Consider the following 118,661-nt stretch of genomic DNA (forward strand, 5'->3'; position numbering starts at 1 on the left):
TTTTAAAATCCTGAATTGCAAGGTTTCAGATATTTAAAAGTTAAATTTCATGGTGTTGTAACAAGCCACAAATATGTATTTAAAAACAACAAAATATAAACATGTGAAGTCCTTAAGATACAGCATTTCTCAAAGGGGGGGGGGTCCTGATCCAACATGGAGTAACAAGGCTGTGGGGTGGGGGTGTCATGGTATTGTCCTCCTTACTTTGCTGCCTTCAGAGCGGCAGCTGCTGGCTGGGTGCCCAGCTTTGAAGGCAGCACCACTGTCACCAGCAGCATAGATGTAAGGATGGCAATACTGTGCCATGCCAGATATAGTACAGGGTAAAAGTACTCTAAAGACCAGATTTCACAGGGGAGACTAGATTTTTCAGAGTCCATGATGTGTTTTTTCATGGCTGTGAATTTGGTAGGGGTTTAGTCATAAAACTAAGGAATTCTATTAGAGATGGGAGAAAGAAAACCAACCCACATTTATTAACCAGTACTATTAAAACACTTCTTCCTAAACTCTCCTCAGTTTTATGAAGGATGATAATCCATGACATGTTTCTGCAGTGTTGTGCATTTAGTTTTAATTAACCTAGAGTAAAACAACAAGATTGGAGTTTTTAATGAAATCCAATAGAAACCAAATATGAAGGTAGTCAATATTTTGCATGCAGATTTAAGTGCACATCATATTGTGCAGTTTAGACACAGTGAAATCCACTTTGGTTCAGTTAAACAACATAGATTTTCAATGTGGGACATCATGATGGACAAGCTTGTAGTGAGCACCACATGATGGGCAACGTTGGCTTTCTCCTGCATGCAGCCAGAACCAAATGACAGCAGAGTTGTCCTCCTCACCTGGTGTGAGAAAGGAAAAGCAAAATTAAATGTTCATTCCTCTTTTGATTTGTCAGATTCAAGTCTTCTGTCACATGTGCATTCTACAGTGCCCTGTGGGCTAGAATTCTTAACCCAGTGGGCATCTTAACAGAAAGTTTCAGTGAAGGAGTCAATAACTGAATCAACATAGAAAGTGAGCAACCCTATCATCATTCCTTTCTCATGTCAATGGCAATTTCCATCACTATTAGTCTATATTTTAATGTGCAATGTATTGGATTTGGGGGGGGGTGAAACAGGTGATGAACTTTAAGGCTTACTTGTGGCTGAATAAGTGCATAGTGATCACTCTCACGGGGGGGGTGGGGGAACTAGCTTTTGGGAAAACATACATACACCTTAAAATGCTTAATCTTGCACTGGGCAGGCACCAGAGAACTCAAATAGTACAGTTGTACCCCTAGAATGACCTCATGCTACTTTTGTTGTCTTACTGAAAAATATATGCTTTTAAGGAATTAGTAAAAGTAACATGCCCACCATGATTTCTGTAATCTTTTGAGACCATAACCCCTATTCAAAGTGGGACCATTTTCATAACTGGAAATAGAATAGGGTATCTTGATTTTCACTCAGTCATGCCTCAGACACTAGTTATACTAATTTCCAATTTGTAAGCTGACCATTACAATACACCCTTGATGATTTGTGTCTGGTACTGGTAGACGTCTTCAGCCCTGCATATGCACCACTGCAGTGATTAAGTTCCAAGCCTAGCAAGCAACTTTCCTTAACTATGGAAATTCCTTTGCTAGCGTCATATTGCAACTGCCACCCCCACATTATTTGCAGTGAATTCTACTCCACTTACTAGTTTTCCAACCTCAAATCAGTTTAATGCCTGAAACACACTAGTTGTTAATGCCAGTGCTTTGACTCTCCTTATGGATAACTAGCCCCAAATAAGTGCTCTTTTATGATTAAAAATGACATTGCAGGTTGTCATATCTCAACTTCTAAGTAAACATGCTCCAAACTGCTAACTCAACATGATTTCTCCCAGGCGATGATACATAAATAGCTCACTCTCTCTTAGCTATATTCACTCTACCATGTTAGCAAAAGCATTAAAAAATGAGAATGAATTTTTGTCACTAAAATAGGCAGATATGACTGAATACCCATAGAGAAAAGAGGATTAATTTTGTGACCTTTTTTGAAGTATTAATATAGATGTATTAAAACAAAAACCTACTATAAAACAATTCATGTTTTATAACATTAGATAGTATGTGACCTAAAAGAACATACACAAAGTTGTTCTGATACATACAGATACAGCCTACTAGCCTCTTCTTGTTGATGGATGGAACAATATGAGGATCCTCTCTAGTTCCTGCATATCCCTTGGGTTTGAGTATGCTATATGGATCCTTGAGAGAAGAACAAAACATGAATCTCAGTTACTAGACCAAGAACATTGTTAACCAGTAGTATCAAAGATTGTGTAACATGTATATAATAAAGGTAATTAAATTGCTGCTGTTCTATCAGCCAAACACAGATAGATCATCTTTAGAATACCAGCATACAGGTACATGAAACTAATAGTAGGGAAGATGAGGAATGTCAAACCTTACTGTGTTAGATACTGATTTGTCAAGTGGGAGAGAGCTAATATGTTGAAGTTACTGTGCAGGGTGTCAGTTCACATGCAAGAATCAGTTTAGAGTATCAACTATTAGTGGCAGCTTTTGTGCCACTAAAAATACATGCTGAACTCATGACAGCATACTAGCTGCCTAAAGCACAGGGGTGCTACGTGCTATTTATAGTCCCTTTTTATGAAGGCACACTAGTCTCTCCCTAGTCAGGGTTGAATACAGTACTCCAATACATGATTATTTTGATTCCCCCCTCCTGACAGCCAATAAAGGCTAATCTGCCTGAACTTCCATGTGCAATATTCTGAGAAACCTGAGAGAAATGAAGTATTTGAGAGAGTTTTTCCAAAAGAGATTTTCTCCTTCTTTCTCCTTTTTGTAAACAGTTTGGTTACTTTTACTTCTGTGAGGGTACTTTGGCTCATCACACATTAAACCCAGTTTACTCTAGAAACTCGGTGTGTTGGTCCGTCTTCAAATAGATCGAAGGGTGGAGCTCATTATTTAAGGGCCCAATCCTGCACTGCGCTCTGCACAGGTGCAGTTCTTAAAAGCAGTTTGTGCATTCTTTACAAGCCTTAGTATGGCCACTAGCTAGATGCCAACTTCCTAAAGCACTCTAAGCCCCGATTTGTTTTAACTACTAAAGCATTATATCGATTTTAATGGCTCTTTTTAAAACGTTTAACCACTCCTCCCTAACGAGATTTGCGCGAATGGTTTTAGGAGCTTATTTATCTCCCTAGTTAGTCCAATGTACCTGGACGTTAATTTTATCGATCTAGTTAGTTCGGACCAGTCTAGACTGGACCCTGACCGACGTCCACAGCTCACCACTGTCGCTCGGCACGCCACCTGAACTCGGATGCAGATCTGAAGGTTTCCTGGAAGCGCCCGCACAACAGTGGTCTGGTTCGATTGCGAACGCGAAATCACTCCAATTTCCTGGGTGGGAGGCAGTGGCGGCCGCTCAGCGGATGTGAAAATGCTATGGCCCGCAAGCAACCGATATCAGCGCGCAAAGGGCAGGCAAATCAATCAAAATCAAGCAAAATGAAGAGCCAGACGCTCAGAAAAAAAGAAAGCGCCAGACGCAGGACAAGCAGCGCGGACGCAGCAGAAAAGAGGACTCCAGGGAAATCAAATGGACAAAGCATGGACTGGAGGACTGAAGCTATCCCACAGTTCCTGCAGCTTCCCCAAGCTCTTTGGCTTCTTGGCAAATACTTGAGTTCCAGGCAGGGCAGCAAACACCCAGTGGCTCCGGGTTCCCACCCCCACCAGCACCCCCCCCCCCACCCCCCCCCCCCACCCCAAAAAACCATCTTCTGCTCCTTTACATCTTTGCCCAATTTACTGCTAATAGCTGCCAGATTAGCATCAACAGTAGTGCAGTCATCAACATCCCGTCATGGGCCCGTCATGATACAAAAGATGGAAAAAAAAATCAACATCAATCATCCATGATCATGATCCAATGAAAGATGATAAAATGATGGAAATCCATCCTCAGCATCGAGCCTATCCGTCCTATCGTGGTCACCCAGCCCCCGCCATCAATTTTAAATTGGATCTGGTGGTTGGATGGATGGAGCATATCCTGGTAAACAGGCTCATCACCCATCAGCCATCTCAGCCCCACCCTTCCCCTGCATTCAGTGCTGCCTTGCCCCCCCTGGACCTGCAGTGCTGGTCTGCTCCTGCTCTGATTGCTGGGCCTGTCTGTCTCCTGTCTCACTTATCATCCAGCTGAGGCTGCCTTCACTCTCATTTGTTTTATTCTTCACAAGTTTATAAATTTTATTCATTTAATCAGACACTGGGGGAAGTGGGGGGGTTCAAAAGGTGGGGCAGGGCAGAGAACAACGGAAGTGTGGGCTGGGTGGGAGCACAGTGGCAGAGAAAGAGCATAGCATACAGCATAGGTTCTCAGACTAATACACATTGGTTCTGGCACAGGCAGCACACCATTCTATTTATTATAGGCAGCAGAGATTAAATGGAACAGGAGTCATGGGATTTTTTTTCATTTTGCCTGGCTGACTTGCCAGCCTGGCTGATCGCAGCCGCACTTATTACAGCAGCAGCCAGCACAACAGGTGGATGGTGTGCAATATGGCTTTTTGCACCCCTTTAGCTTTTACTCTGGGACCAGGCCCAGGGGCACTAAATGGCAAATGTACAAAGGACTGGTAGAGCCATGATCATCCTCAGTTCCAATTTATGGAAGGGTTTGATGGTGGCCAATATGTATAGTAACCATCAAGCAAAAGCAAAGCATGCAAAAGCATGTCATGCTTCGCTCTGCTGCTCTCATCTCTAGCTGGCATCTACATACATACGGTGAGAGTCACACAAAAACAAAGCTCCATGGTGCCATGCTGCTGCATCAACCATCCAGGAAAAGGCAAAAAAAAAGCTGCTGCTTTCACGCCCAGACAAAGGAGTGACATTTACCCAGAACCACCACCACAACCCGATTTTTGCCCCATCAGGATCTCAACCTCTCAACCTGAGTTCAAGGGGGGAGGGGAGGGGGCGGGAACTATGGGATATAGCTAGGATAGCTATGCACCCAACCACCACAATCGCGCAGCTCGCCGGACGGACCCACGACACCCACACCATTTTTTTGTGTGTGTTAGTGTGGCCTTTTCGATTTTATAAAATCTGTTTTACAAAACCGGTTTATGCAAATTCGGAATAGTCCCGTAGTGTAGACGTACCCTAAGAATCACTAGCTTGGGGGAGAGGAGGAGACCTCTACAGAAATAGTATGTTTGTGTGGGGAGGAAGTTAGCAGGGAGAAGAAATATATGGAGAGGCAGTGTGTTCCAGGGAATTGCATGGAGGGGTAGGAGCAAGGAACTTCTAAGTTCTATTTGCTGCTCCGCCACACATGGTGGCTTTATAAATGCTTATTTTCTATAAAACAACCTTCATCCTAGGTTCTGTAATGTTTTAAAACATTGATGATGCCTCAAACATCCCTGTGAGAGGCAAATATTACAGACCAGAAAACAGGCACAGTGAGAGTTAAGGGAATTGTCCAAGGCCACATAAAGAGTGATCAATCTAGGTTTGAAACACAGGTGTAACATTTAGTCTCATACCTAATCCAGAGCCAGATAGTTCACTTAGGTCCCAATCCTGCAACTGGAGCTGCATGTGTGGATCACTGACCAACACAGAGCCCTCCATGTGGATGTGTGGTCGCCCATGTGGATCCAGCTGCAGAATCAGGGCTTTAGACTCTCCAGGTCTGCTTCCTCAATAGAAAATGGTACTTTGCAGTTATATTGAACTTTTCATACAAGAATCTCAAATGTATATTTAATTATGCTTCACAGCCTCCCTGTAAGGAGGTAAGAATGCAAAGTTAAGGTTTAAGGGACCTTATTTCTGCATTTCCCAAATTTTTTCATACTTACAGGGTGTAAGTCTTGCCTTACAGACTTTGGTTTGTTTTTAATTAAAATATTCTATTCAGCATTTTCCTCCTTCAAGTTACTGACATATTTACAACCTTAACTCTAATGTAATGCTTTTCATTTTGTCTGAATATTAATTATTCAATATTAAACTTACCTGTCCTTTTTTCATAGCCTCTAGAGTTTTCCGTTCCAGTCCAGTTGCCTGTTCCTCATCACTCGGAATACCTAAATAGGAATAGAATACTTTTGTATTTTATTCCTATTTATTTATCCAAAATTCAGATTCAGATAATGACTGAAGCAAACCATTAAACCCATGTCCTGGACAGCATCATAAATAAATGTCCATTCAATTTTTAGTTGCAAAGCATTTTTGATTGAAATAAGACATTACATAAGAATTACCATAAGGATCAGAGAGAGGTCCATCTAGTCCTGTCTCCAATAGTGATCAGTACTAGATGCTTTTGGAGAAAGGTAGAACCCTGCAAGAGGTGAATTTGAGATAATCTGGCCCCCACATTAGATGTTAGATTACAGCCACTCCATTTGACTGTTCTTTGGGCAGTGGTTCTTTTCACATTGCCTGGGGTCTCTTCGGGTCTAACAAAGGGATAGTTCAAAGCTATCAAATTAGGGTAGTACAGGCAACAGCCCTTGCCATATAGAATCCCCTCACAATGACTGCTTCCACAAATGAGACCATGCACCAGTTCAGACACTTTCACTTTTTGTCACCTGTTCTAATGAAAAAGTAAGTTTCAGCCTTGGCTAATAGTGTCCAAAAGTTAACATTTAAGGTAGCATCAGTCCCGTCCCTGGTGGACAACTGCACATCTAATAGAAACCACTACCACCGCTGGCACCTTTTGTTAGCAGTCACAGAGGCCAATCATAGAATTACAGAAATGCAGGGCTGCAAGTGACTTCAAGATTCATCTCCCCAGGAAGAGGCAGGGTTAAGTATACCTATTGACAGATGCTTGTCTAACATCTTCTTAAAAACATCCCTGTTCAAGTGCTTAACTATCCTTATAGTTAGAAAGTTTCTCCTAATATCTAACCTAAATCTTGCTTGCTGCAAATTAAGCTGATTACTTTGTTGTGGACATGGAGAACAATTGATCATTGTCTTCAGATACACCAAGGGCTGTTATAAAGAGTTATTTCCTTCTTCAGCCATCTCTTTAGATTAAACATGCCCCATTCTTTCAACTATACTTCATAGATCATGTTTTGTAAACCTCTAATAATTTTTGTTGCTTTTCTCTGGACACTCCAATTTGTCCACATCTTTTGTAAAGCGTGGCACCCAAAACTGGACAGAGTAATCCAGGTGAGGTCTTTCACCAGTGCTGAGTATAGTAGAACAATTACCTACTGTGTTTTACATATAACACCTGTCAATGCAGCCCAGAATGACATTTGCCCTTTTCACAACAGTATTAACTCATATGCAATTTGTAATCCATTATAAACCCCAGATCCTTTTCTTCAGTACTGCTGCTGATCCAATTAGTCCCCATTTTGTATTTGTGCATTTGATTTTTTTCTGCCTGAGAGCAGTATACTACACTTGTCCGTATTGAATTTCATCCTATTAATTTCAGACCAGTTTTCTAATTTATCATGATCATTTTGAAATCTAATACTGTTCTCCAAAGTGCTTGCAATCCCTCCCAGCTTGGTGTCATCCACAAATTTATACATATTTGCTCCACACCATCAGCTAATGAACTATCCTCCTACACTGAAGTATTGTTCTTTTACAAAAATTGAAAACAACACAGTTACAAACTGGCCACTAAAACACTCACCTTCTTCCTCCGCCCTTTGTAAAACTCCAAACTTTAAATTCCTCCCAATATCCCCCTGTGAAAATCCCATGTGAATAGATGGATCTTGTACAGCGCTTTAGAGGTCCACAACTAAGGCCTACAGATCTGCAAACTGATTCATGCAGGCAGACTCCTGCACCTGTGTGTAGGCCAATCATAAATTAATCTTACACTGTGTGTAGTTAGTGTGACTCAAGACAAACCTAAGGGCACCTGCATGAAGCAGCTTGCAGGATTGGAGCCTTATGTGTTGTTGGACCAAGAGAGAGTTCCAGAGTAAAGGGCCTCTTGTTGAAAGCATCCTACTCCTGGATAGATTCTGTTTGTTAATCATTAGTAGAAGCAGCCACACACACAAAGTTTAAGCAGGATTCTTGTTGATACTCCACCAATGTGATAGAAGAACAATTTGGCTTCCAATGTGCATCAAGTAGCCCTAAAAGTGGGAAAATTCCTAGCACTGATATATTTCCATTTTCACGCCATGTCTCCTAATTTAATTAAGGTTTGTCTACACATTAAGGATTTTTGCCCCAACTACACCAGTGTAAAATCCCAAATGAAGACATGTCCCTAGAGAGCATGTCTGTTGATTTTTGTTTTGATTTGTTTTGTTTGCTTTATAGTTTTAGCCCATTTCCCAGCTTAAATCATCTGTATGACAGTTTACAAATCAGGAACTGGATTTGAACCCTTATCCTTTGATGGCAGCACAATGAGCTCTCACTTGGCCACTGAGGCACTCCAGATACAAGGAATAGAACTTAATGTTACTTGTGTGTATGATGGGCTTTCAGGGCTCCTGGGGCTTGGCTGAATGGCAATAAACATAAAGCCAAATTCTAAAGCACTGGATGAAAAAACTTATTTTATGAGTCCCAACATAGATTCAGTGCCCCCAACTAATTGGCTAAAACTGTGGTGGAGGAATTTCTCTCTTTTGCCAAGATTGTTCATCCTCTACACACCCATAAGGGGCTGACACCTTATCCCTTGCCCCCAGCATCTCATCTCTTGATCACCCGCACTCACTCACTCCAGGTTCCCAGCCATCACGCCCTGCCCCACTCCTATAACCCTGACCAGCCCTCACATGCCCCTATATTGCCCACCCTACCAGCCCTTACATGCCCCATGGACTTATCCTGCTGCCCCTACACCCCCCCTACCAGCCCTCACACACCCCATGCACCTACCTCGCTTCCCCCTACCAGCCCGCACACGCCCCACACACCTACCCTCTGCCCCCTACGCACCCCCTACCAGCCCGCACACGCCCCACACACCTACCCCGCGCCCCCTACCAGCCCGCACACGCCCCTATGCACCTGGCCGGCCTGCCTGCCCCCTACCAGCCCGCACACGCCCCCGGGCTGTACACACCCCCGGCGCTCATGGCTCTGGCGGGGGCTGCGGCCCGCCCGCCGCCGGGCAGGGCGCGCTGGAGGACGCGGAGCAGCAGCCTGGAAGCCATGGTGCCTTCCCTGGTGCAAGGTCAGAGTCCGGCGGCGGCGGCGGAGGGGTCACCGCGCTCGCGAGGACATTCCCGGCCAGCCCGCGGGAGGGGCTGGAGGCGCTGGGCCCAGCAGCCAACCCGGCGGGGCGAGGGCGGGCTCTCCTTGCCCGGCGTGGGGCGGTGGGAGGTGCGCGCGGGGTGTCTGGCGGGGTCCAGCGAGAGCTGGCTGCCGTGGAGGGAGGAGAGTAGCACACGGTGCTCGCTGTCTGTCGGGTAAATGACAACTGGGGAAAGTTACTGTGGTTTAGAGCCGCGTTGTTTGGGGCAGGAAGAGCAATTTCTGTGTTTTCCCTCTGGCCAAACTCACCTTTAAATAATAAATTGCTGGCTGGACTCGACAAATCAGTTTGTGTTTCCCTATCTAAGTCGCTACTCCCAACTTTCTGCTAGGGGAGCGTATGCTGAGGGATGAGATATTCCTCCGCTAGAATGAGCTGATCCCCCTGCAGTTTACTTTACCTACCCCTAAACCCCCCGCCCCACGAACTTCCATGGAAGGTAGGAGCCTAAAGACCTTTGAGGATGTGGGCCACAGTATCCTAACTGAAATCAATTTCTCCTTCCCAATTCTTCTCTTTCTTTGGACTTACGAAAAACAAAACCAAACACAATTGCAATATAAGCATATGGGTTACATGTGTGGGGTGTGGGTTAAACATTTTCTGGACAAGGCCCCAGTGATTGATAGTGTTTTGGGTTCGATGTGCAGAGCTAAACTGGGTGGATTCATTGTAATGCATGATCTTCTCCACCCTGGCTGCAACCTTTTCTGGTTTCAAAACAGGATCTAAACATGACACTGTTGGGACTTCAGATTGCTTGAGCATGCTCTGTAACAGCAAGATAGCTAATTCTGATGGGTAGCTGATTCTAACACTACATTGCATGCCCAGGTTTGTTTGGTACATTGTATCTCAAGTTTGGTAACTTAATTTGATGTTACAGTGTTAGCATCCAAAATACATTCCCCAATGCTTCCTTCTGATTCTGGTGGAAATGAGCTGCTGGTTGGTTATTTCTTGGATCTCTTTTTTGGTGATGAAGGTTTTCCAACCAATGCATAGAATCTTTTGTAGGCACTTATTTTTTAAGGTGTCTGGTTTTCTGTCTAAATGTTTTGGTAGATCTCCAGCTCTCATAGTCTCAGTGCTAACATCTCTGAGCTGAAAATCCTCAGTTTTGTTCTGATGCTGGATATCACTGATTTCCATATGTTAAATTCAGTAAATGTTGTGGATACCTTTCCTGTCTTGATGTCTCTTCCTTTGTGAGGTCGCCATTGGTTAATATGGTAACTTTGGTAACTTGGGCAAAAAATATTTTATCTTATTTGCTGTAATGTATTTAAGAAGCTCCATTTGACGATAATGTCCTTATAGATTCAGAGCTGAGTTTTTAATAGAACATTACAACTACCAAAATAAAAGCTTTTGGGATTACCGTTAATTTCAAAGAAAAGATGCCAACAGAATCAGAACTCTCATTAGTGTTTATTACCAATAACATGTATAGCTGTAAAGAAAATTTTTAAAAGACATAGTCACTGAGAATTGTGAGAATTTTTAGCAGTTCTTCAACTTTGGTCTACCATTGATGCAGCTCCTCTACAGGGTAGCAATGGTGGAAGCTGCAGTGAGGGAGGGAGGGAATGCTGAGTTGTTTTTGCTATGTTTAGTGGGAAAGAAAATGGCACCATATTTATGAGGAGCTATCAGCGAGAGATAAGAAACTGAACATGGACTAAATGGGAGAGGTCAGAGGAGAAAAGTATCATTATAAAGGTATTGGAAGGTTAGAGGAGCAGATGATGTCATCAGTGGGAAAGAGGACAACAAGGGAAAAGCCCTGGGGAGTACCAAAAGAGGGGAGGAAATAATGAATATAATGCCAAGGGATCAGATAGCAAAACAGATGATGACTCAGGAAAGGACAGAGACTTAGAAGCCCAAGTGGTGTCAAGGTGAGCTGGCCAAAAAAATGCCAAATTTTGCACAATTTATTCCAGTTTTTTCAGTAGAAAATTGAATCCTTCTCCCCCAAAATATATAGTATTTGAAACGTTTTCAGTAACTCTTTCAGATTTTTTGAAACAGGAAAGCCAACATTTTTTAACAAAACTTTTTTGATTTTCTGGTATTTCATCCACAAAGGTGGAGAATTTTAAAGTTTAAAATTTTAAAAAATTCCATTTGGATTTTAAAGCCAATTTTTGTAGAAGAAAAAGTTTCAACAAAAACATTTTGCCCAGCTCTAGTTTCAAGAAGTATGTAGGTGATACCAACAGTAGACGAAAGATTGAGAATGATGGAGAATATACCCTTACACTTTGAAAGGAAGTGGTCATGGTGATGTAGGGCTTGTGTACAAGGTTGGTTTAATTGGAACTTTTCAAATTAATCCACTTTGAAAATGCTTTCATATACACAACGTAAGTTACTGTAGTGTACTAATTCTGCATTTATCGCAAACTCTGGAGTCCAGTTTCAAGTGCAAACCTTTGTTTCAAAGTGACTATTGTTTGTGTGCACACAATGTTGCTGCGAATTACTTTGGCAGTCTTCCAATGGCTATCCTACACTGCTTTGCAGGTGACGGTTACTGACTTATTGGTTTACCTGTGCTTCCTCTCCTGCTCTGGAGCCAAATTATCCCCGGCTGTCCTCTCCCCCATTTATAAGCTGGTGCATAGTCAGATTTTGTCTATTTGCTCCTGGATTCCTGTTTAATCACAATACCTGCAATACTTCAGAAGCCTTATAATGTGCTTTGAGCAGCTGCTTGAAGCCTCACCGAGACTTTGGGTCTCATTGTCTTCTGGGGAGAATTGTTGGGGCAGGAAGCTTTTGTGGCCAGCCACTACCGTAAAGACCTTTTTGTAGCTACTGATAGGCCAATGTCTGCTAGGGGCCATGACTGAGATTCCAAATGGTGCTGGATAAAAAGAAAACTGCTCAGAAGCACCTATATTAAAATGAGGGACAGCAGGAAAACATGTAGTAGGGGACATGTAACCTGCCAATTTTTTGAGGAGCTGGATAGGATTTTATCAAACTACAGGCCACCTACCCCAGGCAGCGTGTGAAAGCTGCTGGCTGCAATCTCACTCCACACAACCCTGCCCCAAGGATGACCAGCAAGATTCATGAGCACAAGGAGGCCAGTGAAGAGATCTCCCTGGAAACACTGATCTGTTGGGACTCAGGACCCTACTGCTAGCCAGGCTGAAGACTGATTCCTTCCCTGCAGCAACCAACTTTGACTCCCAGGCAGCAACCCAAACCAGGACGAAGGAGGCTGATCCTATGGAGGGAACCTCAACATGTATATTTTAATTTTTTTAATGATTTTTACTATTTTTATTAATTATTAATTATTATTATTATAATATACTGTCATACTAGCTTCTGTTCTGGGTGCCCCATGGCTGCAGCCATTGCAGGTGAATGCCAGCTCGAAGCCTTTCTAAGCCCAATGTCCCTCCCTCCCTCCATTGGCCCATGCTGTCCCTTCTCCCACCTCTCCTCCTCCCCCACTGGTACCCCTTTCCAAAGTGATGGCTGCTCCAGTTGGACAACTGGTCTCATCTCATGCTAAAGCCCCAACTACCAACTATTCTCAGGCCCATGCTGAGAAAGGCATGTGCACATGTATCTATTCCCCCCGCCCCCTTCCTTCAGCTGTTGTGCCTGGTGGATATGCCCCCCCTCACCCAAAACCATACACAACCAAAAATAAAATGCGTTCACCACTGCAAGATGGCGGCCAGCAAGATGACACAACTGCAGTCTCTACTCCACGCGCTCCCATAAGAGTTTTGAATAGGGAAAACATTATTTTGTGTGAAATGTAAAGTTTATTCAGAAAGTGGTTACAGGAAAAGAAGTTTGGTTGGTGTTCTCATTTTACATGAGTAGACATGGACATTGCATGCCTGCAAAGCCACAAAGAGTACAGCTCTTCTGTAAATGCCCTGTAACATGCATGCTTACAGACTGGTATCAGTGAATGCTTCAAGTAATCATTGCAGGACCCTATCTATTTTTCTCTGCACTTTCAACATGTCTGCAGGAGAAATAAAGCAAAATTTAAGGCTAAGAAATTGCTTGTTTTTTGTTAGGAGATTATGAGGAATAGCTGCACAGCCTTTCCCTCCAGTACAGTTCATGACTCCTTTCCACTTCTGGGGGGGAGGACCAACCATCTTGGTGAATCATTTCACAGTGTATCTTGCTGGTATGCCCTTTTTGAATAAGGCCAGTCACAGACTGCTAGTCACTCATCTCAATGTATCATCATCCAGAGTCAGCATAGTCTACAGGAGATGTAGAGATTACGGTTAAACTCACCCCCAGATTCACCTGATAACCCCTCTTATACCATATAAGCACCTCCAAGGCAAAGCAAAGCCAAACTGGGAACATAATTCCCAATGCCATCCCCAGATCATGAAGATAATTCCCACCCCAGCTTCCAAGTCGCAATGGCAAAACCCCACAGCATGTACGACACAGACAAAAATCCCAGTGCACACATCACTTACTGTCTCTGAGATTCCCCCAAATCTGGGAGGAATCTCAGAATGGAAAAGCCAGAAATGCATGAAAAAAGAATGCTATCACAGCCTTCCTAGAATATAAACAAATAACAACTGCTTGCCTTTAAAAAAATAATAACCCCACAGCTATGGCACTGCACTGGCCAGATAATGAGGAGTAAGGCTGAGCAGCTGACAAATGTGAGAGGGGAAAAAATGGGAAAATTTGGGATTAAATGTTTGCAGACATCGTTACAGAATAAAAAAAAAAGTGGAGAGGTGGAAGCAATAACTGAAGACAGGGAGGGAAACTGATAAGGAGCTTTCCAGGGAGATCATTGCAGTGGCAAAGGACAGCATGGCAGGTACTAGAGAAAACATTGCCATAGCCAAAGACAGTATGGAGGAAGACAAGGAGTCGCAGAGGCAATGCAAAGCCAAAAGGCCCTGTTGCAGTGCATGTTACCAGCAATGAAGTACTGGGGAGTTGCATCTTACGCAGGGGTTAGGTTCTTAAGTCAGCACATAAAGCGAAAATCACATATAGTCAAATGCTCATTGAGTGTAATGGCGGGTGGAATCGCTCACACTACAGGTACAGTATTTAAATTATTTTTCTCTTTTTTTTGTTTTGCCTAGCGCGTATAGTTAAAATTGCGTAAGTTAAAAGCGCCTATGATGCGACTCCACTGTACTGCAGACTAGCCTCCAGCCATGTTATGCAGCCCCTGGACAGCACAGACTACTGTAAACAAACATCCCCTTCCTCCCTACTCTTGCACCGCTGCTCCCAGAGGACATTCCCCTCCCAGCCCAGGCCACCAAGAACTATGGCCCCTGGGACCCCAGCAGTCTTTTGATCCCTCTATCATTCTGGTAACTTTGACATGGCACTCCATGTCAGAAGTCCCATAAAACAGAAGAGTAAGAGCCAAGATGTATACTTGCCTGTGTCTTTAAGCCCAACACCCCACTTGCATTGTGCCTGCACATCACTGTAACACTCAACTGTTTTGTTTTTTTTCATTGCTGGTTTTATGAAAGTGTTCTTTGTAATTAGACTTTTTTTTTTTTTTTTTTTTTTAGTTTATCATTTCAGCGGAAGAACATAAGAACGGCCATACTGGGTTAGACCAAAGGTCCATCTAGCCCAGTATCTTGTCTTCTGACAGTGACCAATGCTAGGTGCTCCAGAGGGAATGAACAGAACAGGGAATCATCAAGTGATCCGTCCCGTCGCCCATTCCCAGCTTTTGGCAAACAGAGGCTAGGGACACCATCCCTGCCCACCCTGTCTTATCACCATTGATGGACCTATCCCCCATGAACTTATCTAGTTCCTTTTTGAACTCTGTTCTAGTCTTGGCCTTCACAACATCCTCTGGCAAGGCATTCACAGGTTGACTATGCGTTGTGTGAAAAAATACTTCCTTTTGTTTTAAACCTGCTGCCTATTAATTTAATTTGGTGACCCCCTAGTTCTTGTGTTATGAGGAGTAAATAACACTTCTTTATTTACTTTCTTTGCAGCAGTTGTGATTTTATAGATCTCTATCATATCCCCCCTTAGTTGTTGTGATTAATCTCTGAGCAAAAGTATTGCCAAGCTTAAAATGAACAAAGGTATTGTCAGTGTTAGGCCTCAAACTTCTGCTTAGCAAAGGTAAAAAGGGCACGCTTTGCAGAGGTGAAGAGTGCATGCTTTGCAGACGTAAGCTAAGACTTGTGGTCAAAATGCGCTGCAACCAGATAACACATTCTAATTCCTATAAAAGGAGATAAGTTGTGCCCCTGGGTACAGCTTGTCTAACTCACAGTTAAAACAACTGGCTACAAGAAAATAAGTAAGTATAAATTATATGGTCAAAGCGACACAAGGAGATAAGTAAGCATAAATTATACAGCCAAGGCGACAATGCTAACCACAATAAAGATTTGGCTGACTCTGATTGGTTGGTCTGTTTTAAGACATAGTGGACAGATCAGATAAAAAGTACGTAGGCACGGGACTGTGTGTGTGTTTCGGTCATAAGGGAAACCTGACCCACACCCCCTGAACTGAAGGGACGTTCACTTCATGACCGTCTGTACCTGGCCAGTGGGGAAAACGGCGGACTGAAGGGTACTGCATTCTCAGGCAAATGCAGGGTAAGGTTATGGAGTAAAGAAGTCTGGTTGCTCGGGCAGAATTGATCTTGAGTTGTATCGATACTATAGTGTTAAGAATAGTAGTAAATAGCTAATGAGTAATAACTTTACATGTACTTGTGCTTGTCTTCAGTATAACTTGCCATTTATATTAATCCTTATTCTGTGCTGGTCTTTATTCTTGCTTTTCTTATTTTGTTTGTCTTGCTTTTATAGTCAAAAGTCATTAAAAACCTTTTTTGAGGAATAATCAGTAGTTTTAATTTTTCTTATACAGGCACTCCTCAGCCTCATTACATCTGTGTTGGGTGGTGAGAAGTAGTGAGCACCCAGGGCCCAATTAGGGTCCTGACATGTGCCTCCCTCTTCCTTTATCTCCGCAGTTGTCTTTTTTCCAAGCTGAAAAGTCCCAGTCTTATTAATCGCTCCTCACATAGAAGCCATTCCACAACCTCTAATATTTTTAGTTGCCCTTTTCTGAACCTTTTCAAATTCCAATATCTTTTTTGAGATGGGTGACCAGATCTGCATGCAATATTCAAGATGTGGGCATACCATGGATTTATATAGAGGCAATATGATATTTTCTGTCTTATTATCTATCCCTTTCTTAATGATCCCCAACATTCTGTTTGCTTTTTTGACTGCTGCTTCACATTGAGTTTTCAGAGAACTATCCCTGATTCTAAGATCTCTTTATTGAGTGGTAACAGCTAATTTAGACCCCATCATTTTATATATATAGTTGGGATTATGTTTTCCAATATGCATTACTTTGCATTTCATTTGTTTGTTACATAATAGGTTGTTTAATAATAAACATTTCTAAAAATTCATTCATAAGGAGTTAGTTAATTTTACACCTAAAGTAAAATAGTTTGCATTAATTTATAAGGTTTTACAAACATGTTGGCAAAGACACAAGGTACAATAGGAATTTCCAAAACATTGTACTTCCACCCACCATAAACAACACTGAACTACACAAAATACTTCTACCTCACCCCATCCCTACATGGGTTAACAGCTAGATGGCCAACTGCACAATTTGAGGCCTGAAACTCAAAATAAGACTAGGCACCACTGACAATATTGCCCCAGCTGTTTGCATTTTGTATTGGATGGTAGTTGCTCAAACCGCTGAGTAAATCTTTGAACTTCAGCTCACACCTGAGGCTTTCCTCCTTACTCTCACCAATATTGTGGAAAATACAACATGCTGCTATAATCTTAATGCTATAAATTAGGCATTTTTTTTATGCTGTGTCCAATCTATTCCATAGAGTGCCATCTACCTTTCAAATAGCCAAATGCACTGCCCACTCATCCTGCAACTACTAAGGTTATAGTTGAACAGAAGGAAGGACCAGTTTAAGAAGCCTGTGAATAGCTTCATTAGTCAGGGAAATGGAGTGTTAAGCTGGGTCCTCCAGGAGCAATAACCACACCATCAATGTCCACAGTGTTTCCAGGAATAAACAGTCCTTTCTCCATTAATTTAAACAGAGCTGAGTTCTGAAAGAGCCTAGCATTGTGGAACCTTCCAGACCATGCAGAATTTATGTCCATAAACCTGCTATGGTAGTCAACAAGCCTTTGGAGCACCATGGAGAAAAGTGTCTGCTTGTTTATGAATTCTAAGCCCTGGGGTGGGGGGCAGCAAATAGTATGCATGGGTCCCATCAATTGCTTCAATAAAGTTTGGGAATCCCCTGTGTGCAAAGCCATCAATAACCTTCTGAGCATTACCAAACTTTGTAACTTTGAAATTATGATGGGTGTGGAGAAAGTGAATAAAGAAGTGTTATTTACCCCTTCACATATGAACCAGAAGTCACCCAGGTTTAAAACAAAAGGAAGTACATCTTCACACAATGCACAGTCAACCTGTGGAACTCATTGCCAGGGTATGTTGTGAAGGCCAAAACTATAACAGGGTTCAAAAATGAACTAGATAAGTTCATGGAGGATAGGTACATCAATGGCTATACATCAAGATGGTTAGGGTTGTAACCCCATGCGCTGGGTGTCCCTAGCCTGTGGATGATGGGATGGCTCGCTCGATGATTGCCTCTTCTGTTCATTCCCTCTTAAGCAACTGGCATTTGCTACGGTTAGAAGACAGGATACTCGGCTAGATGAACCATTGGTCTGACTCAGTATGGTCATTCTTATGTTCTAACCCAGTGCAACAGTACCTTTTCCATGGCATCACACACCTGCATGACAATGGTCCCAAAACTGATTTTACCACACCAAATTGGGTCACTACAGATCAACTGCATTCAGGAGTGGCCAGCTTCTGGATGGCAGTTGCAATCAGCTTGTTCCTGAGTATGGGGCATCGCATGTCAGTATACTGCTTCTACAGCTCCCAGATTAGTTCAGCACAGATCTCCAAAAGAGTTGCCTTCTCTATCCTGAAATTCTTTCACTGCAGGTAGTCATCCCAGGTCTGCAGAATGATCTTTTCCCACCAATCCATGCTGGTTTTCCAAGCCCAGAAATAGCACTGCATGTTCTGAAAATGCTTCAGGAACTGGTCCTCTACTATCAATTGCTTGCGATCTTCCTCATCCACATCCCAGTTCCAGCTCCGTTGAAGACCCTCCTGATACTAGAGGAGCTGCTGCTGCTGCCACCGTATCATCTGCTCAGTGGTGCAGATGGTGAAGTCCAAAGTCAAACTCATCTGACTTTACATGCTGAAATACAGGCCAGGCAGCCTCTATATATTTGAGGTTGACAGCACAGTGCCATGGTGCAGTTGGGTCCATGCTGGCCAACAGCCATTCAAAAATGGCACTAGCCCAACCATAAAGGAAGTATAGGATGAAGATAGCTGATCATGGAATTTTAAAAAATGTGAACTAGACTGGCAGCCCATAATGCACACTCAGCAGCAAAGGCCGATGGGGATAGCCTCTAAGAATGCTATACTCTCAGTCCACAGCACACCACTGCTGTGTACATGACATGCACTTACAGAGGACACACAAGCCCTTGTGCACACTATTACTGAGGCTTCTGTGTGGTGTGTTATCTGATGTACAGCCAAAAGTTGGGCTTTGTGTAGACAAGCACTTAGTGAGGGCTGTTTCAGTGGAATGGAGCAGATGAAGGTAGGGGTTAGAGTAGAGGAAGTCAAGGCATTGTGCAAGAAAAACTGCAGGATCTTAAAAATAAAAAAGAAGAGGGAAATAGGTTGATAGAGATGTCAGGCTGAGTTAGGTCACATTAACAGCCCAAAGGTTAAAGTAATTGACATGCATTTAGAAGAAGTTGGAGACCAGAAACTCGGTTTTAATTTGCCTGGATATACACATTAAGGACCCAATCCAAATTATGTTATAGGGCTCAAATAAATTCCTAATAGACAGACAATGGGTAATGGCTGAGTTAAAGAGTTTAAATTGCTGCTAAAAGTTACAGTTCTGGTCCCAAATGTATAGATACTGTGTTTTTCATTTGCATGTTGTGAAAGGATAATGAAGGTCCTTAAAGTGGATTTGGAAAATAGTTAGCTCTTCACAGAGTGGGTTTTAAATCTTAAAATGGTAGAGAACAGTAAATGCCAATTAGCAATATCTTTTGGATTTCTAGACATTAGAGGCAGTATAGAATGCTGCTCACTCGGCAAACGTGAAGAACTATGAGAGTCAATATTTTTTTCCTGGAAATTTATCCTGTAACTCTAGCTAAAATATGTGAACTTAATTCCATTGATAAAAATGTTTAATAATGTAGTCACATGCTACAGTGTGCAAAATGGAGGGAGAGGGCATGATTTGTTTTGGGACTCCGCTTCTGCCAAAATATTGCTGGAACAGAGCCATTAAGGAGCAGAAGCAGCACTTGCTGCTAAGTCAGAGATAAAAACAGATATGACAACTCTAACTTAATTTCCCCCCACATTTATAATTAGTTCTCACCCCCACCTGTAAAGCACTTTCAGAATTCTATGATTGATGTGTAAAAATCTGAGTGCCTTCTTATGCTTATTGCTACACTTTCAGATTAATGTTATTTAATTAATCTGGTTTGCAATAAATGGGGGTTATAGAATTTCAGGGTGCCATAATTAAGCTCACAGATAGGATGGGATGGTTTAAGGAAGAACATTCCCCTCTCCCCCCCTAGCTGTTTGTTTACCCATATAATATATACATACACTTGGCATCAATTTTCAGTCTATTTCATATGATAGAGGAATCAAAGAGTTCAAATTCCCCATCTGAGATCACAAGAGCACTCAGCATAAACTAATAACACTTATTCAGCATCCTAATTTTCAAACTGCGGCTTATGCTTTTCCCACCCTCCAGAAAGTGCAAGCCTTTGTTCAAGAATGAGACAAAGACTGTTCATTTCAAATAAGATTATACAAGGCTGTGTTCTAGTAATACACTGTAATTTGCTAGCGTAGACAATCGTCATGAAGGAAGAGTGAAATGCTAATCATGAAATAAAAGACTCTGAATTCAGATAGCAACCCTGAGCCAGTCACACTCAATTCAGGCTTGTTATTTAAATGCTCTGACTTTACAATACTTTTAAGGAACAATGTACTTCTGTATTTGATTTTTTTTTTTAATTTATCTTTTTTATTTGGTCTCAGGATAGCAAGTCTCACACAAGCACTTGGGACAAAGTACCAAGAGGTTATATGCTTTTAGACGTAATCCAATATGTTAACACATGCCTTGGAGTAGACAGAAGTAAAAAAGCCCTTTAAAGGAAGAGTAAAAACACTGGATCTTACCATTCCGTAATTAAAAAAAACAAAAACAACCCAATGCCATATTACTAATTTCGAATTGGCTAGATTGCTAGTTCTTACACAGTTACATACCTCTAGAGCAGTTACTTTGCAAAGAGCTGGTCTTGGGTACTGTGCTGAATGTAGTGACCAAAACAGATGTCTACTAATGTATGTGTGTTAATTTATTGCTGCCCACCTTCAACTAAAGGTTTTCATAGCTTGCTATATATGAAATAAGGCACACAGAAGATGGTTCTTTACTATTTAAGAGGTTAAAGATTTCATGGAAATTGAGAGTAGACTGTTCATTCACCACTCCTGCTTTCTTTTTCAGGGGGCCACTCAATGGGTAAGGGGGAAAAAAAAACTCTTTGGCACTACCATGTCTGTCCTACACAGAGAAGCTCTAGGGCTAGCACTTGGCTATCTTTTCACATTCACTGAAATAAAATAAGGGAGAAGAGGAGCCACAATAAATATGTTTCATAGCCTGAACCTGTAAATATTTCATGACATCTATTGACAAATTTATAACTTTTATAAGACACCTTAAAGCTCTATACACAAATTCTTAACAGGAATAAAGTCAAATGACAATTTTAATAGACTTTAAAACAGAGTGTATGAGTATAAAACACTGGTTTGTATTTCAAAAGTTGCAGGAAGAGAGCCAGTCATTTTAAACAGTCTTCTACAAAACATATGCCAGTAGATTACATAAAAGACACTATATACAATATAAAAGAGCAGAAAACAATCCTCACTGTAAAAATAATTTAAAACAAAATCTTTCCATTTAAAATATCTCCTATAGCACAAACTAATACATTGTGACATGCAAGTGAAAACTAAACATACTGCATTCTTTAATGTAGCCAAAATGTAATCTGTCTTAAAATTTGGACCATGAGACAGCAACATTTTTTAGATGAACACAGAAGGCCATTCTTAATACATTTGAAAGTCTCTGAATTACTTAACAGATTTTATGTTTAAAGAACAGCTACTATATATATTCCTAAACATAATAAATATTAAAGCAAAGTATGAATAATCTACGTCTGTAGAGTTCTTTTGGGTCAGTGTTGCATGGAAGTGGTTTATAGAAAACAAAATGCTTCACTTACTCCTATACTTTGCAATTTTACAAAATATTTAATTCTAAAAGCATGGAAACAAATCTGCAGTTGAAAAAAAAATTGTGACATCCAGTTTTAAGGCAACCTAGCATTTGAAGATACACTGTAGGAGCCAATTTCAGTAGCTGCTTTGTTTTCTAGTACAAAAACACTGAACTAGTAGGTAATAAGGTATCATTCCCCAAACAGGAGACAGAACCTCCAAGAGGCATGCTTTCTGGTTGAGTTATGGTTACACTGCATTTTACCAATTACTTTAGAAGTGTAAGCAGCTAATTGCCAACTGTGTGTGTAATAGAAAGGGGAGAAACAAGTTTAAATGATAAGCACTCAAATATTTGGGAAAAGATCTTCCCCTCCTTACAATCTCCTGGAAGTAAGAGATTTACCAATTCATAATAGCTTGCATTTTAACATCTTGGCAGTTTATCAGAAAGGATTTATGCAAGCACTACTACACAGATAGACCTTTTATACATTAACTTGAAAAACTTCTGCAGGTAGAGGATCCAATTAGTTTCTTTAATAGAAACAAATATTTTCATAGCATTTCTTATTGTCTTGTTATAGTTTTATGAGCCAATATAGACAATGCTTCATATCCACAAGAAATATCAGTCATCCTTCAAAAACGCTAATTAAGCATGATCCTCTTCATAGCACTTTATACAAGTCTCAGAAAGGCAAAAACATTTTCAAGTGCTCTCTGTCTTGTTTATTTGTAACTATCTACTGACACTGTCTCAAATATTCAAAGTAACAAAGCAAGAAGTAGCTGCCACAGAAAGTCTTGGAAAATGCCAGTGTTTAATGACAGATTATAAAAGAACGAAAGATTTAGCAGAAGCACAAAGAGCTTATAAATAAACCAAACTGTTATAAACCACGAGGTGTAAAAATACCATTCTTTGGTCTAGATTAGCTGTTCCCTTTATATTAGTTTAACATTCCAATGGCTTTTTCAAAACTGTTTAAAAATAATATATGTTGAAATTCGTTAAGCAAAAATACTGCTTATATATACACACAACCACACACACAGATGCCTGATCACACAAATGAACTTAATAAAAGTGAACATAGTGACAATTGCTTAAAGATACTTAGTACCTTTTTTAAAATAAAAAAATTAGTGTTGAATGCAGTTACAAAATTTTATTGAAAAAAAGTTTTAAAAAACCTGCATGAAAATCTGTTTTAGTTGTTTATAAACATTACATCCGTATGGTTTCCTTGCTCTAAGTTCAGAAGTAAACATTCATTCCAACATGCCAAAGCTCCTAATGCTGGTGGAAAAGTTCCTGTAACCAGTCAATGATTACTTTACAATTTGTTTGATGGACGATCAATTCCTGCAGCTTCATTTATATAAGCTGGTTCACCAACTGCATCTTGAACAACTCCATCTTCCCCAAATCCAGTCTCCTCTTCTCTCTCTGGAGCATCCTCCTCCTCCATGCCATTATAGAATTCTTCAATCTCACTTTCATCTTCTACATCTAAGCTTGGACTATGACAAGAACCACTATCACTACTACTTCCACAAGAACTAGAAGATAGGACATCATCTTCAGAGTCCGAGTATACCTCAGCCCCATGGAAAATGTAGCGATTTGGTGGTAAAAATAAGTATTGAGTACCTGGAAATACATTTAATCAATGAAGAGTAATCTGCTTAATTGTTAAGTAAAAATAAACTATGCTGCAGCGCAAACTTTCTAACCACAAAACCTATTTCCAAATGTGCAATATTATGCAGAAATCTAACAAGAACAAGTTATAAGACCATTATAGTCCAGTATCCTGCATCCAGCAGTGACAAATACCAGATACTTCATAGGAAAGCAAGGCATTCTTTTCCTCAGTCTTCCCATAACATATACTTGTTAAATACAATTATGCATTACTGTAGAAAAGGATAATGCTTTCCTAATTCCCACTTGTGATCAATTTCAGCCCTAAAGCATGAGGCTGAGTTACCCAGAACACTATTGATTTTCAAGGCTTTTAACATTAATATTCATGATCATCCAGTTTTTTTTTTTTTAAAAAGAACCAACCATCTCGCACACTTGCAGTAACAAATTCTACAGATAACGAAATAAATGCTCGCTCTCTCTCTAAAATGTTGCATTATAAACTTACTACCCTTTCATTTCAATGCCTTTGTATTATTCATGACTATGCCCTAGATCTCTTCTCTCCATTCAGAGAAGATAGGCATATTTAGGAAATTTCTTAAATGATGTGTACTCTCTTATGTTTCAGACATCTTGTTTGCCAGCTTTCTATCTAATCTGTTTTAATCCGATTGAAGTTTCATATTCCTGTAGTGTGAATCTCATCAATTCTCTTGATTTGGTATACTGACCACCACTTCCATATTGACTCACTGGAGTACCTTTTCTCCACTCTGAGAAGCAAGGATTAGAGTCTAAACTCTTTAAAATATGGAGTGTTGGTTTTAATGAGGTAAAACATGTATGCATACTATACTGCATAGTTTAAAAATAAAAGAAAAAGTTCACTAACACAAGAATGGCGGTGTGTTTATAGCCCAGCTTTTTTCATTACTTTCTTACACAAGCAGTTCTCTCTCAGATCTATAGATGTTTTCCTAGACTCTTATGCATTATTTAAAAAAAAAAAAAAAAGTTACAATAGCACAAAATCCAGACTGGGTCCCCATTATACTGGGTGATATACAAAGAGAGATAAAGACACAGTCTTTGCTGTGGAGAATTGATAACCTAAAAGCTTGTCAATTCCAATTCATTTTGTAACATTGAAATGGTAACCTCTATATATTTCATGTCATCAGAGCATTCAACGGGCTATGCAACAGAATTACCATAGAGATTTGCAGGAACTCCAAAGTTTCTTCAAACTATTATGACTAAAAATGAGTAGAATGAAGTGCTGGTATTAATATCTCACAGCATTACTATTACTGTGTGTAATTACAGTGACAGTTTGAGAAAATTAAATGTCACAAGATTTGCTTCCCACTCAATATCATGCTTTCGTCACCCAAAATATTGCAATATAGCCCTTATGCTGAAATGTAAAACAAAACTTCTGTTCGATGTTTTTTATAATTTAGAGTGTGAAAGGATTAACAAATTAATATTTCACCAAAAGTAACTTCGGCAGAGCAATTAAACTTTGTTTTTTGATACTCTCCAACTCCCTGAATCTTACTTTCCCCCCACAACACGCTTTAATAACTTGGTTGTTTATTTCATGTAGGAAAGAGGAGAAAGGATTCTTCAGTTTTTCTTCAGATTCTTTCCATGTCTCTAGTCAAATCATGCATTTTTCATTGTCACTGCACATAGACTTATTGCTGCTTGCTTCTCTAAAATAGACTTTATATATTGCTGAAGTGTCTCCTGAAACAATGTTCTCTACTGCCTCAAACAAATTAACATTTTATTGCTTTAAAATTCTTCAAGATCTCATATCCTACATAAGAAAATCAAGATGGTTACAGAATGTGAGTTTACACTTACCATTAAGCCGCTTGCTAATTTGTTCTTTTGCAAATCTGTTTGCCAAACATTTCCTCAATGTTTCAACAGATGAAGTTATTTCATTTTTCTCTTTATTTTCCTCCTTGTTAGCTCTATTATCCTTCATATGTTCTGAGTTCATTAGCTGGCCAGTAATACTTTCAGAGTTTTCTGAGCATGCTTGTACTTCTTGCAATTTATCCTCCATGCAATTCCCTTTAGATTCTGAGGGAGGATCATCATTTTCTGCCTTACGTTCAGTTGGATGCTCTGAAAGTACCACTAAAGGATCTGGTGGTGTCATTCTGTTCGGTGAACTAGAGTCTTCTGAAATTTTTAAAGGGGTAGGTGGTAACTCAGCTGAATGCATTTCAAGTTCCTTGTGCATTCGTGAGGGCTTTTCTGTTATTTCTGAAAGTTTTACTGAGTTATAGCAAAGTTTTGTATATTCACCACCTAGCCTTTGACATAATTCATTAATAATGACATCACAGTCTCCAAGAAGCTCCACATCAAAGTGTAGATGAGGCAAAGGTTCCCTATTAATTAAGATCTGAGGCACTTCATGGGGGATGGAACCTACACATAGAAAAGATCAGTCACCACAAAACTTTAAAAATACTTATTTTTCTAGTAAAGGTACAATTATTTAACAGCAGTTAGAATGCACTAACATTACTGATGAAACAAAAGTTTGTTAGTTGGAATTCTCCAAGTTCTCTACATACACCCACTTATGAGACACCAAAACAAAGTCTGAGAAATAAAAAATTAGCTTAAAGTCTACTCAATTAAAAAATAGTAATTTCAGATACTATACCTGCCGTTAGTTTACCAACAATTTTGTGGCTTTATAGTCATTGTGATGTTGCACCTTATATGATTTTATGAAAATATGCTAATGAGTGACTATAATGTAAGTAGAATATGCTTCATGCAAAAGGTCTCTTCTAAGGTATCATTACAAAGCTTATAATCCACTGAGTGTGGTCATCCTATTTGTATGTATGTATCATTCTTGTATCTGAAACTAGAAATATGAAATATAACTCTGAGGTCCTATTGTAATTATGCAAAGTGTGGGCCATTAATGGTGGTTTGGAATTTTGATGGCTCCCATTAATCAGGACAATTGACTGTAGATGGCTCTGTTTATTTGTAAGTCTTCCTGTATGTTGGCAAGTGGGTAATGAAGTCTTACAGTGACATGATCATGTCACCTGAACTGGAATCCATCTTTAACCTGGTGCTTTTCCATTTAGAAGGAGGGGTGGGAACCCAGAGAGGAACAAAGGATTCCTGCCTTGTGCAAAAGATATATAAGGGAGTGGAACACAACAAAGGGGGCTGCAGTCATGAGAAATCCCCTAGCTACCACCTGAGCTGGAACAAGGACTGTACCAGGGGAAAGAATTGTGTCCAGACTCGGAAGGCATCCAGTCTGTGATAGAAGCTTATTGAAACATCTCTGAGGGTGAGATTTGATCTGTATTCAGTTTTCTTACTGTATTAGGCTTAGACTTGCATGTTTTGTTTTATTTTGCTTGGTAATTCACTTTGTTCTGTCCATTATTACTTGGAACCACTTAAATCCTACTTTTTGTATTTCATAAAATCACCTTTTACTTATTAATTAACCCAGAGTATGTATTAATACCAGGCGGGAGGGAGGAGCACAAAGAGCTGTGCATATCTTTCTGTGATAGAGGGTGAACAATTTATGAATTTATCCTGTATAAGCTTTATACAGGGTAAAACGGATTTATTTGGGGTTTGGACTCTATTGGAAGTTGGGTACCTGAGTGTTGGAGACAGGAACACTTCTTAAGCTATTTTCAGTTAAGCCTGCAGCTTTCAGGGGACGTGGTTCAAACCTGGGTCTGTGTTTGTAGCAGGCAAGCGTGTCTGGCTCAAACCAGGCAAGGCACTTAAGTCCCAAGCTGCCAGGGAAAACGGGCTTAGAGGTAGTTTTAGCACATCAGGTGGCAGTTCCCAAGGGGGTTTCTGTGATCCAACCCGTCACAGTTATTTCCTTTTATTTTTTAAACAAGTGTTCCTCTATTCTGTTACTATGTAAAAAAACCTATGCAAACAGAAGAAACTGATTACAGTGAAACAAGTTACTATCAAATGATCAAAGTAAACAAACAGACTTCTCTAATCTCTTGGAAAAGTTACAGTAATTTTATGAATTACTTGCAACAATGCAAAAAATTTTCAGATAGAAATGTGACTTTCAGTTAATGATATCCCTTTGACTAGAGCAAAATGAATGTTCTGAGACCGCAAACCACATTGCATGCAAAGGATTGCTTAACCTGCCTGCCTTTTCATATTTGGAACAAAAAACTTGGTGATCCATCTTTGGTTCTTCAGATAGCTGACTAAAGACATCCAACTTTATCCAAGGATGAAGTAAGGAAAGAAATGATCTGTGAAGTAAAACTTCTCTACGGTCATAATTTCATGCTCCCCATTCAGCCTAAATGACAACTTACCTATGGAGGAAAGAAGTCCCACAGATAAAACAAAAACAGACACTATAACAATGAACAACTGACCAGCAATTGTTCTGAACTAACATTTTTTAACTTGATATGGCGTTCGTACAAATTTGTGAAGAGATACTAAAAAAGAGATGCTATTGGTAAACCCAGTGTACACCAGGCAAATAAACCATTCCTGACAATGATTTTCAGTACTTTCTGAAACTGTGATGGGGCTAGTTTTGTCCAGTCTACACCAACACATAAAACAGTTTTCCACACCAGTTCTGGGGACTCAAGGATACTAAAAAACTTCTAAACAACCACCATACACATTACCTAGTTTTGCACAGTGTTTAAAAACAAAGGCTTGAAAATAAAGATTACATTTAAAGAGGACCTTGAAAAATATCTTTTTTCCCCCAAGCCAGCACTCCCTATTAAACCTTTGAGAGATTTAAAAAAAAAAAAAATGATCCAAGTGCAAGGGGAGAGAAAACATTTGTGAGGAGCAAAGATGGAGAACTAAAACATACAATGAAGTCAGACAAACCAACCATTAAGTATTTTTGTGAAGGAAATTTAAAATTTTAGATTTTTGTTGCTTTGATACATTCCTTGTCACTTGTTTAAAAAATAAATAAATTTAGATTTGTTTCATCCCTTTTATCAGATTTGTATAGGCAGCTTTCCCTAATTATATGCTTGAATTAGGAAAAAAAAGATAATCAGCCCAGCTTCCACATTGAACCAAAACCAAGGAAGATCTCAAATATTGTTGGGATTGTGTGGAACGGAAGTTAGATGATGTGCATTACCTTACATTTTTTAATTTGTCTTCACCAGAAACTTTTGCATCAGAATGCTCTCTCTGTTATTCCCCAAAATTATTAGTTATAGCCACTTACTTGGAATCAGTGCTACTGGTCTTACTTTCAGTGAAGACCCAATAACAATAAGGAGATCAACTTCATCTTTGTCATACTTCATGGCCCTATGGAACTGCTCAGGTAAGTTTTCTCCAAAGAACACTATCTCTGGCTTCATGATGGCAAGTGGTTCATCAGGTGGACACCTGGGACATCTTGGAACAACCTGCATTATAACATTTTATTATTATCATGGATCCAACTTTTTAAAGAGAAAATCTCAAGTTTGAACAATTCATCATTTACTGTCAAAATGTATATTGTGAAAGGTATTAAAAGTAGCTTCAGTAATTTATGCAGTCTCCTCGGTCTGTTTTTCTGCTCTATGCAGACCTCTTATGCAACCCAAATTCTGCTGCTCTGCACACACAGTAGCATGTGAGTGACAGGGTAGTACTGGTCAGGTAGGAGGGCTCACGTTGAGCTTTCAGGTAATTTTAAATCAAAGGAAGTACCTAAGAAAATATAACCCATAATCTTTATTTGGCAACTTCTTTACTTAAGTCCAGAACTTAATCTAACATGGGTTTAGACTACTACTACCCAGCACTAGCTAAATATATTACCATCAAGCAGAATGTATATTAATATTGTTCTGCCTAAACAAGAGTTATTAGCTGCCAATTCCTGGAAGATGTCCCAGTATAAAGCAGCCTTCCCAACCAAAGTGTATACTGTAATAGTTTTACATTTATATAACCTTTCATCCTGAAGATTTCACAAATTACATGCATATAGCACCAATGAACTCTAGCAGATAGCCAATTACGCACATGCTGCATAATAGCACAGGAAAGATAAATTTTGCATTTTGACACCAGGGTAGACTCCCACCATAAGTTTTTCACTCCTGCACAGGACAAAAAAATGCTGATGACTGGAAACTAATTCTTTGAGAGGGTTGTCTCTATATCTACACTTATGTAATGCCCACTCCCCTGCAGCCACTGAGCTTTGGGAGCCTTCTGGAAAGCAGTGCCTGTTAAGGATGCACAAATATCCTCTCTCTCAGCTCTGAATGTTCGGAATTGAGTTTATAGAAGGCTGATGCAGCCCTATCTGCCTCAGTTCCTTCTGCTAAACTACAGAGTGCGAAGACGTGAATTAAGGAGAAGAGGGGAAGGAGGGTCAGGAGTGTGAATATACAGAGGCACCACTCTCAAAGAACTACTTACTGCTGAATAATCTTTCTTTGAGGTGGCTGCTGCAGGTTCCCATTTGTAGTCTTGCACGCAGTACAACTCCTAGGAAGGAGGGCTGAGGTGTTCTCATTAAACAAAGACTGCAGAACTGCCCTCCCATAGCAAGCATTAGATCTCAATGGCAGATCAAGAGACTAGTGCTGCATAAAGGTGTGAAGAGATCTCCAGGCAGCATCTGCAGACACTTAAGCCAAAAACTTTCTGAGAGCCAATCTGAAAGCTATATGGAAAAAAGACATCTTTTAAGTAGAGAACCATGAACTAGTACTGTGGGTGAGAGGCAGAAATAATGGAAGCCAGTGTCAGTATGCAGAATTTGAATTTTCTGATTAAGCTGGTTGGTTTCTGGAGATCCACAATAGGACAAAAGCCATCTCTGAAAAACCAAAAATAGATGTTTTCCCCTTTGTATTGAGGCACTTTCTCCGCAATTCCAGTCTTTACACAAGGAATCCACTCCTGCTCTGAGCAGATTCTCACAAGAGGGATCCCAGAGAAGCGAGATGGCATGAGGGCTGGAAGATGGTATGGAGTGAAGTTGGATCACACATCCAAACTAAATGATCTCTAGTATCCCAAGCCAAAGGGAAATTAACCAAGTGCTCCCCAAAGGGGTCAGAGGAGGAGGATGAAGTTGAAACTTGCTCTGGGCTCTCACAGAAAACTTCAGATCTGATGTACTGCTGATAAAGACGACGACAGAGCATTTAGCTGTTCTCTGCCTCCTTCTGTTGATGCCAATAATGGCTCTCTGGAACTGCGGTTGGAAACTTAAGGATGTGTAAGGTAAAGTCTTCTGTATAAGATGGAAAATGACATGGAGGCATTCCCTCTTTTAATCTAGATTAAGGAGTCTCAGAGACCAAGTAATAGTATCCTCCATTTTCTCGAGATCTCATTCATCTTAAGGCTAAAAAACCCATTCACATAGGCCTGAAACTCAGACAAAAGGCTCAATGACTTGTGACAAAAATATTCTCTCAGTGAAACAGCTGATGCCACTATCCAGTCCAAAGTGTCTGAAGCAATATAAGTAACCATGCTTCAGCGTTATACATCTTCCAGTTACGAACTTCTCTGCTAATTCTCAGGAAGATGATTATTAAGAGGGAGCATCTGTTTCAAAAGCTGACATTTGATACTGAGAAGTTAAAGCTAGAAGAGACAGCTGGTCACTCAAATTCCCAGGGTACCTCAGAGTAAACTTCTCCATACACCCATACCCCCAAATTATTCCTGCATCCTTGCTGTTCGGAAGGAAGGTCCAACCTGACTTGGAGCTTTTCACTGGCCCTTGACATTACCAATGAACCAGGGATAAGATGAGTAAAGAAAAATTCCTTTTTTTAAGAATGTACAAAAGTTGGTGCATCTTTTTCTGGACTTATTTCTAATTCTAGAACCTCTGCCACATGTCCTACTAACTCTTGAAATGGCCTGAAGTAATTAGAAGTAAAACCGAAATAATGTCCTCAGGAGAAGTTGAAGAGAAAACTATATCTTCTTGCTCAAGAGTTAATTCCAGGTCTATAGCCCCTTCTTCCTCTTATCCAGATAAGGTGGCCATGGATACTGGCCAGCAAAGAACACAATGCCACTGAGGCAGAGAAGCAGGGGCAGAAGAATGAAGTAAAGCAGCAGAATTAAGAGATCTTTTACAATCCTATCATAGGTTTAAAGGAGGTCTGTGATGATAAGAAGCTGTCTGGAATTTTCATTTCCTTTCCGAACATCCCCTTTTGATTTAGAATCAAGTCTGGCTGGAGAAGGAGCAAGGCTAAAAAACGGCAACATTTCTGTGAAGAATTAAAGGGCTTAGGAAACTGGCAACTTCCAAGTTTGTATCTAGCAGGAAGCTGGAATGAGGGGAAAAGAAGAGTGGAAACAGTCTTCTATAAGGACTTAGTACTGAAAGCTATTTGTCTGAAGGAATGGGGAGGGAAGTCCTTGTTAGAGGCAAAGGGGCTGCTGAAGTAGAGAACCACCTGGGGTTTCTGAGCTAGGTGAGAGCTCCCTCTATGGAGGGAGCCATTACCGGACCCTAAAACAAACGCTTTGGAGAGGCAGTGGAGAATTAAGATACAGAAGCAGACAGGATTAGGGACTGGAGATATTGTTCCTCCTTGGGAAGATGCCTGCTATTGGAGCAGTCTGAAGAATGGCAGGGGGTAAAACCAAATTTTGGGCATTTTCTTTTCCTCTGATTGACCTATTCCTTGCTCTCGGAAGCCATGTTCAGCAGTGGACACATTAAACTGCAATATAACACACACACACACCCACACACCCCAACTGTCTGGGATTATTTAAAAAGTCAGGTCCTGACACAGGAAGATAGTCCTAATTGGCTCCAAATAGTCTTACTGCACTGCTGCAGATAGAAGGAACTGCAAGGGCATGGAGGTGAGCCAGAAAGAGAAGCCCTTTTGATCTTACTGCTAGGCACTGCACTTCTAAACATGCGTAAAATTCCCATGCAAAGAAAATGCCTGTCTTCCCTAAAGTTTTCTAGGACACTATCTACCAGAACTACTGCTAGAGTACAAGATGTTGCAGGGAGGGAAGTGGTGGCAATAGCTAAAATACTAATAATCCTGACTGGACAGAATAGGGAGAGCCCAAAGAGAAGTCTCTGTTTTTCTGGTACAAAGGCAGAAGACAAGGCTCTGCGTATCAGTGCAGTGATCCAAGTGTGTCAGCAGAAGGAGAGCTGGCAACTAACAAACAAAGCCATAAGAAGCCTCAGTGATGTCAGATTCAAAGTTGAAAACTCACAGGTTGAGAGCTGAGGGAGGAACAGGTACCTAGGCAGGAGAAATGGTGCTTATATACAACATTCCTAATAGCAATACAAATCAGATTTTATTCACAGGCATTGTTGAACACTTCAAATATTACAAATAACCCTCAGTTCTGCAGTCACCTCAAAAAGGTTGGTCACATATCAACTATAGTTCTATTTTTCAATTTAAACTTTACAGTAAACCTCCTATTTTTCAAATAACCTTCTTCCTCTTATACCATTATAGTTGAGACTGAGTTTGAATGTTTATGGTCCTTTGTTTTAGTTTCTCATTGAAAAGAGCAACTGTGGATATGCTAAGCATTTGTTGGAGAACCATCTGAGAAGTGGCCTCTCACTAGACAGGCAGAGACCCACCTCCTAGACTACGACTCCACTTGTGTAAACAAGTTCTTTTCCCCTCCCAGATCCTCCTGGCCAGCTAAGCACCTTCTTAGAAACCCCTCTGCTCCTTGAAGGGGAGGGGATAAAGAGTGGGGCTGGGGGTAAGGTCTGTCCAATATAGTATTGCTCTACATTAGGAATAGTAGGAACTACTTAGCCTAAATCTGGAGCATGTCACACAAAACAGAGGGCTAGAGAGATATGACAATAGCTTCAAACAAGCTTTTGAAAATGTGTGTCAAAGGGCCAATTTGATTCCCCATTTTTTTAACAAAGGGGGCAAGAACAGCTTTGTAATTTTATCAACTTTCCTTACATATATGTCATGTGCTGTTTATCAAATTTTACCCAGACTGAACAAAACTTTCTTGGAACATTTAAAGGAACAGGGCCGGCTCCAGGCACTAGTGCAGCAAGCAGGTGCTTGGGGCGGCCAATAGAGAGGGGTGGCACTTCCGGCTTTTCGGCGGCGGGTCGCTCTCTCCCTCTCGGAGGGAAGGACCTGCTGCCGAATTGCCACTGAAGAACGATGTGGCGGCCGTAGAACTGCCACCAAAGTGGCACCAATTGGGGCTCCCGCTTGGGGCGGCAAAAACGCTGGAGCCGGCCCTGTAAAGGAACACTCAGGTTAAAAATATTTGAAGAGTTCCTTACCTGAATTACTATCATCTTACATTAATAAAACCAAAAGTGTTAAATCCACTTTATTTTTTAACCATTTGTATTATGTTCAACTAATTATGCAGTGAAACTAGATAGTGAAATTAATTAGAAATTTATCTGGTTCCCATATAATAGTATTTGGATTGCAAGTACTGCAGGAAAATCTTGACATATAAATGTAAGCGTTTTGAATTTAATGAAACATTTCAGGTGCACATTTAATACATATATTTAAAAAGCAGAAGCTGACAATTGTCCTTGAAGTAATTGGGGATGTTTCTGTAATAACTTCTTGAAAGATATGACCAGTTAAGTATTTTTTTTTTTACCTGATTAAAAATGTCTCCTCGAACAGCTTCACAGTCAACTTTGTATTTACAGATGAGGCAGGAAGCTGTTGCAAAGGAACCTGAAAAAAAAAAGTATGGGTGAAGGTGGTGTGTGTTAAACTATGCAATAGTGTGTGTTAAACTATGCAATAGTGACAATTTGACAAGAACATCATATGGTCTTAAATGAGGACTTGCATGTGGAACAATGCCAAATAATGTCACACACAAAAAAGTCAGTTAACTGAACTGAAAGATGGAAACACTTATTTGGTAATATACCTTCTGAGACAAACCCCCAATTTGAGGAATTTGGGCTATGCCCCTCTTCCTATAAAGACCAAGAGCAGTTCAGGCTTAGTCACGTTATGTCCCTTCCACTCTTGTGTCAGGTGAGTATTTCCAAAGTGTTAGGGGAAAAACACTAATTTTTTAGTAGATGAGAATATAACAATACTACTACTTTATTTAAGCAGAGCTAACTATATACAGGAAACCTGAAGATGCGTTCATACAGATAGCTGGAGAATTTCTTGTAGTTCAGACTAAGGTATGTGCACAGGATTAGTTACTGAAAAGTAATCAGGAAACTAGTTTTCCATTTTGAATCTCTTTTTTCTAAACAGAAATACTTGGGATGCAGCAGTCAGTAAGGAGAATAAAGTGTTCAATTTCCTCGCAAAGTAGTAGTTATAAATAGGGCCCTACCAAATTCATGGCTGTGAAAAAACACGTCACGGACTGTGAAATCTGGTCTTTTGTATCCTTTTACTCTATACTATACAGATTTCATGGGGGAAACCAACATTTCTCAAAGTGGGGATCCCAACCCAAAAGGAGGCTGTGGTGGGTTGCAAGGGGAGCTATGGTATTGCCACCCTTACTTGTGGACCAGATCCTCAGCTGGTGTAAACTGACGTGGCCCCATTGTCTTTGCTGGAGCTACATCAATTTACACCAGTTGAAGATACAAGCCAACGTTCAACTTCATTGAAAAATTCTACTGCAGTATATTTCAACTACACTTCACGCATTTAGCACATGCCATGCTTTTCCTTATACCTGTTGACACTTTGGGTAGAATGAAGGAAGAATAACACTTCCTTTTACAACTCACAGAAATCAATCTTGATTATGAGTCTTACTGCATTCAAAAGATTTGAGACTCTTCTTGTCATCCTAATTGTGGCCTACAAGCTTGTCTTTATGAAAAGAAAATACAGAGAATTGGATTCCATAGGTTCAAATGTATGGGTTGCGAGAGCTTATAATACAGAAGGGCAAATATACCTAACTGCTGATTTGGGTAGGCATGGTGGTCTAGGAACACAGGTAATCTACCAGACTTTTGTGAACCCATGTTTACAACACTGGGTTGCAAGATGTTTGAGGACCAACTCTAGACCTTGTAAGAAGTAAAATGCTTAGTTTTGTGATGTTTTTACCTTGACACTAGTATGAAAACTTTCTCCAAACTCTTCCATAGATCAAAGGGGTGGAAAGCTTGAATGAGTGTAGGAGAGATTATTTTGAACAAGTATCCCATCTTGTTTTGAACTTTGCCAGGCTGTCAGGCTCCAGTAGTGGTTTCTGGGACAGAAGATCCTGTTTTCTTGGAAGATGAAGTGGCAGTGCGCCAGCTATATTATGTCCAACTACCACAGTTTTCTTGGCCAGTTGGAGGTGGACAGTAACTATTACTGCTGCCTCCATTTTCTGAATCACTCTTCATAGTACAAGGAGTGGGAGGGGAAAAGGCATATAGTGATTTTTAGTCTGCTTCCCTGTTCTAGTTCCCTCCCCTTTGTGTTGACTGGGTGCAATAAGATCCACTTCAACATGACCTAGTTCCCTGGATATCAGATGGAGTATTTCCTCTGGAGGAAAGATGGGCACATGTCCTCTTTTCTTATATGTTTTGGTCTTAGCCTTCTTGGGAGCAAGGCTGAATGTTTAACTCCAGCACTCCTCCTCATACGATAAAAAGCAGGAGTGCAAATGCAATGTAATATCCCCAGGAGAACGAAAATCTTGCTCTTAGGTAGAGTAAGAATAGAAAGGATGCCAGACTCCTTGCCAAGTGACTCAGTTAAGAAGCTGAAACATTTCCCTTTACAGCTTACTAGGGAATCAGGGGCATTTTTGGACATACTCCTGAAGTTTTTTTTTTATTGGCAAGCATGGGTCATTCAGTTTACTGAATCCTGACAGCTAAAGAGCTGCCCTCGTAGAAGTGCTTATAGTAGTACTGGTGCAGGGGGAAAAGCACAGATCCCAAGCAGCCATCCAGATTCTCAGCCCCTTCCTCCAGCAGAGAAGGGTCTGGGAAATGGGAACTACTGTGGCACACCTCATGGTTCTTGAGCATCTTGATGAAGGCAGAGCACCTTTTTTGCAACTAGTTTCCTTGATCTACCATAAGAAGGGAGGGTGGAACAAGTACAGGCAAATGTTTGTCAGGGGATCTGAGAGGAACAATGCCCTTGAAATTTCTGCCACTTAAGGAAGAGTAGGGGAAGTTCTTGCCACGTGCTCCTCCGAACTTTAGCTTTAGAAGTTCAGACTGCAATATATAGTACTGAACTGTTATTTTGTTTGCACTAGCAAAGTCTATCTGGCTGGAAGACAGAATCCTTATGGAGGAGTCTGAACTGCCACTTTTGTTCGAAGAGAGGCATAACCCTTCTGTCTTAGACTGGGAGAAAGACCAGGATCTGGGAACTGTTTGTAATTTATGTATGACCCCAAGAAAGAGTAAAGGGGCTCACAGCCTTTATTAGAAATCCAGCTGTTCCTTTATTTTAAAAAAAAAAAATCCTGAAAATATACTGAACAAGTGAATATGGACAGTATTTAAAAAATGTAAGGTTGAAGTGGTCTGACTTTGTGCACGATTACTAACAGAATAAGAAACAGTACCAAGGAGTACAGGAGATAATTAATACCAGCAGAGTGAAAAGCAAATCCAGAGAAACATGATTTTCCCATCTGACATCTAAAGTGGATTCAGATTCTTCCACCAAATCGTGGGAGAAGCCCCTATGAGCAAAAAATTCTGCTGAGAAGATAGAGATTAAGGTTATGGTGTCAGAAGACTGCTTTAATTTCTCTTCTGCTTAGGGAAGTGAGGTAAGGAATTCACACATTAACTTAACTTCCATTGGCAGAGATCCTGACAGCAATTTACAGCTGCTCCCTCCTTAGATCAAGCAGAATCCAAAGGGAAGGCAGGCAGCAGATATAGCAGCTGACCTTCCTAAAAGCAAATCTCCAATGAGAAACCGGGGGCCAGGGTGGTGCAGAGAGATGCAATTTAAACCTCCATGTGGCAGCTTGGGTGAATCTAACCTGTGAAGTTAGAATCCATACACAGCTTTCCCTCTCCAGTTTTGGTGGGTGTGATAGAGTACAGTGAATAGGTAGAAAAGAAACAGGTTTCCTCTTTACCAAAATCCGAACTGGATATTAGTTTATTCACTTCTACAACCTATGGCACATGTATAAATGATAATTTACCAGTAGGGTTTAGTCAAATATTTAGTGCAAAATATTTTCAAATAGAAAACAGTGAAAAGAAAAGAGTAGGAGATTAAATCTTTAAATTAACATTCACTATTTTATCTGTTTAAACAATGAAAAGTTGCTGTATTTTTTTCCTTAACGTTGATGTGCATCTTCATCAAACACAGTTAGGCATCTGAAAGATTCAAATCTGGGTTTAGCTGGTAAGTGAAAGATCCCTACAGTTTCCCCACTGTTTTTTGTCCCAAAAAGTTTTCATTCATTTTTTTGGGCTTAGTCATTTTTAACTGCCACTTTTCCCCTGCTAAGAGATTTAAAAAACAAAAAGCTGTATGTATTTTTCTTAGCCAATAGTCCAGGGTTTTAATAAAAAGGGGTGGGGGGAGAGAGATTGTATACATCTTATGAAACGGAATATAAAATGGTACTGGCTACAGCTCAAAATCATAGATCTTATGTTTAAGGTTTCATTTTTCTTCCAGACATTTGGCTGTTTTTCAGAATTATGCCTTCTAGTAACTGATTTTTTTTTATTCAAGATTTTAAGATGCAGAACCATCCATGCTAGAAGAGACCATATGATACTTATCTTACCATTTAGGGAAGCCACACAGGACACACTATCAGTTTTATGGTTCACCATTTTGTTGTTGTTTATAACCTCTTACGACAGCCTTGTGTATTTTTACTTTGTATTTTTAACACAGATTTAGCCACTATATTTATTGTTCAAGCTAGGCTTGTAGTACGACAGACAAATCAATCATATAATTCAGCTCTTTTCTCACAACCATTACTTTGCCCTGTAGTGTCACAATGAAGAAACCCCCCACTCCCTCAAAAACTCATTTTTAAAAATCTTTAAAAATCAGTTTAATATAATATGGGAATACAAACACTAAAATGCCTTTAACATAATCATATGGGCATTACAGTATGGAGTCATTACAGGGCAGTGCTAAGATAGTGTGGGTGAATCAACTAAGCATTTCAATACTTTAAAGGTTAAACTTAAAAGAAATACAACTATGTTACTCTGGATTTCCTGAGTTTCACACGTGGTTTTGGGATAATTGCAACACCTAATGTACTACTTCAAGTAGCAAAGGAAAATATTCCAAGAGATTACTTGTATTATATCTTTTATGAATGTACATTTCTAGAAAAATGCAGTAGTTTTAAAGTTTCACTGACCATGACACTGAATTATCCTTTGGATTCCTGCAACCTGTTCCAGTGTGTCAATGTTCTGAGTATAGTTGCGAAGTAGTTTTCCTTCTTTGTCCATCAAAGCTATGAACTTATGACAGAGAGATGGTTGGAACTGTCCAGGATATATTTCCTGCAGAATTGAGAATTACATTAGGATGTGTAAATAAATGCTAGAGCAACATTTTTAGTTCCTGATCCAGCATCATATAGAAAGATATACAATAAACCATTGCAAGCACGGAGACTCCTCTTATTTGGAGAGCAAAATATCAGTGCCAATTAGTTGAGCAGTTATTGTAATTATTCCCTTCCCATGGTCCCATTTCTTTCAAATCCAACCCTTATCTCAATTGCTGCATTTTGACCATTGTTCACTACTGAAAGGTTTCTACTAAAATCTGGAATACTAGTTTCTGATACAGACCAAAAGGAGATTTTTTTTGTTGGTTTTTTTTTGTGAAAAATTATGAACAAGGGAAAAACTTGGTTTTTTAAATGTAATGTAACCTTAATGATAGCATTTGCTACCACAAATGCTATCAGATTGTTTAAGTATCAGAACTCTGACGAAAAGTTTGATAAGGAAACTGGAGTTGAATCTTAGGCTTGGGACAAACAATAGTTCTGACACATCAGTAATGTGAATGAGAAAAATCAGTCATTCTTGAAAAATTAATACCAGGAAAGCAACAGCTATCTGCTGGATATTGAGTGGGTTTGTGGAGCTTCCTTCTATAAAAATAGAGAATATCAGCATCCTGCTCTCAACTTGTATTCATTCTTTAGTTTTGCCATATGCCTCTAAGTCACTGTAACTCTGGAAAGCAGGAAGCTGCCTTAGTTGCAACAGCTTCTCAAGATCTTTCAAATGCTTAATCTATTTAAGTTACTTCAAATTCTATTCAACCACTATCACTGCTGAATTGGAATGGAGCCTGTAATCTTGAAATAGTAAATACAGTGTGAAATTCTTCAAGACCAAGCATTTACAGGTGAAGAAACCAAGAAAGCTATTTTCTATTTATATCATTCCTATGAAAATAGCTTTTTATAATGCATGTAACTATAAAGTTTGACTCTTAGGTTAAGCTCTGTCTCCTAAAATCTCTTATCTTGAAGGACAAGATAGATCATAGCTCAGTGGTTTGAGCATTGGCCTGCTAAACCCAGCATTGTGAGTTCAATCCTTGAGGGATTTAGGGCAAAAAGTGTGTCTGGGGATTGGCCCTGCTTTGAGTAGGGGGTTGGACTAGATCTCCTGAGGTCCCTTCCAATCCTGATATTCTATTCTATGAAAGATCTTTGCACACATCTAGAAAATAATAAGGTGATAAGTAACAGTCAGCGTGGATTTGTCAAGAACAAATCATGTCAAACCAACCTGATAGCCTTCTTTGGCAGAGGAACAAGCCTCACGAATAGGCGGAAGCGGTACATCTTGACTGTAGTAAAACTTTTTGATACTGTCTCGCATGACCTTCTCATAAACTAGGGAAATGCAACTTAGATGGAGCTACTATAAGGTGAGTGCATAACTGGTTGGAAAACCGTTCCCAGAGAGTAGTTATCAGTGGTTCACAGTCATGCTGGAAGGGCATAACAAGTGGGGTCCCGCAGGGATCAGTTCTGGGTCCAGTTCTGTTCAATATCTTTACCAATGACTTAGATAATGACAAAGAGAGTACACTTAAAGTTTGAAAACGATACAAAACTGGGAAGGGTTGCAAGTGCCTTGGAGGATAGGATTATAATTCAAAATGACCTGGACAAACAGGATAAATGGTCTGAAGTAAATAGGATGAAATTCAATAAAGGACAAATGTAAAGTATTCCACTTAGGAAGGAACAATCAGTTGCATACATATAACAAGGGAAATTACAGCCTAGGAAGAAGTACTGCAAAAGGGATCTGGGGGTCAAAGTGGACCACAAGCTAAATATGAGACACACCAAACATAATTCCGAGATGGTTACAACACTCTTGCTAATACAAGACAAGACATGAGAAGTAATTCTGCACTGATTAGGCCTCAATTGGAGTATTGTGTGCAGTTCTGGGTGCGACATTTCTGGGAAGATGTGGACACACTGAGGAGAGTCTAGAGAAGAGCAACAAAAATGATTCAAGGTCTAGAAAATGAGACCTATAAGGGAAGAGTGGGAAAAAAAATTGGGTTTGTTTAGTCTGGAAAAGAGAAGACAAAGGGGACATAACAGTTTTCAAGTACACAAAAGGTTGTTACAAGTAGGAAGGAGAAGAATTGTTCTTCTTAACCTCTGAGGAAAAGTCAAGAAGTAATGGACTTAAATTGCAGCAAGGGAGATTTAAGTTGGACATTAGGAAAAATTCTTAATTGTCAGGGTGGTTAAGCATTAGAATGAATTGCGTAGGTGGGTTGTGGAATCTCCATCACTGGAGATTTTAAAGAGCAGGTTAGACAAACACCTGCCAGGGATGGTCTAGATAATACTTAGTCTTGCCATAAGAGCAGGGGACTGAACTAGACCTCTCAAGGTCACTTCCAGTCCTATGATTCTATGCTTTTTAGAATTTCCCTTCCATTCCTGGTGTCTAAAGTCTCATTCTATGATTTTGTACTGTAGTACTGAAAACTATACAAGAGATCTACATGTAATATGCCCAGTTTTCACTGATAGTTGATTTTGTCACCATAATTGTTTCTTTGATAAGACAAAAGAAAAATAATTAAAACAGACCCTGCCAGGTAGTTTATATTCTATATTTACAATTTATTGAAAGGTTTTTGCATTGTCTATTTTCATTCTCCAAGCTGAATGAAATATGAATAAAAACAGCAGCACCAGTTTTAATAGACTAAAGTGTTATTAGTAACACAGCTATGTAAATGTTTAAAGTTATTTTAAATCAAACTATGTCCACTGGAACATCCCCATATACACTTAAGAGAAAAGGTAGCCTTTTCCCTCAAATAACAAGGAAGATATATTTAATGGTAAACACTGACCATAATTTCAGATTTTTACTAAAAGAAATTAGTTTAAACAGAAAACCAGAAGTTCTGTACATACACATCAGTAAACTGTTCATTTAACTTCTCTTTGTGCCAGATCTACCTTTGACTGCTGTGTAACCTTCCATACCACCAGAGGCAAATTAGTAAGTAGGGAAAGTGATTCATAAAGTTGATACCCATCAGAAAGGACATCTGCATCTAAATTGCAGCAATGGGCACTGATGACCTTAAATTACATCACAGATTATGATCAGGCTATGATGGCTATTATTAAACTGTTATCTAGTGCAGTTAATTTACATTGCTCTTTACAAGTTTAGATGAGATCTAGCCCCTGCCCCCAAATATTTATAAGCCAAATAAAATAAGATACAGACAAACAGTTTAGGGGAAAGGAGCATGTTGAGATTATTAATGAGAAGAAAAAAGGAATAAACGTTTGAGATGATTTTAAAGGAGGAGGAGTGGTATAAGAGGAGAGAGAAACAGAAGCAGCATGGTATATAAAGGCACAAAGCCAATGGGCAGAAGGAGATAGAGAAGGTAGAAAAGCAAGAAAAACTAGGGGTGAGTATATTAGAAAGAATATAGGAAAAGTAGGGTGAGTAGAGCACAGTAAGACCAGAAATGTAGGTTGGTGCAAGACTATACAAGGCCCTAATGATAGGAATAAAGAATTTGATAGAATATAGAAAGCCATAGATAGAGTGAAGGGGGAAGAGGGGGGGGGGGGGAAAAGGGTGACGCAACGGTGGAAGGAGTAGGGAGTGATTATTTTGGTAGCAAAATATTGAGCTGACTGGAGGTAAAGAAGAAAAAAGGGAAAAAATTACAGTAATTGTTCTGAGAGATGCACAGACAAGGATTTTAGCAGTGGGGCAGGGGTGAATTTTGTAGATACTGAAGGAATCAGTGAGCTCCTGGGTATCTAAAAGACATGATTGGATTAGTATTTGGATGGGAGACTTCCAGGAAAACCAAGATGCTGCAGGATGTGATGTTTCTTCTCCAACCTCTCAGTTAGTACTAAACAGTGCTTTAGTGGGATGCACCATGTTAATGCTGGTGCTATGTTTCAAAAGGTCCTTACCACTCCCTAGAGATCTCATGGTATTTCATTTTGTTTTTGATGGAGTAGTTAATGTTCTGAGGAAATTCTAGATATAATTGCATTTTGCTTCTGCATCTGAGTTTTCATAAGATCTCAGTTAGATATCCTCTTTTTCCTAAAACTATTTAGCTTCACTGGCATTGTTCTAAAAAGCTACTGCATCCCATCCAATGTGTGACAGAAGTGATCCCAATATACAGTTTGTATTGTTTAATTCTTTAAGACATCTTTATGCTTGCAGAAGGAGCTACATAAAAAGCCCAAACAATTCTGTCAGTATATGAAGACTTCCTCCTCTACTGGATTTTATGTCCCCTGGTTTAGTCTGAATGTATGCTATGAACTTGTTACGTTGCCAGGTGTAATAAGCATGTCAAATAGGTCTCTGAATACATGTTAATTACACTCATGTGCTGCCAAGAGTCCCTCATGTTCCTCGTTTCTCTTCAGAGGACAACACCTATTAAGAGTTTTTGTGCCATTACTTGATAACGAAACATGCCACCTAGATAATCACATCCTTGGTAAACATATTTTCCAATACCTTTCCTGAAATAAGAGCCCAAATTAGAAAAGGTTGTGTTAGTATCCCTATTACAAAAACAGAGTATTATAAAATTAGCAATATTTTACCTTTTATTTTTTAAATTATAAATATTCCTATTGAAGCCAACATATGGCTTTACCTAGGATGAGATACATAATACTGAGAATAGTGAAATTTGTTAACTCTCTAATACTGGCCTCTTACTTTATCTTAATGAGGGATGGCCTTACTCAGTTTCACTTCATTACTGGTGACTAAGGCCATTCCTCATTAAGATAAATTCAGTAGCTTTAGGATTTGTCCTCGTTCATGAAGAAAAAGCAAAGGCAGAACTATCTTCTGTTTCTGACAGAGGCATATCTTTACTGTCCAAAATAATAAAAGCAGTTAGAATACAGTACCTTTGCAAATTTAAAAAATGGTCTTGGATCCTTTCTGAAGTATTCTATATCAAACATTGCTTGAGGATCTGGAAGGTCTGGAAAATCTACTGCAAGGCGTGCATAGATGCCATCTCTTGATCGAAAGTCAGGTATTCCACAAGAAACAGACACCTGAAATACAGGTTTACAATTTGTAGCCTGAAATCAACTGTATATTTGGATATGATGGCTTGCTAGCATATGCTATATTTGAGAATTAAGCATGTGTGTGTTACCAACTTTTAATATCAAAGAATGAGAACAAAGGCAATTTGAATAACCCATGTCTACTTTATAGACTCCTTTTTGACAGAGCAATGTAAAGTTTCCCTATGAATGTTCAGGAAAAGAGGGTGAACATTAATTTAGCTTTGAGGTCACAAAAAGCTGTACAGCAATTTACATGTCAGGGACCAGCAGTTTAATAGAACACTATTGAATATATATATATTTAGTACTGCATTAAAATTTTTGTAAATACAAGTAACCAGAGACCTAAAACAAGAACACTGAATTTGGTTTCCTAAAATGAAATTCATTGATCTCCCACAGTAGTTGTAAACAAGAAGATTCATCCTTTTTAAATGTATTACTATAGTAGCAGATCAGCTTATTAACATTACTTTATTTACGCTAGGCAAATATTAGGTTTTTTTTAAAAAATTGAGCACCAAATTAAGATAGGATGTATGCTATTACTTGAATAAGTATAATCATGATTTCTCAAGCCAAAATTTTTCGATTTGAGGGCTTAATAGCAATTACAGGCTGAATAAAACAAGGCAGTACCAGGGCTGCTTCCTTCTCTTATGGGAACACTGGTTTGTCTCAAATTGCTCATCTCTTACTTCTGATTGCACTCCATTTTAGGGGCGAAGAGGTAACAATCACATCTGTTCTCTCTTGAGCCAGTCATGTTACAACAGGAACAAAACTAAGCAAGCAATATTCCTTGACTTCTGTGCCATGACATGATTGGTATGCAGAAAAACACAAATGTAATAACTTTTGACTGTAGCGATATGTACTGTGTTTACTTCTTAGGGTGCAACCAAATGATCAGATACAATGTTCTAACAAAGAAAGATCAATCCAACTTCCATCTAAATTAACAGGATATTAGATATTTCATCCAATGGAAGTTATAGCAGGCCCAAAGTAATGCAATAGAAAAATCTCTGTGTTGCTGAAACAGATACTAAGATGGGGACAGAAAATTAGTATTGTGGAACAGGTAACTAGGGATAAAAAAAAAATTTACATCTGTTGCCTTTAGATGCTAGACAAGTTAGAATACAGTTGTCTAAGCTAAGGCATAATATTGAGCAAGTTTTATTTCTCCAGTATACAAGATCTGTAAAATTAAATTTAGCTGATCAATTCTAAGTTTAGGCCCTGATCCTGTGATTTAGTGTCCAAGTGCACTGCTGTACCCATTCAGAGCACCACTGACTTCAGTGTGGCTCTGCATGAATGCAGCCTGCAGTAAGTTGTTGGATCGGAACCTAAGTAGTTATCCATTTATTTTCACACTAACATATTTTAGACATACATACCCCAGCTCCAGTCAAGACAATTATTTTCTTGCACTCTTGTAAAAATTTCACAGCATCCTCAATAGTATTAATATCTTTTCGTTTTTTCCTTTTCGGTGGTTCTGAAAGAATGTTTATAACAATCTGCCACAGAGTCATATCATCCAGTTCAGGAGGAGGGATTGTTTCTGGTAGCAAATCCTTCAGAATCGTCCGTGGGTCTGTGCCTATCATGAGATGTTGTTGAACAAAAGTGTAGGGACCTATTATAGAAAAACAAAGTATAAAATCTGACTTAATATTCTGAATCAAGGAAAATTCTTTAGACGTTTTAGCTGACTGTTACTACTCTTCTATCTTACTAACCCAATTAAGAGCCTTTTAATCAACGGCCCTTATCTATATAAAACAGACTATTAGACTCAGATGTAGTGGTGCTGTTTGTTCACTAAAGATAGATAAATTCTTACTGAGTTATCTAGAAAATCCTACCAGACAGATTTGCCAGGGCAGGGCTTCTGTTGACATAAAATCCCATCTCTTATTATGCTTGAAGACTGTACAAAAAAAATCACATATTAGAACCCTAATTCCCAAAGTATGTTTTCTTTTAAGAACTCTCATTCTGTATAATGCTTCCAACATTTTGGACCATGTTTTCAGGAAAGAAGATGTACTAAAATCTTGATTTGGAAGTGCTGGTAGACAGTATTTGGCAATAAATCTAAATTGGCTGAAGTGCATATTTTTATATGATGAGATGTTTGAAAGATGCCATATAATATATTTTATAGTATATATATATATATATATATATATAAAAAATACTATAGTGTGTATGTGTGTGTATATATATATATATATATATATATACACACACACACACACACTATAGTATACTATATATATATATATACACACACACTATAGTATACTATATATATATATAACTGCTTTATAGTAAGAAGGCTAAGGAATTTCTTCTGTTCACCTTTAACCATCCAGACTTGAACAATATACTGCCCACAACTGCAACCTCCAGAAAAGTATAATACAATAGTGTCAAAATAGCCTAGTGGACTCTTGCAATAGGAAGAGGATAATCAATATTAAAAGGTCAGACATCAAAAAACAGTTAAAAGTAAAGAATCTTGGAAATGATACATTATATAAACTTCTACCTATACGTGGTCTTGGAGTCCAGTCACTAGAGCTAGCACGTGAGGCTCTGTCATCTTCATCACTATCACAGGAATGGAAACCATTGGCTATGATTTCATCACTAAAAAGGATGTCATCTGCAAGATAGTACAACAACAACAACAATGTATTATTCTTAAGACACAAGACTCCATTTTAAGCAGAAACATCATTATAAAAGGCTGAAATGTTACCATAGCTTTAGCAATTACCTGCAAAAGGATTTTTTTTTTAATCCAGCCTTTTACCGAGAAGTTGAAAAAGAGTTTTGCTAGTTAGGGGAAAAAAAAAAAAAAGGAGGTGTGGGGGTAAGTTCCCACTTGCCTAAAAAAAAACAACTTTGAAATATCAAGTTTGGTCTTCCCTAGTTTTACTGGATATTTCAAATGATTTATTTTGTTAAAGGTCAGATCTCCATGGGATGGTGATGGGTGGCAAGTTTAATTTTATAAAATGTTAATCACTGAAGTTATAGGTGTTAATTCTCAACCCTCAAAAAAACAAAAACAAAAAAACCCACACCACACACCAAAAAGAAAGATGTGGAGAGTTTTAGAACACTCATACTAAAAATCCCTTCCTCTCTCAACTCCCACTTTGTTTTCTTGAATCCAAAGAAGTCAACATTGCATTAGTTCACCATTAGTTCCTTATCTAGACTAGGATTTAAAAGTACATCAGAATGCTTTAGCAAACATGTCTTCCCTGAACTGTTCTTACAAGGCATGCTGACTTTAATAGTGCTAACTGAGTTGAGTTAAAACCTAAGGGGGTGACTAGGCTTTCCAAATACATTAGAACCTAAGATCTCCAACAAAACCAGGGGAGACCACATCTAACATGTCTGATTATTAAGTTGAAGAACAAGGGAAAATAAGTGGAACCCACTCCTCATTGCTTAAAAAAAGAAAAACCAAAAACTTCAGTTTCTTTATCTTATTCTGGATAAGGCCATATTCTTCCAAGCTAGGTAAACCCTCATTTTCTTGTGTTTTCTGCTTGATTTTTTTTTTAAACCACACACAGCAGGTACCCTTTATACAGGAAAAAAAAGCAGTAAAAACCCCTAACTCCATCTCCCTTTACAGATTATATTTAAAGCTCTATTGTGAATAAGAACAAGAGACCAAATTTTAATTTGTAAAAGTTTTTAAAACTATGAGTGCTATTTTGGTAATCTCTCCCCTTGGTGTCTTTTCTTATGTGTTTGGACAGTTTTCACTATGACCTCAAATCTTTATGCATAAATCAGAGTACAAATCCCACAAAGAAACAGAAGACTTGATAGTTGGTATACATTAGCGTACACAAGATGTAGGATTTGGTACATGCTCCTTAATGTCCACCAAGGGGCTGATTAATTTCAATGAGATGTTTCACATGAATAAAGTTAAGGAAGTGTTTGAAGGGTCAGGGCCTACATTGTTAACAGTTTGGACCCTCTGAAGACCCTCAACAATACTTCTCATCATAGACAGGCAGTTTAAACAACTGTTTAACTATGCCACCCCTTGCATAGTCAGGGGATTACTCAAGCAGTGCAGTTTTCAGAAAGGTATGTATGCCTATTGAATCATGGATTCTCATCCATAGCTCTCAGCACTGGGGCCAATTACAGAAGGAGCTGGCCTGACACATGCTCAATGAAGAATATCTCATATGAAATTTATTTTCAAGAAACAAGTTATTGAAAGTAAACCAAATACAAAAAGGAAACAAAATACAAATAGTGACAAGAAAACTGAATTTTTAAAACTGTCACTTTTAATAACTAAAGATAGTGCTGCTAAGAAATTTGTTTACAACAAGACTTAAATCAATCTCCTTGTAGAAGTTCAGGAAATAAAACAGAGAAAATGATGTGGAATTAAGAGGGTAAACTGAAATTGGTAAATTGGGAATAATGGATGCATACTATACACAATACGTGCAAAATTATCTAGCAATAAGTACTGAAATTACTATAGTAATGCTATATTAATGTAGAAAATTACTAGTAAGTTTGATATACGTTGTGTAACAGTTCCACAAGCACTGTAGTAATTTGTATGTCTATTGCGATTTGTTTATTGTACAGAACATAAAAATTATAGAAGTTGAAAAAAGATAATCTGTCACAATCCCCACACAGAGTAAAGTGTCCCTACAAACCAGAGGCCAAATACACCACTTTTCTGCACCTGCAAGCCTAAGTAGATAAGCAGAAAATGTTTGTGTAATAATACACATGCTCAGCACACACTTAATCATGTAAAAAGCATGTGCAAAATGTCCATGCAAGGACAATAGCAGCATCTGGGGGATCAGTGTGCAACAATGAGCACACTCAAAGGGCATTTGGCAAGCATATGTGCGCAAAGAGGTGAAACTGGGCAAGAGCCTATTGAGCATGATTCCAAAAAGATGTAGAACGGTTAGTCAGAAAGAGCTTAGCTGATTAATAAGGTACCGCCGTTTGGCAGCAATTACACAACTGAATAAGCGATGCAAGAGGATAGGATGCTAAGCGCGGCTGGCTCCTCTCTGTACCGCCAAACACGAGCGAGTGCATGACGCTTCAGCTTTCCGCCACCCAACACCTGTGTGTAGCAGGTGATTCAGTGGCGAGTTGGGGAATTAATTTGCTTCTCACCAAGACCAGGCTGTGTTAGACTTGGAGGCTAGGAGAGGCTGGAGATTAATTGCGCCTCTCCAGGCCGGGGGGAGAGAGCGAATTACGCTCCGCAGCCCGGAGTGGGCGTGGCAGATGGTTTGGGCAGGTTGCTCGTCCGCCCAGGTGCGTTCGGTGGGGGGCGGATATCGGTGACTAGTGTCACACAAAAGGGGGGAGGCTCGTAGCGTAGCCACCTCCCACCCCCCCGAGCTGTCAGTGTTGGGGGAGGCCTGCCTGTGCTGCGATCGGCCTCCGGCCGTGCGCAGCAGTTGGGGGGCATCACTGCCCCAGGCGGCGGGAGGGAGCAGGAAGGGGGCCGATCCTCACCGGGATGCGGGGCAGCCGCCTCTGCTGCCCCGTGTGAACACTGCGACCGTCTGTAGCCAATGGCCGTCTCCACCGCGTCTCCACTGGGCGCCGTCTCCGCCCCCTCCCCCTGCTGCTGCTGCGGAGGCGGCTCCTCGCGGGGCAGGCCCCACAGCCCGGCCCCGTTCTCCCCGCCGCTCCAGCCCGCCGCTCCCTCCCCCTGCAGCCTCACCACCGCCGCCGCCCTAGTCGCGGAGCCTGTGGTGGGCGCCGTCCCAACCCCTCGTTCTGGGCCTGGGCCCTTCCCCGAGCCCCGCCCGCCGCCGTCTTCCGAGTCCAGGCGCTGGCGCTTAGGAAGGGGCTCGGCAGCCGCAGCGCAGCGGCCGCTACGCGGTTGGAGAAGCAGAGTCTCCTCATCCGCCATCTTGGAGCAGCAACCGCCGCCTCCCCCAGTACGGCGCAACAGCGCCTCGGTTACACGGCCCCTTTTCCCGACCCCCCTCCCTCCAGGGAGCGATTTAAACCCTGCACGTGACCTCGCCACCGCCCACGCGGACACCCTCCCCGCGGAGACCGCAGCAACAACAAACCGGGTCACGTGAGGGGAAGGGGGGGGGAATGCCGCCGTCACGTGACCCTGTACTTGGGCCTAGCGCACCTAGTCGATTCCCTCCCAGGTTCTCCCGCTCACGTGACCTATCTCCCAGCCAGCCACAAGCTTCACCCTTTGCCCGTGCAAGCTGTTATGTAAGGGGAGCGCACGCCGGCGGGGGTGAGGCGGGGCTAGTGCAGGGGTGAGCCGCTGAGCCGTTGTGGTTTCGTGAGGGGTGCGGGGCTTGGGGAAGGAGGGCGTGCAGTAAGGGCATGGATGGGGCAGTAGCAGGATGTATGGGTAGAAGTTACATGGAAAGAGTCACACATATGGTAGGTAAGAGGGGCTGGGTTATGTGACTTGGAAGGACAGGGAGCAATCCAAAGAGCTCAGGTGAGGGCTATACCAGTTTAACTAATGGTGCGTGTTAAAACTAATTTAGTTAAGTCAATTGAAGTTTATATTTTAGATGCTTAGTTCAGCTGAGTATTTCTGTTTAATTTATTCTCTGTTTTTCAGGATTTAAACTAAACCCCAAATAAGCTACTATTAAATAGAAAGTAGTATGTATGCATGTGCAAACTTGCACAGCTTTAACTAAATCAGATTAAAAGCACACCTTGAATTAAACTGGTACCAGTTTGTGTAGACAAGCCTAAAATCACTGGGTTTCCTGTTTTTTTTTAATCCCATCAAAGTAGGAGAAAAAGGAAATCACTCATATCTGAGCAGTCAGATTGGAGATGGGAGGAGACAAATGGAGATATTAAACATTATTGCTAACCACAAGTATTCAAAAATCCTTAGTGGCTTAAAAATGAGACTTTAAAAAAGCCCAAATGTATTCATTTTTAATTTGCCTTGTGGCTTTTGAGCCTCATGTTTTCAAGCTTTTTTAAATACATCAGAAGCAGGAAGCCTGCTAAATGACCAGTGGGGCCCCTTGATGATTGAGATATAAAAGGAGCACTTAAAGACAATAAAGTCATTGCAGAGAAACTCAATTAATTCTTTGCTTCAGTCTTCATGGCTGAGGATGTTAGGGAGATTCCCAAATCTGAGCCGACTTTTGTAGGTGACAAATCTGAGGAATTGTCACAGATTGAAGTGTCACTAGAGGAGGTTTTGGAATTAATTGATAAACTTAACAGTAACAAGTCACCGGGACCAGAGGGCATTCACCTAAGAGTTCTGAAAGAACTCAGATGTGAAAATGCGGAACTACTAAGTGTGTTTTGTACCCTGTCCTTTAAATCATCTTCTGTACCCAATGACTGGAAGATAGCTAATGTAACGCCAATATTTAAAAAGGTCTCTAGAGGTGATCCTGGCAATTACAAACCGGTAAGTCTAATATCAGTACCCGGCAAATTAGCTGAAACAATCATAAAGAATAAAATTGTCAGACACATAGAAGAACATAAATTGTTGGGCAAAAGTCAACATGGTGTCTGTAAAGGGAAATCATGTCTTTCTAATCTATTAGAGTTCTTTGAAGAGGTCAACAAACATGTGGACAAGGGGGATCCAGTGGACATAGTGTACTTAGATTTCCAGAAGGCATTTGACATGGTCCCTCACCAAAGGCTCTTATGTAAATTAAGTTGTCATGAGATAAGAGGGAAGATCCTTTCATGGATTGAGAACTGGTTAAAAGACAGGGAACAAAGGGTAGGAATAAATGGTAAATTTTCAGAATGGAGAGGGGTAACTAGTGGTGTTCCCCAAGGGTCAGTCCTAGGACCAGTCCTATTCAACTTATTCATAAATGATCTGGAGAAAGGGGTACAAAGTGAGGTGGCAAAGTTTGCAGATGATACTAAACTGCTCAAGATAGTTAAGACCAAAGCAGACTGTGAAGAACTTCAAAAAGATCTCACAAAACTAAGTGATTGGGCAACAAAATGGCAAATGAAATTTAATGTGGATAAATGTAAAGTAATGCACATTGAGAAAAATAACCTCATCTATACATACAATATGATGGGGGGCTAATTTAGCTACAACTAATCAGGAAAAAGATCTTGGTGTCATCGTGGATAGTTCTCTGAAGACGTCCACGCAGTGTGCAGTGGCAGTCAAAAAAGCAAACAGGATGTTAGGAATCATTAAAAAGGGGATAGAGAATAAGACGGAGAATATATTATTGCCCTTATATAAAGCCATGGTATTTCCACATCTTGAATACTGCGTACAGATGTGGTCTCCTCATCTCAAAAAAGATATACTGGCATTATAAAAGGTTCAGAGAAGGGCAACTAAAATGATTAGGGGTTTGGAACAGGTCCCATATGAGGAAAGATTAAAGAGGCTAGGATTTTTCAGCTTGGAAAAGAGGAGACTGGGGGGGGATATGATAGAGGTATATAAAATCATGAGTGATGTGGAGAAAGTGAATAAGGAAAAGTTATTTACTTGTTCCCATAATCTAAGAATTAGGGGCCACCAAATGAAATTAATGGGCAGCAGGTTTTAAACAAATAAAAGGAAGTTATTCACACAGCATACAATCAACTTGTGGAACTCCTTGCCTGAGGAGGTTGTGAAGGTTAGGACTATAACAGGGTTTAAGAGAGAACTGGATAAATTAATGGAGGTTAAGTCCATTAATGACTATTAGCCAGAATGAGTAAGGAATAGTGTCCCCGGCCTCTGTTTGTCAGAGGGTGGTGATGGACGGCAGGAGAGAGATCACTTGATCATTACCTGTTAGGTTCACTCCCTCTGGGGCACCTGGCATTGGCCACTGTCTGTAGACAGGATACTTGGCTGGATGGACCTTTGGTCTGACCCAGTATGGCCATTCTTATGTTCTTAAGCTTTTCTCTGCATCTGAAGAAGTGAAGTTTTTTACCCACGAAAGCTTATGCCCAAATAAATCTGTTAGTCTTTAAGGTGCCACTGGACTCCTTGTTCTTTAGGGGTAGTAATTCACTTAAATATTTTTTTTAATGAAAGCTAAGAGTCTCACAATATACCTGCAGGAGATGACCAAGTATTATGAGACTTGTTATAAAATCATGAGCTGGCAACACTATTAAATGTTACATTGCTCATAAGGTATTGGAATGGCCATATCCAAATAGTAACAAACATTGCTATTAGTCTACTTTGGGCATGTCTACATTATGTGGCGGAGCTTAGCTATAATGTAGACACTTCCTATGTTGATGGAAAGAGGTTTTCCATTGATGTAGGTAATCCACCTTCCTGAGCAGCAGTAGCTAGGTTGATAGAATAATTCTTCTGTTGGTCATGCCACCACCACGCGGGTTAGGTCAGCTTTACTAACATGCTATGGGGTGTGAGCACCATACGTGGGTCGATCTAATTTTAAGTGTAGACAAGGCTTTAGTCTTCATGCTTTTCCCTTAACTTTTCTGATACTCATTCACAAACATATCTAGTCACCTTACATGATGTTACCTAATGTCTCTTTTCCCTTCAATATATACTTCTAGATGTGGCCAATAAATGTTAACTAGCCTAATCTATTCTATTCCTTGTCTATTTGCTGAAGAGTTTGCTTTTTCACTGACAGGAAGATGTTATTTGAGGTTAAAGAAACAGAGACTGCATTCTTTCTTAGTGTGTCAGCTATTTGCTTTTCTGGTTTTATAGTATCTTAAAGTTTTATGAAGTTTTTTTATATGCACATATTGTGGGCTGCATTTTCATAGTTCATATAAACTAATTTTATTTCAGTTTAGTCAGTTTGTCCAATACATCAGATAATGAGGCCATTTTACTTTAGAAAGGAGTGTGTCTCAGTTGGGCCTGCATACTAGATTCTACACTGCAATTCTGTGGATTTTTAAAAAAAGCTTTTGTAGAACACCTTTGTTCTTTGTCCTATGTATAGTGTAGAATCGTCCACTCCAATGGGGAAATATTTCCTGACACTTGCCAATGTTTGTGGAGACGTACACTCAATTATTTTAATAAGGGTTTGATAGAGTTTGCTAAAGAACATGGACAAATATTTCCAATTTCTTTCAGTATCTACTTTTAGCATAAGAACCTAAGCTTTGTGTTTAGCGTTTGATATATTTACAACTTCTCCCATAAAATAGGCCAGTTAGTGCCTCATCCAAATCCCATTGAAGTCAATGGGAGTTTTTCCACTAACTCAAGTGAGATTAGGATCAAGCCTAGTGCCTAATATAATCCTTTTAGTAGTTTAGATTTTATGCCCTTCTCTGTATAAAGGGTCCTAAATACACACCTTGAACTGAGTGTGTAGTGTCACATCTGGAGACCACGGCCTGTGATGCTGATCAATGTTTCTTATTTCCCCTGGCAGTCTTTCTATATCCATCTGTCTCTTGTTCTGTACGTAGATCATATGGTCTTTGGGGGAGGAACAATACTTTTGTTCTGTGTTTGTTACTCCTGGGGGAATTCTGCATGTGAACATAATTAATGAGCTGCACATTTTTAATTTTTGTGCAGAAAAAAGCTGCTGCTGAAAAGTTATTCAGTTCTGCCTTTTGCCCACCAGAGTGCGCTGTGGCGCTAGAACACAGCAGCTGCTCCCAGCCTGCTAGGGCAGAGAAAGAGCCTGCCTTCTTCACAGTGCCTGTTGGGCTAGGTCAGGAGACGGGTTATGGGGCTGCAGGAGGGAGTGTCAGACAGCGCCTCATAAGGGCTAGTGGGGGAGAACAGACTGGGGCAGGGGCTGAATGAGACTGGAGGTGCAAGGCCACAGGGGGGAGGGAGGTGCAGGGCCACATAGGGACAGGGGTGGCTGAGTGGGGGCATAGAGACACATAAGGGGAGGGGTTCAGGGCCATATGAGTATGGCCAGAGTGGGTGTCTGAGTGGAGGTGGAGAAACACATATGGAAAGGGGGTGCAAGGACACATGGGGATGGGGGGAATAGGTGTCTGAGTCGGGGTGGAGGGACACGTGACTGACTGAATGGGAGAGGCTAGGGATCAGCCAGGGTCTGCATGGGGGAAGCTCCCTAACAATCCCTCTCCACCCCCACCCAAAACCTGTTCCACACTTCCCCCCAATACCCAACAACCCCCTGAGTTCACACCCAGGCTCCTTCCCAGCAATTATTTCTCTCTCCCTCAGCTGCTCTGTTACTCCTGACCTTCCCCCAGCCTTTGCACCGGTTTTGGAGGGTGCGGAAATATGGTTCTGTATTGTAGTTTAAATGAATTATTACTCAGAGTTCTGTATTAATATGCCTAGTAAGGAATCTGTTTGTCAAAAACATTTTCTGAATCTTTTTTGTTGTCTGAATTGTTACAGACATACTTACTAACAGGTATTTTGAAATAAATGATCAAACTAATTTAAACTGGTTGATTATATTGTGTTATGTTGACAAATAAAATATGCAGAATTTTGCAGAATTTGAAAATATTGTATACAGAATTTTAATTTTTTTTTATGCAGAATTGCCCAAGGAGCAGTTTGTACACTGCCAAGCACAGTGGGTACTTGGTCCTTGACTAGGGGTCCTAGACGCTGTGATAATACAAATAATGAATGCTGACAGCAACATAGACAACAGATTTACTTCAATTTTACTCCCATATCACCTAGGGACATGAATGTTATTAAATAGATGTACTGTCCTAACTATAAACCTACTTCCTTTATCTGTCTTACTGGATTCTGTGCAAAATGCTGCTATCTGAATTCAAAGCAGTCTATGGGGAACAACAGGGAAATGACATTTTTACATCTACTTCTTGTTTCCTTTTTACTAGTTTTACAAGCCCACTTTTTCTAACAAGGGCAAGTTAGCAACTAGAATGTCTATGTTCATGATCCTAAGTTGTTCATACTACATTATCCACCTGTTGGGTCCCAGTAAGATTCTGATGCTAATAATTGTAGGCCAGAAGCTAGGGACACTGGACTGGGGCTCAAGATACCTGGATTCTAGTCTCAGCTTTGCCACCAACCTGCTCTGTGACCTTGGGCAAACTATTTCACCTCTCTGTTCGTCTCCCTGGCCACCCTTTGTCTGCCTTGTCTATTTAGATTGAGTTCCTCAGGGCAGGAACTGTTTCTTACTATGTTGGTATGGTGCCTAGCATAATGCAGCCTAATCTTGGAGGTGGTACTACTAATTGACATTTTCTGATGTAAGAGAGAGAGGAAAGCTGATAGAAGAAGAAAATGAGAGAAGTTACTTAGAATATTAGTGGATCTTTGTTTCTGCATGAGGAGATGCTTAGTGGTCTAAAATATTAGATCTTCAAATATCTGATGTCTCAGACCTGGATCAATAGGATATATAACCTGAGCTCCCTGCAGTTTTCTGTGTGAATTTTTCAGACCAGAATTTAACAATGAAGATGTCATGCATTGAAGAGCTCATAATTTATTTCGTAAGAGTAGGGATTTGCTCTGGTGATATGTGCCACTTTACCCTGGTTCCTACCATTATGCAAAAATACGTGCACTACTTGGTTGCTACCTTGCATTGGTTACAGAAGCTGGTGTTTTGAGTTTTCATGATCTGATGTTTTTGGGGTTTTTTTGATAGCTGTACATAGGAGGATCACTCCTGGTACTAGGTTGTGAACTACCATTGTATTATCAGTAGCAAAATAATTTTTCCATCTTGCTTAGCACCAATTCAGGACAGCACTGTAGCATGTGCTTTTGATTCAGGAAAGCACTTATGTTACACTTATGGTTAGCTTCACTACAGTGGGACTTTAAGTATGTGTATAAGTTAAGCCTGTGCTTAAGTGCCCTTCCTGAATAGAAACACTTCTCTGAGTCAGAGCCTTAATTTGAAGGCTTTTTGGATCAGGACCTTTTTTTTCAAGATGTGCCTACAGACCTAGCATACTCGAGACCCGATCCCTTACTGGAATCTCTATGTTCTTCTGCAATGCAAATATTTATAAATTAAATTATAACATACTTTACACTGTATATTTGTGTGGATGTTATATACATGATATTGTGTCTATGTTAACTTTGTTCTTGTCTCTAGTGAAAGCCTCTTCATTTATAATATGGAGATATACCTATCTCATAGAACTGGAAGGTAAGGGTAAGCATGCAGCACAGATTTAAATTGCATTGTGCATGTGTATTTTTGTTTATATATTTCTGTAGACAGGTGCCCTGTGTTCAGAATATCTGAAATTCAGATAATCAGAATTTTGGAAAAACAAAATTTTGGGTTTGGGGCACACTTATAAAATTTGTACAACTGGAGTTTAGATAATCACAGTTGAAATAGAGCAGCGGCTGTGAGAATATTGTAATTTAAAACACAATCAGTGCTATCTTTAATTGTTGCACAGTGCTTAGGCACAAGAGAGATACCACTGTGAAGGGCACCTAGAAAAAATCTCTACTGCTGTTGATTTGTTACTTAAAAATGTATTATTCTGAAATTAAAGTATTTAACATTTTCAGGAGGAAAATACAAATAAGAATCTATGTAAAAACAAAACGTGTACAGAGGAGTCAACAAATGGTGACCAAATCAATGGCTTGACGTCATCTTCCAGTTTGTTTAGCTGTTTCTGAATGAGCTGAAGACTGATACAATGCAAACAGTGTTGCTTTTGAAAAATTAACTCTGAATTTTTAAAAACACAGGATGGCATTTTTTCAGCACCCTGGCTCCCTCCATTCTGGTATTGGCCCATAGTAGTCTTCATGTAAACAGTTAAATCTAGGTGATGAAGGTTGATATAATAATCTTTGTGAATGTAAACAGAAATAGAGTTTGTTTAAAATGTGTACACACGCATAAACATATATTACTACCTAATATCATAAGCTAGTAACAGACTATCTATGTCAACTTAAACATTAAATTTTATTAAATAAGACAATTACAGCTCTTGGATTGGGCACCTAGAATCTGTCCTTTTGTTTTCAGGTGTTGTTAAAGAGCAGTTTTTAAAAAATAAACTTTAAGCCAAAATTTCTCCTGTTCCTTCTTAGTCTGAAAAGTGACCTTTTTGTGTGTAAAATTCCAGTTGGTCGTTTGAGTTGTCTTAGAAAGAAAAAGGGTTTCTGATGCTCTAAAGATTTTTTTTTCCCTGTCATTTTTCAGAAAACTTTCCAAAATTTTACATTCCCTTGACTAGGGAATACTTGTTACATGTATTGAAATAACTAAATCTATTTTAATTCATACCTTTTTATTTTGCTGCATGCTTGTATGTGGACACTCTTATTTTAGAATAAGAGAATACTGTTTTGTTTTAGAGCCATATTTTAATTTAGTTGAAATAATAAGGGGTGAAATAGCTATACAGGCCTAGTATATATAAAGAATTAAAACTAGAGCAGTTATTTTGGAGCATATTGGTGTGTAAGACAAGATGTTAGTGTTCAAGTGGAACAAGTGTCTGACATATTCAAGGACACTTAGGTTCTAAGGCTACATTTAAAAAAAAACGGGTGCAAAAAATTAGGTTCCTAAATCCAAATTTAGGTCACAGTCTGTATGTGTAAAGTTAAGTATTTGTGTGTAAGTAGTACTACAGAAGTCGTTGGTTCTAATTCAGGAAAAAATGTACTGAAATCCATCCCTATTCGGGACATCACTAACTCGAAGCATGTGCTTAAATACTATCCTGAATAGATATCCTTTCCTGAATCAGGGCTATATTTTGTAAACATGACACTTCTATCTGAATTCAGTGGAAGTGATCAAACTTCATACAGTTACTGGAAGTTCTCTACCATAGGAAGACAACCAAAACACAGAGAAAATATGTAAATAAACACAATACAAAATTAAAGCTAGCAAGTACGGTGCATGAAATTAAAAATTCTTTCATATCACACTTCTTGTGCCTTGTTTTTGTTTGTTTGTTTGTTTTTTTGGGGTTATTTTTGTTTTAAATATATCCATAGTTAAAGATTCCAGTCCTCTTCCTCTGATACTTCTTTAAGAAAAATAGCCACTGAGTTCAATATTTCCCAAGCTCAGTGCACCAGTCTTATTTGGTAAATGAATGGAAATAAACTATTTGGAAATTGCAAAGTACAGAATTAAACATACTAGATTTTCCTGTTTGTGCATGAAGGGCCAAATCATGGCAAAACTTCCATTGCATTCACTGGAACCAGGACTGGACCCTGTTAATTCACGTATAAGTAATACTGTGTAAACAGTATTGGAGATAATATTCTGTTTGTAATTGGCGAGTACAGAATTACAAATATGAGACTTCGTCATCTGTGCTAACTATGTACACTTACTTAGAAGTGTAAACAGTGTAAATCATGTAAACAGATTTGTAGGTAACCTTTTGTAACTGAATGGCAAAACTTAATTTAGATCTTGTCATTTCCTGGTCTGTGTTGTTTCACTTTCAGATAACACTGTGTACATCTTAACAATATTTTTCTCTTTCATATCCTTTGTATTTATTACCCCTGGGACAGATTCTGCCATCTTTACTTATCTACTCCAGGAATAGCCCTACTGAAATCTGGGACTACTTGTTGAGTAGGATATTACTTATCCTGAGTAAGAGTGGCAGAATTTTCCCCCTATATCAGGGGTGGGCAAACTTTTTTGCCCCAGGATCACATTGGGGAATAGAAATTGTATGGGGGGCCATGAATGCTCACAAAATTGGGGTTGGGGTGCGTGAGGGCGTGTGGGCTCTGGGGTGGAGCTGGGGATGAGGAGTTTGAGGTGTAGGAGGGTGCTCTGGGCTGGGACTGAGGGGTTCAGAGGGTGGGAGGGGGATCAGGGCTGGGGCAGGAGTGTGGGAAGGGGTGCAGGTTCCAGCTGGGGGTGCGGGCTCTGGGGTGGGGCTGGAGATGAGAGGTTTGAGGTGCAGGAGGGTTCTCTGGGCTGGGATCGAGGGGTTTGGAGAGTGGGAGGGGGATTAGGGTTGGGGCAGGGGGTTGGGGCATGGGGAAAGGTTCAGAGGGTGCAGGCTCCGAGCGGCCCTTACCTCAAGCGGCTCCTGGAAGCAGTGTCATGTCCCCCACTCCGGCATCTATGCGGAGGCCTGGCCAGGTGGCTCTGAATGGTGCCCTGTCTGCAGGCACTGCCCCTGCAGCTCCCATTGGAGCATGTAGGAGCTAGAGCAAAGTCATGCTGCGGCTTCTGGGAGCTGTGTGGTGCAGCCTCCGACCCAGCACCCCAACTGGAGCGCTGGAGTGGGGCCAAGCCATATGGTCCGGCCCCGACCCAGCACCCCAGCCGGAGCGGGACCGGAATGCCGGAGTGCAGGAGCGAGGTGCGGCTCACAGGCTGGCTTATAACGGCTTGCGGGCCGTAGTTTGCTCATCCCTGGCCTATATGTATATGTGTTAATATGTTATGCTGAACTATCCTAAAGGGGTAGATTATACCTATCTCTAATGTAGCCTTACAGGGGAGAGGGTGAGAGTAAGGATTCTCCCCCCACCCCCCATACACTGCTAAAGTAGAAGTGAGTCAGGCAGGAGTAGGTAGACCCATAGCTGTCTCCTGACCCCAGTGTGTTGGCCAGCGGAACTGACTGGTCACAGGATGGGCATATTGACCAAGTCTCCCATTATGTCAGGGAGATTGCTGTTTACAGCCCCAAACTCCCATCTTCAAAATGTTATCTCCAGCATAAAGCTAGTTATGTACATTTGGCCAAGCCAAATCTGAGTGGCGCTGTGACCCTGTGCACCTAGTTGCAACATGTGAAGAGGATGGGTGTAGGGCAGGGGTCCCCAACGCGGTGCCCGCGGGCGCCATAGCATCTAAATGCGTCCGCGTCCTGTCCAGCAGTCGAGCATCCGCTGAAATTTGGTGGCATTTCGGCGGCGACGCCTCTGGATGACGCCGCTTGCCGCCAACAAGCGGCGTCATCGAGAGGCGTCGCTGCTGAAATGCCGCTGAATTTTGGCAGATGCTTGACTGCCGCCATGGTCCTTCGTCTGGCTCCCGCCAGACGAAAAAGGTTGGGGACCACGGGTGTAGGGGCTTATGGGCCAGTGGGATGATCACACCAAAGGGGGAAGTAGTGCCTGAGATTGGAGGAGGAGGGTCAGATATAGGGGCCAAATCTATAGCCTTTCCACCTTACATGGCTCTCTGCAGCTCTTAATCAGCCTCTCTCTAGGCTTTATTAGGAAATTGAGTACTACCACAACTCTCCTTTAAATTTATTTGAAAATGTTGTGGGTTGGTATGATGGTGGGAAGTATGCGACAGGTTAACAAAGAGATGATGTAAATTACTCTTTACAGTAGAAACTTGAGACAGAAGGTGCCTTTTTTGAGGCAAGATGGTTCTCGGGAGCTACTACACCTATGCATTGCCCCTCACAGATGGCACAGTTTAGTCCTAAATAATTACTAATGTGTGCAGTATTCCATATTTAAAAATTTAATAAAGATTTTCACCAAGAGAGCCTTTTCTTTATTATTATTGTTTGGTTCTCTACATCAACAGTTCTCAACCAGGGGTCTGAGGCCCCTGGTGGGCCATGAGCAGGTTTCAGGGGGTCCACCAAGCAGGGCCAGCATTAGACTCACTTGGGCCAGGACAGAAAGTCAAAGCTCCACCTCCCCAAGCCCTGCCACCCAGGCCTGAAGCTGAAGCCTGAGCAGCTTAGCTACGCAGGGCTCACTGTGGCATGGGGCCCTGGGCAATTGCCCTGCTTGCTACCCTTTAATGCCGACCCTGGTTTTTATATTCAGAAAATCAGTTGTTGTGGCACAGGTGGGAGTGGAAGCTTTATAGCATGTTGAGGGGCCTCAGAAATAAAAAGGTTGAGAACCCCTGATCTACATCCTTCAGTTGGGAACTGGGAAGCAATTTTTCAGAACTTTGTTGATTTCTTCCAACTATTTAAAAAAACAAAAAAACCCAACAAAGCAGGTAGAGTTTTCAGACTTCTCCCAAGGAGCTATATTTGTGATTTTAACACACTAAAATGTTTTCAGTACTGATTCATGAAATTAATGTTGTCTTGTAATTGAATTAATATTTCCTTCTCTCTCTACCATATCTACAATTCCCTGTCCTAATAAACTTTCTGAAAATACAATAAAAAACTAAGGAAACTAACAATAAAACCACCTTTAGTAAGTTATGGTTGTGGAAGACCATCTGTTAATTTATAGTATGACAGTTTTACTTCTGTAGTTTGCAAGGGCAGAAATCATAGTTAAGGTTTTATAAACAGCACTAAATCTGCCTCTGGATCCTTTGCCATCCTCTAACCTAAACATTTATATTTACATTTCTAGCATGGGCTGCTAAGCCTACTAAGTAACCATGTGCAAAAACAAAGTACATAAAATAGTGACAACATTAAATTATTTCACAGAAATTATGTGTTTTAAAAGCAATCAGCAATATTTAATGCCATTAAACATCTTGGGCTACAAACTTCTTACAGAAAAAGGGATAAATGAAACACAAGAAAAAAGAAAAATGAGTTGCTTAGTTCATCTAATCCTGCAAAGACTCATGCACATATAGAGAGTCCAGTGGAGGGCAACGGGAATGATTAGAGGGTTCGGGGCACATGATTTATGAGGAGAGGCTGAGGGAACTGGGCTTATTTAGTCTGCAGAAAAGAAGACTGAGGGGGGATTTGATAGCAGCCTTCAGCTACCTGAAGGGGGGGTTCCAAAGAGAATGGAGCTAGCAGGGCCAGCGCTTCCATTTAGGCGACCTAGGCGGTCGCCTAGGGCACCAGGATTTGGGGGGGTGGCAATTCTGCTGCAGGGGGGTCCTTCCGCGCTCCGGGTCTTCGGCGGCAATTCTGCGGCGGGTCCTTCACTCGCTCCGGGACCCGCTGCCGAAGTGCCCCGAAGACTGGGAGTGCGGAAGGACTCCCCACCCCCACCGCAGAATTGCCGCCAATGACCGGGAGCGCGGAAGGACCCCCGCCTAGGGTGCCAAAAACCCTGGCACCGCTCCTGGGAGCTAGGCTGTTCTCAGTGGTGGCATATGACAGAACAAGGAGCAATGGTCTCAGGTTGAGTGGGGGAGGTCTAGGTTGGATATTAGGAAAAACTATTTCACTAGGAGTGTGGTAAAGAAGTGGAATGGGTTACCTAGGGAGGTGGTGGAATCTCTGTCTTTAGAGGTTTTTAAGGCCCAGCTTGGATGATTTAGTTGGGGTTGGTCCTGCTTTGAGCAGGGGTTGGACTAGATGACCTGAGGTCCCTTCCAACCCTGCTATTCTATGATTCTATGACATGCTTAATTTTACATATGAAATCAATGGGCCTTATTACATGTATAAAGTTGGGCACGCATCTATGAGTCTTTGTCAGATGGAGGCCTTAATCATTAATCATATTTTAAACCTGAAGAATTTAACAACACTTGACAGTAAAATGGGTTAAAAGTATATGCGTGTAATTCCCAAGAAACACAACTTGCAAGGGATTATCAGTTAGAGGTTTAAAGATCTCCACCAAGAATCTATTTATTACTCTTGAGAAATCAGAAAGTACAAATGGTCACCATAATCAAAGAGTGAGTACTTTATATTGTCTTCAAATAGTCTTAAAATTATGGAATACAGAATTGACAAAAAAAGCCTAAAACAGTGAATGTGGTGGTAATTAGTTAATTTTCCTAGCCTGTGTGCGCCTAGAAAGATCAAGATGAAATCCTGGCTCTACTGAAGTCAGTGGCAAAACTCTTAATGACTTCAATGGGTCTCGGATTTCATTCTGAGAAAGTTAGCAATCCTGTGATCATAATTTAAAGTAATTGCTATGCTCTTCCATACTTGATGCATGTTTTTCCCTTCCTAAAATTGAGGCAAAAATTACAATTTATAGCAGAAGAAAAATTTGTTTTAGTAGATTTAGGGCCCAGTCCAGCAAAACACTTAAGCATGTACATAGTCTCACTGAAATCAGTAGGATGACTACTGCATAAAATTAAGCCTATGCATAAGTCATAGCATGATCCAGGCCTAAAATGATAGTGAGATTTTATTTGGTATCCTGAATGCTTTTCAGTCTGAAGAGGCAGATCATACAGTTGAATAATACTTAAATTACCTTGAAAACTACAAATCCCAGAGAGCATTGCAGACACAAGGCTTGTGCAATGTTACAGTCCTCTTGTAGAGAACCAATGACAAACAGAATTCAGGAATCTCGGATTACATCTCAGTGTATTAAAAAGCGCTGTAGGGAGCCCTAAAACAGACTGCAAAAAGCAGTTTTCCCTGGGCTACATTTAGACAATCCTATAAGCTTTCTATTGACAGTTTATACTTTCCTCCAGGTGCGCATCCACTGTTGGGGAAAAAAGCTGTTTGACTAGTCCAAATGGATACAATTTTGAACTGCAATCTGGATGATATGGAAGATTATTACATCTTGCTAGGATGTGATGAACTATCCACGGTAAAAGAGTAATTCTGTTTTCTTTACTATGTTAATGATAGTTTGTTTTGGCTTTGTATGCTTTCAAGGGGAGTTTGAAGTTAATGGTTATCTGTGAATGTATGATTATTTGAAATGCAACATGTAACTGCAGAATACCTTTGAATTTCTCTTCCTCTATTAATATCAGTAACTGTTTTCTTTGACACAATGAAGCTTTTAGAATATAGTTCATAGTAAAGATACTCTGTCATACAAAGCTGTATTGTAACATCTTGAATAGCTTATTTTTAACGTAAATAATTTGTTTATTAAGTTAGTTCCATGTGTGATGTCAGAATGCACTTTGAAACACTTAAAATATTATTTGTAGGCTGTTATACAATATATTGATGTACTTAAAAGGTGGCAGCAGATAAGTATTGTCTGTGCAACTAGTATAAGAAATGTAAAAATGTTCTCTTTATCAATAATTAGTAATGATATTCAGTTTCTAAGATAATCATATATCACTTTTGGAAAAATATAGTCATTGCTTGGGAGAAAAAAATGTGTTTAAAATGAACAAACAAACCCCACCCTAGCCCCTCTTTTCCTACCCCAAAATACTAATGTTCAAATGCTAGTTTTCTAGACTCACTTGGGTAGCAGTTGCATGTCATCTCATACCTTAGGATAAAATCTATCTCAAAAGCTGTTGGATGACTGTAACTAAAACAAGAGTTCCTCTACTTCCTAAAATTGTCCTAAATTACATTTTCTAATTATGCAAATTCAGGAACATGCTAACATTTTAAAACTAGCTTCTGTGTCAATCGAAGTAGTACTGGGTGTTAGGCTTTTTGCTTTCTAACATTTCTGCTATAATTGTTAATATTATATATGGGTTAAATGCTTTGTTCTGCAAATGTAATTTAATACTCTACCAATATTTTATCACTAATATAGACAAAAGTCCTTGATGTGTGCCCAAATACATATGTAAATATAGTTAGAAAAATATAGAATTCTTAATCTATTATTGAAAACAAGTGTAAGTATTTTTGGAGAGGAGTTTTAAGACATCCCAGCAGATGGCAGTACTAATTTTTTTTATTTTAGCTTTATTTCAGCTTTTTTTAACAGATGAAAAAAGTTAATGCAATAATTCTGTTTTATAGCCTTGGGAAGAGATGCATATTTCAAGCACATACTGTAAACCTTTTTTAAAGTTACTTTGAAGTGAAAAATAATGTGTTGTAATAACTGCTTACTGGTTCTGAAAAGTAATCTGTTACACATTATTTATTCAGAGACGCAACCAATACTCTTTGTTTACTGTTGCCCTGTGAGTATGAGTTGTATATGTGAGATTGTGATTTTTCTGAATACCACTATTACATGCCTATAGAAAAAACGTATTTTTTTGTATTTTTAAAACATGGCAATATTTTCAACATTTAAAATATAATTTGTATAATAAAATTGTCACCTAATGAAAACATATTGAAAATACGGTTTAAATATTTATAGCAATATAGGCTCCCATGCTTTCTCTTCCATGCATGTACAGTGGCAGGCCTACTCCTGCAGATCCCAGCTTGGGCGTTGATCCTGAAAGATGCTAAGTACTCTGATTCCAATTTTGCAAAGCACTTGAGCACATGAGTAGTTCCATTCATTTCAGTGGAATTGCTCATGTAGTTAAAGTTGATTATGTGCTTTGCTGGATCAGGGCCAGCGTACTCAGCCCCTTGCAGCATCAATCCTCAAGGGAGTGGAGGAACTGAAGGGGGCTGAGGCGTGACAGGGCAGTGCAGCAAAGTGCTTCAATAAAGAAGCCCCTGGCATCTTCTGAATCTGCAGGTTTGAGAGAGAGAGAGAGGGATGGTCAGATCTAAAGCCTCCTACATCAGAAAGTGTTATTTCAGTTTAGGGGAGTCCCAAGCCTGGTCTACACTAGGCGTTTAAACCGGTTTTAGGAGCGTAAAACTGATTTAACGCCACAACCGTCCACACTAGGAGGCACCTTATATCGATTTTAATGGCTCTTTAAACCGGTTTCTGTACTCCTCCCTAACGAGAGGAGTAACGCTAGTATCAGTATTAACATATCGGATTAGGGTTAGTGTGGACGCTGATCGACGGCATTGGCCTCCGGGAGCTATCCCACAGTGCATCAGTGACCGCTCTGGACCACAATCTGAACTCGGATGCAGTGGTCAGGTAGACAGGAAAAGCCCCGCGAACTTTTGAATATTTCCTGTTTGCCCAGCGTGGAGCTCCGATCAGCATGGGTGGCGATGCAGTCCAAAATCAAAATAAAAAAAGAGCTCCAGCAGGACCATGCAGATGTGATCGCTGTAAGGGCAGGCAAATCCGTTCTATCAGCGCTCTGTTACAGAAGATGAAATTGAGAATCCTTTTTAAAAAATCTCCAGACAGACGCCATAGCAGGGACTCAGCGCACTGCAGCGTGACAAGCGTAACGGAAAGCCAAAGAATCAAATGGACGCTCATGGACTGGAGGACTGAAGCTATCCCACAGTTCCTGCAGCCTCCGAAAAGTATTTGCATTCTTGGCTGAGCTCCAAATGCTTCTAGGGTCAAACACAGTGTCCTTGGTGGGTCAGGGCATAGCTTGGCAATCTACTCACCCCCCCACACACCCCCAGAAGCGAAAGGGAAAACAATCCTCTGACTCTTTTACATGTCACCCTATCTTTAATGAATGCTGCAGATAGACACGATGCTGCAGCCGTCAACACCAACATCATCACTCCCCCCCTGCCATGGGTGGCTGATGGTACAAAAGGACTGGTAACCGTCCTCGTCATCAGCCTATTGGCACATGGGGCAGTAACCATGCTGACTAGCATCCGTCAGGTCGATCAAGGACGCCTGGCCCTAATTTTTTCTGGTGGTGGATGGTGCAATATGGCTGGTAACCATCGTCATCATAGCAACAGGGGGCTGAGCTCCATCAGCCCTCACCCTTCATGTGTAAAGAAAAGATTCAGTTGCCCCTGGACTAGCAGAGGGATGCTGGGCTTCTCTCCTACACACTGCTTAATGTCCTGTCTGGACTATCATAGCAGCTGGAGGCTGCCTTCCACTCATTTCTCACTAACAAGTCACCATGTCTTATTCCTGCATTCTTTATTACTTCATCACACAAGTGGGGGGACAATGGTATGGTAGCCCAGGTAGGCTGGGGTAGGAACGGAATGAACAGGTGGTGTTGTTACAGGAGCACCCCCTGTGAATAGCATACAGATCATAATTTCTGCAGGATCTGACACAGAGCAGCTGTGCTCTCTGGTTCTGTGATACAGTGGTTATCTAGTACACTTGCCTATATTCTAGGCAGGACTGATTCTATTTTTAGATACCAAAAAGGAGGGATTGACTCAGGGAGTCATTCCCAATTTTACACTTTGCCCCTGGCTAAGAGCAGCCAGGGGCACTTATGACAGCAGCAAATGGTACAAAAGGACTGGTAGCCATGATCATCTTAGTTCCAATTTATGGAAGGGTTTGGATGGTGCAATATGGCTGGTAACCATCTCTGCTGTCATGCAAAAGCAAAAGCATGCTTCTGTGTAGCGTTGCTGAATCGCCTCTGTGAGCGGCATCTAGTACACATACGGTGAGAGTCACAAAAGGCAAAACAAGCTCCATGATTGCCATGCTATGGCATCTGCCAGGGCAATCCAGGGGAAAAAGGCGCGAAATGCTTGCCTGCCGTTGCTTTCCCAGAGGAAGGAGTGACTAACGACATTTACCCAAAACCACCCGCGACAATGATTTTTGCCCCATCAGGCACTGGGATCTCAACCCGGAAGTTCCAAGGGGCGGCGGGGGAGGCTGCGGGAACTATGGGATAGCTAGGGAATAGCTATCCACAGTGCAACGCTCCAGAAGCCGACGCTAGCCTCGGACCGCGGACGCACACCACCGAATTAATGTGCTTAGTGTGGCCGCGCGCAATCGATTTTATAAAATCTGTTTTACAAAACTGGTTTATGCAAATTCGGAATAGTCCCGTAGTGTAGACGTACCCCCAGACTCCTTAGTTGGTAAAATCTATTACTCTCTCTATATATCTTAACATTTTTTCTTAGCTTATTTTTATCTTATTTTTTATATTAATAATTTGTGTTATATTTAGGTCTGAAAAGAAATGAGATTACATTTTCAAAAAATAATGTTACTGTAAACCTTGTCATTTAAAATCCCTGCATATAAATAGTTTTTAGAGATGTATTGGTAACTAGTCTCTCTGCTGAGTACCTAGTTCCAACAATCTGTATGTAATTGCTGTTTTTTAAAAATTTGTAATTTATTAGATTCAAAAACTGAAGATGCCATGCTAATGTGCATACATAGAAAGAGTAATAGGGCAGTACAATGCAAAGTGTAAAATCTGTAAAAGCACCATAGCTGTCTGTTGTTTTCCAGGCAACTTGCTCAGTGAAATTGGACTGACTAGTTGAATGACACAAGATTTTGCTTTAAAATAAAATCACATGATTCTTAATTCTCAATAATTCTCAGAAGTTTGGGTTACAGGGAATGAAGGGGGGGGACAGGGATTTTCACAAACTGCCAAACTGAGGAAAGAACTCTCTCTCTCTCTAATAACTTGCTACAAGATGTTATCAGAGTTTGAGTATCACTAAAATAGCATGTTTTAATTGCCTGGAGCTAAATTGAGGATGCGCTAAAAGCCTTAAATTGGTCCCCAATTCCAGTTTGTTGTTGAATGAGTCCTTAGTCAGCCTGTTTCTAAAGAGTTGGATTATCATTAAAATGCTCTATCGGCACACACAGCTGCACCGATATAGCTGCGCTGCTGTAGCACTTTAATGAATTCTCCTGTCGGCATAGTTAATCCACCTCCCCATTAGTCTTGCAAGTGTGAACCTTTACTTACAGTTTTCTTAAAACCAAAGTGTACAGCTATGGAAAAATACATGTTCATGAAGAAAAGGGTAAAGTCAGGAGTACAGAGAACAAAATTAAATTAGTGAGACAGCTGTCAGATGGTTTTTGTTATATATTTTGATTATACAGGATCTTGTAAAATCAAGAGAGCAGAACACCCCCCGCCCTGAGTCTTCACCCGCCCAAAAGCCCAATCCCAAAAACCTTTGTGTGTGTGTGTGTGTGTGTATGTATGTATTTTAAATGTTGATATTTTATTTAGGTTGAACAAATTCTTGCAGAGTTTAAGGTCAAAGCCCTTGAGTGTCACCCTGACAAACATCCTGGAAACCCTAAAGCCGGTATGTAGTCTTTCCTATTTAAAAACAATCTATTGCCTTAAATTATAATTAAGGCATTGAATGCAGCCTAAAACCCATCAGTAAATATTGATTCCCATTTTAATATTCTATAATTTTTACATATATGGAATGTACTCTCTTAAATGTCAAGCCTTAATATTTTGCTGTAACATTTACACAATCATGGATATTAGAACAGGAAGACACTTGTTTGATTATCTAGTCCAGGAGTTGTCAAAATTTTTATAGGATGATGCACATTTTAAACCAGAGATTGTCTTGTGGACCACATCCCCTCCCATGCATGATTGCATGGACTGTCTCCTCTCCCACTGGGAATCTAATGACATATTTGGGTTAACTACAATAATTGGTCATATGAAAAGTAACATTAGGAAAATATTTAATGTATTTTAGCTTCTTTTAATGTAAGTTAGCAGCTGGAAATAAGGAGGACCCAGCACCATGTGACAGGCCAGCTCTCCACAGACCAACAAGAAATATCAGAAATTGTGGAAATGCTGTCAGTCACGCAGATAATCTTAACCTTGTCCCCATAACAGTGCCTTGAGGAAAAACCGGATACCCTGAGACAGGTTTATCTATCCATAACCAACAGGGTCACTGTCATCAATGACCACAAACATTTTGAATGCCTGCTCTTGCCTTCTTTATGTCTATACACAATGCACAGAAAAAAATAAGATAACCAGTATATTGAAGGCGATCATTCCCTACTTTTCATTACGTTTCCACGTATTGCTAAATGTGTTGTTGAACACCAAATTAGAGCATCTATGTATACAAACATCATAGGCCCAGATCATGGAAATCATAGTACATGGAAAACCTCCCAAAACAAAGATTAATTTGAGGACAGAGTGCAACACTTAATATTGGAACTGTTTGTATTAAACCAGTTATAATAAGACAGTGCTCTGTGATGCACCTTTCTGATACTCCACCCAAAAACTTTGAGGCTGATTCTGCCTCCTGCTACTCATATTGAAATCAGTGGGACTATTCTTAGAGTGAGGAACTACATGATGACTGGGATTTTCAAGTGGTTTAAAGAAATTAGACATCCAAATCCTTTTGAAATTCCAACTCCCTTAGGCCCCTTTGAAAATCCCAGCCCATATGACTAAAGGGAGCAGAAGCAGGTCCTCTTCTCTATTCAAATTTTCTCTCAGTTTAATTGGAGGCACACTGAGAAACATAGTGATAGCAACAACAGAGGAGATTAAAGTTTGATTGGAACTACTCATGATTAAAGTTTGAGATTCTTGCTTGCACCCTTCTCCTGGAATAGTAGAGGCACTACACCCAAGAGGATGAAAGAGTACTCACTGTCTACTGATACCTTCAGATGTCTTGAGAGTGGTATTAAGTTGCAGTTAATTCTTCTTGGCTTTCTGAAATGTGAGTTGAGGCCCAATAGATTGATGGGGGAATAAAAATAAAATGGGGTGTGATTCTTCATTCTGAGAGAGCCTGAGAGGGATCCTTCCAAAATTTGTTGAAGAGTCCACCTTTTACAAAATGATCTTAAATCCTACTTTCCAAAATATATTTAAACATACTTGAAAGTGCAACTGGATAACAGGACCAAATTCTTCCGTAAATAAACTGAGGCTACCTCATTGACTTCAATGAGGAGGCAGAGGCATAAGTGAGACCCAAATCAGGTCCATTGCTTGGAATTTTTAGTATTAAATTGAAATAAAAATAAAAGTGGAGCAGTCCTGTGTATTAAGATCAAACAGTTTATGCTTCATTTACTTGAACAGTCTACTAAATGCCTTATATTTTCATAGTACAGTAAACATTGACTTTGTATGATTCATTTAAATACCAATGTATTAAAAATAACTATCAAACTAGACTGCTTTTTATCTCCCCAAAACTGGTCACACTGGAAAAAAGAAACAGAATTCAGAAAAAAAAAATTATCTGTGTTGTTTGATTTATGCTTATCAGCTGTGGTTAGTGTTTGAGTTCAGCATATTTCAAAAGAAGTCTCTACTATAAACCGGAATAAATAAATAATAATAATAAGCCACTCTAATAAGGATGACTCATAGATAAAATGTAAATCTTTGTAACCTTTACACAAATAGTAACACACAGCTGCATCCTTAACTACCATTTTATAAAGAATTTTTGCTCCTGCAAGAGAAATAAGAGATCTTATTCACACAATCTGGAATTTAAGTTAATATCTTATTACACACACAAAAGATGTGCGGTTAAGCAATGCCGTTAGCTAACCTATATTATGCTATGTTAAGATTCTTCTGCTTACTGCTCACATAATGTCATTATACTTCTTTCTTACTGTCCCTTGGTGGTGTGTTCTGCTCTAACTTCCTTGCTGCTTCGGATCATGCTATGTTCCTTGTGAAGTGCTGTCATGCTATTGCAATATTGGTTTTAAATGGGGCGACACCTCATGTTTTGCTTTGAATACCACATAATTTTGATAGCCCTCAAGTTTATAAAGCTTCTAAACCAACAGACAAAAAGGCTCCACATTTGCATTGAATTGTTCATCTGAAAGAGGGCATCAATTGTCCACTAAAGATGTAAGCTACTGAGTCAGCTAAGACTTCCGCAAAGCAGTGAGCAGTGAGCAGAACTTCCACATCCCTTCATCACTCTTTTTTTCTCTTTTTCTGCCCCAACCTGTGTTGCTGTTACATAGCTATTTATTGGTCATTCCTATTCCACAAGGGAATTAATTTATTTAAAAATAAGTATTTGATGTAACATCCTTTTGATTTGTGTTTTAGTGGAGAATTTTCAGAAGCTGCAGCAGGCTAAAGAGATTCTTACTAACGAAGAGAGTCGAGCTTGTTACGATTACTGGCGACGAAGCAAAATTACCATTCCATTCCAGCAGTGGGAGGCTCTGAGCAACTCTATAAAAACGGTTGTTTTTTGTTTACCTAAATTTCCTGGGTATACATTAGCATTAGGAGATTAGGTAGATCTATGGGAAGGGAAATTCTCCCATAGGCAAAACAGGATAGGTCAGAGATTAAGGACTGTTCATTATAACAGCTTTCTATTGTTTTTTAATCAGTTTCCCAGTGTTGATCTGATGGAGGAAAGGACACTAATTAGAAGCAGTGCTGCTAAAATTGCTGCATAGCATTATGTAACAATAGTGCAAAAAAATACCCCTGAATTCATTAAAAAACCAAATGCCACAGACTGGAAGGCAGTCAAATGATATAGACATTTATGAACACATATGTGATGAAACTCTCATAGCTGTTTTTTGTTCTCAGGGACAATATACCAGTAGGTTTTATCTTGTATTTCTGTCAATCCCATAGCAACTTTCTCAACATTTCAAAACACTTCAGTCATTTAAAAATAATTTATTTGGGGTTGGAAGTGGCTATATGATCTTGGTTAGCCAAAGAAATGTACTATGATAAAAGACTCATGGTATATTTTAAGTTAGTTTTCAGAATGATTACTGGGGGTGAAATCTTGGCCTCATTAAAGTCAATGGCATACTGTCATTGACTTCATTGGGGCCAGGATTTCACCCGAGGAAAATAAAACTTCAGTAATTTCTTTAATGAGAATATTGAATAGATTTTTGGAGTAACCAACATACCAACAAAAAATGTAATACCGTAGTACACCGCTACCTCGATATAACGCGGCCTGATATAACACAAATTCAGATATAATGTGGTAAAGCAGTGCTCGCGGGGGGGGCCCTGCGCACTCCGGTGGATCAAAGCAAGTTCAATATAACGCGGTTTCACCTATAACACAGTAAGATTGTTTGGCTCCCAAGGACAGCGTTATATCGCGGTAGAGGTGTATCTGAAGTTGTTATGGTTTTTTTCCTGTTGGCTGTGAGGATTTAATATGACAAACTGGAAATACCTGCATATCTCTAGTATAACCAGTTGTTTTTCCTAACAATTGATAGATTCTAACCTAATAAATAATAATGACAAATTATATTTACATTAATATTTTCTAGTTCATAAACAAATGATCCTTTCTAGTCATTTCTTTACTTTTCAGAACAGATTTTTATTTTCTAGTCTATATCAACTGCTGTTGATTTATATTTTTTATTGATGCTTGTGAAAATGAGTGAGTCATTGCTGTGTATTAATTGTGTTGATGTCACCACTGCCCTGAACACTGAGTACTACAATTCATTTTGAGAAGAAATACTCTATGAAGATAAATAATCTGGAAGATGCTAATTATGTCTGAGCAAACCAAACTATTCAGAAGTTTTGATATTTTGTCTTTGATATGACTGCCGGGTATCAGAGGTATTAATTTGTTGTGTTCAGGCACCTTAGATGTTTTTTCCACAAACTTTATTTCAGGCTAATTATATGTAGCTATACTTGATTTTTTTTAAAATCATCTTCCTGGAATTCAAGCTCAGAAAACAGGTAAAAATATAATGGTTCATAGTAGCAGTAGATGGCATTCATTTATGATTACATAACACACAATTACATTAGTGTAGATGTACATGCAAATTAATTTTTGTACAGTGAGTGAAGCTTTTTAAACATTGTTTTTATCGTCAGTGTGTAAACTTCAAATAACATGGAGTAATACAGTGTGAGAGATCTTTCCAGCATAATTTACAAGCCTCTAAATGTCAGAATTAGCAGCATCTGTCCTGGCCCCTCTATTTACATCAGTCTGGGAAAGGGAAAAAGTGCCAGATGAGTGGACCAATGGGGTTATAGTGAAGATACCAAAGAAAGGAACTCTCAGTGATTGTAATATCACTTGGTATCATACTTTTGTCTGTGCCAAACAAAGTATTGTTAAGATCATAGTTCAGCATATATCAGAGACAGTTGATAGTGTTCTGAGAAAATAGCAAGCTGATTTTCGGAAAGGGCATAGATGCACAGACCAGATCTTCACTCTACGAAATATAATAGAACAGTGCTTTGAATGGCAACAGCAACGCTACATAAATTTCATAGACTTTGAGAAGGCTTTTGATAGCATTCACAGGACCAGCCTATGGCGCATTCTGCCGGCATATGGAATTCCTTTCTGTATAATCAACGTCATCAAAAGATTCTGTTTCAACTTTACATGCAGTGCTGATCACAGTGAGCTCAGTTTTTAAGTCAAAACAGGAGTACGTCAGGGGTGTGTCATGTCTGCAATCCTTTTCAACATTGCCATTGACTGTGGTGTACAACAGAAGACATGCCAAGAGGCATTAAATGGACACTCTTATCCCTTGAAGATCTGGACTTCGCAGATGATGTTGCTCTCCTGTCACATAACCAACACCATCTACAAGAAAAAACAACTCAACGCATTCAGCCAGCAGATTGGACTGAAAATCAACCGCAATAAAACAGATATAATGATCTTTAGTATTGCCTCACCATCACCAGTATGGATAGAGGATTATGTTCTCACCAATGTAGAAACATTTACATACTTGGGCAGCACCATCAGCCAGGATGGTGGAACAAGCCAGGACATCCAGAACAAAATCAGTAAAGCCAGGAACACCTTCAGGAGCTTAAATACAGTCTGGAAATCATGAAAATACATCACCTAAACCAAACTCAAGATTTATCAGAGTTACGTACTTTCAACACTACTTTATAGTGCAGAATGCTTGGGAATGAGAAGGTATGACATGCCCAAACTGTCTTCATTCCATACAACCTGACTCAGAAAAATCCTCCGTATCTTTTGACCCAGAACAATCTCAAACCAAGATCTACTGACACAGTGCAACCAAGAGGATTTGAGCACCATCATTGCCAGGAGGCATTAGAGATGGATGGGTCATGTGCTTCGAATGAAAACTGATTTAATCACCAGAGTATCAATAAGATGGACACCTGAAGGCAAGCAAAAACAAGGCCAGCCAAAAACAACATGGTAAAGAGCTCTGGAAGCCGAGCTGAAAAACCTGGGGCACAGCTGGGGAACCATTGAAAGACTTGTCAGAAACAGACAGGAGTGGAGGAGTTTCGTCACTGCCCTAAACGTAATAGGAACATGATGATGATGAAATGTCAGAAGATGTCTTACAGTTATCAAGTGCAAAGTATTAAAAATGTGCAACATTCAGGGCTTGGCATAGCATCTATCCCTTGAAAGGATTGTAAAGAATACATTATTTGGAAAATACAGATAAGTTGAGATGCAGAAATATTAACACATTTCAGCAGTAGACTCTATTACTGCAAGATTTAAAGTAAGCAGTACAAATTATGATAAGGGGGTAAATGTCATGTTTTTAAGGGAACCCATTCCAAGTTATTCTCCTGTCTTGTGCTGCATTTACTTAATGTAACAAATTCATTGGTCCTTGAAAGGTTTCTTTCCACAAATTATATAGTAGTTCTGTCAACTCCCTCAACACCTCCTTGGTTTTACAGTGGAAGACATTAAAATAATTGACATATGCCAACTGTTACTAGCCTTTTTCGGTCAAACAAGGGAAAATATTTAATGGCAACAGAATAACATGATTAGGTAGAATCAAAACCAAAGTAAATTAGTAGTGTATTCCCATCTTTACAAATGGACCAAAATTCTAAATACAGCATATGGAGAGCTTTACTAAATAGACTGTTTCAAATTGAATCTGATATTTGATCAGTCCAAGTGGGTATCACTCACAGATCAAAAGAAATTTTGTTCTCTTCCTGCCTGTTTACTTGCCTTTCTGCTCCTCTATATACCACAGAATCGGAGATAAATTTTAAATCCTTTGGGACGCCTCTTTGGCCTGAAATCTTATATACTATACAGCTGTCAAGTTACCACTGTTTTCATTTCTGACCCTTGTGAAACCATCAACAGTCCATAGTTTCAGAAAAGAAGAGAGAGAGAGAGAGAATTATTTTCCATTGGTACTTAGATTATTTTCACAACAAATAACAACAACAGTGATATATGAACACAAAAACATTTCAGGTGCATTTTCTACCTCAAATTTAAATTTTATTTATTTGAACATTTAGTTTGGATGTGTGAGATGACACTTAAAAAAATCACTGCAGGCCTCCCTGTGAATCTGTATCCGCTTGTCTGAACACTACACCAGCAGCAGCATCCAGAGGTTATTTCTGACACTTCTTGTGCTTTGTATTTTTGGTAGTGATCTAGACATGGCAGTTTTCTAATGAATACTTTTTGGAAATCTTTTTCTCAGAGAAATAAAGGAGAGAATTCCCCTGAATACACAATGTTAAAATCTCATTATAAAAATAAATTAAACCACCACTCTCCTTCTCTACACAATAATTTCCCTAATAGTTATGTCAAAGCAGGGGAATATTGCTTCAAGTATGGAATAGGTAACAGCAATAGATTAATTCTTAAAGAACAAAATTCCTGGTCAGCTAACTACAACTCCTAAGAGCTTTTAAGCTCTCAAAGCTCCATATTGCCACACAGATTGTCAGGAGTTGTAATTCTGCTCCATCCTAGGAAGACCAGTTGGCTCAGCAAACAGCACAAGTTACGTTATTCATCCATCAGAGACTTGGTGGAGTATCTGAAAGGGCCAGAAGAAAACCAGGATTTAGATCCACCAAAGGAGGAAATTTTATCATTGACTTCAGTGGGTCTAGGATTTCACCTGGTATGGCTGCGTTTTCTCTTTTTTTAATGAAGCAGAAGAGCAAAATATCACCATTTTCCTTGAAAGGTCTGATGTAGACACCACCTCTGCCCTGACCTCTGGAAAGAAAACTGTATCCATGAAAAACTGTCTTTAAGTTTTCCTTGTAAGTTGAGGAAAACCTACACTTTTTTAAAAATTATATATGTTTGAATTATATATGTATATAAAGCTATTGATATGCTTGGTGCTTTGCAGACAGACATTTTCAGGATTTTTCCACAAATTTTGCTGGTGGGAATTTTTTTTGCATATATCTACTAGGTTCCAGTCGTGCAATATCCTGATCACCCTCAATTTAATTAACATGAATGTGAATTGAGAATATATAGTACCATGCACGACTGGGTCCTACTAGAGGTGAAGAAACAAATTGTCCTGCAAACAAATGTTGTGAAAAAATGTCTGAGACCATTTGCCTATAAAGCATCATACATAAGTATATATGGATTGGAGGATCAGTCCCTCCAAGCTTGATTCAATTCCAGTTAAAGTCAGTAGGAGTATTTCCATTGACTGTAGTGGGAGTTAGATCGAAGTAACACTTCCAGAAATGCCTAAGTCCCATTTTTAAAAGTGACTAAGCTCTGAAATGCCTGTTACTTTTGAAAATGGGACTAAGATTCTAAATCTCCTATGTGCTCTTGAAAATTTTACTGAGCAGATGGCGAGCAAAATATATTAATACCTTAGAATTATTTGCTGCATCTCCACTTGTCCTCCTTCATCCCTATCCAAATGTAACTATAGAATCTAGATGAACATCACTGTAACAATGCTGGTTTTGGTGGGACCCAACTGAGAGTGCGAATTCAGGACAAATTGCTTAAAATTGCAGTTACAGCCCAAGGCTGGGGTTTTTTTCCACCTCCAAGGCAAAGCAAACCAGCCAAACAGAGAGGACTTTAGTTTTACCCCACTGGCTAATCACAAGTCACACAAGCAATTCCCTTAGACATTCCAGTTTTCTAGTATCACCACCAGTGCCCCTCGTTATGGAGATGAATGGTTATAAAAACCAATATCCCAATAAAAGCAAAAAAAAGGTTCTTTCGATCCCAAAGGACCAAGCCCCAGACCCAGGTCAATATACAAATCAGATCTTACCCACAAATCATGCTGTTGCCAGTCCTTTAGAATCTAAAATCTAAAGGTTTATTCATAGAAGAAAAAAGATATAGATGAAAGCTAGAATTGGTTAAATGGAATCAATTACACACAGTAATGGCAAAGTTCTTGGTTCAGGCTTGTAAGCAGTGATAGAATAAACTGCAGGTTCAAATCAAGTCTCTGAAGTACATCCACAGCTGCGATGGGTCATCAGTCCTTTGTGTAGAGCTTCCGTTTGTAGCAAAGTCCCTCTAGAGGTAAAAGGCAGGATTGAAGACCAGAGGGAGAGGAGGCGTCAGCCTTTTATAGTTGCTTCCAGGTATAAGAACATCTCTTTGTTCTTACTGTGGAAAATTACAGCAAAATGGAGTTTGGAGTCACATGGGCAAGTCCCTGCATACATTGCTGAGTCACAAGGTGTATCTGCCTTCTCTCAATGGGTCAATTGTATAGCTGATGGTCCTTAATGGGCTATCAAGCAGGCTAGGCAGAGCTGACACCAACTTGTCTGGGGTGTCACCCAGAAGCATAGCATAAGTTTGAAATACAGACAGTATAGAGCCAATATTCATAACTTCAACTACAAAAATGATACACTCATACAGATTGCATAATCATAACCAGCAAATCATAACCTTCCCATAGACACCTCAACCTTTGAATAATATTTGCTACAAATATATAACAGTGGTTGCAACAATGATCTATATGGTTACAGATTATGTCAATATCGTCACAATCACCCAAGCTACTCAACTGCTAATTCCAAAATTCAGTTTCATTTTCCTAATGATCTGTAATTTCCAGAAAGCCTTTTTATAGCATTCTAGAGCAGTGATTCTCAACTAGAGGTCCAGGAACTCTTGGGGGGCCGTGAGCAGGTTTCAGGGGGTCCACCAAGCAGGGCCAGCATTAGACTTGCTGGGACCCAGGGTAGAAAGCCAAAACCCCACCACATGAGTCTGAATCCCGGGGCCCTGAGCCCTGCCACTTGGGGCTGAAGCCTGAGCAACGTAGCTTCACGGAGGGCCCTGTGGCATAGGGCCCCAAGCAATTACCCTGCTTGCTACCCCCTAACACTGGCCCTGGCTTTTATATGCAGAAAACCAGTTATTGTGGCACAGGTGGGCCGTGGAGTTTTTATAGCATGTTCGGGGGGGGGGGGAGGGCTCCGAAAGAAAAAGGTTGAGAATCCATGTTCTAGAGCATACTTCTGTTAGTTAAAAAGAATAAATCTGTGTAACTGCACACTGAATCCTTTAAAGTAGAAAACTAGCCCATGTTATGTTTAAACTCTAATATACAACTTAGATTTGTCCATTTGTTATTTTTAATTTTTTTTAGTCAATGCACTGGGCTGTCAGAAGTAAAAAAGAGCCAATGCTGGAAGCACCTGAGCTAAATAATAGCAACAACATAACTAATGACACTTGGGCCCAACAGACTGAAAACAATAAAGATGGATTGTCAGCTGAGAGAAGGGAGCAAGACGATGCCGAGACTTCTGATGAGAAGCCACAATCACCAAAGAGTCCAGACTCTCCAAGTAAGTGGAATCAGTAATGTGACAGATTTCAGTGTCCAGGCATTTTACCTGGTACTGAAGTTTTTACTCATGGAAAACTCCCATCTAATTAAGTGGGAGTTTTGCTTGAGTATGATGTTCAGGACTGGGCCTTAAAGGATAAACTGAATAAGAAATGGGTGACTACATAATTTTTTTCAATAATTCCCATTCCCTTACTTTCCTGTACATTTGCATATGCCTTATTACTTGGTGTGCACCTGTAAGAATATTAGACAGAGAACGTAATTTTCAGAACTGTGAGTACAATTAATGTGATCGCTCATGCAGTTGGCCACTTGTATGCATAGAACATAACTAAGATGACTTCACATTCAAGTAACTGCATACGTACAATTTTGAAAATCAGGGCCTGAGAGGTGCAAATTGCAATACTAAGGATTCCAATTGCTGCAGGCTCTTAATTTAACTAGCTATCTCAATTAGGGCCCAGTTTTATACCACTTGTGTCCTGGATTTTGATGTAATTTATTACAGAACTGTGTAACAACTTTTTCATCCAAAAGAGGCAAATTTCGATATTCTGTCTATAAAATATTACAAATCCTAGACCAAGTTCAAGTTATGTCTCTCTCTCAATGTGGCCCGTGATTTCAGCCTCCACTGCTCACTTGTTAAATTTTCAAACAAGCACCTTTTGTGCTTTCTCTCATGCTGCCCCTCTGGCTTGGAAGGAGCTTCTGGCAAACATCTGCAAAGCTGCATCACAATCCTCCTTCAAAACCCTCCTTTAAACTCTCTTTTTCTGTCATGGCTACAAAAAAACTTGACAGTAGTTAGACTGGTGGTGTTCTGAGATCACTGCCTATCATGCTGATCAGTATTGTCTTATTGTTTCCTTGTTCTTCCCGTCTATCTATCTGTTGTCTCTTGTCAGATACTTAGATTGTAAACTCTTTGGAGCAAGGATATCTTGTTGTGTGTTTTGTACAGAGCAGTGGGGTCCTGGTCCATGACTAGGGCTCCTCAGTGCTACATGCAATATAAATTAATAATCTAGTTTTGTGGTATTTTCTGCTCTAAACATTTAGGGGCTAACTAATTCTCATTTACACTAAGGCCCTTTTACACTGCTCTCGCAATGTACATGAGTGTTAAAGTGGGTATAAATGACATTTACACCTAATTCAAGGACCTTTTACACTTCTGAAGAAGTATACAGGGGGTCTTAGTGTAAAGAAAAACTCAGTCTGTAAACTTTTAAAAAAACCTAAAGGCATAAATTGGAACTAGGCCGACTCTGAACTTATTCTGAGTCCCATTAATTCTTCCACTGCAAAAATTAATACATCTTTTAGTTATTAAAATACTGACTGTGCTTGGTTCTGTATAAAAACACAGAAGATGACCTATTCCTTGTCTCAAAGAGTTTGTTTATTTTGTTAGAGGGGCTCTATCATGCTAGATCAATACAGACTCTCTTCTCTTTTTGTTTGATCCTGCAGTGGTTTCATAATTCTGGGTTTAGGCCATCACAGAACAGCAAGTGATTATGGGCTTGGCTACACTTACAAGTTGCAGCGCTGGTGGAGGCTTTCCAGCGCTGCAATTACACCCCGTCCACACTTGCAGGGCACAACCAGCGCTGCAACTCCCTGGTTGCAGCGCTGGCTGAAAACCCGTCAGGGTTGGGGTATAAGGAGTGCAGCACTGGTGATCCAGCGCTGCTCAGCAGGTGTGGACACTCACCAGCGCTTTAATTGGCCTCCAGGGAATAAGGAGTTATCCCAGAATTCCTGTTCAGCCACTCTGCTCATCAGTTTGCACTCTACTGCTCTTGCCTCAGGTGACCCGCCCTTTAAATGCCCCGGGAATTTTAAAAATCTCCTTCCTGTTTGCTGCAGCCAGGTGTGGGTGGAGTGCAATCAGTTAATCTTTACAGGTGACCATGCCTCCACGCGGCAAACGAGCCCCAGCATGGAGCACTGGCGAATTGCAGGACCTCATTAGTGTTTGGGGGGAGGAAGCTGTGCAGTCCCAGCTGCGCTCCAGCCGTAGGAATTACAATATCTTTGAGCAGGTATCAAGGTCCATGCTGGATAGGGGCCATGATCGGGACGCACTACAATGCTGGGTGAAAGTTAAAGAGCTGCGGAGTGCCTATTACAAAGCCCGCGAGGGTAATCGCCGATCCGGAGCTGCCCCCACGACCTGCCGTTTTTACAGGGAGATGGACGCGATACTTGGGGGTGACCCCACTGCCAATTCCAGGACCACGATGGACACTTCTGAGCCGGGTGGGGGACAGGAGGCGGAGGCTGGGGGGGGGGGAGGAATACGCGAGTGACACCCCAGAAGACACCCCAGAGTCCCTTGAGGCATGCAGCCAGGAGCTCTTCTCAAGCCAGGAGGAAAGTACCCAATCGCAGCAGCCAGCAGTTGCAGAAGGACAAGCAGAGCAGCGGGTTACCGGTAAGCGGCTTTTATTTTCTGGGTGGAAATGTTTCTGGAGAGGAAGGTGGTCTGGCTGTATGCATGCCAGCCTAGATGTGGAATAGCCCATTGATGTGGTCTATCACGTTGCGGTAATCGTCTGCAGTTATCTCAGCAAAAGTTTCAGCCAGAGCATGGGCAATATGTCTGCGCAGGGTCCAGGGCGGAATCCACATTGCTGTAGAAGAGCCTCCCGCTGTTCCCTAGTGACTCGCAGCAAGGAGATATCTTCCAGGATTAACTCCTGTGAAAAATGTTGGGAGACTCTTTAGTGAAGCTAGTGATAGAGATAGGGAGATAGTGAAGATCACCCCTGCAGCTGCATCTTCACTCAAACCCTCTATCACTGAAGGTTACCCAAAGCAACCAGCACCCCTCTATCACTCAAGCCCCACTTCTCCCTCTATTAGCACCCCTCACTCACCATTTTGTGGCTTCTGCTGTGTTGTGTGTGGTATAAGAATGCTAAAGGGAGCACTAAGAACTCCTTCAGTGTGTGGGAATTTCAGTCTTGAGATAATGAACACAATGCTCCCCTGTTAAATGTTGTCAATTCTTTTTTTCTAAAGTGACCTTGACTGCTGGACTGACCAGATGTACCACAGCACAGAAGCTGCAGAATTTGAGAAAAAATCCCCGAAAGAGCAAGGAAGACATGCTGAGGACTGTTATTGCTCACTCTGCTAGAGAGAGTAAAAACTTGCAGGAGTGGAGAGACAAGGAAAGCAGGATCCGCAAGAGAAATGCAGTGGCCAAGAGGAAAAGCACAGAGAAGCTGCTAAGCATCCTGTCGCGCCAAGCGGACTCTATCGAGTCACTCGTTGCCATGCAAGCAGAGCACTACCGTGCTACTCCCCCACCCGCCCCGTCCTTTTTGCCTTGTGCCCCAATGTCAGCTCAAACCACCTTTCCCCAGCATCCAGGTTCTTACCACCACCAGCTGCCTCCAACACCTGTACGTTCACCAACCAGCCCTGCTAACTACCCTTACCCTCTGCACTCAACCCCCATCACCATGCAGTTTATGCACCCTGAAGTGCAGGATTCATTGCACAGCACTCCAGACAGGACGTATGCAAACTTGTGACTGTGCAGTTCACCAACCCACACCCCTGCCCTCTTGTGTTCATGAAATGTTGTGTTTCTGTCTGTCAAGGAAGTTTTTTTCTTTTCAATAAAACAATTCTTGGCTTTGAAAACAGTCTTTATTATAGCAGATAGTGAAAGATACCTTAGCCCAGTAAAGAAAGAGGTACTGCAAATCATTTTAGGGATAATAGAATAACAGTGTAAACAGTGCAATTCACTCCCATGCAAGGCAGCAAACATTACTGTTGGCTTTCAGCCTCAAATTCTTCCCTCAAGGCATCCCTAATCCTTGTAGCCCTGTGCTGGGCCTCTCTATTAGCCCTGCTCTCTGGCTGTGCATATTCAGCCTCCAGGACTTGAACCTCGGTGGTCCATGCCTGACTGAATGTTTCACCCTTCCCTTCACAAATATTATGGAGGGTACAGCAAGCGCATATAACCGCGGGGATGCTGCTTTCCCCCAAGTCTAGCTTCCCATACAAGGAACGCCAGCGGGCTTTTAAACGCCCAAAAGCACACTCCACAGTCATTCGGCACCGGCTCAGCCTGTAGTTGAACCGGTCCTTGCTCCTGTCAAGCTTCCCTGTATAGGGTTTCATGAGCCAAGGCAGTAACGGGTAAGCGGGGTCTCCAAGGATCACAATGGGCATTTCGACGTCCCCTACTGTGATCTTCCTGTCTGGGAAAAAAGTCCCTGCCTGCATCTTCCTGAACAGGCCACTGTTCCGAAAGATGCGTGCATCATGCACCTTTCCAGGCCAGCCTGTGTAAATGTCAATGAAACGCCCATGGTGATCCACAAGCGCCTGGAGAGCCATAGAGAAATACCCCTTACGATTAACGTACTCTGATGCCAGGTGGGGGGGGGGCAGAATAGGAATATGCGTCCCATCTATCGCCCCTCCACAGTTAGGGAAACCCATTTGTGCAAAGCCATCCACAATGTCCTGCACGCTCCCCAGAGTCACGGTCTTTCTTAGCAGGATGCGATTAATTGCCTTGCAAACTTGCATCAAAACGATTCCAACGGTCGACTTTCCCACTCCAAACTGGTTCCCGACCGACCGGTAGCTGTCTGGAGTTGCCAGCTTCCAGATTGCAATAGCCACCCGCTTTTCCACTGTCAGGGCAGCTCTCAATCTTGTGTCCTTGCGCCGCAGGGTGGGGGCGAGCTCAGCACACAGTCCCATGAAAGTGGCTTTTCTCATACGAAAGTTCTGCAGCCACTGCTCGTCATCCCAGGCTTCCATGACGATGTGATCCCACTAGTCAGTGCTTGTTTCCCGAGCCCAAAAGCGGCGTTCAACGGTGCTGAGCATTTCCGTGAATGCCACAAGCACTGTAGTGTCTCACGCGGCAGGCAAATCCATATCGATATCATCGTCAGACTCCTCACTGTCACTTTGGAGCTGAAGGAATAGCTCGACTGCCAAACGTGTTGTGCTGGCGACACTCATCAGCACAGTCCTTAGCAGCTCGGGCTCCATTTCCCACAGAAATCGCGATTCACACACAGAGCAGAAAGACACTCACAATGGCGCCAAACGTTGCCGGAAAGACAGAATGCTGGGATGTGAAGCGATGCACCACGGGGCGTTGGAACAGGAAGTGGAATGACCCACACACTTCCTTCCCCTTCCCACAATACTCGGCGCCAAAATGGGACGAGGTGCTCTGTGGGATAGCTGCCCACAATGCACCTCTCAATACAGCGCTGGAAAGTGCTGCAAGTGTGGCCACACTGCAGCGCTGGTAGCTGTCAGTGTGGCCACACTCCAGCGCTGGCCCTACACAGCTGCATGACCAGCGCTGTAACTCCCAGCGCTGCAACTTGTAAGTGTAGCCAAGCCCTATAATGTAACAAAGTACTGCCTGATCAAATAGGAAGTGAGGTGGAGCTGTGAGGGATTAAACCCTTGTTTAAAAACAGGCATCTTTGGAATGTAGCAAATATGATAAGAAAATTTTATACACATGAAGTATAACTGGAGTTACCTTTAACAGTAAACAAATGATGCTCTTTAAAAGTTTAGCAGACTATAATATTTGCCATTTTAAGTCATAAGTTAAGGCTGTTGGACTTTAATACACTAATATATTACTAATATATTACTGTGCAAAGATGTTTTGATTTCCAAATTTTGGGGTTGTTTTTTATTTATTTATTTTTAAAATAATTTCACTTTTGTCTTTTTCTGATGTACTCAGTAAGTGATTCTCAAACTTTTGTACTGGTGACCCCTTTCAAATAGCAAGCCTCTGAGTACGACTAAATAAGTAGTAGCATGGCTTTCTTTCATCAAGGAGTATTATGTTATAATAAACTACTATGAGGCTTTCTTTTCACATCAGTTATGTTTTAGAACTTATTTGGATTGTTAAGCATATTTGAAAGACTTCCTCTGTAACATGCTTGTGGAGTGTCAAAGGGCTCATGTTTTTTGTTTTCCATATATATTGATACACACAAGTTATTTTCATATAGATGAGAACATAAGAATGGCTATACTGGCTCAGACCAGTGGTCCATCTAGCACAGTATCCTGTCTTCTGACAGTGGCCAGTGCTAGATGCTTTAGAGGGAATGAACAGAACAGACTCATTGCCCATATTTGCTCAGTTTGTTAATAGTTTTTGTCCAGATGACACCTTTGTTCTCTCTCTCTCCCCTCCCCCGATCAAGGACTGAAACTTCATGCTAAAGACCTACATTTGACTTATATTTTAGTCACAGTAATCAAGACCTACTTTAGCCTAAGTGGGTGAAGTAATATCTTTTATTGGACCAACTTCTGTTGGTGAGAGAGAGTCCAATAAAAGAGATTACCTTACCCACATTTTTCTCTAATATTCTGGGACTGACATGGCTACAACTACACTATAACTACTTTAGCCTCGTCAGTTTTAAATGTTTCTTTTAATAATTAATTTCCTCTCCCCTTTTTTCTTTTTTCATAGGATTTTTAGATGCAAATTGCTCACTCTTGCATTTCCGCTGGTCAGGTGATGCCCCTTCAGAGCTTCTGAGGAAGTTCAGAAACTATGAAATATAAAATATGAGCCCAAGATATCTGAGAGCATGGAATCATCTGCTCAACAGTGCAGTATTTTTTGTCCATGATTAAAACTTGTTTGTATCTTGTGCCTGTTCACCATTATTTGAATGTTCAATTATGTGGCTTTGTAATACTGATCTGTTATCACACTTTGTATAAGTATTTTAGGTGGAAGAAATTTTGAGAGGGCAAGGCACTATCTTTATTCAGTATTAGCATAAGTAACAATTATATGCATAAAGTGGTCCAGTGTTTTATATCAGTTTCCTGTGTTCTTTTTTAGTATACAACCAGAAGGCTTTTCTGTCCATGTTAAACATATAGAATGTATTGTGCGTATATACTTCTTGCAGGATGTAGAACTCATGGTATTAAAAAATAATCTCCCAAACCTGAATGCCAATGAATTTTAAATATAGCTGCGTGCATTTCTAAATTAGATATTTTGGGCCTGATATTCCATTGCCTGCAGTCATTCAGACCTATGCACAGTGGATGTAAAACAAGTGTAAATAATTGGAGAGTACCGACTTGGTAATGTTTTGCACTGGTGTTACTGACTAAAGTGATAGTGGAAAATCAGGCCCATTAAGTTTTAACATGAGCAACAATTAACATGAAACACTTTGATTATTTGGGCAATGTTGCAAATTTTAAGACTGTATTTATTTATTTTGCATTATTTACTTCCTTGTCATACCCTACCTTTATATAGGATATAATGATAGCAGTAAAATGGATTTGTGGATTGAAGGTGTTTTGTCTGTTGGGTGACTAGCTAACTTTACAGCAACAAAATTAAGTTACTGTAGGATATATACATAAATATTGACTATTCTTTTAATTTCTTGGATCCAGATCATACTCTGGAGTTTCCTGCCTACCATCTCTTCAAATGGGGAGAGTTTTGAGGGGGGCTAAACGGGAGAGAAAGTGTGAAGCCTCCCCCAAACCCATGAATCGTTGGGAGCTTCAGGGAAGGGTAACCCCAGATCAACAGAGACAAAGATGTCTCCTGTATCTGTGCTTGTACAGGGAAACCAGCTATCTCAGTCATCCTGTGGTTAGCAGCTGCCAAGGAAATCTTATCTAAATATTATGATTATTGTATCAGATAATTCTTTGGCCAATAGTTGCAATACAACTGTGGAGTTATTTTTGTGTTATGCAAAATAAAATACCATTAATGCCATTCACATTTTAGCTCTGTAGTCGTGGCACAAATGAAAAAACTTATATGGAACTGGGAACATGCTGATAGTCCCAAAGCTTGTTAGATATAAACGGCAAGTTAATAGTTAAAAAATGTCATCTGATGAACAGATTAAAGCTGAATGCAAATAATGTCATTAAAAATTCCAGTCTCAGTAAAATTAAAGGGTGAGCACAATTGTTTCCTGTTTGCCATTTTGTTCTCAGAATATGATGATAGCTACAGGTTCAATAATAGTAGAAAGTGGCATGGATGACTAATACGGTTATTGAGAAGCTTTAATTTCCTGAAGGCAAACACTGTTACCTTCCACTTTCATATCCATAAATGAGAAACCAAGATTGCTGGGGATGCAGTGAGTGAAGATGTTATAAAGCTGATGCAATGACATAGCAAATGATAAAAGGACTCACAATAAAGGCTTCAGTCAGTTTCAGATGCTGTGATATGCATCAGTTAGTTCTGTGTTGGGTATTATTATTGCTTCTCAGCATCGATACTATCTGTGTCATCAGAGCCATTAAGAGTCTCGCCAGCAGCAGGAGTGCAATAATTTGGCCCATTTCCTCTTCTTCCTTGTTTGTTACCTCTTCTGTGTTGACATGGACCAGACCAGCTGCTCTGTTTTTCCCCTCTCAGTCTCTGGGCTACTGCAGTGGTGACCAATTGGCTGAGTCCTCCTCCCTCCACTGCTTCCTGACATTCCTGGGCCTGATTTTTCATCGCCTTACACCTTGTGTAGCCATTTACCACCACATCAATAACATGTTAATAACTATAGAAGGAGTAAGTCAACAGAGAATCAGGACTGCAATCTGCAAGACTGATGTACTTTGGCATCACTCCATTGAAGTAAATGGAGCTATGTTGATTTTCATTCCCGATGAACTGGCGAGTGGTCTGTAGCAGTCCAGGTGGCAGATTTATAGCACTACTGCAATAGGGGTTCAACTGCAAAGTGTTTGAGCAGTGCCAGCAGGAGCAGGTATAGCATTGTTTTCTCCAAAAATTACAGTACACAACCAATGGCATCTTATTTCCACAAGTAGATGAATAATGGGTAGATTTAGTTGGGCCAAATAGCCTCTTTCTGTGTCAGAGTTGTTAAATAATGAATCAGTAGTTTGAGAAGGCCAGTTTCTTACAGTTGGAGCCTAGAGGGGCTACAGCTCCTTGGATCTAATAATTTCTTCTCGATAGCTTTTTTTTAATAGTATATTTATTTTGGGTAGTACTACCTCTAATTGCTGCCAGGGCTTACCAGACCTCCAGTCCTGCTTGATGTACAATAGGACTATCTGCTCTACAAAGAATGGTTTGCTTACTTATTTGCCAAAACTGCTTCATCAGAGAGTTGCTGTAGAACCCTCAGTCCTAGAGGTAGTTGAAGGAACTTTCTGGAGGGGAATGGGTAGGGTGAGGAAGCTTGGACTCTCTATGCTTATATCTCATCTATGGACACATTTGGCCAGATTCTCCACTGTCTTGCACTTTGTGTCATTATTTACACCTCTGCAAAACAGATGTAAAGACTACCAAGTGAGAATGGTATCATTTTATACTTAACTGCACAAGTGAAAATAATGACAGCAAAAGCAGCAGAGAATCAGCCTAGAGAGGTCTTCAGTTTGCTAAATTGACACATTAACATTATTAAATTCAATTTAGTGGCCCTCTTTAATTGCTTTTTCCATTGCATTTGAATAATCAAAAGTAAAATGAGATTCTTCTTATACTATAGACCTGTGGCGGGGAGCATTTAAATTTGTTCGGCTACAGAAGTACCTGGGTACTCACGTCCCTTTCACTTGTCTGTTGAAGACTTGAAAGGAAAAAAAAATGAGTTACAGGGAGAAAATCTGCACTGAGTACCAATATCTGATGGAATAAACAGGAGAATGTATTAAGACTTCAGCAGTTTTTGTGATGCACGCTGGCTTTCAATATCGTCTTCTGTCCGAGAGAGCTGTTTTTCCCCTCACATTCTCCATAAGCGCCACCAGTGGAAGTGACATGTCAGTGATATTTATTTTAAAACTCTTATCAACCTGATGCTTTCTTTTCAGGTTTATTAAAGCAATGAAACATACCTTTCTGAAATACAGAATGTAAGGTTGTCAGTAGAGAACTGCTCTGTGTGTGTACACACACACACACACACACACACACACATAGTGGAAAATGAGGATTTATAGCAAAGTTTGCCCATAATAAAAAATACAAAAATTGTTTTATTATTTTTGTATGATTACAGTACTACACAAATTACAGTTTTCTCATATGTTCCAGCTGAAATTTTGTGGTTACATAACTCAAAATGACTGAAGGTAGAAACTCTAGCCTTGACTTAATTTATAGTTCTGACAGAAGAAGCAAAATCAATCCAGATATTTGTTTTTAAAATGTTCAGTGAAATATTTTCTATTGGGTTTCTTGCAATACTCACTGTGATTTAGATCCCAGTCCTAGAAAGATTTATGTATGTGCTTAAATTCTTGTAGCATCAGGGCTTTATGCCTGGTCTACACCTAAAAATTAGATCTACCTAGCTACATTGCTCAGGGCTATGAAAAATGTGTCCACCATGATGTAATTATGTTGACCTGACCCTCACTGTAGATGCAGCTAGGTTGATGGAAGAACTCTTCTGTTGACATAGCTATCACCTCTTGGAGAGGGGGGTAACTTACCTCAATGGAAAAACCTCTTCCCTTATAGGAACTGTCCGTGCTATAGTGGCACAGCACTGTAGCTGTCTGCTGTAGCCACTGTAGTGTAGATATAGCCTTAGAATGTTAGGTCGACACAAATAGAAATTGCACAAATAACACCTCAGTAAAGGACATCCAGATGAAGGCCTTATTTAAGGCTCCTGAGTTAAAAGAATGTCTTGGCTGAGGTAAATCTTCCAAATTAAGCTTTGCTTGGCTAAGGCCTCCAGATTTAAAGAGGCATTAATTAAGACTTCCTGGTTTAAGTATATCTTATTTAACAGTTTCTTCTTTACTGCCACTTAAGCAGTTCAGGATCTGTCACTTATGTGTATGTTACTAATATAAAGTAATTTAGAAGCATTAAAACAGTTCTAAAGGGATTTAGCAGCCCTGAGATGCTCTTGAAGAGTTTTATCAGCAGTGAGGCACCTTGATTTCTTTCTTTATCTCTCACGTACACACACACGTGTCATTATTTTAAGGGTGAGGTAAATGCACAAAAAAAATCAATAAACTTGTATGGTAGGATTTCTAAAAGAACAATGAGTCATGTTGCACTTACATTTTATTCTTGTTTTCTTTCTTAATGCACACCTTAATGAATAGTTTGTTAAAATCATTTTGTAAGAGACATAGACTGTGCAATAGAGCTGAGATCACATTGCTTTAAAACACTCTAACTTTTCAATTTGCTAAATTTAGTATGCTTGAGTTCTCAGTGCTGCACTGTTAGTTGTTAAAGTTATACCGTGCATTTAAAAAAAAAAAATCAAAGCTACTGTTACTTGGACCTCACTCTATAGTGAAAGAGACACTATAGTCAGGACTTGTTTACACTACAAAATTAGGTCAACTTAATTAAGGTTGACCTACAGCCACCACAGTAATTCAAACCTCTGTTGGTGTCCCCGCAACCCTGCTGCTGGTGGTGTGTCTTCACCAGGAACACTTGTACCAACTTAAATGGGGCATTGTGGGGAACTGACAGTTGAGTGTGGGACACTGACAGCCACATAGGGATAACAGCGGGATCCCCCCCACCCATCCTGGGTGATAGCCTAAGCTGTGAGTCCAGGGCAGGCTCAGTTTCACAGCACCTAGCCTACCAGCCGTGAAATTGACTTTCTTGTCAGTGTCACGGCTCTAGCTGTGAGCCCCACGCTGCTCTGAGACAGATGCAGCCCTGAAACCAAGTGTGAAAATAACTTAAAGGATTTACTGGTACTCCGGAGTCCTTAGGAGGGAGTGGGGCCTCAACTGGAAGAGGTGTGGCCTCTGTCAGAAGAGGCGGGGCCTTTAAATCCCCAGGCACTTTAAATCAAGATTTAAAGGGCTTGGGACTGGGGCTGTGGTGGCAGCAGCTGGGAGCCCCGGGCACTTTAAATAATCCCCGGAGCTACCAGCTGCAGAGGCCCTTTAAATCACCCCCAGAGCTACCAGCTGCAGAGGTGGCTGGGAGCCCCGGGGGTGAATTAAAGGGCCCCGGGCTCCAGCTGCTGCTACCGCAGCGGAGCCCCAGGCACTTTAAATCACCATCGGAGGGGGCCCTGGCCTCTGGCAGAGCTTTAAAGGGCCCGGGGCTCTGCTGCAGTAGTGGCAGCCAGGAGCCCCATGCCCTTTAAATCACCATCAGAGCCCCACTGTCGCTACCCCAGAGCTCCAATAGCGGGGCTCAGGTGCCAATTTAAAGGGCCCCAGAGGGTAGTTGCAGTGGGAGCCCCAAGCCCTTTAAGTCACCACCTGAGCCGCACTGCTGGAGCCCCGGGGTAGCAGCAGCAGCCGGGGCCTCGGGAGGTGATTTAAAGGGCTCAGGGCTCTGGCTGCCGCTACCACCCCGGGCCCTTTAAATTGTCCCGGAGCCCTGCTGCCGGAGCCCTGGGGTAGCGGCGGCGGTGCTCCGGCGGCAAGTTAAAGGGCCCGGGGCTGTAGCGAGGGCCGAGCCCCCAGCCCTTTAAATTGCCACCAGAGCCCCGCCACCACCACCCCAGGGCTCCGGCATGCTCTGGGGACGATTTAAAGGGCCCGAGGTAGTAGCAACTACTGGCGCCCCAGACCCTTTAAATCGTCCCCAGAGCCCTGGGGAGGTGGTGGCTGGGCTCCAGTGGCTATTTTAAGGGCCGGGGCAGTAGCGGCTGCTGCAGCCCCGGACCGTTTAAATAGCCGCTGGAGCCCCGCTGCCGCTACCCTAGGGCTCTGACAGGCTCCGGGGACGATTTAAAGGGCCTGGGACGGTAGCAGCTACTGGAGCCCCGGACCCTTTAAATCGTCCCCGGACCCTGCCAGAGCCCTGGGGAGGTGGCGACGGGGCTCCGGCAGCTATTTTAAGGGCTGGGGCTGTAGCGGCTGCTGCAGCCCTGGATCCTTTAAATAGCCATGGGAGACCCGCCACTGCTACCCCAGGGATCTGGGGACGATTCAAAGGGCCCAGGGCGGTAACTGCGGCAGGCGCCCCGGGCCCTTTAAATTGCCACTCAAGCCCCGCCGCTGCTTCCCCAGGGCTCCGGCAGCAGGGCTCTGGTGGCAATTTAAAGGGCCCGGGGTGCCAGTCACTGCTGGGAGCCCCAGGCCCTTTAAATGGCTGCCAGGGGAAGCCAATCTGCCCCGGTATGGCGCACTGGCTCTTGCCGGTACACTGTACCAGGGCGTACCAGCTTACTTTCACCTCTGCCTGAAACTGATAAGAATGACAGCCAACAGCCAATGTAAGTAATGAAGTATCTACATGGACACTGCATCACTTTAATTTAGGGTGACCAGATGTCCTGATTTTATAGGGACACTCCTGATTTTGGGGTCTTTTTCTTATATAGGCTCCTATTACACCCCACCCTGTGTCCTGATTTTTCACACCTGCTATCTGGTCACCCTCCTTTAATTACACCAACATAAGCACTACACTTCTTGTGGAGGTGGAGTTATGTCAGTGTAGCAGGCCATTTAGGTGGAAGCAGCATTCTAGTGTAGACACTGATATAATTACTGTAGACCAAGCCTCTGTTTGGGCTGTGGAATTCAAATAAAGGATGTTTTGAACCGTTTGTCTGGGGCTTGGCTACACTTACAAATTTGCAGCGCTGCAGCAGGGTGTGAAAACACACCCTCTCCAGCGCTGCAAATTGTGGCGCTACAAAGCGCCAGTGTAGTCAAAGCCCCAGCGCTGGGAGCCGGGGAAGTGGAGTACGGACAGCGCTGGGAGAGTTTTCTCCCAGCGCTGGCGCTTTGACTACACTTAGCGCTTCAAAGCGCTGCCGCGGCAGCGCTTTGAAATGCAAGTGTAGCCAAAGCCTCGTCTCATAAAATGTCTTCCTTTGATGACTTTAAACACCTGAAAAATCTTGTTGTTTGTTACGCAAATATCAACAGGTTAGTAAGCTCATAGCAGGGTGTGTGCTCCAGAGAATGGAGACACCAGTATTGTTGGAACTCCCCCTGTCATCTTTTTTCTCTCCAAAATGAAATTTTGGCCAAATTCAAGGGCGTTTGCAAAGCATTTGGATTTCAACAGAACTGCATTTTGAAAAACTTGGAAAATGCAAAAAAAAACAGGAGTACTTGTGGCACCTTAAAGACTAACAAATTTATTTAAGCATGAGCTTTCGTGAGCTACAGCTCACTTCTTCGGATGCATAGAATGGAACACACAGACAGGGGATATTTATATATACAGAGAACATGAAAAGGTGGAAGTATGCATGCCAACAGGCAGAGTCTAATCAATTGAGATGAGCTATCGTTAGCAGGAGGAAAAAAACTTTTTGAAGTGATAATTAAGATGGCCCATAGAAGGTGTGAGGAGAACTTAACATAGGGAAATAGATTCAATTGGTGTAATGACCCAACCATTCCCAGTCTTTGTTTAGGCCACAGTTAATAGTATCTAGTTTGCCAACCTGAAGCAAATACTCACCAGCAACCGCACACCATACAACATAAACACTAACCCAGGAACCTATCCTTGCAACAAAGCCCAATGCCAGCTCTGTCCACATATCCATTCAAGTGACACCATCGTAGGACCTAATCACATCAGACACGCCATCAGGGGCTCATACACCTGCACATCTACCAACGTGATATATGCCATCATGTGCCAGCAATGCCCCTCTGCCATGTACATTGGCCAAACCGGACAGTCTCTACGCAAAAGAATAAATGGACACAAATCTGACATCAGGAATCATAACATTCAAAACAGCTGTTCTTTTTGAGTAGGGTTATATGCAGCTGGCAATGTTATAATTATCATAGCAATACACTATAATTATAATTGATTTAATGTTTTTGAATTACTCAACTGTTTTCCAGAGTGCAGTTTACAATGCAGTGTCCGTTCTGTGTGGAAGAAGCCATTGCAGGGTATCGATACACAGTTAGAATAAAGTTCAAAAATTGTTTAGTATACATATAAGATCAGTAGTAATAGATCCTTATAACTACTATCTTTAGGATTATTCAAAAACCAGTGGGAGAACACTTCAACCTCTCTAACCACTCAGTGACAGACTTGAAGGTGGCAATTTTGCAACAAAAAAACTTCAAAAACAGACTCCAAAGAGAAACTGCTGAACTTGAATTAATATGCAAACTAGATACTATTAACTGTGGCCTAAACAAAGACTGGGAATGGTTGGGTCATTACACCAATTGACTCTATTTCCCTATGTTAAGTTCTCCTCACACCTTCTATGGGCCATCTTAATTATCACTTCAAAAAGTTTTTTTCCTCCTGCTAAGGATAGCTCATCTCAATTGATTAGACTCTGCCTGTTGGTATGCATACTTCCACCTTTTCATGTTCTCTGTATGTATAAATATCCCCTGTCTGTGTGTTCCATTCTATGCATCCGAAGAAGTGAGCTGTAGCTCACGAAAGCTCATGCTTAAATAAATTTGTTAGTCTTTAAGGTGCCACAAGTACTCCTGTTTTTTTTGCGGATACAGACTAACACGGCTGCTACTCTGAAACTTGGAAAATGCAGTATCCCCACAGGTTTTCTGTCCAGCTCTAGTGCTCTATCACCCCCAGCTAACATATCCAAGCATAGGTGCCAACTTTCCCCAGTGCCGATGGGCCCCTGCCCCGACCTCACCCTTTCCTTGCCCCCTCCTGCACCCCAACGCCCTGCCCTGAGCCCCCTAGTCCCCTGCCTTGAGCTCCCAGCCACACCCCTCCTGCATCCCAACGCCCTGCCCTGAGACCCCTGCTGCACCCCAACCCCCTACCACACTCCACACACCCCTCCTCCACCCCAATCCCCTGCCTTGAGACCCCTAAGCCCCTGCCTTCAGCTCCCTGCTGGACCCCTCCTGCATCCCAATCCCCTGCCCTGAGCCCCCTCCCGCATCCCATGCCCCTGCTGCACCCCAACCCCCACACATCCCTCCTGCACCCCAATCCCCTGCCCTGAGCCCCCAACCCCCTGCCTTGAACCTTCTGCCACACCCTGCACCCAAACTCCCTGCACTGAGCCCCTGCCGCACCCCTCCCGTACCCCAACCCCCTGTCCGAGCCCTACATTCATGGTCCTGCATGCAATTTCCCCACCCAGATGTGGCCCTCTGGCTAAAAAGTGTGCCCACCCCGGATTTAGATCCATGGTCATCAAGGTAGCCAAGTTGTGACCAGCTCATACTTAGCACCCGGCTTGATGGCACCCTTCCTCTCCATCTGGGGCAGCATTTCAGCTTCCTTCCATTGTTTACTTAATTTTAATATTTGTAAACCCCTTAATTGAGGGCAGCAGGCGGGTGGAGGAGTTGGGGCAGTGCTAAAATCTGAGTAGCGATCCGCCACTTACCTGTTGATACAAAATCCTATTCAGCTACGGGAAAGGGTTTTAAATGAAAAGAAAATTTTGACCCCTTCAGTTCCGCAGCGAGCAGGGTTCGAACCTGCGCGGGGAGACCCCATTGGATTTCAAGTCCAACGCCTTAACCACTCGGCCATCGCTGCTGTTGAAAACACAGTGCGCCAGTACGGTACTTTACCAACAAGAGCTTTGCCTGAGGCTTCCTCCTTCCGTTTCTCGTGCGCCACTGACGAATGAGAGACGCGCCACGCCCCCTTCCCACAGCCAAAGAGGAGCGGGCCCTATAGCCGCCCCCGCCCAGAGTTGGAGACAGAGCGGCCTAGGACTTTTTCTTCTTTTTCTCGTGCTTTGCTGTTGGCCTGGCCGAGCAGAGAGCTGGGTGCAGCTGCTCCGCGGCAGGCTGTGGGAGCAGGGGGCCATGGCTAAAGGGGGGGACGCGGCCGAGGAAGAGCCGAGCACAGAGGAACCGCAAAAACGAAAGCTGCCCGCCCGCCTCGTGCTGCAGCTCGGCCCCGGAGCTGTTACGAGTGGGTCTGACACAGACACAAACACCTGCCCGGCTGCCCCCAACAGCCTCGCAACGCACCACTATCCCAGAAGAACCTCCCCACCACAACTACACCCACAGCCCCGAGCACTACACTGCTCACCGCCCTCCCCCTCAACGCAATTACAGCCCCCACCGCTACACGTGTCACAGCCCCTTTCCCTCAGCCCGGCTACACCCCCACCCTAGCACAGTTACAGCCCCCACCACTACACGTGTCACAGCCCCTTTTCCTCAGCCCGGCTACACCCCCTCCCCTAGCACAGTTACAGCCCCCACCACTACACCTGTCACAGCCCCTTTCCCTGAGCACAGCTACATCCCCTCCCCTAGCACAGTTACAGCCCCCACCACTACACCTGTCACAGCCCCTTTCCCTCAGCACTGTTTTTTCCCCCTAACACAGTTACAGTCCCCACAGCTACACCTGTCACAGCCCCTTTCCCTCAACACTAACCCCACACACTGCTACACCCTTACAGCACCTTTACCTCAGCACAGCTACACCCCACAGCACTACACCTATCACAGCCTCTGTCCCCCAACATAACTACACCCCCACAGCCTCTTTCCCACAGCATAGCTACACCCCCATAGCTTCTAGCACAGCAACACCTATCACAGCTCCCTCTCCCACCAACACAACTACACCCATCATAGCCTGCTGTCCCCTAGGAACACTTAACCTTCATACAACTACATCCCCACACTGTCTTGATACCCCCCATCAGCTCTCTCACGCTACTCCTGTCTAACTGAAAAATCGCTGCTCCCCAGAGCCACCATTCCCACAACTCCACCTCCCCACTCCATTCAATCACAACAGCCTCCCACAACTATAGGCCCCCACACAACTACAACTACATGACAACTACAACACTCACAGCACCCCTTACGTTTTCCTCACCACCACCACCCCCAACCTAAAGATACTGACCTTCTTTGGAAATTGCTTTGAGTTGTATGGATGAAAGGCCTATATAAGAAGTAGCTAGGCTTTATTATTATTATTTATTATTGCAGCATTCCTACGACTACATCACAGTTACTAAACTGCACTCCTTGCTACAACTAACATCGTGCGTCACAAAACCCCTGCCATAAGTATAGTACACCATCACAAACAACAATTTGCACCCATCTACCACAATTGTTGCTTAACTACCCACCTGCAATCACACAACATCTTACATAGGTGACAGCCAAAATGAAGTTTATTTCTCATTTTCTTTTTAATCAAGTAGTAATTGTAAACCAGGATGTGTCTAATGGCTTTTGTGAAAATATTTTTTTGTTTTGTTTTTATTTTCATTAAAATGTTCAATTGGCACAAGAGTCATTCCCAGTACTGTCTGTCAATAACCATCCAGGCAACAAAGTAAGGAATCTTATGATTTAAATACTTATTTCACTACATGTAAAACAAGATTTGCATTTTATACTGCTGTATTCTGTGTTTATAGGTCTACCTGTTTTTACTGTTGAAAATATAAATGGTACAGGTAACTCTGTTCCCTTGCAGAGTAACCCAAGTAAATTGTGTTTGAATATTAGCGTTTTAGCCAATTTAAGAATAATAAGCACTTAGTTCTAAGTGTCTAGATTTATTGAGGTTAAGACATGGCAAGAGAAAGATTCTAATATATAAGGTACATGTCTGTTTGGAGATGTACTCATTTTTGCAATGGCTCTTCCTTAATTATTTTCTGATTCTTAATTTTTTTCTAAAATAATCTCAGCTATTACATGACTGCTAAATGTGGATTAACACACTTTTGACATTTTTAGATCCAAGTATGTTGATTTAATCTCTTTTATAACATAGTTGATATGATAAATTTACTTGGCCTTTTATACACCTTGCAATGGGTAATACATTCTTTTTTACTTTCACCTTTTCTGGCATGTTTATATATACTATGAGATGGTGAAATTTAATCTTATCTTCCTTCCCAGTTGTTCCTATATTTTTTTCTTGCTTCTTCAACTCCAGCAAAAGTAGTGCTGATTAATTAGTTATCTTTTTTTTTCATTCCTAAGAACTATCTGTCAAGAAGTCTTTTGAATGATCACACACTCTTCTCAGAAACAAAAATATTAGTGGATTAATAAAGCTGTTAAAGTAGCCTAATAAACATATCTTTAAGAAGGTTCTCTGGGAACCTTGAATGGAGGAAAAAAATGAACTAAAAAGGAAGAGAGACATTAAAATGCACATATCCTTTTAATATCATTTAAACTATTAAAATCAAATTTCATTTTAGAGTATTTCAGAAATGAAATTATTTATTAAGCTTTTGTTTTTGACATTTATTATTTTAAATTGTCAAATAACATGTTTGGAATCATTATTCTGATGTCCCTCAATCATTAGTGTGAGTAAGTTGGAGTATGTTTTTGAATCTTTGCTATGCTCTTAGAATCCAATCCTGCATTATTGAAGTAAATGTGAGTTTTGTCATTGATTTAAGTGGGAGCAGGACTGGGCCCTAAATGGGCTACTAAGGGCTTGTCTACCCTTACTGCAGGATCAAGGTGCAGCAGCGATACATCGGCAATCGATTTAGTGGATCTAGTAAAGACCCACTAAATCGACCACAGATCTCTCTCCTGTTGACTCCTGTACTTCACCTGAACAAGAAGCGCAAGGGGAGTCGACAGGAGAGCGTCTCCAGTCGACATAGTGTAGTGTGGACCCCGCGGTAAGTAGATCTAAGTACATCAACTTCAGCTATGTTATTCAGGTAGCTGAAGTTGCATAACTTAGATCTCCCCCCCTTAGTGTAGACAAGGCTTAACTATTTGAAAAACAGCTATGGACTCTTAATTGCATGGGGCATCACATGGCAGATAAAACTTCAGTTATCTTCTTAGAGCAGTGGTATGAGGGATTGGGAATGATGTAGAGATTTAGTTGTATGTGTCAGGTTATTTTTCCCCAGATGTATTAGCATGTTATCGGGTTGGATCTCATTTTTCCTTCTGCCCATGTTTCTTCTTTCTCTACAGTACGTCCCTTTGACTTATTTTGTTGTCTTCATTGGTGTTCACAACTCCTCCCAATTTAATATTTTTTGAAGAATTCATTACTGTGCTGTTTACTCTCAGTTTTGGATAATTAATGAATAGACCTAATAGAGGTCTTTGGCAGTACCTTACTAGGAATTTCACCCAGCTTAATATGTTGCCATTTATCATAGTCTTTGTTTAGTTCTTCAGCTAGGTTTTCCTTCCACATGCACATGCTCATATCCAAGGTGCTTTAGATTACCTTTACTAAAATCCATATGTACTATAGTTTCTGCTTTCTGGGGTATCTGTGTAAGTCTGTTATAATAATGTGTTTGTCAGGATTCTTTATAAATCCACATTGTTCATTGCTCATTGTTTTACATATATTAGAAAAAGGGAAAAACCTATTATTATATCAAACTCTTATGTGAGGGTTTGTATCTACTACATGCTCAACCTGGCAAAGAAGGAGCAGAAAGCCTGCATGAGGCACAAGTAAGAGAATCAGCCCTATCCTGAAAAAAACTGCCTGAAGTTACCAAGGCCATCCAGATGGAGCTTGTTAAGGAAGAGGGATACACACTGTTAGACCACATCATCTAATGAGGAAACAAATAACTTCTCAGCTATGAACATGAAAAGGACTTGGTTTCTACAGCTAGGATCCAAGAAGAACTATTTACTCTCTGAAGTAAGGAACCAACTTTGTTTAATTTTTCCAAGAACATGGAGCTAAGCTGTTTGCTTCCTCATGTAAGGGATCTACTTTTAAGTTTATTTTCTCTGAAGAGAAGAAACTATTGTTTAAATCTCATAGGCATAAAAGACTTTCTATTAGATACTTTAAAACAAAGGGCTGATTTTATTATTCAAAGCTAGAAGAGCCTGTGTTGTGTGGCTAGGAATTAAAGCTCTGGCCCATGTAATAATACCCTAAAAGTAGAAGGCAATGGAGGGTCTGCTCATGAAACAAACTCTGACACTCGAGATTACATAATGACTTCTAGGTTTGTGCAATGAAGAGCTAGCCAAATTATGTGGTCATCTGATGAGTCTTGCATGTTATTTGTAAGAATTCAGTTTATCTGAAAAACATAATTGATAAGATTAAAAAAACTTTGTGTTTTGCCAAATATAGAAGATTGTGTGTGAAGAAAACTCCTTTCTCATCCACATGAAGTATATAAAGTTTGCTTTCCCTTTCATCGATATGGACTACATTGTTCTCTTGATGCCTGTTCTTGTTCCCATTGAACAAAAAGGCAGAACTCCCATTTACTTCACTGGGATTCAGATTGTGTCTTCAGAATAATTAAATGTTTCATGTATCCATACCTTTTAAAATCCTACTAAATTATTTCATTTAATAGTTTAAATCAAATGGTCCTATTTTTTGGATGTGAAAACAAATATTTTTGTGCATTTTTACTATGATTAAAGAAGCACTCAAATACTACGAAGCTGGACATGGTGGAGAAATCTAGATAGTATTTTCTTACAATATTTTATGACAGGAAAGATCATATTTTAATACAGGTCTGCGTTGGTGTACACAGTGCTTTTTAGAATGCTTGTCTAAGACATGGTAATTTCCCTAGTAATGAGATGTACAGTAGATTACCCCAAGTTTAATATCTAAGCTGTCAAAAGATATTAAAGGTGATTAACCATTCTGTAGATTGCTAAATTTTATTCTTCTAATGCTCGAGCTTTTTTTTTTTTAAAAAAAACTGTATAAGGGACAAATGCAAGAAATGATCAGAAACCACTACATTTTCTTACTATTTTTACCTGGTTTTCATTACAAGTGAAAATTATTCTGATTGTATAATTCTACAGTAGAACCTCAGAGTTACGAACACCAGAGTTATGAACTGACCAGTCAATCACACATCTCATTTGGAACTGGAAGTACACAATCAGGCAGCAGCAGAGACCAAAAAATAATAATAAAAAAAGCATGTACAGTATCGTGTTAAACGTAAACTACTAAAAAAAAAAAGGAAAGTTTAAAAAACAGGATTTGACAAGGTAAGGAAACTGTTTCTGTGCTTGTTTCATTTAAATTAAGATGGTTAAAAGCGGCATTTTTCTTCTGCGTGGTAAATTTCAAAACTGTATTAAGTCCATGTTCAGTTGTCAACCTTTGAAAGAACAACCATAACATCTTGTTCAGAGTTATGAACATTTTAGAGTTATGAACAGCCTCCATTCCCAAGGTGTTCGTAACTCTGAGGTTCTGCTGTAGTTCCTAATAGACAAATACCCAGATCACCAAAGCACTGCATGCTATTTGGTCTCTGCTCTAGGGAGAGCCACATTGGAATAGCAGGGTTCGTGCAGTTTAAGAATGAAGTTAATTGCCATTGTTACTACATTGTAAAACCATGTTTTGGGTTTTATATTTGATCGCTGTGCCAAGACACATGTTTCAAATCTTTTGAAAATTTATATTACAAAAACGTCACGTTCAGGAACCATTGGAAGTATAGACACTAGACAACCTCAAACAACATCCAGAACAAGATAGTTACAATATGGTCTCAATCAGAAATTATTTTCATTTACGTGGAGGGAAGGGAGGATTCACAGTGAGATGTCACAGACCTGGCTGAGCCCCATGGTGGACAGTCACCAGCTTGTGTTAATCAGACTCAACTTTTTGATCCAATGTGGTTCTGAACCAGCTGGGTCTGGGCAGAGTTCAGACATTGTCTAGCTTTGGGCCCTTAAGGCACATTCCTGTGGTGCAGACTCTCTGTCTGAAACATGTCCTTGGAACGTAGGACTCTGCAGTCCAACTTTCCTAGACCCCATGAAAAGTGCAGAAACTTCCCAAGACTCTCCAGTTGCTTTGCACATTCCCTTGCAGTTTAACCCCTCAGGAACCATGTGATAGTTAAAGCAAGGAACATAGGCTTTTCAAACAAACTTCTTATGCATACACTTGCTTTATTCTTAGACAATATAGAAGAGTTACAGATCTATGCAAAACAATAAATGCATGAATGATCCCCACCTCAGAATCCTCTCCACTACTAAGAGTCCCTGAGTTTTGATCAGTATCCTTGGGGGGAAGACAAAGCCCTGTTTGCCCTCACTCCTCCAGCACTATCTTCTATTTCTGGTGATGGCTGGCACACTTGCCTAGAGAGCATATCACTTTTAAAAGCAGGTTCTGACACCTTTTCTGTTTCTCTTCTTCTGGTAGGGATTTTCCATGATCCAGTCTCCCTGCTGGTTGCTGGGCAAAGAGTCATTACAAATAAATGGTTCTTGCAAGAGCAACTCCATTGTCTCACCAGCGTTGATGTCCCCTTGATGGCCGTTTTTCAGCTTCCCAGAGATAGGCTGTTTCTGCTACAAAAGGGAAGTTCTAATCCTCATTGAAGGTTACAATCATAAATGCAATTCATAAAACAAAAAGAAATTCATAGGTTGACACAAATGTTCCCCAAACTGTCACAAAAACCAACTTGATTGAGGGGAAAAATAATTAAGCAGTGGGGGCTGCCTGTTCCTTCTACCTCTTCTGGCATTCCCTGCCTGCAAAAACTCTGCCTGAAGTGCTACTTACTTGGGGGCGCTGCCCATCACGCGCGCTCCCGCGCGCGCGCGCGCGAGCCGCCGCGCGCCCCGTCCCCCTCCCGTCCCCCCTCTTCCCGCCTCCCGCATCCTGGGGAGGGCGGTGGAGCTCCCTGGAGCTCGCCGCATGCCTGCGGCCGGTCCCCCGACGGGCCGGACCTGCGGACCTGTGCCCGTCGCGCCCGCGGGAGCCGAGCCGCCGAAGGGAAGATGGGACCCGCATGACCGCATGCGCGCGGCAGGTCTGCTCCCGCCCGCCCGGTACCGACGCAGGCATGGCCGGGAGCTCCACACCGCGAGCCATGCGCCTCCCCCCATGATGCCGCGCCAGCGGCGGGCGGCCGCTGGTGCCTAGAGCCGCCCCTGACTGTGGCCTACTACTTCTATTTGTAGTCAACAAAACTAGTTTATTTTCAACCAGATCAGGGCTGCACATACACATTAATTACCATAAACCTTTGGAACAGGGAGACAAGTAACGTGGTATTGTGGTAGGATATTTTCAGGTAGATCAATTGACTAGACTACAAAAATGAAGCAAATCCCCAGGAACAACATGCAGTATATGCACTAACCATGATTGATCATTCTTTCCTCTAAAGTACTAAAACCCAAGGAGTGCAAAAGTATTATATTTCATTCTGCATATCAGATAAATTAATATACAAGAACCTAAATTTGAATCTAGAACTGTGAATGGTAATTCAGTATGCAGCAGACATGATAGTAGGGCTGCCCAAGAATATCTAAATTATATGGTTTAAATATTAAATAAATAATACTGAATATATTTTTGAGATTAAATATTTAAGTTGGTGCTGGTCTTGCTTACGAGTAGTTGGAAACTAGAAGAGTCTTATTGTAACATACTTTTGACAATGTATAAAGATTCACCTTTAGATTTGAATCTAGGGAACTTTCATTCTTTAGCAGGTTTCAGAGTAGCAGCTGTGTTAGTCTGTATCCGTAAAAAGAACAGGAGTACTTGTGGCACCTCAGAGACTAACAAATTTATTTGAGCATAAGCTTTCATGGGCTACAGCCCACTTCATCGGATGCATAGAATGGAACATATAAGAAGAGTATATATATACATACAGAGAAGATGCCATACCAGCTCTAAGAGGCTAATTAATTAAGATGACCTGTTAGCAGCAGGAAAAAAACTTTTGTAGTGATAATCAAGATGGTCAATTACAGACAGTTGACAAGAAGTGTAAGGATAGTTATCATAAGGAAATAGATTCAAGTAGTGATTTAAACTATTAAATCATTTAATTATTCTGAAGACACAATCTGAATCCCAGTCTCTATTCAAGCCAGAGTTAATGGTATCTAATTTGCAAATCAATTCAAGCTCAGCAGTTTCTCGTTGGAGTCTGTTTTTGAAGTTTTTCTGTTGCAAAATTGCCACCTTCAGGTCTGTTACTGAGTGGCCAGAGAGGTTGAAGTGTTCGCCTACTGGTTTTTGAGTGTTATGATTCCTGATGTCAGATTTGTGTCCGTTTATTCTTTTGCATAGAGACTGTCTGGTTTGGCCAATGTCCATGCAGGTCCCCATCTTGTGGACGCTAAAGTTCAAAGTGGGGAACAAACCTATGACACCAGCTCTGTCCACATATCTATTCAAGTGACACCATCACTGGACCTAATCACATCAGCCACGCCATCAGGGGCTCGTTCACCTGCACATCTACTAATGTGATATATGCCATCATGTGCCAGCAATGCCCCTCTGGCATGTACAAACATCTACAAGATCTCTATAAAGCGTTCTTAAAACTACAATACCCACCTGTGTGTTTGGTGGAATTCCTCAAGGGCTTCTTTTCCATAGGTCCAGATGATGAAGATGTCATCAATGTAGCGTTAGTAGAGTAGGGGCGTAAGGCAGTGGTCCCCAACCTTTTTGTCTGGCGGGCGCCAGCCGAAGGACCACTGTGGCAGTGGAGCACCCGCCAAAATGCCGCCGAATTTCAGCAGCATTTTGGCGGCAAATCCTCTCGATGACGCCGCTTGCCGTCGACAAGCGACATCATCGAGAGGTGTCTCCGCCGAAATTCGGGAGCAACGCCTCTCGATGACGTCACTTGTCAGCGGCAAGCAGCGTCATCGAGAGGCGTCCCGGCCAAAATTCAGGAGCGATGCCTCTTGGTGGAGCGATGCCTCTTGGTGACATCACTTGTCGACGGCAAGCGTCATCATCGAGAGGTGTCCCCGCCAAAATTTGGGGGTGACGCCTCTCGATGACATCACTTGTTGGCGACAAGCGTCGTCATCAAGAGGCGTCCCCGCCGAAATGCCGCTGAAATTCGGTGGCATTTCGGCGGGTGCTGTCCCAGGGGTCCAGGACGCAGGTGCATTAAGATACCCCTGCAGGCGCCGCATTGGGGACCACTGGCATAAAGGGACGAGAGCTAAGGAAGCATTGTTCTAAGTCAGCCATGAAAATGTTGGCATATTGTGGGGCCATGCGGGTGCCCACAGCAGTGCTGCTGAATTGAAGGTATATATTGTCTCCAAATGTGAAATAGTTGTGGGTGAGGACAAAGTCACAAAGTTCAGCCACCAGGTTAGCCGTGACATTATCAGGGATACTGTTCCTGACGGCTTGTAGTCCATCTTTGTAGTCCATCTTTGTTTTCTTTAGCAGGATTCCTTACAAACTATAGCAGAGAAAAGTAACATCCAGATTAACATTTTATACTCTGGTATGCTTTTAAATGTGGTGAAACAGATGTTTCAGAGGAAGAAACAAAACTTTATAACCCCCCTCCCCTATTTTCCAGTTAACAAATAAGCTGCTTTTATGTCAATAGCATTTTTATATCACATCATGTTCCAGTTTGCAGTATTGGATGACAGTAACCCCAATGCATGACATCAGATCCCACATGTAATGAGAAATTGCCATCTGGCCTAAGATATGTGAGAAACTCAGTCAAATTACAAAGGATGAATATAAACAAATAACACAAGTATGTAGGGACAAAATTAGAAAAGCCAAGGCACAAAACGAGATCAAACTAGCTAGGGACATAAAAGGAAACAAGAAAACAGCCCACAAATACATTAGAAGCAAGAGGAAGACCAAGGACAAAGTAGGCCTGTTACTTAATGAGTGGGGAAAGACAATAACAGAAAATGTGGAAATAGCGGAGGTACTTAATGACTTCTTTCGGTTTTCACTGAGAGGGTTGTGGTGATTGGACGTCTAACATAGTTAATGCCAGTGAAAATGAGGTAGGATCAGAGTCTAAAATAGAGAAAGAACAAGTAAAAAATTACTTAGCCTATGAGTTTAGGTCGAATTTAGCAGTGTTAGATCAATTTAACCCTACACCCGTCCACACAATTAAGCCATTTTTGTCGACTTAAAGAGCTCTTAAAATCAATTTCTGTACTCCTCCCCGACAAGGGGATTAGCGCTGAAATCAACATCACTGGGTTGAATTTGGGGTAGTGTGGACACAATTCGATGGTATTGGCCTCCAGGAGCTATCCCAGAGTGCTCCATTGTGACCGCTCTGGACAGCACTTTGAACTCAGATGCACTTGCCAGGTACACAGGAAAAGCCCCGGGAACTTTTGAACTTCATTTCCTGTTTGGCCAGCGTGGCGAATTCAGTGGCACAGGTGAGCATGCAGTTCCCCCAGAAGGTTTATACATTCCCCCTATCATCTCATGTCCCTGAGGTTATCGCAGATTAGAAGGCGAAGAAAACACACTCGCGATGACATGTTTTCCAAGCTCATGCAGTCCTCCCGCACTGATAGGGCACAGCGTAATGCATGGAGGAATTCAGTGGCAGAGGCCAGGAAAGAATTGCTGTGTTTGCTTAACGGCAAAAGTATCATGCCTCGCTAGCGATCCTGCCTGAACCAGGTCACTGTGTCAGCCTTGGGCGGGGGCATGACCGCTTTATGAGCAGGAAGACCATAGATATAGACATTACATTAGGTAGCTTCTGTAGCTAGAGAAAACATTCCTGTGCATTCAGCAAAGTCTGTGGCAAAAAAAGAGAAGCCCTGTAGTATAGCAGTTATCACGTTCACCTGACACATAAAAACCCCATAATGTAGTGGTTTTCATGTTCACCTAACACACAAAACGGCCCTGGTTCAAAACCAGGTGGAAACAGGTCACTGTGCCTTTTTCTGACTCCCCTCCTGCATTTTTAGTCTTAGAACAGACCGCGCTGTGAAATTTTACTTTGAATTATATCAGTTATGAGTTAAATAATATGGAAGCTCTCTCTAAGTTATAGTCCCAGGTTCCTTACCCTTTCAGCTGCTCTGATAAATTAACATTTTTGTTAGGGGCGGGGGAAAATTTTCCTGAAGCCTTTTATAGGGACTAATGCTATCTAGGACTTTGAAATAATCTTAACGTGGCCCATAAAGTGCATCCTTAGAATCATAGAATCATAGAATCTCAGGGTTGGAAGGGACCTCAGGAGGTCATCTAGTCCAACCCCCTGCTCAAAGCAGGACCAAACCCAACTAAATCATCCCAGCCTTCATTCTGGATTTGTCATTCCACAAGTTGAACTGCTCCTTACTACTGTCCAGTCTTCATGGGAGCAAGGGGCAGGCTGGGGTAGGTGCGACTGCGTGGTGTTGCTGGCTGGGAGAGCAGCCTGAGACAGAAGCCTCCAGCTCACATGATATTCCAGGCAGGACTGAATCTCCATGAGACTAAACTTAAAGAAGAGAATGACCTGGAGTCGCTCCCATTCGGTGCTCTAAGAGGAGGATAGCCACGTCTGTCCAGGCACCCCTGATCAACCTCACTGAGGTCTGCCAGCTGAGCGGGGCTGAGTGGGACCCCGGCTGGCAGGAGCTGGCGGACGGAGCCCCAAACCGGCAGCAGGCTGAGCCGCTCACCCCGCTGCCAGTCTGGGGCTCCGTCCACCAGCCCTGCTCAGCCCACTGCCTGCCTGGGGTTCCGATCATCCAGGCAGGCAGTGGGCTGAGCGGGTCCGGTGGACGGGACCCCGAAAAAAGGCGCGAAATGATTGTCTGCCGTTGCTTTCACGGAGGCGGGGGGCTGATGACATGTACCCAGAACCACCTGCGACAAAGTTTTTGCCCCATCAGGCATTGGGAACTCAACCCAGAATTTCAATGGGCGGCAGAAACTGCAGGAACTGTGGGATAGCTACCAACAGTGCAACGCTAAGAAAGTCGACGCTGGCCTCGGTACTGTGGATGCACTCCGCCGACTTAATGGTCTTAAGTGGGGACACACACAATCGACTGTATCAAATCGATTTTCTAAAAAATTGACACATTAAATTGACCTAATTTCGTAGTGTAGACATACCCTTAGACAAGTTAGATGTCTTCAAATCACCAGGGCCTGATGAAATGCATCCTACAATACTCAAGGAGCTGACTGAGGAGATATCTGAGCTATTAGCAATTATTTTTGAAAAATCATGGAAGACGAGAGACATTCCAGAAGACTGGGAAAGGGTAAATATAGTGCCCATCTATAAAAAGGGAAATAAGGACAACCCGGGGAATTACAGACCAGTCAACTTAACTTCTGTATCTGGAAAGATAATGGAGCAAATAGTTAAGCAACTAATTGGCAAACACCTAGAAGATAATAAGGTGATAAATAACAGTCAGCATGGATTTATCAAGAACAAATCATGTCAAACCAACCTGATAGCTTTCTTTGACGGGGTAACAAGCCTTGTGGATGGAGGGAAGCGGTAGATATGGTATATCTTGACTTTAGTAAGGCTTTTGATACTGTCTTGCTTGACTTTCTCATAAACAAACTAGGGAAATACAACCTAGATGGAGCTGCTATAAGGTGAGTGCATAACTGGTTGGAAAATCGTTCCCAGAGAGTAGTGGTTCACAGTCATGCTGGAAGGGCATAATGAGTGGGATCCTGCAAGGATTGGTTCTGGGTCCAGTTCTGTTCAATATCTTCATCAATGATTTAGATAATGGCATAGAGAGTACAATTATAAAGTTTGCAGACAATACCAAGCTGGGAGGGGTTGCAAGCGCTTTGGAGGATAGGATTAAAATTCAAAATGATCTGAACAAACTGGAGAAATGGTCTGAAATAAATAGGATGAAATTCAATAAGGACAAATGCAAAGTACTCTACTTAGGAAGGAACAATCAGTTGCACACATACAAAATGGGAAATGACTGCCTAGGAAGGAGTACTGCGGAAAGGAATCTGGGGGTCATAGTGGATCACAAACTAAATATGAGTCAACAGTGTAATGCTATTGCAAAAAAAAGCAAATGTCATTCTGGGATGTATTAGCAGGAGTATTGTAAGCAAGACACAAGAAGTAATTCTTCCGCTGTACTCCACGCTGATTAGGCCTCAACTGGAGTATTGTGTCCAGTTCTGGGCGCTACATTTTCAGAAAGATGTGGACAAATTGGAGAAAGTCCAGAGAAGAACAACAAAAATGACTAAAGGTCTCGAAAACATGACCTATGAGGGAAGATTGAAAAAAGTGGGTTTGTTTAGTCTGGAGAAGAGAAGACCGAGAAGGGACATGACAACAGTTTTCAAGTACATAAAAGGTTGTTACAAGGAGGAGAGGAAAAATTATTGTTCTTAACGTCTGAGGATAGGACAAGAAGCAATGGGCTTAAATTGCAGCAAGGGTGGTTTAGGTTGGACATTAGGAAAAACTTCTTAACTGTCAGAGTGGTTAAGCAGTGGAATAAATTGCCTAGGGAGGTTATGGAATCTCCATCATCAGGGATTTTTAAGAGCAGGTTGGTCAAACACCTATCAGAGATGGTCTAGATAATACTTAGTCCTGCCTCGAGTGCAGGGGACTGGACTAGACGACCTCTCGAGGTCCCTTCCAGTTCTATGATTCTATGATTCTAAGACACAAACACCAACCAACCTTTTGAATCTTTTTTGGAAATGTGACCCAGGGAGTTCATAACACAGATTCCAAAGAAGTACATTACTATTTTTTTGTAAAAACAAATGTTTACAAAATATAAAATCAATACAATAGAAAGTTTTCTGTAACTGTATTTTTAATTACAGTGGAACCCATGCCTTTAAAACAAAGCTTTCCATCCAGTATTTGCAACCCAAATATTGCTACTCAACTATTGTTCCACGGGAAACATGAAAGTGAAATGGACTATAAACAAAAGTGAAACAGATTTAACTGATTGTTCAAGCTGTGAGAAATGCAACAAATAAACATTACATAGTGAAGATCATATTGGAGTTTTAAAACTTGCTCAGGTTTATTAAGCCAAACTGGTATTACTAGCAAAAGTAATAAAACTTGTTTATAATATGCAGTTCTAATAGGTTACAGTGTCCCTCTATATTTTACCCCCTTGTCTACAAAAGCCATTGCTGGAATGAGTCTCCTGTAAAGTAAGCAGTATTAACAACCCCAAGCATTCAAAAATCATGAGTCAGACATATACAAATTGTTTATAAAATGAGATCAAACTCCGAACCCCAACATTTTGGGTTCCTTTTAATTCTGTTCTGGTTTTTGATCCTTTAGGGAGAACTTGATTTATGTTTTCAAGGTTATTCACACAACACAAAGAGCTAGAAATTTTCTGTTTGTTTTTTTTAAATGAAAGCTGAGGTTATCATGAATTCACATGAATCCAGGAGCTAGGGCTTTAAGACACACACCAAATATTGTTAAGTCTTATGAGAAAAATCATAGGAATTGGTGACACTGTCACAAACTGTCTCATTTCACCAGTAATAAACAAGTTATGTGTAGTAGGGTTGCCTGCATTGCCAGGGAGCAGAAAGCCCTGGCCTAAAGAGAAGTCCAGCAGGCACATGCTGGGAGCCAGCTGATCTAGCTAAGCAGCAGATAATGATTGGCTCTGATTCCCTTCTGGAAGATGTAAATGAGCACCCAGGCATATAAGAAGGTGGAGGGGGAAGGGAGGAAGGAACTCACACACACCCACCCCCCAGAGCAGGTAGGTCTTGTGATCCTACTGAGGCAGTGGGAGGGTTGTGACCCTTGAGCTTAGCTACTGGGGGATAGAGGACCCTATAGTATCAGTCCAATTTAGGACTATAACTTTTTTGTCACTTTTCCATTTTTCCCCTCATTTGTGTGGGAGAACAATAAAAGAACCAGTGTAGAAAGGTAAATCAGAGTTGGGCATGGCTGACTGTTTTTTCCCCAGGCTGGTAAAGAGGCCTACCAGACCACATTATGTTTTTAAAATCAGCCTAGGATATGTAGCTCGAACAAATTCAATTATTTGTACATTGCTTGAGTGCCCTCTAGTGTGTCTTCATAAAATTGTAGATAAAACATGGCATGGGAGGAAGTATTACATTGCAAAAAGTACAGTACTAAGCCCTTATTTCACACACTGATCTTTGTAGATATGGAGCCAGCATTCTGGGATAGTAAGGGGAGTAGGGAAGAGTAATAGTATCTACAGAATACTATTGAATTCTAGTATAGAGCTGTGCTGCTACTACATTGCTAAAAAAAAATCCGCTACCTAACCTGTGGCATAAAATTCAATAAAAAGAACAGGAGTATTTGTGGCACTTTAGAGACTAACAAATTTATTTGAGCATAAGCTTTCGTGGGCTACAGCCCACTTCTGTAGCCCACAAAAGCTTATGCTCAAATAAATTTGTTAGTCTCTAAGGTGCCACAAATACTCCTGTTCTTTTTGCGGATACAGACTAACACGGCTGCTACTCTGAAACCTATAAAATTCTATGAAAACCTTCTAATAAAAGTCTCAGCTAAAAACTGCAGTAATGTCAGATTCTGCAGTTGAGTAGTTGCCTTGCTAGCAGCTAAGGAACTCTTCAATGACCTCTAAAAATCATGTAAAGCCTCTAATACTAGCCTTAATTAAAACTCTGCTGGCGCACACACAGTTTAAAACCTATCCGAGTATATTTCTGATGACGATCAGCTAGTGAGTTTTACAGGTGAGGCCCCTTGAATGAATATATCTTCCATCTGCCCTAGAATTTAACTTTAAGATTTTACAGCACAAGTAATCCAGCTGATCTTTGGTGTCAAGATGATGCATGGGGGAGGGAGGTTGCAAAAAATCTGGTCCAAGGCAGTTTGGGAATTTTAGAGGCTAACTAGCTGTTTGAATTTCACCAGTGTTACAAATTCACTTCAGTATGACTACAGTATTTGTTGGTCAGTTTATTAACAGCACTTAATGCACTTAACACAGCACCATGAAAATAGTCAGTCTGTAATTTTAACATCCTTTATCCCGTTTTTACACTACAACGTCTGGGTTTTGGTTGTCTCTTTAACTGGGAATAAAGATGACAGCTGGCAGCCTTCAGGCAGGATCATGAGAAGCTTAAAAAGTTTCAGTAGCTGAAGTCAAGAGCTGCAAATGCTTTTTTAATATACACCTCTACCCTGATATAACGTGACCCGATATAACACAGATTCGCATATAGCGCGGTAACCCTGGGGCTCCGGCAGCGGGGCTCAGGTGGTGCTTTAAAGGGCCCGGGGCTCTGGCTGCTGTGGGGAGCCCTAGGCCCTTTAAATCACTGCTGGAGCCATGCTGCCGCTACCCCAGAGCTGTGGCAGAGTGGCTCAGGCGACGATTTAAAGGGCCCGGGCTCCCCGCAGCGGCCGGAGCTCGGGGCTCTTCAAATCACTGCTGGAGCCCTGCTGCTGCTACCCCGGGGCTGTGGCAGTGGGGTTCTGGTGGCGCTTTAAAGGACTTGGAACTCTGACTGCTGTGGGGAGCCCTGGGCCCTTTAAATCACCGTCGGAGCCCTGCCGCCGCTACCCCAGGATTCTGGCAGTGGGGCTCGGGTGGCGATTTAAAGGGCCCGGGACTCCCCGCAGCCGGAGCCCCGGACTCTTTAAATCACCACTGGAGCCCTGCCGCCGCTACCCCGATATAATGGGGTTTCACCTATAATGCGGTAGGGATTTTTGGCTCCCAAGGACCGTGTTATATCAGGGTAGAGGTGTACTTGTTTTAGAAATGTAACTAAAACTATCTGCTGCACAGAAGTTTTCTTCAGGGTAGTACAAACGAGGAAGAGAAGTCTGGGGTAGTTCAGTGGATTATAACTAGAATCAACAGGATGAAAATGAGCAAAGGACAATTTAGACTGAATATGGGGAATAGTTTTCCAATGGGTAAATCTACCTGAATTTGGAATGGTCTCCCAAGGAAAATGCTAAAGTTCTATTCCTTGATTTATTTATAACCAGACAGAACTGGGCACTGGAATAAATATTGGAGAGAGAAATCCGGTATTAGCAGGAGAGTTGAATAAAACAGGGGTTCTCAAACTGGGAGTCGGAACCCCTCCGGGGGTTGTGAGGTTATTATATGGGGGGTCGTGAGCTGTCAGCCTCCACCCCAAACCCTGCTTTGCATCCAGCATTTATAATAGTGTTAAATATATTTAAAAGTGTTTTTAATTTATAAGGGGGGGTCACACTCAAAGGCTTACTATGTGAAAGGGGTCACCAGTACAAAAGTTTGAGAACCACTGGAATAAAATAATGGCTAGCTAATAGATTTTTTTCCCATTTCCATTTATTATTTCATAACTTATGCAAGTAAGGAAAAATGTAATTTCAATGTCCTTGCTCTAATGCCTCTGTGAGATGATTAATTATAGCCAACCATTATGAAAGATACACAAACATAATAATTAGAATGAAAATGTATGCTCCAGCACTGATGATACAATTCTCAGGGCCTAAGATTGTGCCACAATATTTCCTTAGACTTCAGTAAGAATTTTGCCTGATTGAGAAACACAGAATTGGGCCCTAATGTGATAACACTTTCAATTGTCTTGTGTCTCTTTGGATTTGAAGCTAAAGATTAATTTGCTATGCCTCTCTCACCCAACTCACATGTACACACCATGCCCTTTATTACAGTTCAGAGGTTACTGACAGTTTTAATAATGAAATGGTTGCAGCGTTATTCCTCCCTGAATGCTTGATTTTCATAAAGACACCATTATTGACAGCAGCTATTAATACATCGAACCTTTATAATATTTGCAATAAACAATTTAATTTAGATTTTGTCTGCTAAGTTAACAAGCATTTACAGTGATGCTGGTGGAACAAATAATGCTGCACTGGTATGGAACTTAGAGTATTCAGTACTAAATTCCACATCTCCCTTGAAGAGTGTAAGGGCTGAATGAGGAATTAATGAACCTCACACACATTGCAATGGACTATTCCTGTATCATGCTAAGCCTTGAGTTACAGTTTACTGGTGGAAAGATAATGTATAAAATCACTGAATGCTTGAAATGTTTCTGTAAAAACATTCCACCTGCCATTTCTGTGGATCATGTAGTGTTTTTTTTTTTTCCGCTTTGGCCAACACTTTTAAATGGAGCAAAGAATCCTGTGGCACCTTATAGACTAACAGACGTTTTGCAGCATGAGCTTTCGTGGGTGAATACCCACTTCTTTGGATGCAAGTGGTGGAAATTTCCTGGGGCAGGTATATATAAGCAAGCAAGAAGCAAGCTAGAGATAACGAGGTAGATCAAGCTAGAGATAACGAGGTTGACACCATCAGCTCAGGACTAAACAAAGACTGTGAATGGCTTGCCAATTACAGAACCAGTTTCTCCTCCCTTGGTTTTCACACTTCAACTGCTAGAACAGGGCCTCATCCTCCCTGATTGATCTACCTCGTTTTATATAACTTTGGGGCGCAATGTTTTTGTTTGTTACATTGTATACTTTTTTCCTCTTTCAAGGGTTTATCTTTCAATAATCTTTATTTTTAGGGTTTTTTTTATTAAGCCTAATTATGATTGCCTAATTAAATGAAAGCCTATTATTCTTCATTTATAATCTTCTTGGCGTACATGTAATGTGCCTCAGGTGGCGAATGACCAGGATTTGTCACTGAACTTGGTCCGCTAGTTGGATCGTTAGTTTCCCTGGCTTGGGCAAGCTACTGAGGGGGAGTGCAACGTGAACGCTTGTCAACTTTGAAAGTTACTAATTTAGCATGAAAAACTCCATTAGAATGCTGCATGATTAAGTGGCTAACAGAGTGGTTAACATCCGCATATTTTGTATTTCATCATACTGTACTTTGGAATGGTCCAAAATTTCTTTTTAAAAAAATGCTCTTTATATTCTTTATATATATATACACACACACATATATATTAGAGAGAGAGATATACATATATAAGATACATTTCCCCACTCCCCTGCAATGTTTCCTTGCAATGTTCACCAGTAGGCATGTTCTGGCACTTCCTGTAATTTAACTTTTTGTGTTCCTCTCTGTTTTGTGGCTCTTATATATTCCTTGGCTAAACAGGATACCATGCTGCCCTCATTTCCTTTGCCCTTGCTAAAAAGCACTCATACTAAAATTCCAGATCAAGGGTTTCTAAAGGTGAGGAATGTTTTTATTTGTTCAGCTTTATTTACTGGACTCTGCATTTAGAACACCAAATCCTATTACTAAAAATGTGCCTGTAATGGTATTTGTACTGGACAAAATCCCAGAGATTGATTTTGGATCAATTTAATCAACCAAAGCACTTAAAACATGACATGAATTGATCTAATTGTGCAGTGGTACTAGAAATGTTAAAGTGGAATCCCAATATATTAGACCAAAAAGCCATTTAATGGATTTTTATAGATGTTTTATAGGGGCAAAGGAAGAGAGATAAAAAGTTCACTTATAGATATTTAGCTTGATTTTTTGCGGGGGGGAATAACACTTCCAAATATTTCAGTGTCTTTATTACTCAATCTCAGGTCTCTACTCTGGCATCTTCCTCCCTCTGCCTCTGTCTCTCCCTCTCTCCTCCCCCTCCGCCCAGTTCAGAAAAGAAGAGAGAATACCAATAGGTTCTCAAAGCTACATATCTAATTAAACCTGCTCATCCATGACATACTATATCACGGGATGTAAGCTTTTTGTAATGTTCTTTCTCTAAGGTGGATAGCTGCAATTTTTGTGAATATTTTATGTTTATCCTGGTCATCGACCAAAACCATACAATGCCAAGAAGTGTAGGATAAGGTAGCTCAGGGATTTCAGTGACATATGGAGCCTTTCACCAGTTTAAATTATTGCATTCGGATGGTTGCTGGGCAGCTTCTGTGAAATGAGGTGGTGCATTAGTTCAGTTTCTAGTAAACAGGGGTTAACCATTTAAAAAAAAGACCTCATCATTATGAATGCCAACTGAACTTTTGCAAGAAGTCTCTAGAAAAGCCAAAAACTGAAAGAACATATAATCTAAACTATTCTTTACCTCGAGAGGTGGTCCCTGGTGTTCAAAGATTTGATTTCTTGGGAGGGTAGTGTGTATAAAGCTTCTGAGGCTACAGACTGACTGCCGTATGTATTCTTCCACTGCACTAGAGGCTGAAGCCATCTGTGCATGCAATCTGGCACTGTTCACAAACACTAAATTAACATAGTTAAGTCTTATGGCACAATTAAAAAAAAAGGAGGCCTGATTTCTGTGGACAAAAATGTATGTGCAGCTGGGTACCAATTGTATGTGCTGCTAAATTACTGTTTAGGTGCTGAAATATCCATTTGTGCATGCAGTCATGGGACCTGCATACACAAACAGAGGAATGCATTGTATATTGTATTGTGCTTTGCTATTTGAAAATATGGCCCATAAATTAAAAAAAAAATGCAGAAGCAAGATGTTTCTCTCTGTGTTCCACTACATGTACTTAGTAAAGGACCTTTCTTTAAAACTTGTATGTATTTCTATTTGGCAAATTTAATTTCAAAGAGCACATTCTCTGAGGGGGAAAAACGGACTTTAGTTCTATCATCAGTTTCTTGGAACCAGCGTATTAAAGGGTATAACTGAATTAATATAGGCACCAATCCAGCAAAACACTTAACACATGCTTAACTTTAAGCAAGTGAATAGAACCACTCAATTTTAGTTATGTTTTAAACAAAAAAAAAAAAAGTTTCTTCAACTTCCAACTCGTCAACAACAGGACTTCCTACCTGAGAGAGGTTGAAGGCTAGGACTATAACAATGTTTAAAGGGGACGGGAAAAAATTCATGGTGACTAGTCCCATAATGGCTATTTATGGATGGGTAAGAATGGTGTGTCTAGTGCCTCTCAGAGTCAGAGGATGGGGATGGAGATGGGGAGAGAGATCACTTGATCATTGCCTGTTAGATTCACTCCCTCAGGGGCACCTGGCATTGGCCACTGTCGGTAGACAGATACTGGGCTAGATGGACCTTTGGTCTGACCTGGTACGGCCTTTCTTATGTTCTTATGTTCTTATGTTTAAGTGCTTTGCTGGATTAAGGCCTTACCTCCTAAATAGTGGGTGTTTATTCAATTTTACCAGTTTGTGCCAACTTCTCAAAAACGTGGCCTCTAAATTTCCACTTGTGGCTGTTTATAAATACACTTACCGAATTGTTATGCCTACATGTTAAAATCACAAACTAGGTAATTGATTATGCCAGTACCTATGTTATATGCTAGTAGATGGGCATGCAAAATCTAAAACTTGAGTGCGCGAATTAGAGGCCAAATGAAAATGTATCTGTAAGTGCCAGAGAACTAGCTCATGCTAGGGACATCAGTTAGGCCTAGGTTTCACTGTATATCTGCTGCTTTGGAAATATAGATTAAGGCATAATACTTATCATATAGAAGAAAATAAAATGTTTGCCCAAGAGGGGAATACCTTGAATTTCTGATTTTGTTATTGTCCCCATCCTGTAAAAGGATCTTTGTGGGCCAACACTTCCATGTATGTGGAGTCCCTTTGGTTTTCTTTGTTTGAGGTGGGGTGGGGTGTCAGAGCCTCTTGTGTCCTTAAAATTTCATCCATAAAATTGCATTGATTCTCTTTTTCTTAGAAAAAGACACAGAGAACCAGAATTTTCAGAAAATCTGGCAGCCACACATAATACAGTACTGCAGACATTTGCATTTGAGATTTCTTCAGCATCACACTTCTCCAT

General features: G+C 41.0%; 3 protein-coding genes and 1 non-coding gene across 11 annotated transcripts; 1 reads left to right on the plus strand and 3 right to left on the minus strand.

Annotated features, from left to right (window-relative positions):
- Nucleotides 1-436: 436 nt before the first annotated feature.
- Nucleotides 437-9,516, minus strand: LOC120409240 (cytochrome c oxidase subunit 5B, mitochondrial-like). 2 transcript variants are annotated; one of them, XM_039546963.1, is made up of 4 exons: nucleotides 9,156-9,516; nucleotides 6,089-6,159; nucleotides 2,170-2,269; nucleotides 437-854 (listed from the first exon to the last, which is right to left on the minus strand). In XM_039546963.1, the coding sequence occupies exons 1-4, from the start codon at nucleotides 9,244-9,246 to the stop codon at nucleotides 742-744; spliced, it is 375 nt and encodes a 124-aa protein (XP_039402897.1). In that variant the 5' UTR covers nucleotides 9,247-9,516; the 3' UTR covers nucleotides 437-741. The 2 variants fall into 2 exon arrangements, with proteins under 2 accessions (XP_039402897.1, XP_039402898.1); XM_039546964.1 differs by lacking the exon at nucleotides 9,156-9,516 and adding an exon at nucleotides 7,752-7,904.
- Nucleotides 9,517-21,313: 11,797 nt separating this feature from the next.
- Nucleotides 21,314-50,251, minus strand: SIRT1 (sirtuin 1). Its single transcript, XM_039546954.1, has 9 exons — nucleotides 49,705-50,251; nucleotides 46,706-46,822; nucleotides 45,546-45,787; nucleotides 43,969-44,121; nucleotides 38,896-39,043; nucleotides 34,180-34,259; nucleotides 28,778-28,964; nucleotides 25,384-25,962; nucleotides 21,314-23,511 (listed from the first exon to the last, which is right to left on the minus strand). Exons 1-9 carry the CDS (start codon nucleotides 50,105-50,107, stop codon nucleotides 23,195-23,197), a joined length of 2,226 nt encoding a protein of 741 aa, XP_039402888.1. The 5' UTR covers nucleotides 50,108-50,251; the 3' UTR covers nucleotides 21,314-23,194.
- On the plus strand, nucleotides 49,221-87,061 carry DNAJC12 (DnaJ heat shock protein family (Hsp40) member C12). Of its 7 annotated transcripts, none has more exons than XM_039546960.1 (6): nucleotides 49,221-49,316; nucleotides 64,476-64,597; nucleotides 69,765-69,843; nucleotides 72,636-72,775; nucleotides 79,967-80,168; nucleotides 86,688-87,061. In XM_039546960.1, the coding sequence occupies exons 2-6, from the start codon at nucleotides 64,520-64,522 to the stop codon at nucleotides 86,780-86,782; spliced, it is 594 nt and encodes a 197-aa protein (XP_039402894.1). In that variant the 5' UTR covers nucleotides 49,221-49,316; nucleotides 64,476-64,519; the 3' UTR covers nucleotides 86,783-87,061. The 7 variants fall into 7 exon arrangements, with proteins under 7 accessions (XP_039402894.1, XP_039402891.1, XP_039402889.1 ...); XM_039546957.1 differs by lacking the exon at nucleotides 49,221-49,316 and adding an exon at nucleotides 49,368-49,500; XM_039546955.1 differs by lacking the exon at nucleotides 49,221-49,316 and adding an exon at nucleotides 50,297-50,455.
- Nucleotides 87,062-96,583: 9,522 nt separating this feature from the next.
- Nucleotides 96,584-96,665, minus strand: TRNAS-UGA. The gene has a single exon. It is a non-coding gene; the product is annotated as a tRNA-Ser (tRNA).
- Nucleotides 96,666-118,661: the final 21,996 nt, after the last annotated feature.

This window comes from Mauremys reevesii, linkage group 7 (genome assembly GCF_016161935.1).
Source record: "Mauremys reevesii isolate NIE-2019 linkage group 7, ASM1616193v1, whole genome shotgun sequence".
Classification (NCBI taxonomy): Eukaryota; Metazoa; Chordata; order Testudines; family Geoemydidae; genus Mauremys; species Mauremys reevesii.

Bases quoted from the DNA above. Each gene is read 5' to 3' on its own strand.
- SIRT1 (XM_039546954.1), bottom strand. From the start codon at position 50,107: ATGGCGGATGAGGAGACTCTGCTTCTCCAACCGCGTAGCGGCCGCTGC. The intron at 45,788-46,705 runs GTAGAAGTTTAT...TTTCTATAATAG, and splicing joins GACTCCAAGACCACGTATAG to GTCCCTACACTTTTGTTCAA. The intron at 23,512-25,383 runs GTAAGTGTAAAC...ATGTATTTCCAG, and splicing joins AATTAGCAAGCGGCTTAATG to GTACTCAATACTTATTTTTA.
- LOC120409240 (XM_039546963.1), bottom strand. From the start codon at position 9,246: ATGGCTTCCAGGCTGCTGCTCCGCGTCCTCCAGCGCGCCCTGCCCGGC. The intron at 6,160-9,155 runs GTGTGTACAGCC...ATTCCTATTTAG, and splicing joins CAGAGCCATGAGCGCCGGGG to GTATTCCGAGTGATGAGGAA. The intron at 855-2,169 runs GTATGTATCAGA...TTCTCACACCAG, and splicing joins GAGGCTAGTAGGCTGTATCT to GTGAGGAGGACAACTCTGCT.
- DNAJC12 (XM_039546960.1), top strand. From the start codon at position 64,520: ATGGATACAATTTTGAACTGCAATCTGGATGATATGGAAGATTATTAC. The intron at 69,844-72,635 runs GTATGTAGTCTT...TTTGTGTTTTAG, and splicing joins TCCTGGAAACCCTAAAGCCG to TGGAGAATTTTCAGAAGCTG. The intron at 80,169-86,687 runs GTAAGTGGAATC...CTTTTTTCATAG, and splicing joins AAAGAGTCCAGACTCTCCAA to GATTTTTAGATGCAAATTGC.